This window comes from Arachis ipaensis, chromosome B6 (assembly GCF_059453495.1).
Source record: "Arachis ipaensis isolate K30076 ecotype BB chromosome B6, ASM5945349v1, whole genome shotgun sequence".
Classification (NCBI taxonomy): Eukaryota; Viridiplantae; Streptophyta; class Magnoliopsida; order Fabales; family Fabaceae; genus Arachis; species Arachis ipaensis.
The window spans coordinates 121,049,785-121,193,963 of record NC_142441.1 but is presented as its reverse complement, the minus strand read 5'-3'; the positions used below and the strand labels follow the sequence as shown (position 1 = coordinate 121,193,963).

The 144,179-nt window shown below is 34.0% G+C and overlaps 8 protein-coding genes, 2 non-coding genes and 3 pseudogenes across 10 annotated transcripts; 8 read left to right on the top strand and 5 right to left on the bottom strand.

Moving 5' to 3' along the window:
* Positions 1-19,562: 19,562 nt before the first annotated feature.
* Positions 19,563-20,345, top strand: LOC148562519 (uncharacterized). The gene has a single exon (XM_088489253.1). The coding sequence runs from the start codon at positions 19,563-19,565 to the stop codon at positions 20,157-20,159; it is 597 nt and encodes a 198-aa protein (XP_088345379.1). The 3' UTR covers positions 20,160-20,345.
* A 34,623-nt stretch (positions 20,346-54,968) lies between these two features.
* On the bottom strand, positions 54,969-55,472 carry LOC107647195 (uncharacterized). The gene has a single exon (XM_016351309.1). It carries the CDS (start codon positions 55,470-55,472, stop codon positions 54,969-54,971), a length of 504 nt encoding a protein of 167 aa, XP_016206795.1.
* Positions 55,473-60,125: 4,653 nt separating this feature from the next.
* On the top strand, positions 60,126-62,641 carry LOC107604783 (DnaJ/Hsp40 cysteine-rich domain superfamily protein). Its single transcript, XM_016306474.3, has 3 exons — positions 60,126-60,495; positions 61,498-61,759; positions 62,224-62,641. Exons 1-3 carry the CDS (start codon positions 60,298-60,300, stop codon positions 62,289-62,291), a joined length of 528 nt encoding a protein of 175 aa, XP_016161960.1. The 5' UTR covers positions 60,126-60,297; the 3' UTR covers positions 62,292-62,641.
* On the bottom strand, positions 62,631-64,305 carry LOC107648347 (protein PNS1-like). The gene is made up of 2 exons (XM_021104737.2): positions 63,163-64,305; positions 62,631-63,063 (listed from the first exon to the last, which is right to left on the bottom strand). The coding sequence occupies exons 1-2, from the start codon at positions 64,303-64,305 to the stop codon at positions 62,917-62,919; spliced, it is 1,290 nt and encodes a 429-aa protein (XP_020960396.1). The 3' UTR covers positions 62,631-62,916.
* A 6,743-nt stretch (positions 64,306-71,048) lies between these two features.
* LOC107647194 (uncharacterized) lies at positions 71,049-73,659 on the bottom strand. The gene is given in 3 exon segments (XM_021104736.2): positions 71,049-71,219; positions 71,319-72,488; positions 73,429-73,659. Coding segments are annotated over 3 exon segments (1,572 nt in total).
* Positions 73,660-73,782: 123 nt separating this feature from the next.
* LOC107604782 (hydroxyisourate hydrolase-like) lies at positions 73,783-75,748 on the top strand (annotated as a pseudogene).
* A 1,310-nt stretch (positions 75,749-77,058) lies between these two features.
* On the top strand, positions 77,059-88,175 carry LOC148562517 (2-hydroxyisoflavanone synthase pseudogene; annotated as a pseudogene).
* LOC110263799 (uncharacterized) lies at positions 80,882-84,264 on the top strand (annotated as a pseudogene).
* LOC148562518 (uncharacterized) lies at positions 85,972-86,840 on the top strand. The gene is made up of 3 exons (XM_088489497.1): positions 85,972-86,037; positions 86,264-86,596; positions 86,805-86,840. Exons 1-3 carry the CDS (start codon positions 85,972-85,974, stop codon positions 86,838-86,840), a joined length of 435 nt encoding a protein of 144 aa, XP_088345623.1.
* A 5,634-nt stretch (positions 88,176-93,809) lies between the features above and the next one.
* On the top strand, positions 93,810-98,632 carry LOC107604780 (hydroxyisourate hydrolase). The gene is made up of 13 exons (XM_016306470.3): positions 93,810-94,473; positions 94,540-94,603; positions 95,373-95,428; positions 95,582-95,657; positions 95,784-95,855; positions 95,939-96,026; positions 96,166-96,427; positions 96,604-96,719; positions 96,796-97,016; positions 97,281-97,309; positions 97,582-97,669; positions 97,772-97,862; positions 98,153-98,632. The coding sequence occupies exons 1-13, from the start codon at positions 94,294-94,296 to the stop codon at positions 98,397-98,399; spliced, it is 1,590 nt and encodes a 529-aa protein (XP_016161956.1). The 5' UTR covers positions 93,810-94,293; the 3' UTR covers positions 98,400-98,632.
* Positions 98,633-104,213: 5,581 nt separating this feature from the next.
* Positions 104,214-104,320, bottom strand: LOC148562516 (small nucleolar RNA R71). The gene has a single exon (XR_015887007.1). It is a non-coding gene; the product is annotated as a small nucleolar RNA R71 (small nucleolar RNA).
* A 23,618-nt stretch (positions 104,321-127,938) lies between these two features.
* LOC107647193 (uncharacterized) lies at positions 127,939-128,529 on the top strand. The gene has a single exon (XM_016351307.1). The coding sequence runs from the start codon at positions 127,939-127,941 to the stop codon at positions 128,527-128,529; it is 591 nt and encodes a 196-aa protein (XP_016206793.1).
* A 4,566-nt stretch (positions 128,530-133,095) lies between these two features.
* LOC148562515 (small nucleolar RNA R71) lies at positions 133,096-133,199 on the bottom strand. The gene has a single exon (XR_015887175.1). It is a non-coding gene; the product is annotated as a small nucleolar RNA R71 (small nucleolar RNA).
* Positions 133,200-144,179: the final 10,980 nt, after the last annotated feature.

The window sequence follows — 144,179 nt, the reverse complement described above, 5'->3', positions numbered from 1 at the left end:
TGGTATAAATCATAATAAATTATATGATATTTAAAAAAAATGAATAAGAAGAAAATAAAAAGAAATAGAAGAGATAAAAGACTACAATAAAATAAATTAAGTGTGAGAGTTTTATTTTTTTTTTTTTACAAATTTTATATCACATCCGTTTCAATAATAATAAATAAAAATACATCAACCTTATATCTAAGAGAAAATGATGAGATAAAATCATAACACAGTTCTAAAACAAAAGCTTAAATTAAACCATAATATCATTGCACAACACAAATTGAAAGTAATTTCACACTATAATATACCACACAAACAGGTAAATGACTTAAGCTTAATTACGAAATTTTTTTTATTTATGTATACATGATAACACCATGATCTATAAATGCTTCATGGATAACATATCATATATTGCTCTAAATGATGAGCACGGGAGTTGAAGAGTGTGTGGTGGTTTGTGTCCATGATAGTTGACTTCTTGCGACGACGCCTCATAGGAAGAAAAAGAATTGTTGTAAAAGCTACCTAATGAAAGAGTAATTGGTAAATGAATGATATTTTTTTCTAGCATATATGGTCTTTTATAGTGATAAAATAAAAATGGAAGGAATAAAATTTTATATTTTTATATTCAGAATAGAATTTAATATTTATCGTAATAAAATTAAATAACTAATCAGTTATAATTCATGTATTTAAATAAATAAAATAAATTAAATAAAAATATTTTTAAGAATTAATCAAATCAGTTAGTTGATACAAATAATTAGTATAATTGATTTTATTTTATTTATTGAACTCAAAAAAATAAATTAGGAAATAATTGATTAAATTAATTAGTTGATATAATTAATTTATTATAATTGATTAGATTTAATAAATTAAAAAAATAAATAGAAAAACATATGAGACAATAATTTTTTAACTAAATTAATCTGTATTTATTATATTTAATCATTCTAAGTAACAAATCATCTATGCTATTATGTACCTTATAAATTAATGAATTAAAATAATTGATATAATAAATTACAATTATTTGATTGATATGAATTATAATAAATCGTGTGATATTTAAATATCTAATTAAATTAATTAGTTGATATAATTAATTTACTGTAATAAATTGTATTCAATGAATTATAAAAAATAAATTAAAAAACATGCTCAAAAGTAGTAACGGATCCAGAAATTTTAAATAGTGGAGATAAACATATATCATATAAAAATAATAAAAAAATATTTATAAATATATCAAAATATATAAAAAAAATAAATAATATAAAAATGTTAAATATTAAATAATTTTTATATAATCATTATCAATATTAATATATTGATAAATAATAATATGATTATTAATTTATCTTTCTGTAAATTAAATATAATAATAATAATAATAATAATAATAATAATAATAATAATAATAATAATAATAATAATAATAATAAATGAAATTAATAAAAATATAAATAAGTTATCTTCTAATCAATAATAAAAGTGAAATATATTTTTTATGAATTATATACAATAAATGATATTTTAAATAAATGATATTTTTTTATGTTATATTTTTTTCAATAAATAATATCACGGATAATTATCATTATCATATATTATTATTATTATTATTATTATTATTATTATTAAAAGTATTTTTAATTGATAATTAATAAGTAATTTAATAATGCATTAGATATTGATTTGATATAATTATAATAAAGATATGTTTCTAAATTAGTATAATTATGTATTATTCATTAAATATTAATTATAATATAATTATAATAAAGATATTTTTTATAAAATAATTTAGAATAGAGAATAGAAAATTTCATTTTGGAAGAAAAACGGAGTCACGAGAGATCGACACCTCGCCTTCATTAGTTGGGGGGAAAACCCAATTTTAGTATAATAAGTAGATAGATAAATAGATATTTTGTTCATAACTAAAACTAAAAATATGATTATTCAGATTTAGATTTTAGAATAAACGTATGAATAACAAATAATCTATTTTATCATGCATATTATAAATTAATGAATTAAACTAACTGATATAATAAATTATAATTAATTAATTGGTATAAATTATAATAAATTATATGATATTTAAAAAAAATGAATAAAAAGAAAATAAAAAGAGATAGAAGATATAAAAGACTACAATAAAATAAATTGAGTGTGAGAGTTTTATTTACTTTTTTTTACAAATTTTATATCACATCCATTTCAATAATAATAAATAAAAATACATCAACTTGATATTTAAGAGAAAATGATGAGATAAAATCATAACACAGTTCTAAAACAAAAGCTTAAATTAAACCATAATATCATTGCACAACACAAATTGAAAGTAATTTCATACTATAATATACCATACAAACAGGTAAATGACTTAAGCTTAATTACAGAATTTTTTTTATTTATGCATTCATAATAACACCATGGTTTATAAATGCTTCATGGATAACATATCATATATTGTCTGAATGATGAGCACGGAATTTGAAAAATGTGTGGTGGTTTGTGTTCACAATAGGTGATTTCTTGCGACGACGCCTCATAGGAAGAAAAAGAATTGTTGTAAAAACTACCTAATGAAAGAGTAATTGGTAAATGAATGATATTTTTTTCTAGCATATATGGTCTTTTATAGTGGTAAAATAAAAACGGAAGGAATAAAATTTTACATTTTTATATTCGGAATAGAATTTGATATTTATCGTAATAAAATTAAATAACTAATCAGTTATAATTCATGTATTTAAATAAATAAAATAAATAAAATAAAAATATTTTTAAGAATTAATCAAATCAGTTAGATGATACAAATAATTAGTATAATTGATTTTATTTGATTTATTGAAAATAAATTAGAAAATAATTGATTGAATTAATTAGTTAATATAATTAATTTATTATAATTGATTGGATTTAATAAATTAAAAAAATAATAGGAAAACATATGAGACAATGATTTTTTTAACTAAATTAATCTGTATTTATTGTATTTAATCATTATAAGTAACGAATTATCTATGCTATTATGTACCTTATAAATTAATGAATTAAAATAATTGTATAATAAATTATAATTATTTGATTGATATGAATTATAATAAATAGTGTGATATTTAAATATCTAATCAAATCAATTAGTTGATATAATTAATTTACTATAGTAAATTGTATTCAATGAATTATAAAAAATAAATTAAGAAACACGCTCAAAAATAGTGACGGGTCCAAAAATTTTAAAAACTGGGGGTAAACATATAACATATAAAAATAATAAAAAATATTTATAAATATATCAAAATATATAAAAAATAAATAATATAAAAATATTAAATATTAAATAATTTGTATGTAATCATTATTAATATTAATATATTGATAAATAATAATATGATTATTAATTTATCTTTCTGTAAATTAAATATAATAATAATAATAAATAAAATTAATCAAAATACAAATAGGTTATCTTCTAATCAATAATAAAAGTGAAATATATTTTTTTATGAATTATATACAATAAATGATATTTTAAATAAATGATTCTTTTTTATGTCATATTTTTTTCAATAAATGATATCACTGGTAATTATCATTATTATTATTATTATTATTATTATTATTATTAAAATAATTAAAAGTATTTTTAATTAATAATTGATAAGTAGTTTAATAATGCATTAAATATTGATTTGATATAATTATAATAAAGATATGTTTCTAAATTAGTATAATTATGTATTATTCATTAAATATTAATTATAATAAAGATATTTTTTATAAAATAATTTAGAATAGAGAATATGAAAGTTTATTTTGGAGAGAAAACGGAGTCACAAGAGATCGACACCTCACCTTCATTTGTTGGGAAAAAACCCAATTTTAGTATATATATATATATATATATATATATATATATATAGGACATCATATGCTAAAATATATCTACAATTTAAAATAATTTCTAATTTTATCAATGACTTGCATTTTTTAATGAACCGATATTATATAAGTGAATTATAGGGTACAGAGCAAAAGTCATACAAATTTAAAGATTTGCTTACTAAACTACACTTTCTAAAGCCACACTTTTCACTTAAAACCGTAGCTCTTCACAAAGAAAAGCGTCACCTAATGAAAAAAAGTAAATTAGAAGATTTAAGAGAAGAAATAATTAAGTTATCAAAATTAATGATTTTAACTAATGTTAACTGTAATGACACCGAATTCTTAAAATCAATACAAAATGATTTTTCTCAAAATCTTTATTTTACTATAAGTTTTATTGAAGGACTTCAAAAACCTGAAAAAACTTATTTTTCACGTGAAATTTCTAAAAAATGTTACCATGAAAATAATTCCCCACATCTTTACCATACTTTTAACCCATAATTAAATTCTATAGTAGATATGCTTGAAGAAATATTAGTATCCATAAAATTTCAAAATATAATCAATATAACAGATTTAAAAGTAAAACCACCACTAAAATTATGAATATTGAGGAAAGATTAGAAGAAGTTACAATGCTTTTTAAACAATTAAAAATGGCTCAAGAAAATAATATTATGGAACAGGGTTTTCAAATAGAAGAAGAATTAGTAAATTCTGAAAATATAGAAAATGAAGAACACATCCTAGATTATTCAAGTGACGAAGAACCAGCAATTCCAATACAAGTAAAAAATGAAGCTGGAACATCTAAGGATAATCAATCTCAATTTAAATGGGAAACAGGTTTTGATAATTATGCTTTTAAAAAAGGTTTTATAAATAAAGATTCAAAATATACAAAAATACCATCAAAATATGTTCCTAAAATCCAGGAAATGGAAGGAGAAAGAATGCTCGATTTAGACTGTAAAAAGAACGAAAAAGAAATTTTCGAAAATTGGTTGAATTCCTTTTTATTAGAAGCCTTTACTAATCCAAAACTTAGTGAATTGTCTGGAAGAGATATTTGGAATTACATAGGGTTTCATACTAAAGGAACTATAAGAGATTATATGACATCAATAGAAAACCAAATAATAGAAGAATTAGCAACAAAAGCTACAACTTATGATAAGATATTATATATAATGATGATTCTATATAAAGAATTTTTTGGAAAAAATATTATAGATCATAGATAAGAAGTTTATAATAAAGAATATCAAGAAGCAAAAAACCATTTAGCTAATATTCAGATATATGATCTATGTAATGTGGAGTCTTATATATGTGAATATAGAATACATTATTACAAATTAAAAGAAGAAGATAAAAATCATTATCTTAGTATGTATATAACAAAACTTCCATATCCTGCTAATGAATTTATAATGGGAAGATTTATAAGAGAAATAAATAGAGGAACAATTGAAAATAACTTTGGTGGAGCAACCTCTGCAATAAGAGAGGAAATAAAAGAACGTTGTATGCAAGAAGCAACTCAAAAAAGATTTGCAAATATAATTAGAATTTGCTGTCAAGATAATGAAGAGATACCTCAAAAATATGGTCTTAATAAAAATTTTCAAAGAAAAAGAAAATATCAATTTAGAAAAAGAAAATACTATCCAAACTGGAGAAAAAAGAGATATTTTATAAAGGAAAATAATAAAAACAAAAGACAAAGAAATAACTATTGCCCGAATAAAAAAGAAAATTGTAAATGTTGGTATTGCCAAGAAGAAGGACACTATGCAAATGAATGTCCGAAAAAGAAGGATAAAAAGGATCTTACTAAACAAATAGAAATTGCTAAGTCTTGTTTCATGGAACCTTTAGAGGAATCTGATGATAACTTAGACTATATTTTTGAATATGTCTCGGAAACAGACTCAGAGACTGAGTAATAATGCTACATTTATTACTATAAAAATAACAGAAAAGTTTATAAATGCTTTCATAGATTCTGGAGCAACACAATGCTTTGCTAGTTCAAATATAAAACTTGATTGGAAAAAATTAAAGAAACCATTAAGAGTTAGAATAGCTGACAAATCAATACATAAAATTAACCAAAAAGTAGAGATGATTAAAATTTTTATTCAAAATTATAGGTTCATTGTTCCATCTATATATATGTTAGATTCTGGAATGGATTTTATCATAGGAAATAATTTTTTAAAGCTATATCATCCATTCATTCAAGAATTAACATATATAGTTTTAAAAGTTCCACACGATTCTTCAATAAATCAAAAATCAAAACGTATAAAAATACCGACTACTACTATAGATAAGGTCTTAAAATTTAAAATATTTTCTATATTAGAGACATGTTATTTAAATTTATACTTTCAGATAAACATCCCAAAAAATAATCTTGAAATAAAGATAGAAGAACTTTTAGATGAAATTTGTGCTGAAAATCCTTTAGATATTAAAAATACAAATAACGAATTAGTAAGTATTAAATTAAAAGATCCTACAAAAGAGATAAATGTTCCAAATAAAATTCCTTATTCCGCAAGAGATAGAGAAGAGTTTTCACTAGAATGTAGAGATCTTTTGGAAAAAGGAATTATAAGATTAAGTAAAAGTTCTCATGCGGCTCCAGCCTTTTATGTCGAAAACAATAATGAAATTAAAAGGGGAAAACGAAGAATGGTTATTAACTATAAGAAGATGAATGAAGCAACTATTGGTGATGCTCATAAACTTCCAAGAAAAGATTCTATTTTAGAAAAAATCAAAGGAGCAACTTGGTTTTCATCTCTTGATGCAAAATCAGGATATTGGCAACTTCGTTTAGACGAAGAAACAAAGAAATTAACTGCTTTTACTTACCCAACAAAAGAATCAACAAGTGTGTTGCTCTATGAATGGAATGTATTGCCATTCGGATTAAAACAAGCCCCAGGTATTTATCAAATATTTATGGAAGAAAATCTAAAAGAGTTAAATGAATTTGTTTTAGTGTACATTGATGATATACTAATCTTTACAAAACAGGATAGAGAAGATCATCTTCAAAAATTATTAATAGTTTTAGAAAGATGTAAAGAAAAAGGATTAGTTCTTAGCAAAAAGAAAGCAAGAATAGCAAAACAAGAAATAGAGTTTCTTGGATTAATTATATCCACTCAAGGAAAGCTAAAACTTCAGCCAAATGTCCTAAAAAAGGTAAATTTATTTCCTAATAAAATAGAAGATAGAAAATAATTACAAAGATTTTTAGGGTGTATAAATTATATTTCTGATCAAGGATTTTTAAAGAATATAACAGAATACACTAAAAGCTTATTTTCAAAAATAAGTACTAAAAAAGAATGAAAATGGGATGAAAAAGATAGTATGCAAATTCAAAGGATTAAAGAATTATGTGAAAAACTTTCAGAACTTTATATTCCAGAAGAAAATGACTACTTAATAGTAGAAACAGATGCTTCAGACATAACCTGGTCAGGATGTCTAAAAGCTAAGAAAGCTATAAAAAGTTTGGAACAAGAAAAAGAATCACTAGATTCTAAAGATTCCCCAAAGGAATTACTTTGCAGGTATATTTCAGGGACTTTTACTCCAACAGAACAGAGATATACCACTCATGAAAAGGAAACTCTAGCAGCAATTAAATCTCTTAAGAAATAAAAAATTGATTTACTACCCAGAGAATTTACATTAAGGACAGATTCAAGTTACCTAACAGGTTTCATACGATATAATTTAAAAGTTGATTATAATCATGGACGATTGGTAAGATGGCAATTATTTTTGTTACAATATCCAATAAAAATTGAATATATTAAGGGTGACAAAAATGTTATTGCAGATATATTAACAAAAGAATGGAGTTCGTCTACAACGCATTAGATCAAGGAATTCAAAAATATGAGCAAGAATTCGAAAAATGCAAGCATTGTCAGCAAATAAGGACACAGATCCAATCTCTCAAGAAGGCCATCGAAACAATGAAATCAACACAACAAGCAAAACCATCAGAGTTCAGCCAGCTAAGCGTGGTGGACAAATCAGGTGAAGAAAAAATTTCAGAAAATAAAATAATTGCTGAAATCATTAAAAAATCCACCCAAGATAAAAAATATTATGTAATTTATAATGGCCCCATGAAAGGAGTATATGATGCCTGGAAAAAAGAAGCACCATTCACACATCAATCAAGGATAATTCATAAAGGAGGGTTTCTAACACTGAAAGAGGCAAAGGAATTCTTCAGGGAATATGAAGCTCTCCATCCAGAGCAAACCTTAAAAAGAGCAGATAAAGCTCCAATTCAAACCCAGAGAACAGGGATAATAAGAAACATTCCTACAAGGGCTGAAATCAAAGAAAAGAAAAGGGTCTGTAGATCAAATCTCAGAGAAACTCTTAACATAGTCCTGAATTGGACTGAAGAAAAAAGGGCAATTTTGCGATATTATCCTATTGCCAAAGAACAGCTAATAAAGCTGGTTATATTCCCAGATGCTTCCCCATCTGACACCTATCAGTTTTTCCAATATGGATTAATTGATACAATTTTAATTTTTAATGATCTAAAAATTATTAGTGAGTTTCCTGCAGGATTCGTTGATGCAGTAAAGAGATTTAAAAATATGATTGACAATGTAAATCCAAGGAATATATCCCTAAAATTTACAAACAGTCAACCTATTTTTAATGAAGAAGAAGAATGCTTGGTTCCAGCACACCAAGTAATATTCATGTCCGTCTTCCCAGGAAATTTTCAACCAATTGATCAGATTCAAGATTTAACGATTTACAGTCATGAAGGAAGGTTAGCCAGCACATTAGCAAGGGCCTTTGAAAGAACTCAAAAAATAACGAAGGAATCTCACACAAGGATTAATTATAAAAGTAGAAATACTCTACTTGTGTCCAGTAAAAGAAATGAAATTGAAGAAAGAGAGATGAGACTCTTGGTAGAATTTGAATCAGCATTCTACAACTTATCTGAACTTTTAGAAAAGCTCCCTGAAGGGATAAAGAGGAATCTCTGCTATTTGATAAAAGACAAAGAAGACCACAAGTGCCAGCTATGTGCCTCAGAGATATCTGAAGAAAGCAATAATGAAACAGAATCAACTCACATGATGAAAGAAGGAGACAATGCATCTGAGGGTCACATGATAAAAGAGGAGGACAGTGCATCTGAAGCATCTCTCAACATTATTGCATAGTGACGTAAGCGCTTAGGTCATAGAGCACCAACAATGTAGCTGGTGCAAAAGAACAAATAATGATGTAAGCAATGACGTCATAAGAAGGGTAAGGATGGGAATTGTCCATCAAACCCAACTATTATAAATAGGTTGCTTAGGCAATTGTAGAAGCATCAGACAATAGAAAGCAGGAGGCTAAGAGTACTCATATGCTAGGAGAGCAAGGAGGAAGCTGCCGAGGCGATTCTATGGTCTGAGGAAGAATTCCCTTAGGAAAAATAGTTCTAAACTCTCCTCTGGAGTTAGTATCTACAATCTCCCCTCTGGAGATAAAAACCCCTTATGTAAAATATACTAAAAACAGAAGAATCTGATTATTATAAATTAACTGCTTTATTAGATAATGAAAAGCAGGCTGTTCTAAAAACAGAATTAAATCTCAAATCAAATGAAAATTTTAATAAACAATCTTTTAAAAGAAGTTTTTAATAGAAAAAATATAATATACTATGGAAAAATTCAACTTGAAGCTCCTATAAAGATAAAATCTGCCAATGGAGAACTTGAAATAGCTTTGATAAATAATGAAAAATTAAGTAAACAGATTGAGAAAATTAAGGATCAACAAAAAAGATCTAAAATTGGATGGATTCATATTAGTACTATACAAGTCTTAATCAAATCTACATATATGAAAGGAATTAATTCACCAATAAGTTTAGCAATCTGTGACAAAAGAATTACTGATGACCCAATAGATCAAATAATTGGAATTGTTCATGGAAATTTGGCAAACGTAAATGTTAAATTTAATGCCCATCTTGGATATGCTATACCTTTATCAACTGAAAATCTTGGAAGATCTATAAGTTTGGCTTATAAATTTCATAGAAAGAATCTAATGGAACAAGATGATGAACCATTTTCAATTACATATGCAATAAATTATGCTTTAACAAATAGCCATCATAGTATAATATTTAAAAACAGAGAAAGAATTTATGTCGATGAATTATTTAAGAAAATTGTAAAAACGGAAATACCAAAATATAAAGCTATTGAAAACTCAGTTCTATTATTAAAAGAACCATCAGGAAAATTGGTTTCATCAAATTTTCAAATAAGAGAATCTAAAATTAATAGCCCTTTAAGTTTATCTAAGTTAAAGATTAAAGAAGAAAATTCTGAAATAAAAGAATTAACAAAAAAGGTCGAAAAATTAAATGAAACCCTAAATACTAAATTATGACAATAAATAAAGAAGAAATATATGTAACTTATCAAGATAAGAAACAAGAGCTCTTTGAAAGAGAAAATCGTTTGAATTATTTGCAGTTTTCTGAAATAAATCAAGGAGCATTTGAAGCTCTAAAAATAATCTATGACAAGTTAAAAAGAGAAGTTGAAGAACTAGAAAAATTAATAGAATCTCTAGAAAATAGTGATGAAGCGATGATAGAATTTGCAGAAATTCTAAAATAAATAATGAAGCATACAAAGATTGAAAGACCAGAAAATAAAATAAAAAGAAAAAGAGCGAAAAAATTAAAAAGTAAAATAAAGGAGTATAAAAGGGAATTAAATAATCTTCAGATCGAAATTGATGACCTTATAATAAAAAGGATAGAAATAAGAATAAATATAAACAAGTTGGAGTTAAACTTAAAAAATTTATAAATGCCTGGAAAACCATATTATGACTTAAAAGAATTAAAGCTGTAGAAAGAAAAAATAGAGAATGAGGTTGAAAAATTAAAAAGATATTTAGAAACAACAGAAAGTGTAGAAAGAAGTTTTTGAAGATTTGAGAAATTATATTAAAGAAAAAGACAAACGGATAAAAGATTTTATATACAATAATCCTTGCAAAAAAGAATATTATAAACTAAAACAAGATTGAAAAGCTATAAAAATGAAATCAGAATTATAAATACTAGTAATAGTAGAAATGACCAACATTTTTTATGAATTTGTAAATTATACACTTATTCGAAGTAAAATATGAAGAGTAAAATTGGTATCAGAGCCAAGTTAACGATTAAGGGTAACACTTTTTCTTTAAGCAACACTTTTAGTGATACGCTTTTAAATCAATAAACAACCAAATAAAAACAAAAATCTGTAAATCTGTACCAAAACACATCTATACACTAGATGGACCCTATTATATATAGTGGTTGTTACGTGATTATTGCGCTTGTGTATAGTTTAATGATTTCGTTTTAACCAACTCATTTTAGTTTGAAGTTGCATATTCAACTCCTATAACACCTTGCACATGATAATATATAAAAAAAACATATGAAGCGTTTTTATCTTTTAAATGAAAACACACAAAGAAATTATTATAAAATTTTACAAAATAATAGTTAAATCCAAAGTTTAACTATTTTTATTATTAAATATAAAAAATAATGAGCAAAATTATATATATCTTTAAAATTGAACAATTACTTATTGATAATACTATATAATTTAAATTTCAAATAAAATATTTACATTATTATACTTGAAAAATCCAGCTTTATCAATGAGTATACATTGTTTTAAGGTTTAATTATTCTATTGTTTTTTATAATTTTATCAAATTTAAAATAAGGTTTCTATATTTTCTTCTTTTAATTGAATTCCTATACTACTTTTAATTTTATAATTAGATCCTTTTTATATAAAAAAATATTAAAATTAATCGAATATTTTTCTAAAAAAATATGTAGTCAAAAAATTAATTAGGTTCTTAATTGTAGGTATCTTCAATTTGTGAAAAAATATTCCGTTAACTCTAATATTTTTACACTCGCAAAGATTTAATTACAAAATTAAAAATAATGTAGGAACCAATTGAAAGAAAAATATAAAGACTTACTTACAAATTTGATAAAACTGTAGAGACCAACAAAAAAAATTAAACCTTTGTTTTAGCTCTATAGGATAAAACTTTAAAAATATTCCATCTTCATAAAAAGTGGACTTTTTTCAATGAAAATTTGGATGAAAATCATTAAATTAGTAATAAATGAGATTATTTTAAATCAGTATGTATTAACTTTTACAAAGATAAAAGTGATATATGAAAAAAGTTTTTTGCCTTTAATATAAGTCATACAAGTTACTTACATAACACGCACGTAAAATCACGTTGTTCTTCTTTGTATTCCACGTTCTTCCTCCTCCTTCTCTTTCTTCTTCTTCTCCTTCTTCTTTGCATTTCTCCACTTTTTTCTTCGCGTGTTTTATCTTCAACGTCATTTTTTATTACTGTTGTTGTTGTTGCATTTTTTTCCTCCTCCACTTTCTATTGATTTTGTGACATTATATATATTTTTTTCTTTGTTTGATTTTTTTCCTCTCAAGAAGAATTATGAGAATATGAATAAGAAGATGAAGAAGAAGAAGCAGCAGAAAATGAAGAGGAGGAAGATGAAGAGTTTTGAATTATGCAGAACTTATCAGCACACATATACCGAAAATTCTTAAACAATACACTCGAATATTTTCGTGTTACACCCAAATTTGCTGCAAATACAGAAAAATATTTCCTCTAATGCTGCATTTTTTCTTCTTTTTTTTCCCTATTTCTTTCTTTCTTTTAATTAAATGAATGTAAATTCATCCTCTTCTAAGTAATTTTGCAGCATTATATGTTTCTTCTTTTTCTTTGTTTGATTTTTTTATTTTTATTCTTGTTAAAAGAATAAAATAAGAAGAAACTTGAGAAGGTAAAATAAAAAAGAAAAGATGAATAAGGAAAAGATTTAATTATTCTGTTGGTCCCTATAGTTTTACAAAATTTTCAATTAGGTCCCTATACTTTTTTTCCTTTTAATTTGGTCCATGCACCAAATTTTTTTTTCAATTAGGTCCCTTTTGGCAGTAATTGGTTTAATTGTATAAGGACCTAATTAAAAAAAATTTGTGCAGGGACCCAAATAAAAGAAAAATAAAGTATAGGGACCCAATTAAAAAAAAATTGGTGCAAGGTCTCAATTAAAAGGAAAAAAAGTATAGGGACCTAATTAAAAATTTCACGAAACTATAGGGACCAACAGAGTAATTAAACCTAAGAAAAAAAGAAGAAGAAGATTGTGATGATGATGAAAAAAAAAAAGAAGAAGCAGCAGAAGATGAGAAGGAAAAAGAGGAAGAGTTTTGAATTATGCAGAACTTATCAGCATACATACACAAAAAATTTTTAAACAATACACTCGAAAATCTTTGTGTTACACCCAAATATGTTCGTGTTACACTCAAATTTGCTGCAAATATAGAAAAATATTTTCTCTAATGCTGTATTTTTTTCTTTTTTTCTTATTTCTTTTTTTCTTTTAGTTGAATGAATGTAAGTTCATCCTCTTCCAAATAATTTTGAAGCATTATATGTTTTTTCTTTTTTGTTTGATTTTTTTTTGTTTTTATTCTTGTTAAAAGAGTAAAACAAGAAGAAACTTGAGAAGATAAAATAAGAAAAAAAAAGATGAATAAGAAAAAAAAAGATGATGATGATGAAAAAGAAGAAGAAGAAGCAGCAGAATATAAGGAGGAGGGAAAAGAAGAGTTTTTAATTATGCAAAATTTATTAGCACACAGTACATACACTGAAAATTTTTAAACAATATACTCAAATATCTCCGTGTTACACCCAAATTTACTGTAAATACAGAAAAATATTTTTTTTAATGCGGAACTTTTACATTACATTCAATTCAAACCATCAACGATGAAACATAATTCACCTACAGAATCATAAACTACTAACAAAAAAATTAACTAGAATCGAACCACACCTCAACCACTTAATTGGATTCGAAACAATAATCAATTTCATTCTGGTTCAATTAATAATCTGAACTTGAATTATTTATTATCTTCAACAACGAGATAATTGATGATGGAGGAGAATGAGGAAAAGGAAGAAGGAGAAGAAATTCCAATAAAAAAGAAGGAGGAAGAGGAAAAGGAGGAGGTGGTGTTAGTGATGACGATAACAAAAGAGAAAAATAACGAAAAAGAAGAACGTGCAATAACAGCACAAAGAAAAACATAGCGCATAAATATAAATTACTTGTATAAATTTATATAAAGAAATAATTTGTACGTGGAGAATAATTGAAGTGATATATAAAAAAAGTTTCTTGCCTTTAATTTATTTAATCAATTTTATTTAAGTTGATTGGACATAATTATTGTTTGTTTACTGGCAACATTTATTATTTTATAATTTAAAGAGTAGAAACCCTCTACATTATTATATAAGTTGAAATGTCTAATATAATCTTTTATTTAATAAAAAACTTGAAAATAAATATATTAAATTGTTTATATATTTACTATTTAATATCATCACAATTTGTTTAGAAATTTGAATAAATTAGAATAAATTATTTATTTATTTCTTTAAATTTAGTCAATTAATGCATGATTTGTTAAGGAAAATGAGTAAACAAATAAAATTAATTTGATTAGATAGCTTAGATGTATAATAATCATGTGATTAGTACAAAATAATTAGTTTCACAAATTATCATAAAAATAATTAATTATCATAAAATAGGTCAAAATCAAAATTTATTGGAGTACTCGCATGTTTAATATGTAATTACTTATACTGAAATAACTGTATTATTGTTTTCATTATCATTACTATAGAATTTTGTTTTGATGTATTGATAATGTAAAGAGCTTTATATAATTATTCAATCAAATTTATACGTTTAGTATTTTTTAAGTGATGAATTTAAAAATTAGATACTTTTAGTGATATGTCAAATACATGTTCATATGTTTGGGTAAAATTTTTTTATACCATTATTGAATGAAAAACCTTTAAATAATTTGAAATTTATCCCAATCAAATTAAATAAATAATTTATTATAACACTTTAAAAACTATTAATCAAAATATATAACATAAAAAATTAATACAAATTAAAACAAAATCAATTCTTTTATTCAGTCAAATCAAATAATTAATATAAATAATTAGTTATAGTTAATGTAGTCAAACAAAATTTTAAATAATTTGACATTTATTTTAATCAAATTAAATAAATATTTAATTATAATACGTTTAAAAATCATTAATCGAAATACATAAGACAAAAAATTAATATAAACTAAACAAAATTAATTTATTTATTCTAGTCAAATCAAATAATTAATGTAATTAATTAGTTATAGTTAATTTGAACAAATAAAATATTAAATAATTTGATATTTATCTCAATCAAATTAAATAATTAATTATTTAATTAATAAATTTAAATGAATCAAATAAAATAAATTAAAAAATAATTTTAAGAACATATCACGTTAGTTATGCTATTAATTGAAGAAATCTAATTTTAGTAATATATAATAGATAGATAATATATTTTTACCAAAATATTTTATATAGTAAATTACTCATAAAGTCATGAACAATTATTTTTTTAATCAATTTTCAATTAAATTTTTAAAGAGTTATCTTTTTTTAATTGGTTTTTTAATGATGTTATTAGTGATTACTAACCAGAAGTTTTCAAATTGTGCGGGTAAAGTATAAATGAATAATTTAAAAGATGAAAATATATAATAAAAAATTTATAAATAATAACATAAATATTTTTAAAACTATACAAAGAAATTTTTTTATGACGAATAAAGAAATTGTTAGAAAAGCGCCTCAGAAAACATTTTCTTTTATAATCTGAGCCTAAGTTTTCATCAAATCAAATCCAACATATATTTTCCTAGTACTCACAAGTCCAAAAGTTTGATAAATTTCTTGAGTTTATATTTTATTTGAAAAAAATTTTTAGAGCACGATTTAACTCTCTTCTTATACATTTCTAACCATTTCAACAAGTTCTTAGACCAAAAAAAAAAAAAAAAGATATAGGATATATGGCTTACTAATTCTTATTACACATATTATACTACTAGTTTTATTTCTTAGTTTTTAATTGTTTTGATGTGTAATCACCAAAAATATCTTTGAATTATCAAATTGCTATTAGAAGTATAATTTAAATTTGTTAAAGTAAAAAATCATTCCAACATTTTTTGTTTATGGTCATATTTTAAAATTGTGATTATAGTTAATAAAAATTGCTTGTGACTAGAGGTTTATATATAGTCACTTTTTTTATTTTTTTTTAAGTTATGGTTTTTTACTATGACCTATCCTAACGGGATTATGGCTCTATAATCATGGTTTTTTTTTTCTACGGTCACCATTCTTTTAGTTACGCTTATCAAATTTTCATCAAATATTTTAGGTCATAGTTTAAAGTGTGACCATAATTTATTCTATAGTCACACTAGTTTAAAATCATGACCATAATTTTTTCTATAGTCAATGATCATAACATATTCTATGGTAACGATTTTACCTATTCTATAGTCATGGTTATTATTAGACAATTCAAAAACGTGACATTTGATTTTTTTTCCATTATTAAAGGTTTCTCAAACTTTTTTTTCATTAATTCAAAAATATAATACACTCATTTTAAAATGCAATAACAATATCTAAAAAAATACAAATATAAGTGACAAATATTTTTTGTATTTAGTAAATTATTTGTAAATTTTATCTGAATTTTTGTAAAAATATTTTGATAACTATTTAGAATATAAATGAAAAAATGATAACAAAGTTCTATCTCTAAATCTTTTTATTTTTAAAGATATTTTTGCTCATTTACAACAAAAAAATTGCAAAAAAAAAAAAATTATTTAGCATAAAATTACTAAATTTTATGAAGAAAAATATTTTTTTTAATTATATCTACAAAAAAGTTACCTCAAAATTTAATTTATAAAATGTTTATTAAGAATTTTAATAGTTGGATATTTTTATTGAATTTTAAAATATTTTAAGAATATTTTTGTTATTTAATAAATTTAAAAGATATTTTTGTTGATAAATTAATAGTTTGAAAAGCGAAAACTATCCAAGGTCAGGCTGAGGCAAGTCAATTTTGGGCCCTTTGAATATCTATTATCTAATACCATCCTTTACTTAAAAAAAAAAAAAAAAGGTCAGACAAGTCAATTTTGTAGTGAAGATAACGTGGTAATGCGTATTCCTGATTTTGCACTCAAATTTAAGAATATTTCGGTCGTGAAATTAAGATATAGAGTCCAAAGTCCAAACTCCCAAGTCTTCTTTTTTCTCGTTGTCGGCACTCCTTATCCGTGAAATAAAGTCTCCCTCAATCCTCAATCCTCAATCCTCAACTTTATGCTTGAACGTAATTTTCCTTCAAGTTTACAACACCGCGTTTGCAACCGTGGTTTTTGTGAGGTATGTTTAAAAATTAAAATTCAGCCATCACCCCAATAATCCAATATCAATTTCACCAATTTTATTTTCTTCATCGTCGGTTTGGGTTTTAATCTACCCAGTAATTTTGTATGTTTGGATGCACCTAATTATTAGTTTACCAAAATAATTTTTTGTTATTTATATTTGTACACATTATTTTTTTCTAATTCATATTTTATCTCTCAAAAGGATTAGTCAATTTTTACAACATGTAGCAAAAATAATAAAATCATTTATAATATTTATTTTATGTTTAAAATTTTATTAAAATAATATAAATCAAATACAAATATTAGAATGATGTTCTAATGATAAGTAAAAAAAAAAAAAAAAAATTCATACTCTGTCCCATAACTCAAAATCAAATTTAAAATGACTAAAACTCATTTTAGAGTCTAAAATCATTTTTTTCATACACTTGATTTCATGTATCTGACTTAGTATGCAAAATCTTATCTACACTTACAAATATGTTCATTATTCAAATATGATATCATAACAATCTTTAGATAAAAGGAGAGAATATCTACTTATCATTATAGGTGGATAAGTTACAAAAAGATAACAACTTATCTTTTCTACAATATAAATATCTGAGTAAAGTACCAACCCGGTCCCTGTCCATTTCCCCGAATGACAAGGCGACCCTTAACCAAAAACACGATCCATTTCGGTTCCTGATCCTGTGTTCCGTCTACCAACGCGGTCCTTCTATGACTTTCACAGCGAAAACTCGACGGAAATTACTGACGTGTATAGGCGAGTGGATGACATGGATGGCTTGGGTGGTTACGTGGAATATGGAAACCCACGTGACTAGGTGAAATGGACAGGGTCCTTTCTGTCCTCATCCACAATACAAAACACCATCGTTTTGAGGGTTCCAGGCGTCGTTTGGTTTTGCGCCTTATATATTATCCCCTAAAAATCCCTTGACTCTGTAACATAATTACATTCTAAACCCTACCAGACAACTCTCTTCTCCATCAAGGCAGGGGTGAGTGGTGAAAAGCTTGGTGACAAGGTTGCTGACGAAGCTTCTGACGGAGATGTAGACGGTTGCTGGACGGCGCTGTTGACGGAAGTTGGACGGTTTGGCACACAGCACAGGTTGGTGTCGCTACTGTCCCTTTCACTGTTTTGCTTGTATGTGGTCCTCATTCTACAATTGTTGTTTGCATTTAGCCATGGTGGGGTATAGAGAGTTTAAAATATTGTTTCTGTTGCCATATCCTATGAGTTTTATGTATTTAAATAAGATGAAAGTGTAGAAATGTGTTAAAAAATTAGTGAAAGTTGGAACAAATTATTAGGATTGGCTATTTAAATTGATGTAAGATTAAAGGAACTGTGTTGCATGTTTAAATTTTTTAATTAGGAGTTAACAAAATTTTTTTGCACTTTTTCAGATGTCTGAATGTCTGGTAACCCCTATGTTTTACCATGGAGGGAATTTCAAGAAGGACAGTGAAGGATTTCTTAGCTACATGCATGGGAAAGTTCATAGGTGGCCACCAATGGATGTTGACCTGATTAATTACTTTGATTTGGTTGCTTTGTTTAAAGAGTTAGGCTACGTGGAGTTTAAGACAATATACTGGTGTGACATGACTGCCTCTGATATGGAATCTGGACGTCATGCCATTCACGGGGATAAAGAAATTAATGAACTGAGGGAGGATTTTAATAAGAATAGGCATACAGATGAATTTTACATCTACTTTGATCATCCTGTGGACTTACCAGAGGTAATTGGTAAGGGGGTTGGGGAGGACGTTGTGATTTCCAGTGATGACATTTCCCTTAAGTCATCATCATTTTCCTCTGATGATGGATACAAAAGCACTGAGGATGAGGCTTATAAGCCGCCTCTTCCTGGTTATGAGTCTGATGACAGTGGGAGTGATGACAGTTTGAATAAGAAGAAGAACAAGTAGAAGACTCGAGTTAAGGAGAGTATGTCACCTAAAGGAAGAAATAAAACTGGTGTGACTAAGAAGAAAGGGACTAAGTCAGCAGAAGATGGGCCAAAGATGTCCCCTAAAACAACTAAGAAAAAGGCTAGTAGGAAATACTCTGGTGTTAGGAGAAAACATATGCTAAAGGAGGGGCTTGGTTAGCAAGGTATGCAGAGGGAGAACAGTGGGCCTGGGTCAGAGCTTGGAGGTCCAAGAAGCTCCAAAGAACATGGGCTTACTGGACAGGATGCAACAAATGCTGCTGATGGAGCTGAAGACCATGTACCAGACCCAACTGCAGCAGAGCTAGATAGTGAATATGAGAAACCTTATGAGTATGAAAGTGAGGTGTTCAACAGTCCAGTTTCATTTGGAGATGAGGGTAAAACAACCTATGACACTTTTGATGAGGACACTGAATATGGTGAGGTCCAATTTAAGGTTGGACAATTGTTCCCTACTATGGAATCATTTAAGAAAGCCCTGAAAGATTATTTTGTGCACGAGGGTAAAGATGTTTTATACATTAAGAATGAGAAGTTGAGGGTGAGGGCAGCTTGTGCAGGTAAAGAATGTCCTTGGCTAATTTTTACTTCCTGGAACAGTTCAAAAGGTTGCTTTCAGATCAAAACTCTTTACAATGAACACAATTGTGGACGGGATTTTGGTAGCAACTTGGCTGATAGAGCATGGGTGACTGATAAGTTAGTTAAGAAGCTCTTCACACAACCTGACCTGAAGCTAGGTGCAGCTAGGATCATATGATAGATGAATACAATGTGAAAATCAATCCCAGAATGGTAGCTCGAGCATTGAAGGTTGCGAGAGAGGTTGTCATTGGGAGTGAAAAGGCACAGTATGGAAAGACACACGATTACCTGATAGAATTGCATAGAAGTAACCTAGGATCAACTGCCTTGATGGAAGTAATTTTCCAACTTGAGTCCCTGCCACTATTCGATAGTTTATACATTAGTTTGGATGCCTGCAAGAAGGGGTTTAAGGTTATACATTAGTGGACTCTGCTAGCACCACACAGGTATGACTTCTTTAAGGTTCGATTTGTCATATAATTAGAATGGTTAAGGATTTAAGTGTCACATGATAGTTTGGTCAGGGTTTTAATTGTCATTGCAAAAATTGATGAAGCATTTAATTGCCATCTCTGTATAATGACACACACACACAGAATTTGAATGCTAGTGTTGAAGGAACTTCTCTAGATCCTGTGGTAAGTAGTTTGTAGGGTTACTTAGTTTAAATGTGTTCATGAGTTTTATTGTTGACTATAGATTAAAATGTATACTATTCATGAATGTAGACAAAGGCAAAAAAAACCAAAAAAAACAAAAAACTAAAAAAGAAGCTACCTAAATTAGCACCAAAAGAAGTTTCAACAGTGGGATAAGGAGATGAAATTCCTCTTTCACAGTCTGCTCCCCAACCAGATGTTGTAAGTGACATAATTCACAATTGCATTATATTTACCAATGTCTTAATCTTATTTTTGTTTCACACATTGCAATACTGTTGGTTTACAGGTAGCATCTGAGACCCCCAACTTGCATAACCCACCTCCACAAAGGATGAAGCAACCAATTGTTAGGCCACCAATTTTCTCCACCTCTATTCAAGGTTCTATGGAGAATCAGAGTCCTCCAATCATTAGACCTCAATTTAGGCTTCCCACTCCTACTAGCACACAAATTCTACCCAACAATGAGATTAATGTTCCTACGGGATCAAAGATGCCTAAACCAAGTCAACAACATGGTCTTAGTGCCGAGACAATGGGCGTATCAACTTCCGGAACTGCATCAAGACTATTCAAGTTCATTCCCACTCCTGGATTTATGCCTCCTAGGAAGAACTAGAAGTGTAGTCCTAGGTTTGTATTCCAACAAGTAGATGATGTCTTTTTGATAAACTAGCTTACATACAGCCACAACAAATAGTTTTTTACTTTCTGTTTTGATAGCCTATGTTAATTAAGGACCTATAATACTCTATTTATCTTTATGTTACTGATGTTGGTATATAGGGTTATATGTTGCCCACTTTTGGAGTCACCTTGTGCACAAGATGTTGACATTTGGTAACTGTATGAACTTGTTAATGTTACATATTACTGTTAGTTATTACTGGATTGCTTTTCATGGAATGAAAGAACTTGAGTATAACACATTCTATTTTTTGACACAATCAATCTTTTCCAAACAACCAACACAACTATTCTATTTAATAAATTCGGATTTACACTGTTAAGTGATACAACTATCTCAGCAACAGGCACTTCCAACACAAAACCAACATCATACACTAACTATCTGCTATCCAGTTTAACGGAGATAATTTGCAAATACAACTTCAAAGACAAACACAACAACCATCAATGGATAACTAAAAGACCTATTACACTTAACGTGCCTAGAATTTTTCATCTGCAACTCTAACCTAGAAACTTTGTCCTCTAGCTTTGTCAATTTCTTCTCCATCGAAACAGCTGCATCCAACAAATGATTTTGCTTTGGATTTTGACCATAAAGACTGTCATCATTTATTTGCTCCTCTTCAAATAGTAAAACATATTCATCCAGCCATAGAAAATATTTACAATGAGATTCTGCAGTCTGCACAGTGAAAAGAAGAAAAACTAGAATTGCAATGAAGAGATGCTTGTTACAGATCTTGGCAGGAATATAAACATAACTAATTATTTCATACCTTGAAATTTGGGCATCCAAAGAATAGCCTATTAGGGTTCGACTGTGTTGACGACATGAATAGAATTGCATGAATCCCACAATTGCATCTCGATGCAACGAATCTTTTTTTCTTCCTCGCTCCAGCACTACCAACGGAGCTCACAGAAATACTCCTACCCTAATTGTTCGACGCATCTCTTCCACTCCCATGATCTCTGCTATTGCTCATGCTGGTATCGGTTCCATACACGATATAGGGGAGATTGACGACCAGACTCGTCTAATAAAGACGCCTGGAATCCTCAAAATGATGGCATTTTTGTGTTGTGAACGAGGACAGAAAGGACCCTGTCCATTTCACCTAGCCACGTGGGATTCCATCTTCCACGTAACCACCCAAGCCATCCATATCATCCACTCGCCTACACACGTCAGCAATTTTCGTTGAGTTTTTGCCGTGAAAGTCACAAAAGGACCGCGGTGGCAGACGGAGCACAGGGTTATGGACCGAAATAGATCGTGTTTTTGGTTAAGGGTCGCTTTGTCATTCGGAAAAATGGATATGGACCGGGTTGGTGCTTTACTCTAAATACCTTATCAAACTTAGGTATTTCTCAATTTTAATATACTAAAAAACCTGCCTAAAATTCTTACTAACTTAAGCATCGGAGTCCCTTGCAGATATTCCCTCAACCTCTCTGAAGAACTCGTGCGGCATCCCTTCGCCGGAGAAGGCATTAGAGCTCACGCATCAAAAGGAGTTTGGACTTCACGTTTAAACCCAAATCATACTGGTTTTAGGTAAGTATCAAAACAAAAATTTTTCATCTAATTTTACAAAAATACTATGCTTATCTACATCTAAGGACTAAAATAAGTAGAATGGAGTAGGATTTAAAGCCCACCCTAACCTTACATGCAGGTGTATAATCTCTTAAAATTTTATCTTATCCTACTTATATGGGTTTAAAACCCTTCCCCCTAATCTCAACATGCAGAAAAGCTCTTCACCTGATTCGACTCGTTCAACCGGCCCAACCAATGAAAGAAAAAGTATATTCATTTTAAAACACTCGTAGTATTAGTCTTTCAACATTTTACTAACATGGTAGAATGAATATTCTGAATGGTTTTATTCATAGGCGGGATCTTAGACAAGAAAATCATATGTCATCCTATCTTTTTGTATTGTGTACGGATAGATTAGCATGCTTTATTGGTCATGAGATTGATCTGGGCTTGTAAAAGCCATTTGCTATTTTTAGAAGGGGACCAAAAATATCCCACTTAATGTTTGCGGATGATTTATTTTTATTCTGTAAAGCTACGAAAAGACAAGTGCAAAATATGATGGTGGTTTTGGAGAATTTTTGCAAAGCATTTGGGATGAAGATTAATGTAAAAAATATCCAAAGCATTTTGCTCCAAGAATGTCTCTGCGACAAGGAAAGAGACCTTCACTGGAGTGTCCTCCATCAGATTTGTCCAGAATTTGGGCAAGTATCTTGGGGTTACCCTTAGCCATTTTAAGGTGACCCATTCAGCTTTTAATAGTGTCCTAGATAAGATTTGGGATAGACTTGCAAACTAAAAAGATGTGAGAATAAAGAAAGGATAAGAGTAATTTTAGGAAGTAAAATAAATGAGTTTTAATAGGAGAGAACTCAAAATATTTAGTAAGGAGTTTTTTTGTCGGAGAATTTTATTCTTATTCGTTGAAGTTATAGCATAAAGATACTATATATACATCTCTAGAATTGTAATTGAAGTCAATAACAATAGCAATATCCTTATTCACATCATCTTATAGAGTTAGTTAGAAGAAATCTTTCATATTGTTTTTTCTCTTTACAAAATATATAGCGAGTGCATTATTGTGAGTAGTGTTCAATTTCGTATTATTTTGTATCTATTAGAAGTCAAAATTTCGTTATAGACTCAACAATTGGTATCAGAGCCAACGTTATATTATTCATTATTTGTGTGGTGAAATTTAATTTTGAATACAATGGCTTCTACTAGTGGTAATGTCAAAGTAGGCAAATATGAAATCGAGAAGTTTAATGGAAAAAATGATTTTTTCTTATTGGAGGATGCAGATGAAAAATCTGCTTATATCACAAAAATTACACAAGGCACTGGCAGGTAAAGAAAAAAAGCCGGAGGAAATGAAAGATGAGGATTGGAAAGAATTAGATCTTGAGGCACGGGCTGCAATAATCTTATGCCTTGAGAGGGATGTTGCTTTTTTGGTAAATGAAGAAGCAACTGCAGCAGGCGTTTGGGCAAAGTTAGAGAGTAACTTCATGACGAAGACTCTAACTAACAGGATCTACTTAAAATCCAAATTGTATACATGCAAGATGGAAGAAGGTACCTCAATCTGAGAATATATCAATAAGTTTGATAGGATTATATCAAACTTAAAGGATATAGATATGAAGGTTGATGATGACGATCAGGCATTCATATTGTTAATTTAATTTCCGAAGTCCTATGAAAATCTGGTGCAGACATTGATGCTGGTGGGTGACACTCTGACCATGGATGAGACGAAAGCATCACTTTTAGTGGATGATCTACATAAGGTTGCTACAAGTGTAATGTCATCTCCAAATGGAAGAGAGTATAATGATTAAGCACAAGGATTGTTCGCGGCTAGAGGAAGGACTAATGAAAGAGGAAAAGGTAATAAGCATGGAAAGTTTAGGCCAAAATCTAGACCTCACGCGGAGAGAACATGCTTTAAATGTGGGGAGCCTGGACATTTAAAAAAAAATTATCCAAATAAGAAGATAACTTTCAAAAAACAGAACAATGACAACCCAAAAGAAAAGCAAGAAGCAAGCTATGTCTCAAATGATGAGGAGGACTGTTACTCTGTGACAGAATAATCTTATGAAATCTTCGATAAGTGGATTCTTGATTTAGGAGCACCATATGTGCCCAAATATGAAGTGGTTTACTACCTATCAGAGCATAAATGGTGGCACAGTTTTAATGGGCAATGATCATGCTTGTAAAACTGTGGGGTTAGGTACTATAAGAATCAAGATGCATGATGGAATAGTAAGAACCTTAAAGGATGTGAGACATATTCGAGACTTGCAGAAAAATCTTATCTCCATAGGTTTGTTGGAGAAAAATGGTTACAAAATAGTTACAAAAAATGGGGTACTAAAAGTTGTTTGTGGTCCTTTGGTAGTGATGAAGGGAGTTTGTCACGATAATCTTTTCTCTTTTGGGGACAACAATCACAGGTGAGTTAGCAGTTGGAATCCGTAGAAGTAGAGATTAAACAAATTGCACAAGAATATGGCACATGCGGCTTGGACATATGTCAGAGAAAGGTCTATCATTGCTTTGTGGATAAGGTTTGCTAAAGAATATGAAGAAACTACAAATAAAATTTTGTTAGCATTGCGTGTATAGAAAGGCACACATGGTGAAGTTTTCTATAAGCAAGCATAAAAGCAGAGGATTGTTAGATTATGCGTATACTGATGTTTGAGGCCTGTCTAAAGTTACCTCCAAAGGTGGTTCCAGGTAGTTTGTTACTTTTGTTGATGATTATTTCAGGTATGTTTGGGTTTACTTCCTCAAGCATAAGAATGAGGTATTTGACACTTTTAAGTGATAGAGAGCAATGGTTGAAACTGAACAGATAGGAAGCTGAAAACTCTATGATCAGATAATGACACAGAGTACATGGATGTGGCTTTCAAGGAGTTATGTGATCGAGAAGGCATTGTGAGACACTGGACAGTTAGAGAAACACCACAACAGAATGGAGTCACTGAACGACTGAATCGTATGCTACTTGAGAAGGCACGGTGTTTGCACTCTAATTCTGGGTTAGGCAGAGAGTGGTGAGTGGAGTCGGTTGCTACAACTTGCTATAGCTTGCTACATAGTGAACCGATCCCCACATTCTTCTCTAGATGGAGACACACCTTATAAGGTGTGGTCAGGGGAACATGCAGATTACGAGAAACTCAGAGTTTTTGGATTCACATCCTATTATCATGTCAAAGATAATAAGCTTGATGATAGAGCTAAAAAGGAAATCTTTTTGGGGTATCCAAGAGGGGTTCAAGGGTATCGTCTTTGGAGTGTAAATGATTCTAAGTTTGTAATTAGTAGGGATGTTACCTTTGATGAACGATCTATGGTAACTTTGTCTAAAGATACGATGCCAGATGATGGTGATATTGTAAAAACTTCAAATACTCAAGTGGTGGAGATAGAGTTTAAATACTAACAAATAAATTCTAATAATGTTCAGGTAGAGCATCCTAATGCTACTCGAGATGATACAGAGGATGAACTTGATCATGAGGAGATTCAGCGAGAAAATGTACATGCATTACAACAGCAGCAGCAGGATTCTTTGGCATCCACTAGGCCAAAGAGGAATTATAAATTCGTTCAGAAGTTTGGGTTAGACAAGCCTCTGAGACATTATGGGCAGGTAAACTTGGTAGATTATGCACTCTCGGTGGAGGATGATAAGCCGGTCACCTTCAAACTTGCTATCAAAGACAAAGATAGAGAAAGTTGGTTGGTCGCCATGGAAGAAGAGATGCAATCTCTCCATAAGAACAAGACATGAGAGGTGGTCCCGTTGCCCGTGGAAAAGACTGCAATTGGTTGTAAATGGGTGTTTAAAAAAAAAGAAGATCTTACTAAGTCAGATGGTACAAGATTCAAAGCTAGGTTAGTAGCAAAGGGATTTGCACAAAAAGAAGGTGTTGATTACAACGAGATATTTTCTCCTGTGGTGAAGCACACTTCCATAAGGGTGCTTTTGAGTCTTGTTGCTCAGGGTGATCTTGAGTTAGAACAGCTAGATGTAAAGACAGCTTTCTTTCATGGTGACTTAGAGGAAAAAATTTACATGTATCAACCTGAGGATTTCAAGGTTGAGGGTAAAGAAAATCAGGTATGTCGCTTAAAGAAATCGCTATATGGATTGAAACAATCTCCTCGACAGTGGTATAAGCGATTTAACTCCTTTACGTTAAAACAAGGTTTTTTCAGAAGTAATTATGATTGTTATGTATACATTCATAAGCTTTTTGGAAGTGATTATATCTATCTTCTGTTGTATGTGGATGACATGCTTATTGCTTCTAAAGCAAGGTAGAGATAGATAGGTTAAAGGTTTAACTTGGTAAAGAATTTGAAACAAAAGATTTGGGTATTGCACGAAAAATATTTGGCATGGAAATTAAAAGAGAGAGATCAAGCCGAAAATTACTCTTAATACCGTTGGCTTGACATTTCAAGCTCTTTGGTAAACAATCTCCCACAACAGCAGAAGATAAGGCTTACATGGAAAATGTATCTTATGCTAGTGCAGTTGGTAGCCTAATGTATGCTATGGTGTGTACACGCCTAGATATTTCACAGGCAATTAGTATTGTTAGCAGGTTCATGGCAAATCCGGGTAAGGCACACTGGGAAGTAGTTAAGTGGATATTAAAGTACTTGAAGGGTACCATTGACATAAGTTTATGCTTTAGGGAAAATTATGTCAAATCAGCAGCTTTGTTGATTTTGATTATGCTGGTGATCTAGACAGAAGACGTTCTACGACCGGTTATGTATATAAAATACAAGGTGCTCCAATTAGTTGGCGATCGATATTACAAGCTACAGTGGCACTATCTACTACAGAGGCTGAGTACATGACAGTAGCAGAAAGGGTGAAAGAAGTATTGTGGCTAAGAGGTCTTCTAGATGATTTGGGGTTTCAGCAAGATTGCGTGAATCTGAGTTGTGATAATCAAAGTGCAATTCATTTGGCTAAAAATTTTCGTGCGTGATGTTATAAAGAAAGGCAACATGTCTCTTGTAAAATTACACACAAATAAAAATCCCGCAGACATGCTGACTAAAGTAGTGTCAGGAAGCAAGTTCCAACACTGTTTGGAATTGCTCAATATTGTTCCATGTTAGGCATGGGGATACGATTATACGAATACCATACTTTGATCGTTCAAAATTTGAGTAGATTTCAAATTGTGACTGAGGTGGAGAATTGTGAGAATAAAGGAAGGATAAGAGTAATTTTAGGAAGTAAAATAAATGAGTTTTAATAGGAGAGAACTCAAAATGTTTAGTAAGGAGTTTTTTGTCGGAGAATTTTATTCTTATTCGTTAAAGTTATAGCATAGAGATACTATATATACGTCTCTAGAATTGTAATTGAAGTCAATAACAATAACAATATCCTTATTCACATCATCTTATAGAGTTAGTTAGAAGAAATCTTTCATATTGTTTTTCCTCTTTACAAAATATATAGCGAGTGTATTATTGTGAGTAGTGTTCAATTTCATGTTACTTTGTATCCATTAGAAGTCAAAATTCTACTATAGACTCAACAAAAGGGAATTTGCTGAACCGAACAGGTAGAGTCTACTTGGTCAATTTCGTTGTAGCTGTTATTCCCACATACCAGATGTAGGTATCTTTTTTTTTCCTCAAAGAGATCACTAGTAAACTGGAGTCTATAATGAGAAATTTTCTTTGAAAAGGACAAGCTGATAGAAGAGGATTGAATCTTGTTAGTTGAAAGGTGCTGCTGGTTACTCCAAAAAAAATATGGAGGTTTGGGGATTAGAGATCCTTATTGTGCGAATATTGCTCTTCTTGGGAAGCAAGTTTGAATTTTTTTTTTCTATTAGGCAAACAAATTATCAGTCTAATTATTGGATGCCAAATACTGATAATCTCAAGATGAATGTTTTGGTTGTCCTGGGAACAAGTCTTACTTTTGGAAGAGTCTTTGCAAGGCTTGGGAAGCGTTGAAGGATGGGTTTGCTTGGTGTATTGGGAATTTAAACAAGAATTTTTTATTTTCTAACTAGAGAAGAGAAGGGCAGTTATCTAATAAGATGAATTATGTTCACATTTCTAATTCGAACCTCTAGATACAGGATATCTAGTTAGTTGGCAGATGACATTTAAAGCCTCTTTATTCCTCTCTATCTCAGAATCTGAAAGGTAATATTATTTCTTACAATCCATATGTGCAAATGGGTCTGAAAGTGGATTGGTATTGGTCTGAGTCTGCATTCAAATTCTACGACTCATGCAATGGTTATTTGTGGTTGTGTAAGCAGCTTTTTGGTTGGAAGAAACGAAAAAATTAGTTTTGGCTTTGACGCTAGCTTGTTCTGAAAAAACATAAGTTTTTAGCTTGTCTGTGTCTTAGGGAGGTTTTTCCTACTGCAAGTTTTTGCTTCAGAAGAGGGATGTTGTCATCAGATAGGAGCCCAAGGTGTCTTTTTAGCTAGGAATCAATTTTACATTGTATTCGAAATTGTTCGAAAGCTCAATTTGTATGGCACGGGTTAGATATTTTTTTTCTTCCTCTAAATTTGAAGAACTGGTTCTTGTATCATAGCAGAGAGCATCCGTTCAGGTTCTCTTCAGAACTTTGGTGGATATGGCACTACAAGAAAATAAGCTTTCTGCCACGCTTTTAAAGCATGCCAAAAAGTACAAAAAAATGTACCGATAGCTTTTTGCCACGCTTTTTGAGCTATCGGCACGCTTTTGAAAGGGTCACATCTGCCAGCGTGCCGGTTGCTCTATTGACACGCTTTTGTAGATCTATCGGCACGTTTTTAATGTTGGCACGCTTTCATCTCTTACCGCGCTTAAAAAGCGTGGCCATAGGTCTTAACCTATAGGTACGCTTGAAAAGCATACCGATAAGTGTACATATCGCCACGCTTTTAAAGCGTGCCGAAAAGTGAACATATAGCCATGCTTTTAAAGCGTGCTCATTGGTTTGGGTTTGGATACGCTTCAAAAGCGTACCTGTAGGGGACATCCGGTCACGCTTTCTTAAAGTACCTAGATGTAAACCTATTGTCACACTTTTAAAGCGTGGTTATATCTTCATCAAATTTAAAAAAAAAATTATGGGTGAACTTTAAAAAAAATGTGATATTATTTTAGAAAATTAATATATATATATATATATATATATATATATATATATATATATATATATATTTAAACAACTAATTATTCTAGATACATACCAATGATGAAATGCTTTTTGTTTATTTATATGATTATAGAGAGTTTTTATAAAAGTTCTAACAATACACAACTCACTAAAACAATATATATATATACATCAAATTTATGAACTAACTAAATCTTTTGGTAAGAGTAAGATTCATTAAAAATATATCATGCAATGCAAATATATATAGTTTATGAATATATTGATTTATACATCTGCATAACCATTGCATCCCAGTTCATGCTCTCAGTACCTCTGGCCCTAGCTTGAAGCTACATTAAATAATAAAACAAGCAGTTTCAATAGTTAAGCACAACTTATTTTTACTGTTCTACTAATGTTAGACAATAAAGTAATACACATAAATTTATATATGAAGATAGGCCTACAACAATTATTTCATTGGCATGCTTGTCTGGTGTCCAACATAGAAAATTAGCATATAATACACTCATACTACTCATTCAGTGGTACAATTTAATGTTACATGCATATTAACTAAAATCTTGCAACAAATGACAGTTAGTAATTTTAAAGTTCTTGTGTTTGTGTTAATTTTTGCTTTTAACTTCTTATAGTTTGGTCTTGTGACTTTTAATTACAGTGGAAAATGATAGGGATCAATAGTTTAATAATTAAGGAAAAGTGAATTCAGTAAAGAAAACAATGAGGCTGAGATGTATGTTTGTAACAAAGAGAATATTCTGCAAATTAAAAGTTAGTAGTGTATAGAGAAACTAAACATATAGAGAATAATTAACAGTTTTCTGCTTCCAATATGCATCTAAATGATTCTGACACAGTGCGAAAAGATTGCCAAAAGATATAGAGAAACTAAATCAACAGTAGATGCAAAGCATAACTTTGGTTAGTGATTAATACAGTAGAGAGTAAACATGGCAGCTAAAATATGAAAAAAAAAACCCAAATGGAGACTTTAGGTTTGTAATGTTCATCTATATCCACTTTTTCAATTTCCTGGCACAGGGTAATGTAACATTGAATATGAAGCTCAATATTGAAACCCATGGTAGATTTTACACAGGTTGCTGACATTAAATCATTATTTCTCAGAAATAAGAAAGATTAGAAGTGAAATAACTAATATTGAAATTGCTTTGATGGAATTTCATTCCAAAATACAACATCAAGTCAGAATATGAACTTATCTATTCAGATGGTGATGAAATAAAATTTTAAAACAAATATATGTAGTGAACAACACATTGGAAGTTAATTATTTGTTTAAATTTAGTGATAAAAACGATAATCATTAACTTCTCAAACATGATAATATGTGTAGAAAACCTTAACTAAATTGGAAAGGATAAGGATCAACAAAAAGGACACAGACATAACAATGAGAAGCAAATTTAGTCACCTGAACATCCTTATTTTCCCTTGATGACTCGCCCCAACACAATAAGCTTCTCATTTAGATCTGGTATTGGTGAAGTGGTAATGAAAAGATCAAATTCTTTGTTTGTGTGCTTTCCCTTGGAAGCTCCAAGCATGAATGCTTCATGTTTCACACCTACATAATTATTTCAACAAAGCAACCACCTTGCCTCCTCTCTTAGCCGCTGCCTACTTTTGCACATCAACGAATCAAATCCACTGAATAATCAATAGCCAATAACACAGTAAGAAAACCTTGGATCTGAAATTAAAAAATGAATAGCATTATATGGAAACCTTGGATCTGAAATTTGAGAAGATAAGAATAGATCTAGGTTGGTGTATTGTGTAATCGGAGGAAGTTTGAGAGAGCAGAGGAGGAGAAGAACCCGAGCTGGTGCTTAGGGTTTGAAAGATATCTTGAAAATTCAGTGCTAATTATTTATAATAAAAAATAAATAAAAAGTAGATGACTAAAAAGATAAGGAAAACAAAAAAGAATTATAAACCACCTGCTGTTGCAAATGTCTGAACTATGTTACTAGGCCAACTACTTAGATTATCTTCACGCACACTCAATCAGAACTAGGATCCTAACTAGGCATAAAATTTAATTCTCAAGGAAAAATATACTCACCTATGATTTAGAGTATGATGCCGATGGAATGTATAATACTCATTTTCATGGACTATAATAGCCATAACGAACTCTAATATTATAAGCATTTATATGTCGATTAATTCACCAATTTAATTATTAAATAGGAATACCCAAATTAGTTCATATAGAATATTCAGTCAAACACTTCCATACCAAACAAGTTTTAATTACGAAAATTAGCCTCAATGTTTTATTTTAACATTTTGTTACACAGATCATTTACGTGTTAAACTTTGCTAAAGATTTTATACAAATCTTTATATAATTTTTTTATAAGTTTATACGTTATTTAATAAAAGTCCTTAAAAATTTTTAAATTCTCAAATTAGTCCATTCAAGTAGGAAGCAATATAACCTGGAGGAATTCAAAGACTAATTTAATAATTAAAATTTAATGAAAATTAAAATATCCGATAAAATATTCCTTTGAAAACTAATTTAGGATATTATTTTTATTAGTGAAGATAGTAAACACCAAATTTTTACCTTATGTTATTTATACTTTTCACGTATAGCATTCAGGGAACTGGCTTTGGTGTTGAGCTGCAAAGCTACAAGTGCAAGAACAACAGTTTTAAGATCTGAGGCTTTGTAGTTTGTATAGTGCTCCAGGGTTAGATTCTGCAAAATTAAAACATGGGTTTAACTAACTAAATAATAATTATCAGAACAAGGCAAAGGGAGGCCAAACAGAACCTAAAATATTAAACAAAGAAGGAAACAAAGACACAGGGAGCAATAACATTGGTGCAAGAACAACTGTTTCAAGATCTTTTGCTTTTTTTTTTTCTTTTTCTTCTTCTGAAACAAGAATTTCATACCCTTGTTCCCTTCGTCTATTTCATTGTTCTACCATTTGGTGGCACTAACACATGCCCCATGAAGAACAAAACACTGTTATGATTGGTTTCAGTGTTGAAGCATACGAAAATTTTAACAACAGAGAGAACCTTCATTGACAAAATTGAATAGGTTTAACCCAAAATAGAACGAGAACATACAAAAAGAAAAGAAAGAAAATCAAAGTTTGGACTGTGCTTCTTTACCTTTTTCTTCTTCAATTCCTCAGAATCTTTGTAAAGATCTCGTGACCTTGGTATGTATGATATGAATATGAGGATTCTAAAAATATTTTCAGACACAGTTTTACCAATTTTGTTCACAACCTTGATTTTTTTTTATTCTTTCATGACTTGTTTTCTGGTTTGTGTAGAAAGACTTATCAGTGTGTTTACGGTGCCGATTAAGGAAGAGACCACTAAAACAGAGACAGAGGGTTGGGTTTGCAAGGGTTTACGAGTAGGAGGCCACACCGATGCCTGGGCATGCCGAGATACCGACTGAGGGAGAGACCATTGAGACAGACAGAGACAGAGGGTTGGGTTTGCGAGGGTTTGCGAGGCAGAGGCTTGGGTTTGCGAGGGTTTGCGACCGTTTGCGAGTAAGGTGCGAGAGACCGTTGATGGTGCGAGGGTTAGGTGCGACAGAAAGAGGGCTGGGTGTGACGGTTAGATGAAGGCCTGATGTGAGGGTTAGATGAACATTGGTGCGACGGCGATCGAGCTGGGTGGTGCGACAGTGATCGATCTGCAGTGATGAACTTGGTGCGACGGCTTGCTGATGGGTACGACGGCGGCTTGCTTCATCGCGATGGTTATCTTAGGTTAAAAGTGAATTTGGGAATAAATTAAAAGTGAAGTGTGTATGTAGTAGTATATGCGCTGTTATCACTTAGTTAACTTAGCAAAAATGTTAAGTGTGAAACGAAGGGGTGGGAAATTAAACTTTGGTACACACAGCATATCGGTACGTTTTTGCAGGGTACCTAATTACACATAGCATATCGGCACGCTTTATAAATGTCACCGTTAGAAGACAAATTAGCCACTTTAAAGCGTGCCGGTTTTTCTCTGTGGCCATGCTTTTAAAGCGTGGCAAGAAAAGCGTGGCAAAAACACAAATTGGTAGCCACCCACGTAAAAGCATGCCGGTTTTTCTCTATGGCCACGTTTTTTAAGCGTGACAAAAAAAACGTGGCCAAATCACAAATTAGTGGCCACCCTCGCAAAAGCGTGGCCATTGACCACTTTTGGGCACGCTTTAATAGCGTGGCAAGAAAAAAGTGTGCCGATAGGCCTTTTTCTTGTAATGTGGCAAGTAAGGAACAATAATGACATCTTTAATCCTCATGAGACTTGGCCTCAGAAAAAAATGGTTTGTCTGGCTTTAGCTATAGAAAAGGAGTTTAGGAGTGTTTTTGAATTACAACATATCCCCTATAAAGTGGTTCTTGGAGTTAAACCCCAAAATGGTCCCTGAGATTGGCGTCGTGTACTAAAATTGTCCCTGAGATTCCAATTACACCAATTACGTCCTTGAGATTGAGAAAAGTGCACCATATTAGTCCCTGATCTATTTTCTATTAACGACGTGATGACATGGCTTGATGATGTGGATTGTAAGTGACACGTGTAACTCCATAATTTGGCCACTTGTAATGATATGATGATGTGATGACTAGTGACACGTGGCATGCTGATGTGGATGGTTGTGCCACGTGTCACAATGTTATTTGGCCACGTGTTCGTTTGTGCCACGTGTCGTCCATTATGTCATCATTGTAGATGCACCAAATTAGTCCCTCACTTTGCATTAAGTGACTTATTTTAGTCCCTGAAATTGAATGTCGTGCACCAAACTAGTCATTTCACCCGTTTTTTCTTATTTTTTCTATAAATTCAAAATTCTCAATATTTTTAATGCATTAATTTCAATTCTATTTATTCACATGTTAATAAAATAAAAGTGCTTTTATAAAATATTTTTTCTCTTGCGAATACTCTAACCGCCGACTTGGAGTTGACGTGAAGCCGTGAAGGCATTTCAAGCACCTTCACTACCATCTCTGACCTCTTTTAGTGCTTTTATAAAATATTTTTTCTCTTGTGGATACCCCTAACCGCCGTTTTAGAGTTGACGTGAAGGCATTTCAAGCTTCCCTCATTATCATCTTTGACCTCTTTTGTCTAGACAGCAGAGGTCGGAGATGGTAGTGAGGATGCTTGAAGTGCCTTCAATCTAGCTCATTTACACATAACGAAAACATGTATTTCATAAGAACCAAAAAAGATGTTTATTTTAATTATTGATTTTTTGTTAAAAACACATGTTTTTTTATGAAAAAAATGTGTCTAATCAATCATATATTTTTTCTTATAATAACATACTTATATATTACAAAATTTACCAATGTTAAATTATTAAAAAAATTATATACTTAAAACTAAAATCTTAAAATTTTTTATGAAAGCACTTGTATTTAAACGATATATGAAAAAATAGAAATGAAATTAGTGCATCCAAGATATTGAAAATTTTAAATTTAAAAAAATGATAAAAAATTGGTGAAGGGACTAATTTGTTGCACGACATTCAATTTCAGGGACTAAAATGAGTCACTTAATGTAAAGTGAGGGACTAATTTGGTGCATCTACAATGATGATATAATGAATGACACGTGGACGAATACCGTTGCGACACGTGGCACAAACGGACATGTGGCTAAATAACATTGTGACATGTGGCACAACCATCCACATCAGCATGCCACGTGTCATTGGTCACCACATCATCATATCATTACATGTGGCCGAATCATGGAGTGACACGTGTCACTTAAAGTCCACATCATCAAGCCATGTCATCACGTCGTTAATGGAAAATGGGTCAGGAACTAATATGGTGCACTTTTGTCAATCTCTGGGACGTAATTAGTGCAATTGGAATTTCAGGGACGATTTTAGTGTTCGACGACGATCTCAGGGACTATTTTGGGGTTTAACTCGTGGTTCTTGGAATTCTCCATTTATATGTACTTTCAAGATTATTTGTAATGCTAGTTATCCTGGTTCTGGTGATAGTGTTGATTTTTATAATGACCCAACTTTCAACGTGTCATGATCTCACTAGAAGTTACATGTTACTAACTTGCTTTTCTTAACCTTAACTATTATTTATTATATGAACCTAATTCGTTGTTAAAATGTAGTTATTTTGTAGGGTAAATTTATTTTTTTTTTTAAATATTTGGTTTGATATGCAGAGACATTCTTAGATAAAATCATAGAAAATAACAGATAAAGCAGTTCAAAAATTATCTCACACACACACACACATACATCGCACGTTGGTTAACATCACTTAGTTATGACACTCCTGGAAGTAGCTAAGTAATAACTACATATACATATATATAACACATCCCAGGCTTTGGCCTGTCTAAAAGGTCCCTAAGCTGGTACCTGGGCGAGCCAACAGTCTATACTTCCCAACTCCCTCTAGGTTATAAAAGCGAGGGAAAACACTCCAGGTCTTCAAGACTTAGGTCAAGCTGGATACTATCAAAAGGTAAAATATCATCCATTACTCCTCCGCACGATCATATATCTTCAAGAGGTCGTCAGTGCTCCATCTGAAAGGGAGAAAGAGATAAGAACTTGGGATTTCTTAGTAAGGTTGGATTTGTTAGTTAAGTTGTTTGATTCTTTGAGGTTTGACAAACAAATAGCAGAATACAGAGAAATATTATGCAGACAATAAATACAAAACAACACCACGCATAAAGAGAATACAAAAAACACACACACACACACACACACACACACACACACACACACACACACACACACACACACACACACACACACACACACACACACACACACATATATATATATAGCAGAGAAGTATGATGCATGTTTTATTATGCAGGCTATGAGCTTACGTGTTAGTTTACATCCCACAACCCAACATTACCTAAGAATCAGTCTTAGATATGGTTTTTCAGATGTTCAGTTGCATATAATCCCTTTGGCCGAAGTCATTCAGTTGACATTAAATTGCATTAAGCTCTACGACATAGCCGTTCAGTTGACTTTAAATTGTACAGAAATTGCTACTTCTGGAGAACAATTTTCAACTTGTGGGCATCCCCACTATATATTCAAATACTATGCAAGCGGAACGAAATCCTCGACCTTGCCAGGCACTCAATCACTCGTTCAACATTCTTAATTATTTCACTTTTTATTAATCGCCTTTCATTCATTTATTTAGTCTTTCTTACTTCAGCTTTTAAGCCTTATTATCGAAGTCATTCAATTTACTTTCGACTATCTCTGGTTTAAGCCCTCTGGCCGAGGCCATTCAGTTGACTGTTCGTTCTCTTCTCTTAACCTTTCCTTTAGCCTTTCGTTAATCTTCTTAACTTTTTCTTTACTTTATTCTTAATCTCTTCCTCAATCTTTACCTTACTCTCTTATCAATTTCCAGTTCTCTTACCTCGCCCTAGGTCTTTTATGAAAAAATTCCTAGATTCTAAACTTTTTGAATTATCTTTCTACGTCTTTTATTATAATTACCGTCATATTCCTAAACTTTTACATTACTTACCTCATCTTTTACTTAAGCTCTATATCTTTAAATCTTAAAATATTACACTAGACTTTAAGATTTGAATATCTATAGCTTAATGCCTAAGCTTTAGTTAATTATCTTTAACTCTCCAGCCTTTAAAATAATAACACTTTCATCTTTGCATTTTCATCAAATTATGTTTTTTCTTGGTTATTTACAAAATTCTAGTATATTGTACATTGGCGCCTAGTGTCTAAACCAGCGCTTAGCACCTTCGAAGCCTATAATTTGTCATAAAATACAAGCGCCTGGTGCTGGGCGCCCAAGATGCGTGTATAGTTGGGGCCCCAGTGCTCATATAGCTTGTGAGATTGCACGCTCAATGCCCATAGTGTTTGAGAGGAAGGGCGCCCAGTGCCAAAAGTTTTCAAGAAGTGGGCGCCTAGCGCCCAATATTTTTAACCTTACAGAATAAGTAAAAATATCATACAAATACTCAGCTTTGAGCATTAACAATCAACCATCAACCAAGCATCAAAACACAATTAATTCATAATTAATTTGTCGAACCTTACCCTCTGTTTCAGCTCACGAAACTGATTTGTTCTAAGTGATTACTGCTCACTCTCCTCCTAGTTTCAGATTAAAACAACTTTTAAATCGCGATATACATAATAACTGATTCTTTATCACAAGTCCAGGAAGGATTCCTTACCTTTCTCACACTGAGATTAATGGATTTTGCTCCTTAAGATTTTACGCCGAGTTCCTAAGCAAGAATATCGAAGATATTAAGTTTTTCTATAGTTTTAGCATGGCCGAACCATCAAGAAGAGATTATAACGTAAATATTTTAACTCACCTTGGCAAATCTAATGTGGTTACGTGGAGGAAAAAGAGGTGAACATTTTAATCGGTTTAGAATCTTCGTTGGAGTTTTAGAACCAAAGGACCAAACCTCAGAAACTTGCCGACTATAAAATTTCAACTTTTCTCTCTCGTTCTCCTTCTCAATGTTACGTACGAAGAAAAGAAATGAAGCAGGAGGTGGCTCTCAACGTTACATGCGAAGAAAGAGAAACAAGCAGGAGGTGGCCAAAATCAAAACGGGCCCGAGGTGATTACTCATCGGCCTTAACTAATAAAATATATTTTAAAAAGATAATTATTTTAAGATAATTATATACTGCTAGAATAAATATATGAGCTACTTGTATAAATGATACTAGTAACATGATTATCTTGGGAATAAAAGATCTATGAAGAATAGCTAAGTTCATTTAAGAATGCCGACATTAATTTGTACCGGTAGATTTTGGGTCCGGTTATTATATTATTTTCATAAAATATTAATATACTACAATATTATTATCTTAAAATATTATTATATTAAATTAATATTATTTATTTTTTTGTATATTTGAAATCGGCTTGTCAAACTAAATCTAGCCGTATTCTTCGGATTTTGAGAATTCCTAATGTATGAAACTCAAGAAATCTGTTACTAAAAATCTAAATTGTTACAGTTTTGCTTGCGTTATTAGAGATTGTAATGGATTTTCGCAAATGGGTTGTTTGATAATAATTGAAAGTAATAGTATTTTTCAAGGAGAATTGTTTGTTGTTTGGAGAAGTTATCTCTTAGCCTGGGATGTGGGTCAACGAGATATTATTTATGAGACGGATTGTGTGGAGGCGTTTAATCTTGTTACTAGTCATCAAGATCGTTTTGCATTTATTGATTCGTTAGTGCTCAAAATAAGAGATATCATGCATTGGAATTAGCGTGTTGACTTTTGTTTGATTATAAGAGATACAAATACAGTAGCGACACAATGGTAAAGATGGCAATGAGGTTACAATTTCATCGCGTATGTGGAGCTTCTATCTCCTTAAAAAGAATTTAAGAGTAGTCTTAAGCGAAACTGCTCCTCTATTTAAGCAATTTCTGACTTTTGTTTCTTTCTTATTTTTTGTTTAGTTTTTAAAGTCACTAAAAAAATAGAATAAATATTATTTTTGTTCACGTACACACCACCGTTCCCTTTCTTCTTCCTATTTGCCCCAACCCCTTTCTCTCTTCTTCTTTCATTCCCTGTTTCCTTTCCTCCCTCTGTTTCTTTTTTTTTTCTTGTTTCTCAAAGTGTACTGTGTAGTGTAGTGTGAGTTTAGGAAATTAGCGTTAGATATAAAAGGGTAATAGTAATGTAAGAATTTTTATAAAACTTGGACATAATCTAGTAAATAGAAGTTTAGTGTATTTGAGTAAAACCAGTCTAAAGATATAAAATTTTATTTGTTAATTCACCGATAAGGTCAAATTGTGAGTGAATATAAGTGAATGTCTCTATTGATTTTGATTGTTGTTAAACTATAGGTACTTTCACTATATATGTTGTATTACTCCATTACCCAGGATTGGTGGTACAATTACAGTGTATGAGTTTCAATTTCACTTTCGTTTCTCAAGTCTTCTTCTCTAATTTTATTTTTTGCATCAGTGAATGAGAACACTCTCATGCTTCCAATTCTTTACTTTGTCTCAATTGTTGTTATGGTATTCAGAGCCTAAGATCCTGCTTCTTTTCAAATTCTGATTCCTCTTTCATTTTCTTTCAAATTTTGCCCCAATTTTTTCCCCTCTTGTCTCTGTTCTTCCCCTTTTTCTTTCTTGATTTCTTCAATTTGGTGTTCCACAATGTCAATTACTCTATCAAAATCTTTAACCAAGAGATCGATCTTCCCAATTTTGAGAAATTGGATCACAACAATCATAATACATCGAGACACGAAGCTTTGCTTACAATTCAGAGTTTAAGTCTTGAAGATTATTTGTACTAAAGAAAGATTCCACAACAATACGAAGAGGATACTACCAAGAAGACTAAAACAGAAATTGAAGCCTTCAAACAATGGAGGTTAGATGATCTTACTCTATCAACTTGGGTTCTTGCATCAATCACAAAGCCCTTCAAGAACAAGATCCTTCAGTGTCATCAGTTTTATGAAATTTGGAATGCACTTAATGACGATTTTGCTGAGACCTCTGCCACAAGAATTCAAAGCTTAAAAGCTCAACTAAAATCAGTAAGAAAAACTAGATCGATACCAGATTATCTCTCAAAAATTCAAAATCTTGTTGACACTCTACAATCTATTAGATACCAAATTCAACAAGATGATCATATCTCAGCAATTCTTGATGGTTTACCTGAGGAGTATACTGTCTTTATTACTTCTGTAATATCAAAATTATCAACTTACAGTGTGCCTGAAGTTGAGTCTTTTCTTAAAGCCTATGATGATATGTTGGAAAGATACAAGAAACCACAAGGTGGCATCCCCATGGCAAATCTGGCACAAGCATCATCACCGTATACCATTCAATCTCAGAGAGGCTCTTTTATTCGAAAAGGAAGAGGGGGAAGATTTGGAAGAGGAGGTCATTTTTCTAATCAAAGTAATCGACCTCAGTGTCAACTTTGTGGTCGCCAAAGCCATGTTGTTCAAACTTACTTCCATAGATTCGATCCTAACTTTCAAGCTTATGGAAATAGCTCACAATCACAACAATCCACGTTCCCTTACTCTAACACACAACCACCACCACCATCATCACAGTTTCATCAACCAAGAGCTTATTTCTCAAATCCTTAGAATTATCAAGAATCTGTATAGTACCCAGATTCAGGAGTAAGTCACCATGTCACATCAGATTCACTCAACTTGTTGAATTCTAACTCTTCAATTTCAGATTCTGATCAATTGTTTGTAGGTAATGGTCAATGTACGAAAATTCTAGCTCAAAGAACTTCAATTATTTGTGATAAAGACAGTAAAATCAAGTTTCTTTTAAACAAATTACTTTATGTTCCTGAAATCACACAGAATTTATTAAATGTATCTCAATTTATTTTAGATAACCATGTCTATTTTGAATTTGGCCTTATGATTGTATTGTGCGTAATCAGGACTCTCAAGAAATTCTTCTCCAAGGCAAAGCTAGAAATGGCATATACTCTTTTAAAAATTTGTTTGTTCTTGTGCCTAATAAGTCCTTAATGCATACTTCTTTGAATAATTCTGTTTCTTGTAAGCATAGCATTACAAATTCTTCTATTAAGAAAGCGTTTGTAGCTCAAAGCAACAAAAATGTAACCCTTGACCTTTGGCATAAACGCCTGGGTCACAGTTCAATAAAAACTGTACTTTCTGTCTTGAAAACATGTGGAGTTTCCGCTCAATTTGATTCTAATTTTGTTCAAATATGTGAATATTGTGCTATGAAAAAATGCATCAGTTGCCTTTTGCAAAATCTGAATCAGTTTATACAGCACCCTTAGACCTTGTTTTTGTTGATATTTGGGAGCCTGCATCTATAATGTCTAGAAATGGATATAGATATTACATCTCATTTGTGCATGCTCATACAAAATACATAACTATTTTCTTACTAACTCATAAATCTCAGTCATTACTACAAGCATTGAAAAATTATAAAGTGTTTATGGAAACTCAAACAGGATTGAAGATTAAGGCTTTGCAAACTGATAGAGGTATGGAATTCATGTCACACTCCTTCACTCAATTTTTAACTGAACATGGTATTATGCATAGAATTTCATGCCCGTATACACATCAACAACAAGGTAGTGTAGAGAGACGACATAGGCATATAACTAAAGTAGGATTATCACTTTTGGCTAATGCTGCATTACCAATGTTATTTTGGGAAGACTCCTTTACATCAGCAGTATATATCATTAATAGATTACTAAGTTCTGCATTAGACAATAAATCACCTTTTGAAATTTTATTTGGAAAATTACCAGATTATAAGGACTTTAAAATATTTGGATGTGCTTGCTTTCCTTATTTAAGATCTTCTAACAAAGTAAAGTTTGCATTCAAATCAGAAAAGTGCTTATTTCTTGGCTATGATAGTAACTACAAGGGTTATAAGTGCATGACTAAAGATGGGAAAATTCACTATTCGAGACATGTGATATTTGATGAAACTGAATTTCCTTATAATTCTCTATTTCACAATAACAATATAGTAGTGAACCAGGATACAGTTAAATATCTGCCAGCTCTTACATTCAACATTTCACCCAAGATTTCTAACCCTCCCCAAACTCTACCTCTTCTAGATATCTCATATTCTCCCTCATCAACTACTTGCCTTGACACTCAAATTACTGAGCATACCTCTTGTAGTACTAGCCTCAATCAGAATCCTTCCATCCCAATTTTAGGTCTTGAAATCTGTCAACCTTTTGAAAATGCTACAAACACTAATTCTACTACATCTTCTAATACTCAGAAAATGCTCACAAGATCAAAAACCAGAAACAATAGGCCTCAAGCATTAGCTATAACTTCAGTAGAATCTTATGATTTGATTAACAATACCCCAAAGAATGTTAAACAAGCTTTTCAGTGTTTACACTGAAAAAATGCAATGGATGCTAAAATTCAGGGTTTAGTAAGATGTAACACCTGGGATTTAGTTGAACCACCAAAGCATAAAACAGTTATTGATTTTAAATGGGTATTTGCTATAAAAAGATATCCGTTAGGCAACATCATCAGGTACAAAGCCAGGTTAGTTGCGAAGAATTTTTTGCAAGTTGAAGGCATATATTACAACCAAGTATACAGTCCAATTATGAAATCTACTACTGTGAGAATTGTAATTACTATAGCTCTATCACGTGGATGGACATTAAGGCAATTTGATTTTGATAATGCTTTTTTGAATGGTATTCTTGAAGAAAGGTATACATGTCTCCATCAGCAGGTTATCAATTTGGGAATGCATCACATGTTTGTAAGTTGAACAAAACAATCTATGAATTGAAACAAGCTCCAAGAGCTTGGTTCAATACATTTATTGCTATGTTATTACAGTTTGGTTTCACCAGAACCAAAAGTGATATCTCATTGTTTATTAAACACACTAGTACATCTACCACCGTTCTCTTAGCCTATGTAGATGACATTATTGTCACTGGAAGTGATACTGGTGAAATAGACAAACTTATCTCTGATCTCAATAAAATCTTTTCGCTTAAAGATCTTAGAAAACTCAGTTATTTTCTTGGGTTAGAATTCTCTTATTTAACAGATGGATCCATTCTAGTTTCTCAACAAAAGTATGCTCGAGATCTGTTACAAAAAGCCAAAATGGACACTGCAAATTCAATGCCTACCCCTATGGTCTCAGCCTTGAAACTTACATCAAACGGTGCTGAGCATTTTCAGGATCTAAAATTGTATAGAGAGATTGTTGGATCACTTCAGTATTTGACTATTTTAAGACCATATCTTGCTTTCTCTGTGAACAAGGTCTCTCAATACATGTATTCTCCAACAATAGAGCACTGGAAGGCTGTCAAACGCATCCTCAGATATATTGCAGGTACAGTATCAGCAGGCATTAAATTTCAAAAATATGCTGACTTTAGATTACTTGCATTCGCAGATGCAGACTGGGCAGGGGATTATGAGGACAGGAAATCAGTTACTGGCTATTGTGTATACTTAGGAAGTAAATTGGTAGCATGGAGAAGCAATAAATAGGCCAAAGTTAGTCGCAGTAGCACTAAGGCAGAGTATAGGAGCATGGCAGCATCTTAGTCAGAACGAGTGTCTATACACAGCAGCTTCTCAAGGAGCTTCAAATTCCACAACCAATGGCACCTACTATTTACTGTGATAATCAAAGTGCTTGCTCATTAGCTGCTAACCCGGTCCTGCATACTAGGTGCAAATACATGGAAATTGACCTTTACTACCTAAGAGAGATGGTGAATAAAAAACAACTTTATGTCTTCCATATACCCTCTATAAATAAGATTGGGAATATTTTCACCAAACCCCTCTCATCACCTCTATTTCACAAATTTCGAGACAAACTTAGAGTGGTTCTTCAACCCACTGCTAAGTTTGAGGGGGTTTAGGGGGGCTGTGAGTGAATATAAGTGAATTAGTCTCTATTGATTTTGATTGTTGTTAAACTGTAGGTACTTTCACCATATATGTTGTATTACTCCATTACCCAGGACGGGTGGTACAATTACAGTGTATGAGTTTCAGTTTCACTTCCGTGTCTCAAGTCTTCTTCTCTAATACTATTTTCTGCGCCAGTGAATGAGAACACTCTCATACTTCCAATTCTTTACTCTGTCTCAATTGTTGTTACAAATAATTACTCTAATTAAGAATTTAAAGATTTTATTAAATTATTTTAATTTATAAAATTAAATATTAAATCTCAAAATATTTAAATTAAAATTTTAATTTCCTTTATTTTTCAGTTGTTTAAATATAAAAAATTCTAATTATGTACAGTGTTCAATTATTTAGAAAACTATACAAACTTATAAATAATTAGGCTTAATATATTTTAAATCGAATTTATTATCTTTATTGAACAATTAAATCTTTGAACTAATTAAATTAACTCCCAAGTGCTACACGATGAAACTTTTTATAATGTGAATCACTTCTAATCCTTACTTATCAACATATTCTACTCTAGTTGGTAACAATGGAAGGAAACAAAGATTTAGTCCGAGAAGGGAGAGCTGCATCGTGCTTTCCCGATTTTTTCGAGAACACAGGAACTATATATGCCTATCAAGTCTTTAGACTTATTAGCATCAAGTTATGTAGATTCTATAACATATTATTTGAAAATAACATCTTAAAGTTGAGAACTGACATAATAATTTTAAAGTAGTTATTTAAAAAACTATGATGATATATTTATATCAGAACCGCTATTGGAGATACTTCAGACGGTTAGACTTTCAGAGGTATATAAAAAACTAAAAATACAATTAGAGAAGAGTCTGAGGTATGAACAAAACATACACAACTAACCATATTTTAACAGAAATAAATTTAAGGTATGAAATATAAAATGTCTATATCCAATTCTCAAAAATACTTAATAGTTCTATTTAGGTACGAATTCATGTTGATGGTTGTGGGGCAAGTGCCCCCTAACGGATTTTAATTTTTTTTTTAAATAATACATAATAATAAAATTTATTTGTCTCCACTGATGTATCATTAATTTTAATCTTATTGTGTTATTAAACTTCATCATCAACTTTAATTATATAAAAGCAAACAGTAATTCAAAATTCAAATGAATTTATTACAATAATCTTTTAAAAAAAGAGTAAAATAATTATAAATTTATTATTTTACAATTATAACTGATAAATAAATTTAAACCTTGAAAAACTGTTTATATACTTAGTGAATATTACTATTGTGCCGTGTACATATATTTGGTTATTTGTTCAAAATAGAGTTAACTATTAATTTGGTACTCAAAAGATTTAGACACCGACAAAAATATTCCTAAAAAAAGTTATCGACAAAACAGTCATTGAATAATTTAAAAATGCGACAAAAACAACTAATAAATATTATATGTATTATAAGTGACAAAAAAATTTTGTATTTAACAAACAACTTATCCATTTAATCTGAATTTTTGTGCCAACATTTGAATAAATATTTAGAAGATGCTAACAAAAATTAGAGCAAGTTTGATCTCTAGATTTATTTTTCTATTTATCAAAAAAAAAATAGTTATTCACAATTAAAAAAGAATTCACTTGACATAAGAGTATAAAATTTTGAGAATAAAAAAATCTTATTTTTTAATAATATTTGTAAAAAAGGCATCAAAATATTATTTCTAAAGTCTTTTTTTAGGATATATATATATAGTCGCATTTTTAAATCTTTCGGAGACTTATTTGTCGTTAAATTTTTGGGTATTATTTTGATAGTTTACTCGTTTAAAATAATATGTTTCAAAATCTTATTCTCTCTTCTACAAACCATCGCTAGGTTAGCATCTTAATTTTAAAATAACAAAAATATTTAATAGTCAATAGAATTTAGCATAATATTTTACTAGATTTGATTGCAAATAGATAAAATTTTTGTATTAAATTAATTTCAAATTAAATAAAATCATTTTATTAAAATAATTTTAATATTAAATTAAAAATAACTAATAAAAGTATTAATCCTATATTGACTATTAACTAAAAAATGGTTAAATAAATAATAATGATAAAATAAAAATTAAAATAATATTATTTATTTATTGTTTTTTTTAAGTTAATTTTAGTTTTTTCTGAGACAACAACATTAGTTAAAAGAACTTTTTTTTAGATATAAATATTATAAAGAATTTGTTCTATAATCATACAGGAGATAAATTTCTAAATGATAGTTAATAATATATATAAAAAGAGAGACATTTGATTGTATTGATAATAAAAAAATTATTTAATTTTTTAAAATATAAAATCTAAAAAAATAAAAAGATTTTAAATTTATATTATTATTTAAATTATTATTTTAGTATTTTAATTTATTAATTAGATAATTTAAAGACTAATATATTTTATAATAACAAAGTATAATTATAAAAATTATTATCATGTTATATATATATATTGTCAAAATTTTTTCTAAAATAAATTAAAAAATTATTATTTTTTAAAAAAAATTAAATAATTTTAAATACCTATTTTTTTCTAAGGTTCACTTAATGTCTACGTGAACTGCATGCTCCACTTCTCAGTTCGCCCAATGGTCACAAATTCTAATATTATGTATCCAACAAGTGTGAAGTGGGATGTTTTTTATATTTAAATTAAATAAATACAATATTTATCAAAATGTATGATATGCAGACGATTACTATTTTAAATACATGTACACATCCGTGGCAAAAAAAATTATTAAAAACACATATCGGGTAGTCATATGATAAAAAAAAAAAAAAATTTAAGATGCACCTGGAATATGACAATCGAAAAGTTGTACATAAATCGGATATTGGGTACTGAGATATAGGCATAACGAGTTTAATGTCAATGTACTTGTAATACGTGTATTAAACTTTTTAAATTAAAAATTAATAATTTTATTCCAATTTTACTTGTTAATTGTATTATTGTATTCGTATGGGCAATTCTTCTTCGATATAAATTGTTGGTTTGTTTTTATTTTTTATTTTATCTAATTTTATTCAAATAATTTAACATTTTAAATTATAAAATATTTAATTTAAAATTTAGATGATTATAATTTAAATTAATGGTTTAATTTAATTCAATAAAAATAAATATTTTCGTTTTATGGTTCTCGTGTGATTAATTATGAGTACTGCCTAATTAATTTTTAAAAACCTTTTTGAATATGAGTACAAATATTTGATGAATATTTAAAAAAAAAATTTTAGGCCAGCAATTTTTAATATTTTTGATCATTATTTAACTAGTACAAATAATAAATTATTTTTAATAAATAAATTTTATTAATTTATATTTACGAATTCTAAAAAATTTAGATATAAATTGTGTTGATTCATGTGTATAAAACTCTTAATTTATATAAATACAAATTATATATTTTTTATATATAAAATATATATAAATATAGATGTAAATTATTATTGGCCAAATACTAAGATAACATGATGTGTAACTTTGAGGTGATGTGTTATTTCCTTTTTAGGTGTTCGAAACAGTTTTTGATAAGTCTAATTAGCTAGCTTGTCTTTTTAAGAGTTTTCATTTAGTTTTCAACTTACTTAAGTTCAAATGATACTTAGTTTTCTTTTTATACTTAAAAAAAAATTCTTAATTAGTTTACTGATGCGCTTGAACAAATATTAGATAACACATTAATAAAATTGTTAAATTATATTTAATTTTGTTAATTATTAAAACGCAATTTAAGATATTTTTTATTTTTCGTGGTATTTTTCAATCTAGTAGGCTAAGAATTAATTTGTTGCGGATCTAAGTTTCATTAAAGATTTGTCACGCTGGTCAATGAGTTGCTGCATGCATAAGGCGAGATTCGAATCCTAACATTTGTTTTAAGAAGACTAATGAGCTAACCACTAGACCAACCTCAATCTAAGATATCTCGAAACTAAGAACAATAACCTTTGTTTATTATTTATAATTAAAATTAGGTTTCTTCAATTAATAGCATAACTGATCTAGCATGTCCTTAAAAATATTTTCTAATTTATTTTATTTCATTCATATAAATGTGTTAATTAATTAATAATTTGATTGATATAAATATAAAATTATTTAATATTTTATTTGACCACATTATGATCAATTACTTTAATTATTTAATTTAATTGGAATAAAGAAATTAATTTTAATTTAATTTGTATTAATTTTTTCATCTTATGAATTTTGATTAATTATTTTTAAAAGTATTATAATTATTTATTTATTTGATTTTATTGAAATAAATATCAAATTATTTAATATTTTATTTTACAACATTAACTATAACTAATCAATTATATTAATTATTTAATTTGACTAAAGTGAGTAATTATATAGTTATTTCAGTATAAATAATTATATATTGAACATGCGACATACTCTCATAGTAAGATTTAGTAAGCTACACTTCTAGACTATGTTGCACGCTGTGACGAAGATGATGGGCCACGGAGTTCGATCCTGCTTTTAAGAGATTAAGGAAAGGTTAGTACTGAGCCATTCCTGAAAGGTTTGGGAGAAAAATTTTTTCTGTGCATCTCTATTTACTATACTAATCCATGCCGTATGGAAGTAGGGGCAATCTCGTAAGGCGTGGAGCACAGTCTCGTCCTCTCTGCAGCATCTTGGACAGTCGCTATTGTCTGTGAGGTTTTTACTCTTCTTCCTACTGTTGGTAAGCAAAACTTCATGGGTAAGGAGCAAACAGAAGATTTTCAAATGTTGAAGTAAGTTATTTTTCCAAAGTAATTTGTGTAACTTGTTATTATTCTCCTTGTTACTGAAAAGCAAGGTTGCGAGAATCGAACCGGCCATTGAACCGGTCAGGTGACAGGTTTAATGGTTCAATGGTCCAACCGGAGTCCAACCGGGGTTGAACGAGTTTCATTAAATATATAATATAATTATTAAAAATTCAATATACAATTTTAAATATACAAATTCAATAATTTCTTAATTATTAAAATTCTATAAAATAAAATTTTTTTAACTAAGTTCTAAATTATAACAAAATAATCGACAGAAAAATTCATCTTTTAACTCAGAGAATGCTTTAGTACAGAATAAGATGTTGGTTTAAATCAATGATCTATGTCTAAAATTTATTCCAAAATAGACAATGTCCATAAAAAGGTAACCCAACACTCAAAGCTGGTTAGAGATCTTATCTCTGCTTTCTGAGTATCGACTGACTACTATCTGGGAGGAACTTCAATAAAAGAAGAAGCTAGGCAGAAAACTAAAAATTGGTCATTGCAATAAAAGTTTAGAATTACAAACTTACACTTAAAAATTTCAATCCATCAGCAACGAAAAAAATTTAGAGTTACAGCAAATTTCAACAACAACCTTTCAATCTATTCAACAATAAAACTCAGAAAATTTAGAATCACAAACTTACACTTACACTTAAAAATTTCAATCCATCATGATCCTGTTTAATTCCAGAAAAATAGGAAACTTAATATTGAACAACACTCTCATTCCTGTTTAATAAAAGGGTATACTCTCATCATGATCCTCTGCAATATTTAATTCACAATCAAAAGAGGAAAGACAAGCAAATGGCTAAAAACAAAAACAATGAAGGCGAATCAAATATGTAAACCACATTAAAATAAAGGAAATCTGTCATATGACTTGTAAACAATGGAAATCTGTCAATAATTAAATACCAAATACTTTATTATATCTTAAATTAACAATCATGATTCAATTACGATGGCATTATATAAAGGATGTGCAGCACATGAAATAACTCCTCTAGATAAAGGAAAAAATATGTTTTGATGATTTTGACTCCTATTCATCTTGGAAACATTATCAGTATCTTCTTTGTAATGCATAATATATAAAAAGTAACAACTATGCATCATTTACTAGCTTACTTCTTGATGGATGAGAAACTCACTTCTCCTTTCAATTCATTGATCCTATTTAGACCTTCAAAATGTTACTCCTTCTTAATGGGTTACTTTGTGATTGTTCCATCTGTAACATACAAATTTACAAATAAATAAATTTAGCAACCAAAATAACCTCAGAAAACAGCAAATCATGAATCCAAAATAACCTTAGAAAATCATGAATTCAGCAACCAAAATCATGAAGTCCAGCAAACAAATAAATCATGAATAAATAACCTCAGAAAATCAAAAACAAATAAATAATTTCAGAAAACAGCAAATCATGAATCCCAAATAACCTCAAAAAATCATGAATTTAGCAACCAAAATCATGAAGTCCAGCAAACAAGTAAATCATGAACAAATAACAAATAAATCAAATCATGAATCCAGCAAATAAATAAATCAAAAAATCATGAAACAGAAAATCAGAAGGCGGCGAGGAGGAATAGAATAACAGAGTATTACTTACCGGCTGCGGGACGCGGTGGAGGCTGCGGTGGTCAAATGTTAGGATTTGGTTGAATTAGTCCCACATTGCTTAGGATAGCAAATGGAGTGGGTGGCCTAGGCTATAAATATGAGGCTAAGTTCTCCATTTGTTTTTGCACCAGTCAAAAACACTTTAAGCTTGTATCTGATTTTTCTTTTCTTCTGTACTCTTTGATTAGAGAGTGTTGTGAGGTGTAGTTAGATATTTGCTTTGAGAGAGTGTGGGTGTACTGGGGTGCCGGTGTTAGAGAGAAAGAAGTCTATGTGTTGTAACAATTTTCACATAGTGATATTCTCTGGTTGTCATTTGACAACGGCCTTGGTTTTTTCTCCGGTAATTGGAGTTTCCACGTTAAATTCTTGTGTTATGACTGTGTCTATTTTATTTCTCTGTCAAAGGTGTTTTCTCAAGGGGGAATGGTGTCTTATTCCCAACAAGTGGTATCAGAGCTTCGGTTCAGTGGGATTTATTCTTAGTATGCTCTGTGGTTGCAGCCTAGTCTGACCTTCCATATCAGAAAAGAATTTTATCCTGTGGCTTGAGGTTGATCTTTGGTTGCTGTTGTTGTTACTAGAAGGCAGGCAGTGTGACACTGTGAGAGTTCATTTTGGAATGGTTTTGGCTAAGGAAAGACTTGGTATTTAAGTGTGTCCATTGTGACCCACCTCTCTTTCCTGGGGACCCTTCCTAGTGTACAGTTGAGTTATACTATTCCAGTATACAGTTGCAACAATGTCAGGATATTCAAGTGCTGTGAAGCTTGAAATAGAGAAATTTGATGGAAGAATCAATTTTGGCTTGTGGCAAATACAAGTCAAGGATGTGTTGATACAATCAGGTTTGCACAAGGCGTTGAAGGAGAAGATCTCTGGTTGCTCTCTCTATGAGAGAAGATGATGTTCTCTAGAAGACAAGAAGTATCCTCATGGTATTGCCGCACTGCCATGGATAAGGATAAGTTGTGGCAATCGGGTCCACAATTGCACACGGGCATTGGTTGGCGTTGAGATGCAAGGTGTGTGGCGGAGTTAGGTCGATGGCTGAAAAACTTCCAGGAAAAGCCAATTTGGAAGTTGCACCATGAATTTTCAGCAAGGTTTCGATCTGTACTAAGGCGAAATGCTTGGAGTGGTCTAATTCCAAGTGAGTATACTTTCATGGTGGAGTATGATAGTTCTCTGAACTATGATTGTCGGTATAGACAATGGCAGCAAAGAATTGTCGGTGTTGACAATGGAAGCTGAAGATATGTGACTATTTCAATCAAGGTGGAGATTGTTAGGATTTGGTTGAATTAGTCCCACATTGCTTAGGATAGCAAATGGAGTGGGTGGCCTAGGCTATAAATATGAGGCTAAGTTCTCCATTTGTTTTTGCACCAGTCAAAAACACTTTAAGCTTGTATCTGATTTTTCTTTTCTTCTGTACTCTTTGATTAGAGAGTGTTGTGAGGTGTAGTTAGATATTTGCTTTGAGAGAGTGTGGGTGTACTGGGGTGCCGGTGTTAGAGAGAAAGAAGTCTATGTGTTGTAACAATTTTCACATAGTGATATTCTCTGGTTGTCATTTGACAACGGCCGTGGTTTTTTCTCCGGTAATTGGAGTTTCCACATTAAATTCTTGTGTTATGATTGTGTCTATTTTATTTCTCTGTCAAAGGTGTTTTCTCAAGGGGGAATGGTGTCTTATTCCCAACATCAAACCCGTCGCTGCTGTGGCTGCGGGACGCGGAGTCTGCGGGATGCGGAGGCTGCGAGACGCGGTGGCTGTGGGCTGCTCGATTGGTGGTGGTGGCTACAATGGTTCTCACTTCTTAGAGAAGAGAGAAGAAATAAGTGGCTTGAATTGGTGATTTAGGGTTCAAAGTATTTCATCACTTGCCTTTCTTCTTTTTCTTTTTTTAATTTTTATACATAAAACGGCGACGTTTTAGAGGGTGTATTCCTGAACCAGAAATCCTCTAAAAACTGGACGGTTTTACCGATTCACCGGTTAACCGCCAGTTCGACTGATTTTTCACTAGTTTTTTGCCAGATGGTTTCTAGGCTTACCCGGACCGGTTAGCTGACCAGTTCCCGGTTAACCCGGTTGAACTGGCCGGTCCGGTTCGATTTTCAGAACCATGCTGAAAAGAGCTTCATTGACTGATTTAATTGTAAATCTACCATCTGCTACTAGAAGTCACCCCATAGTATTTGCTCCAATGTCAGGATTGGGGGATTTTAAAATTCTAATGTGCTCTAGAATATCCTCAAGCAAAACCTGACTAATTTTTGTCCAATTTCAAGTATTCTGAGAACTAATGTAATCGCACAACCTTTCTCTAAGCATTTCTTTATCGAGGTTAATGGTAGCTAAGTCTCTTAATTTATAAATTCTTGGGATCCAATGGTTATTTCAAAAAGAAATACTTTTTCCGTCATCTATTCTCCAAATTAGGTTCCCTTGAAATTTTTTTTAGACCTTTGTTATTCCAATCCAAGCGTTTGAGCTGTTGGTCTTCTTATGAACTTTGGGTATGATGCTGTCTTCTCCCACATACTTTGCTCTCATCACCTGAACTCATAGAAAATTCCTTTTGTAGATTAGGTCCCAAGCAAGTTTCATAAGAAACAGTTGATTGGTCTCCTGCGCCCTATGAATCCCTAGTCCACCCTCCTCTTTTAGTTTACATATTTTTTCCCAAATTAAGAGATGGACCTTTCTATCATCTTCGCTACTGCCCCATAGGAAGTCCCTATAGAGTTTATCTATTTTATCACAAACCGTCATAGGGATCTTCATAGTTTACATGCAGTAACTAGGAATGGTTGATAACACCGATTGGATAAGAGTGTATTTCCCTGCAAAAGATAAAGATTTTTTGTTCCAGCTAGATAGCTTGGTTTGCATGCAGTCAAGGATGAACTGAAAATGACGCTGGTTACACTTCTCCGTGATCAAGGGTACTCCTAGGTATTTTTTCAGATTAGCTGTCAGGGTCATTCTAAGCTCTTGCTTAATTGATGCCTAATATTATGATTAACATTCTTAGAGAAGTAGACACAAGACTTGTGGAAGCTGATTCTTTGTCCTAAGCTCTCGCAAAAAGTGTGTAAGGTCTCCTTAATTGTTCGCACTTGTTCACTAGAAGCTTTAGCAAAGAGAACCAAATCGTCTGCAAAACAAAGATGAGATATTTTAGGTCCATTTCTACAAAGAGCTATTGGCTCTCATTTTTTATCAGCAACTAGTTTATTAATAAGGTGGGATAAATGCTTAATACAAAGAACAAAAAGATAAGGTGAGAGAGGGTCTCCCTGTCTAATCCCTCTTGTTGGGGAGAACGTCTCAGAGGGTGATCCATTCCAAAGGAGATTCATGGTGGGAGTAGAAATGCAATGGGCAGTGACATTAGTGATTCCTTCTGGGATACCAACATTTTTTAAAGTATCCACCACAAAATTCCAGTTTAACTTGTCGTAGGCCTTCTCGAGGTCGATCTTTATAGCCATGATTCCTTTTCCTTGATTCCTATTACACATGGTGTGAACCACCTCCTGTACTACTAGAATATTGTCTGCACTTATTCTACCAGAAATAAAATTAGATTGAGTGTTAGAAATAAGCACATGCATATAAATTTTAAGTCTAGAGGCAATAATTTTATTGACCATTTTCTAGCAAATATTATATAGACTGATAGATCTAAAATGAATTACATTTTTTGGTACAAAAATTTTAGAAATGATTGTAATAGGAGTCTGGTTAACTTCATTAATATTTATGGGTTAATGAAAAATAGATGTCACCCAGTTTGTGAGGGATTCAGCAATAATATTCCAAGACTACTGGAAAAATTTTACTGGAATACCATCACTTTCTGAGGCCTTTCAGCTTCTCATATCAAAAATGGCAGCTTTAACTTCCTCTTGAGAGACCCCTTTTGAAATATCAGCATAATCCCAGCTAACAAGTTTAGGAAAACAGCCAGATAGGGGAAAAAGATTGTAGTTTGAATCCATAGAGTATAGGATCTTGAAAAAATCAACCCCCCATCTCTTTAGCTTCTCAACATTATCGATACATTCTCCTGAATCATTCTTAAGGGCTGTTATCTTATTCCTTTTCCTTCTACCATTTGCTCTCTGATGGAAGTATCTAGTATTTTTATCACCAAACTTGATGTTGTTACTCCTTGATAGCTGTTGCCAATAGAATTTCTGTTGCACTACAATGCCCTCATACTCCTGCCAGAGCTTCTTTTGGATCTTATCAAAGAAATGATTCGGATTGAAAAAAAGACTGTAGGTGATTCCCTCCAATCTTGATAGGATTCTTTGTTTTTTTCCTGAAAATATTGCCAAAGACTTCTTTATTCCAAGTTTTAGCTTCATGCATGAAATTGGAAATATTCATAGTAAATCTATTTTTATTGTCCAAACTTCTTTTAACAAGGTTATTATAGTCCTCATGAAGGACCCACGAAGCAAGGAACCAAAACGGTTTGTAGCCCTCATCTAGAGTAGCCATCTGAAAATCAAGGAAAATAGGAAGACGGTCGGATTTAAGTTTAGAAAAATGTTTAATCCCAACGTCTTTAAAACGGTTAGTAAAATCAAGGTTGCTAAGAAAACGGTCTAGTCTTTTCTTAATATTATTCCTTTGCCAAGTAAAAGGAGACCCTGAAAAGCCTAAATCATTTAGTTCACACTTATTAATATAGTTTAAAAAACTACTAGTATCTATGGATAGGTTGGAAGAACCCCCTGAGTCACCAAGAGTAAGAGTTGAGTTGAAGTCTCCCCCTAAGCACTAAAGTCCAGTTAAATTTTTTGCAATGTCTTCAATAATCTCCTAAAGTGCTCTCCTGTTCGCTACCTGGGGGCTTCTGTATAGGGCAGTGAAAAACCAAGGAGCCTCATCTCCCTATTGAACTTCTAGGTGGACCAGTTGTTTATGAACCAGAATTGGTTTAGCCTTCCAAAGAGTCGATTTCCATAAACCCCATATTCCTCCTGAGAAGCTTTCAGCCTCACTTACACACGAAACATCAAAGCCAAGCCTTTTGATGACATTCTCAGCCTTCCTGCCAAATATGTGAGTCTCCAAAAGGATGCACAAACTAGATTTGTATCTAAAATTTAAATATGATATGATAGTATGAAACCCCTTTGCAGAGGCTCCTCTAGAATTCCAAATAATTATGTTCATCATAACAATATAAAAAAATAAAGTAAAACTAGAAACCCAACACTACAACAAATAAGGATTTTCGCAACGGTCAAAAACCGTTACCGTAGACTGAAAAATCGTTCCTAAAACTTTAGGCAACGCGTTGGCAACGGTTTTTGACCTGTGCAAATTAAACAAGAGAGAAGAAATTCCATATTCCAAGACTAACAGGGGGCTATCAAGCTTCCATATTTTGGACAGAGTTAACTTCTGATTTGACTCCATTGGGAGGAACAACATTCTGCATCTGCATCTTTGTAATCATATCAGTAGATGCAATTATGGCGTCGGCTTGTTCAGGTGGTTCATCTTTGTAAGTGCTAACTTGTTCCCCTTTCGTTGCCTCCTCCATAATTTTAGATATGAGTAGAGCTGAGTTAGGGTCCAAGTTTTCATTAGTGGAGATGATATGTCCTTCTATTTGTTTACTGTAAATGTCTTTACCAAGCCTGCTGGACTGTTGCAAGCACTCTTGATGATTGTCAACTTTTTTTGCCATATAGATTTGATTTTGTTGATACGTTTCCTAGAACGAAAGTTGAGTTTGCTGTTTTCCTTTATTACTTCTGTTTGAAACTTGGCTTGCCTGGTTTGTTTTACTTTGATCATTATTCTTGAGTCTGATGGGAATATTTCTGTGCTTTGTTTAGATCCAAATTTGGCATTCCTTTAACTGGATTCCTCCCTAGTGTGTGGCTGCATTTCCTTTTTGGTTGCTGCTTTGACATTTTTTTGGCTAGGTTGATTTTTTTCTTAGCTAGGTTGATTCTTTCCTACCTTAGCTTTCTCAACCTCGTCACTTGCTCTTTCCTAATTCAGGATTTTAAATCTGGATCCATACCCTTTCTTATCTTTGACGTTAATTGTCTCATTAATTTTTTTATTCTTTTTCCTTTGAGCTTTTCTGATTACCTTCCATGGGCCAAAGGGGCTTTCTTTACTTGTTTGAGCACGATCCATTATTGGAATAGACAGCTGGAGGGGTTAGTTTTGGTGTGGGTCAACAACAGTATCTTTGGAATTTTCATTAATGATACCAGGATTTTCTCCCCCAATTTTCTCTTTCCCTTTTTGCATATTCTAAAGATTCTGTTCAAGCTTCTGGTTGCCGCTGGCATTGTTGTTCACCTTGTGGTAGTTCTGACTATCATCACCATTCTGAACTGATTTTTTTTCCTGTGTCCGGCTTTTTCAATTCTGGACAATTGTCCACCTTATGCCTGTATCTTCCACAACTAAAGCAGATTTGATGCAAACCTTCATATACCAAATAAAACTCTTTTCCTAAAGTTGTAAAAGATGGAATCAATTACTTCCTCAAATCAATTTCTACACAGATTCACGCAAATTTTTCTCTCGAGTGAATGGATGTGAGCTCATCAACCTGAAGCATGGTCCCCAAAGTTTTTTCCACCTTCCATAGGAAATATCTATTATAGAGTTTTGCCGGAAGGTTAGGAATACGAATTCAAACCACCACTTTTTGGACTTTCGTCTCTTGAGGCATGAACAAAGGTCTCCATATTTGAATTAACAAATAATGGTCAGCTATCATCCAAGGACCTTCAAATAAGGCATGCGCGTAGTCATCTTGATTAGAAAATCTAACCAGAAAGAATTTCCTTGCAAATTCATCACTCTGGTAGTTTCTTTTATAGCCCACCGCTTGTTTATCCATCGTACCATGGCCTGCAGATTAATTTTTTTCCCTAAAGGTTTGACAATTAGGGCCTGTTTCTATGGCCTACACTAGTTATTATATTCTTCAAAAGTGACCTCAATGTTAGGTTTAGGATTGAAGAGAGCTTGATCACTAAGATTCAAATCCAAGGACTCACTCTCTGACATGTACTCTTCTGCCACCATCTCCACTATGTCCTTTAGGTTTAGCTTTTCCAGGCCATCACCAACCAATCTATCTCTATAGGAGACTTTCAGTAGTTGAGTGGAGGTGGTTTCTAGTACTATTTCAGCATCTGACATTTTCTCATTCGTTTCCATTATAGCCTCAGGGGGCTCCTACTCCATACACACATCTGGTTGTTCTATGCCATGCATCTTGACTTTTTTTTGTGCTTCTTGTTACTAAGTCTTCTTCCTCTGGAGATCTCTTTTTCCTCTTCGACAAAAATGTCCCTGAAAAAAGTTATTGACAAAACAGTCATTGAATAATTTGAAAATGCGACAAAAACAATCAATAAATTATATTTATTATAAGTGACAAAAAGCTTTCGTATTTAACAAACAGCTAATCCATTTAATCTAAATTTTTGTGCCAATTTTTGAATAAATATTTAGAAAATGCTAACAAAAATTATAGCAAAATTTGATCTGTAGATTTTTTTTCCTATTTTTCAAAAGAAATTAGTTATTCACAATTAAAAAAGAATTCACTTGACATAAAAGTATAAAATTTTGAGAATAAAAAGATCTTATTTTCTAATGATATTTGAGAATAAAATTTTATGTTGTGTACCAAAATTTATGTAATGTACATATTTTGTTAGTTGAGTATTAAAGTTTTGGAAATGTGGTTGTTCAAAAATTTGTGCTGTGCATCAAAATTTTTGTGCTATAGTTTTTTGAATATATATAGGAAAAGAAGAAGATGATAACGAAGGAGGATGAAAAAGAAAAATGAGGAGAAAAAAAATTAAATAAGAGAGGAAGAAGAAGACAGCGGTGGCAACAGTAACGATAACAACAACGTTGAGGAAAGAAACTGCAAGATAAGAAGACGACAACGATTATAATGAAGGAAGAGGAGGAGGAGATGAAGAAAGAGAAAGCAAACTCATAATAACTTAGTTAGAGATTTAGTTTAAAAAATGCTTGAATACCTAGTTTTATTGTTAAAAAAATAGAAACAATTTTTTTAATATTTAAAAGTTATTTTAAAAAACCTATTAAAATGTGAAATAATTTTTTCATTTAAAAAAGATATTTTATAAAAGGAAAGAAAATAAGTGTATTTTTGTTTTCTTTGAGACAAATGTGTTTGTTGGATTTTTATTTTCTAAGGACAGGCCTAATTGAAAAATAGTTCATAGGAGAAATAAAGAACCACAAAATTTTGGGTAAAATAATAAATAAATTTGTAAAAATTTACACTTCAGATAGATTAGTTTAAAAAAAAAAAACTAATGAAATCCTCTATAATAACATACATGGACAAATTATGTTGAAATTAAAATATTTTATATTGATCATAGAGACTAATATAGAGGTAATATATCTATGTATATTATCATAAAAAATTTCGTTAGTATTTCTTTTTAGACTAATTTGTCGTAAATCTTGAAGGAATAATTTGTCACTTTTTCCAAAATTTTAACATTGCAACCGTTCCTCAGCCCAACTAAGAGTCACAAATGAAATCATTGAAATGGCTAACGGATGTCCAAAAACAATGCCTAACGGATCTGGCATTTGCACCAAATGTTTTTTTTGGTCTTGCCATTTCCAACAAAATTAAGCATGCGTATGCGTTGAAATCATTACTAGCTCCAAGATCAGTCAATCATCTCCTACGTTTTCTGAAATCACAAATTTCCGGCGGCCAAATTCCCGGAGGCGAAGGCCCTAGAACTATACCTTGAAGCAAAAAGTTCAATTCCAAATTGTGTAGTTGAAAAATTTTTTTTTTCTTGGGTCAGGTGTAGTTGAAAATCTTCAAGCTTCAATTGGAAAATGGAACCCATATTTTTTGGAGGCGCTTCGAACAAAAATGGGTCTTAAGCCCAATATAATTTTGAAATTAATACTGGGCTTTGTCGAGGACCATAAACTGAATCCGAACTTCGGACATATAATTCGGGGAGGATGGTAGATCCACTTCCCCATCCGGGTCTGCTTCGTGAACTACGAGGAACGAAAAGCGGAAGCGAACGAAAACGCACGATTTCTCCGAGGAAGGAAGTGTTATATTGTAACACAGTTGTGTGAAGAAAAAGTTAGGCGTTTCTCTTTCTCTCTGTGTGTGTGCTTATGGCTTCAGGAACACTGCAAACGACGTCGTCGAGATTGGTCTCTTTACCGAACGCTTCGGTGGTGAAGGTTTCGATTCCTACGAAGAGAACGCTGATCAATTTTCGGTCCAATGGTTCCATTTCAAGCTTGACGAATAACATAACAACTCACGCCGTTTCCCGCAATGGCTCCATTTCTAGCTGCGCCTCCAACATGGTTAGTCACCAGTCAATTAGGTTCTTGTTCGATTCTTTGCGTTTATTTTGGATCATATATATTTTCTATTACGAGAATTGTAATGAAAATTATAGTTATTGAAGTGTTGGATTTGCTAGCGAAAATATAGCCACTCGTAGAAAACTGTAATAAAAATTAGGGGAATACCAAACAACAAGTACTCAACCAGAATTGAGAATTTTATTGTGAAAATGATCCCTATGGACTTTACTTAATTACTATAGGATTGGGCTGGAAATTTCTATGAGCTATTGCAACGATTAAATAAGAGTTGCTTGATTGTTGTAATACGTCTGTTTATGTATTTATTTATTAAGGGTGTATTTAGTATTTAGGGTAGAACGAATTTCGCTGAATTCCTTGTCATTGTTATAGTCTTTGGGTAGTGATTAAGAAGGCTGGTAGAGAAGCTTAGGTTAGATGGAGATTGATCTAATGGGACAAGATTTATTCTTCTTGTTATAATGGAAACCTTTTTTTTTCTTTTGGTTTTTGCTTATTTTTCATATTCGATAAGTCATTCGATCAACTATACCTATTGGAAAAGTCTCGTAGGATTGCCATTTACGAATAATAAATTAGAGAAAGAAAAGAGAAAAAAAAAGGGGGGGGGGGGGATGGGGTCACTTCAATGACTTATGATCAGAAAAACGACGGTTCTATTTCTGAAATCCAATCACAGTTTGCCTAAACCATATTTGAGCTATTAGAACCTGAGAACTACATGGTAGTAAATAAATCTTGATTGCAAAATTTCATTTTTCTGTACCTGCTATTTTTTTACACATCAGTAGTAAAGCCTAGGAAGGGAGAATACCTTGTAAAAGCTACATAACTTTTCTGATGAAGTATTACAATGTGGGATTATGTTCCTTTCTCGGATTTTCATTCACATTTGAGAATGTGTTCCAGAGTACCTGCATACAGAAGTTTGGTTTGCACTTAATGTACCTCATAGATAACTATTTCCTATTGTTTCAGTCTGTGTCAAGTTTGAAGGCAGATGAGAACAGACGCAAGAGTAATCTTGAATCTCTCTTTTGCTATGATAAGGCCATCCCAGAAGAAATAATTGAGAAGCCTGTTGGACTATCTTTGACTGAGAAAGATATCGGTAACAATCCCCGATGCACTGATTGCGAAGCTAAAGGTGCTGTGCTTTGCATCACTTGTGCTGGTTCTGGCCTATATGTTGACTCCATATTGGAAAGCCAGGGCATAATTGTCAAAGTTCGTTGCTTAGGTATGTTCTGGTGCAAACATAGATATCTCATATGCTGCCGAATTTCTTTTCCATACACCTCGTGTTCAACCGTTGCTGCATCTTGTAGTTTTCTTATTAAGATAAATAAAAGCATTTTCTTGATGGATCTACTTGATCTTATGGATGGCTAATTTCAGTTTATAGTTGAAACTTCTACACTTTGTTGATTGTTAGATGAACCATTTGGGGTTGACGAGTTGTGACTTGGGCATCTAAGAGGTTTGAACGAATCCATATTTAAAAGGTTTTAAAACTTTTTGATAGATAGAGAGGTTATGACATTAATTAAAATAAGCTTCATATATGAGTTGATGAACTTGATGCGACATTCCACTTATTTCTATGTTGAAACACTTGTGTGCTTATTAATTATTAATATCGAATTGTCTGTTGAGAATCTTTGTTGCAAACCCTTTTTCACTTTGATAACTTTCACCATATAGGTTGTGGAGGAACAGGTAATATGATGTGTACGGAATGCGGGGGACGGGGTCATCTGGGACCAAAATGATGTGAGCTTGATACCTTGTATTTCGTTGTAGCACCGTATACATATTTGCTTGGTATAGCTTGTGAGTCATCATTATTCTTTTTCACAAATCAATTATTTGTTGTGACTGGGAACTAAGGCATCTACTTAAATTCTTTTCATGATTCGCTTCCCGACAACGATCTAAAGGCTCTGGCTATAATATTTATTCTCAGCTATGAGGACTAAAGCTTTCATTTGTTGCACAGATGATTATATCATATGTAGAAAGTTATATAGTTGATTTATTTCTGAGAAGAATATCGTATGAATTAATGATCAATATGTAGAATAAGTTTATGGTGTATTTCATCAAAGTTATTTACTAAAAATTAGTATGACTGGTGTCAATTCTTTATTACTTCAATACTGACATGCATCTGTCTGTTTATTCTATGGAATATATTCACACAAAATCATGAACCACATTAGAAATATCTGTCACAAATCACGATTGATGACTGCATCAGAAATCTTTATGTACAATACCAAAAAAAAAAATTGTTCTTACAAGTGTGTGGTCAGTATCATTTTATCTTGGAGATATTGCAGCTATGTTGGTTTACTCTCCTTCAGTATATATGTTCAGCTGAAAAAAATTGTTAATTCAGAATAGTTGCAGAGCTTGAGATCTTTGAATCTGCTCCAAGCGTGCTGGAATTGTTGAGTCGAATTGATCGTTCTCCGGATTCTCTCCGTAGGCAACATAGTATGCCGCAACACATGCCTGTAGCCACCCCATTGCCAATCGACACTGCATCAAGACATCAGTACCATAGTCAGTATCCATGAAAAGAGTAATAAGAGTCTGAAAGTAGTGAGTGTAAGATGTAACCTAGTTCGTAGTCCTTACCATGAAATAGCCAATCAAGAAAGCATAAATGGATACTTCCAGGGCATAGCTCTGATGCATCACAAGGATCCAAATTCCACACACCATAGAACAAAATGCACCTACAGCTACTCCGCTAAGGAAACATAATGCTCCGGTTAGATCCGAGTCTATGAGTGGCAACATTCTAGCTCTAGTGAATATTTCCCAAATATCACCAGATGCGTCCACAAACTCTTTGTTATAGACTCCAATATGTACAAAACTCCATCGGTTCCCAAACTTCGGAAGAACGTTTACCATCCCCATATAAGAACTAACACAGCAAAACAGGATCTCATCTTCTCCTCCAAGTAGACTCATCGAGCGTCCAAAACCGCGGAAGAGAGTGAAGACTGGGAGAAGGATTGAGCCAATGGCGATACATCCAACAGAACGATTGATACTGTCACGAAGCGCCTCATAAGTATCCATGGGATTTCCAAGTATCTGCAGATATGTGACCCTTGAAATGGTGAGTTGTATTACATTCTTGAGAAACTGCATGGTCCATCCCAGGCTCAGCATAATCACCAAGATGAAAATGAAAGCCAATTTGAATTTGTCTTGAAGGGCTGTAGCTCCACCGATCCCGGATACAAGAAAACAGCAATAAAGGGTTCCAATTACAATTGTCGCGAGTACCAACACTCTGGTTTTAGCAGGTGGAAAAGCTGTTGAAACTGACAAGATATTCGTCGCATATTCGAATCTGGGTCTGGCCCAACAACCATAGAGGGATTGAGCTAATGCAGAACAGAAGGAAACTAATCCCACTATAAGACTAGTTGCTGTGCCCATGTACACAAACATCCCAGCCATTAAACATGTTAGCAGGGGACCTAGCCAAAATGCTGCCTTGAGTGCGTTTCTTGGGTAGCTGAAAGTGATCCATTGCCACATGAAACCGATTATTCCGCCACATGCCGTCGAAGCTAGAACTGGAGGGTACCACTTCATAGGGTGGAAATGCTGGCCGCCAGATTCCGAGGTCAGGCCATAAACAGTGATGAAGATCACTGTGGCTGCTGTTAGGAGCAAATGCAAGTAGAAAAGGATCTGAAAGATGATTCTCAATGACATTTTTGTTGTGTTTCCAAATCTTGTGCCTGCGCAAGAAGCCATAACGAAGTTTGACTTGATTTTCTTAACAAGAAAGCTCTACAAATATAACAAATGCAGTTGATGCGGAGCGATATATAATTATATATTACAGAATCTTGTTGCAAAAGTAACACTTAAGGAATAAGAAATTAAGAAAAAGGAGTTCAAACAAAAACAAAAGGAAAAAGAGAAAAAAATGATCAAAGGAAGAGAAAGAGATAAGAGATGCAAAACCTTTTATGGAGGAAGCTTGTGTTGTTGTTGACCTTCTTCTACTTCGATGATCTCTGTGGTGTATTCGAGGTGATACACGATAACCAATTACAATGAAATGGCGATGCTTCTTAGAGTTTATTCTATCTTGAAGTGCACTCAGAAATCCCAATCTCCCATGATGAGTTTCTCTGATTTTCTTTCACTTTCTTTGTCCTCACGAATGAGAAAAACAAATGGATGAAACCTCTAATTTCTGAGACTCAAGTAAGCTTAAAATAATGGCTCAACTCTCGTGGGTTTAATCAATGCACGTTTTCCCACTTTATATACAAGCTACTTTTCTAGATTCTTTTTTATTCTTTTTATTGTTATTTACTTATTTTCCAACTGTAGTCTAAGCTAGAGTGAAGTTATTAAGTGTAACTACTAACTAGAACTGATGGCAAATAGGGTTTGTTGCGATGACCTGGCACGGGGCGGGAGATGGTGACGTTATGAAGAGGGAGAGGTTATGCTTCTCGTTCCTCTGGTTGTTAGTTTAGTGTCCACTTGTCAATGTTAGCTTCTTTCCCGGGAAAAAAACGGTTGCTGCTTTAGAATCCAACAGAAAAATTAGAAAACGGCATTTTTTGAAAGTGGTGCTTGTTTTTATTCTGTTCAACCGGTCAACTGCTATAACTTATTTCATGAAAATATCTGTCTAATGGCTAATATATATACAAAAATTATTTTATATATTGCTTTCAGTTTGGTTATGTATAGTTGCTTGGGCCAGACATTGGACTCATTGGTGGTGTCGAAGGCTTCTCGGACATGGCAAAATGCTGACTGTTCTTTCTTGGCGATGGTGAGATGCTGATAGCTCTTTCTCGGCCATGGCGAGATGCTGGGGTGGCGACACGTCCAAGGCCTGGCTTCAACGCTGCTCTCCTGCAGCTGTGTCTCTCGTAGACAGCGAGAAAGAAAGAGGGTGTCACGCGTTCTCCATGCATGGAATGTAGTTGTCCACCACCTGGTCACCCTCTATAAAATTCCTTCCTTCTCCTTGTCGTGGTCTCCGAAAATACGAAAGATAGAACAGTAATAAAACACTTAAGACAGAGTAGTGGTAGTGGTTTATAGTAGTAGTAATGGTAGTAAAATGAGATCAAAATTAGAGTCACGATAAGCGAAAATATGATTATATATTTATTTTATTGTTAGTGTTATTTTTTCTTTAAGTTATTAATATTCTTATCATTTTAAGTGTTAATGTTAAGACAATTTAATTAGTAATATTAATATTAAGATAATGTATGAATGTTAATATTAGAATGTAAAACACAAAAAATATATATTAGTTATGTAAAAATAATTTTTTTTAGAATGTGTTCCGAGGGTTACTTGAAATGGTGATTTGGGTCTGAACGTGAGGGCCAAACTCTTTTTGAGGTAGTGTCCGACTTGTGCTGGTGCTGAGATGTCGCCGTCCAGTTCCTCATGAGAAAGTGGGGGATGGTACCTGCAAGAGACTCCAATGCTTAAGTTAGCAAGGGTTTTAAGCAGATTTTTAGTAGATTGGGACTTGAATATACCTAAGGGGTGTCAGTGTTGATGCGTGCACATTTCTAGTATTTTTCTCTTAGAATTCCATTCAATAAACTAAGAGTTATTGCAAGATAAGCATTGATTTCATGATTAATTGAGCAATACTTTAAATTAGTATGCATTTATTGATTACAGGAGAATTTAGAAGAGAATTGATGAAGATTAAAGAAGAAAAAAGCCAGGAATAACAAAGAACAGAAATGGAGAAGCAAACAGAAACTTCTCTGGACTGAACAGAGAGCTTCACGTGCAACGTGGAGAAAGCAGCGTTCCACGCCAATTAAAGACACACTCCTAGGGGAACTAAGGCACTTCACGTGAGACGTGAGAGCGTTGGCGTACAACGCCAAAAAGGGAGCCGTGCGTACGCATGCACCATGTGTACGGACAAGTGGTGAAATTTGCACATTCATGCGTACGCAAGACCCCATTCCAACGTGGTGCGTAAAAGACTAGGCGTGGGACGTGAAGGCTTTCACGTAAGACGTGACCATCGTGCATATGCATGACCCGTGCGTACGCACAACAAGAAGAATTTGAGCAATCATGCGTACGCATGATGCATGCATATGCACGACTACATTTTTGCATGGGATGTGAGATTTTTCACGTGCCACGCCAGAACTAAAACAGATGCTACAATTAGAGAAATTCAAGGCCACGTACAATGTGGGCTTCTTCACGTGGTACATAGAGAAAACAGAGAGCAAAATGGATTAAGGTTGGGAATTAGGTTGCACACTGAGATCTCACATTGCACGCTGAGATCTCACGTGAGACGTGGGATCTTGAGTATCTTCCAAGACTCCAATTCAAGCCACTAAATCTTCAAATTTGTCATCATTCACTTGGTCACTTCAAGGCTCAACTCAAACCCACTAATCACAGCATTAATTGAGGATTTACAAGAGGAGAAGATTGAAAATTTTACTGGATGCAATCATTAATTAGTTAGATTTGATTTTGGTTTAGTTTTGATTCTGTTTAAGTTTTGAATTTGAATTTCATTAGGGTTAGTATTTAAGGAGAAGTGAGATACACTGAAAAGGGTTCTTACTCTCTCTTGGCTGGCAATTTACTTTTCGTAATTTAGGATTCTCTGAAAAATATGAGTGACTAATTCTCCTCGGTTAAGGTTAGGAGCTCTATTGATTCCATAGATTAATATACTAGATTTTTCTACCTTTGATTTATGCATTGATATCTTTTCAAGAATAGGTTTTCGTTCTTCATCTTAAAGAGTTTGAATGTGTTGGAAAACAATTCTTCTATGACTTGAATTCTCTTAATTTATTGATAAAGTTGATTAATTGAATTAAGATTGAAAACCAATTCTCACAACTCTTAAGTTTTGAAACTAGATTTGATAAGTGACATAAAATCCTAGGGAAGATTCTTACGAATTGTGTGGTTTATAAATTAGTAAACATGCTTAACTCTTTTTTTAAACAATTAACTAAGGGATTAGCAATTAATTATGTTAAAGAAAAATTGAATCACCAAGGGATTAGGGGTTGATTACTAATGATTTGCCATGAAAATATCCTTGCATAATTAAGGTGAAAAAGTGAAAAGTATTGATCCGGAAGTTTCAACATCTCTAAAACCTTAACTCTTTTAATTACATTACCTTTCAATACTCACCGTTTACTCTTGTTTCATTGCTATTTATGTTACAAGCTATTCAAAACCCTAATTTGATTGTCTGACTAGATTAATTGATTGACTATTACTTGCTTAATCCGTTGTTGAGTTAAAAAATTAACTAAATTAATTGATGATGACAAACATTATTTTATTTGGCAAAATAAATAATTAAATGTTGATTATTTGCAATTACATTGTGCTGATTATTTAAGATTAAGTGTTGCAGGCTAAAATGAATTGTTGCAACAGCATAATATAAAAGCAAGCAGCCCAAGTGGATGAAAACTAGAAACAAGGCTGGTGGGCTATAATATAAATAGAAGCCCAAAGTTGTTAAGAAAAGAAATTACTTGGGCTGAATATGAAGAAAGCCAACCCAAACCCGAGATGCTTACCCAAGTTGATCCCACCAAACTTCTCATACAAGATTGAAGTCTTCACTCTCTCTTATTACTTCGGTCAGCAACAAAACATTAGAAAGAGAGCTGTGTTCCTCCTACTACTTTTATCAGAGAAGAAAGAAAGAGAAAGCTTAATCATAAAGCAAAGATCTAATCACCCACATCAATCCATATTAATCTTAGTCAGAAATTAAAAGGTGATTTATTTTCATTTGCATGAAACTTACTTTCTTCACTTCATCTCAAATCTTCTGCAATACCATTTTTGGTTAAATGAAGAAAGAAGTATTTAATCTCTGCTGCTGTAAATCAATGGTTCACAAAGTTTCTTGGAGCCAAAGCACATTATTAATGATTCGGATTTGGGTTTACCACTGAACAACTTTCTCTTTGCTACTCAAATGTCTTCGGTCAAGCAAAAAGGAGACAGCTTGGAAATCCCTGATTTGGGATAAATGAAGAAAGCAATCTCTGTTTACCACTGCTGTACATCAATGGTCAAGATTATTTCTTGGGACCAAGAAGTATCTCAAGGGTTTAGATCTGGGTTCACTATTAAAAATAATTTTCTTTGCTTCCATGAGGCTTTCGGTCAAGAAAGAAGGTCAGACTCAAACTTCCAATTTGAGAATTAACTGGGAAAAAGGTGATGTGGTGTGTTGGTGAAGCACAGTGCTCAAGGAGTTGACCTAGGGAGGAGAACCCAGCAACATGCAAGGAGATAAAAGAAGATTTTCTGCTCATTCAGAAGCAAGGAGAGAAAACCAGAGTTTGAGAGTTGTGCTCTGAAAAGGAAGTTCCTCTACTTGGATAATGCTTTCTTTCAAAGAAGCATTCGGCCAATACTAAAGAACTCAAGCTGAGGTTTGCAAATCTGGTTTTGCACATAGCAAAGAGGTTGTTGATGAAGTCAATCTCCTTCATGTTTTACAGATTGTGATGTACTTTTCTATGTTTATCTTTCTGTAATTTCTTGTGAGAAAAGGCATTGTGAGAAAGCTCAAGTAAAAGCCATGAGTGGAAAAAGGCTGAGTGATACACTTGAGAGAAAAGCCTAGAGTTATTTTTTGATTTCTTTAGGTATGTCTATGTCTTGTATCTTGTACCTGTGAGGTATCCCTTTCTTAGTTGGGTTAGCACTAAGAGTGAATAGTTAGGTATTAGCATAGCCAAGGTCAAGTTAGGTTAGAACTTGAGTGTGAAAGGATTGGGTCAATCCTGTGAAATTGGTGTATGTAATACTGTTAACTATAGTGAAAATTCTTTCACAGTTGTGGAGGAAACTGGACGTAAGTTGCATAGCACAAGGCAACCGAACCAGGATACATGCTGGTGTTAGCTTTTCTCTTCTCTGTTGTGTTCTGTTTTTTGATATTTATGAGACAAAAATAAATTGTCTCATAAATTCCGCTGCTGAGTTCAAACAGAATCAGAATTGTAAGTTTGTTTTAAAAGGGGTCATAATAGCAACTTAAAAGGAAGGCATAGATTCAACCCCCCTTCTCTAAGCCTGCTACAACCTTCATCCGTTAATTCTCGTGGGATCGACACTCACTCATCGTGAGTTATTACTTGGTATGACCTGGTGCACTTGTTGGTGTTTTGTGGTTCGTGAAAATCGCATCAAGTGTATTTATAGTAGAGTGGGTAACCACCTTTTGGAGTAATTCCGCCTTTATAGGTGGATAACCATTCCCTTTATCTTGAAAATTTATTAAGATCTACATTTTAGAGGAGGTAGAGATAATAGGAGATATTTAGGGAAGTAGTTACTTATTTAAATAAGTAGAGCTGAACTTCCTTGTCGTACCCGACCTCTTAAGAGGTTAGATAAGTAGAAGGGGTCACCTATTTTGGGTGGGCCTTTATCCTTATTAGGCATGACTTTATTTTGGGCTAGTGTATGATCAATGCTCCTATTTGAGTTCGAGCTTTTATAAGGTTGGGCTTAAGCATTTGTGGCTCCAGTTTTCTTTGGCGGGTATGCTGTCTTCAAGAGGCCGGGTGCTCGATGTGTTTCAAAATTTTTGAAACGTTGCACCCTTAATGACATGGAGTACGTTACGCAGTAGTTTTCTTGGGATCTGTGTGTGACATTTAAAGAGGGGTGCGAAATGTCTTTTTTGCCCATTGTATCTTATAAATGCTTCACTTTTTCCTTCTTTCTTCTTTTTCATTTCTAAAACCTTTGCTTTCTCTCCTTCTTTCACTTTTGTTCCATCACTCAAGATTTCTCCATCTTGAATCTTTTGAGGATTTCGTATGTATTTCGAAGTGGATCATTCGTGTTTTTGCAGTATGGCGTGTCCTCCGTCTTCGTGTTTCTTCAAGATTGGTACTTTTTTCTGCCTTTTTCTCATTTTGTATTTTATTTTAATTGTTCTAGATAGTACCTGTATTTGCTTCGAATGACGGTTTGAAATGTTGTTTGTGACAAAGAATTTTATGTTTTCTTTAAAATTGTCACTACTCGAAACTCTTGAAATTGTCGTTACTTGATATTGTTGCTACGAATTTTGATATAGTTGTTTTGTCCCCAAATGGTGTCGCTTTTGCCTATTTGAAAGTGATGCCATTTTCATATCTTGAGTTTGTTTATGAGAAAACTTTTAAATTTGTATTTTCTTTTCTGTTGATAACAACCCAATTTCCTTTGTTTGGTGTTCGAGTTCTTTTGTGACGATTTCTTTGTTTATTGTATTGATAGGTATAGTTTTTATGTCTCAATCTATAATTCACAATATCTCAACCAAAGTTTCATCCAACGTAAACCAAGTAGATATAACTATCATTACTCACGTCCCTGCATCAGAAATCTTTATGTACAATACCAAAAAAGAAATTGTTCTTACAACTGTGTGGTCAGTATCATTTTATATTGGAGATATTGCAGCTAAGTTGGTTTACTCTCCTTCAGTAGATATGTTCAGCTGAAAAAATTTAGTTCAGAAGAGCTTGAGATCCTTGAATCTGCTCCAAGCGTGCTGGAATTGTTGAGTCGAATTGATCGCTCTCCGGATTCTCTCCATAGGCAACATAGTATGCCGCAACACATGCCTGTAGCCACCCCATTGCCAATCGACACTGCATCAAGACATCGGTACCATAGTCAGTATCCATGAAAAGAGTAATAAGAGTCTGAAAGTAGTGAGTGTAAAATGTAACCTAGTTCGTAGTCCTTACCACGAAATAGCCAATCAAGAAAGCATAAATGGATACTTCCAGGGCATAGCTCTGACGCATCACAAGGATCCAAATTCCACTCACCATAGAACAAAATGCACCTACAGCTACTCCGCTAAGGAAACATAATGCTCCGGTTAGATCCGAGTCTATGAGTGGCAACATTCTAGAGCTATTGAACATTTCCCAAGTATCTCGAGATGCGTGCACAAACTCTTTGTTATAGGCTCCAATATGTACAAAACTCCATCGGTTCACAAACTGCGGAAGAACGTTTACCAGCACCATAACACAGCAAAACAGGATCTCATCTTCTCCTCCAAGTAGACTCATCAAGCGTCCAAAACTGCGGAAGAGAGTGAAGACCGGGATAAGGATTGAGCCAATGGCAATACATCCACCAGAACGATTGATACTGTCACGAAGCGCCGCACAAGTATCCATGTGATTTCCAAGTATCTGCAGATATGTGACCCTTGAAATGGTGAGTTGTATTACATTCTTGAGAAACTGCATGGTCCATCCCAGGCTCAGCATAATCACCAAGATGAAAATGAAAGCCAATTTGAATTTGTCTTGAAGGGCTGTAGCTCCACCGATCCCGGATACAAGAAAACAGCAATAAAGGGTTCCAATTACAATTGTCGCGAGTACCAACACTCTGGTTTTAGCAGGTGGAAAAGCTGTTGAAACTGACAAGATATTCGTCGCGTATTCGAATCTGTGGCTGACCCAACAACCATAGAGGGATTGAGCTAATGCAGAACAGAAAGAAACTAATCCCACTATAAGACTAGTTGCTGTGCCCATGTACACAAACATCCCAGCCATTAAGCATGTTAGCAGGGGACCTAGCCAAAATGCTGCCTTGAGTGCGTTTCTTGGGTAGCTGAAAGTGATCCATTGCCACATGAAACCGATTATTCCGCCACATGCCGTCGAAGCTAGAACTGGAGGGTACCACTTCAAAGGGTGGAAATGTTGGCCGCCAGATTCCGTGGTCAGGCCATAAACAGTGATGAAGATCACTGTGGCTGCTGTTAGGAGCAAATGCAAGTAGAAAAGGATCTGAAAGATGATTCTCAATGACATTTTTGTTGTGTTTCCAAATCTTGTGCCTGCGCAAGAAGCCGTAACGAAGTTTGACTTGATTTTCTTAACAAGAAAGCTCTACAAATATAACAAATGCAGTTGATGCAGAGCGATATATAATTATATATTACAGAATCTTGTTGCAAAAGTAACACTTAAGGAATAAGAAATTAAGAAAACGGAGTTCAAACAAAAACAAAAGGAAAAAGAGAAAAAAATGATCAAAGGAAGAGATAGAGATAAGAGATGCAAAACCTTTTATGGAGGAAGCTTGTGTTGTTGTTGACCTTCTTCTACTTCGATGATCTCTGTGGTGTATTCGAGGTGATACACGATAGCCAGTTACAATGAAATGGCTATGCTTCTTAGAGTTTATTCTATCTTGAAGTGCACTCAGAAATCCCAATCTCCCATGATGAGTTTCTTTGATTTTCTTTCACTTTCTTTGTCCTCACGAATGAGAAAAAACAAATGCATGAAAACTCTAATTTCTGAGACTCAAGTAAGCTTAAAATAATGGCTCAACTCTCGTGGGTTTAATCAATGCACGTTTTCCCACTTTATATACAAGCTACTTCTCTAAATTCTTTTTTATTCTTTTTATTGTTATTTACTTATTTTCCAACTGTAGTCTAAGCTAGAGTGAAGTTATTAAGTGTAACTACTAACTAGAACTGATGGCAAATAGGGTTTGTTGCGATGACGTGGCACGGGGTGGGAGATGGTGACGTTATGAAGAGGGAGAGGTTTTGCTTCTCGTTCCTCTGGTTGTTAGTTTAGTGTCCACTTCTCAATGTTTGCTTCTTTCCCGGGAAAAAAACGGTTGCTGCTTTAGAATCCAACAGAAAAAATTAGAAAACGGCATTTTTTGAAAGTGGTGCTTGTTTTTATTCTGTTCAACCGGTCAACTGTTATAACTTATTTTCATAAAAATATCTGTCTAATGGCTAATAATATATCCAGAAATTATTTTATATATTGCTTTCAGTTTAGTAATGTATAGTTGCGTGGTACAGACGGGGGTTGGAGTTGGACCCATTGGTGGTGAAGAAGGCTTCTTGGACATGGCAAAATGCTGACAGTTCTTTCTTGGCGATGGCGAGTTGCTGGTAGCTCTTTCTCGGCGATGGGGAGATGCTGGAGTGGCAACACGCGTCCAAGGCTTGGCATCAACGTTGCTCTCCTGCAGATTTGTCTCTCGTAGACAACGAGCGAGAAAGAGAAAGGGTGGCACGCGCGCGTCCTCCATGCATAAAATGTAGTTGTTCACCAGCTGGTCACCCTCTATAAAACTCCTTCCTTCTCCTTCTCGTGGTCTCCGAAAATAAGGAAGATAGAACAGTGATAAAACACTGAGGATAGAGTAGTGGTAATGGTTTGTAGTAGTAGTAGTGGAGTGAGATCAAAATTAGAGTCACTAGCTATAAGTGAGAACCGAAAAAAAGAGTGAGTGTCTATTATTTATTTAAAAAAAATTGGTACGAAATTTAACTCTTCTAGAAGAATATATTGTTGCACATGTAAATCATCTTCAATATGTAAGTTATTATTTTATCAATTTATTTATATGAATATATTTATTTTATTGTTAGTGTTGTTTTTTCTTTAAGTTATTAATATTCTTATCATTTTAAGTGTTAATGTTAAGACAATTTAATTAGTAATATTAATATTAATATAATGAATGAATGTTAATATTAGAATGTAAAACACAAAAAAATATATATTAGTTATGTAAAAATATTTTTTTTAGTATGTGTTTCAAGAGTTACCTAAAACGGTGATTTGAGCTTAAACGTGAGGTCCAGACTCCTTCTGAGGCAGTGTCCGATTTGTGTTGGTGCCAAGGTGCTGCCGTCCAGGTTACTCGCAAGGAGGTGGTGAGTTATGAGTTAGAAAGAATTTTTTAATGTGAATCCAGAAGGGATTTCACAAACTATGCCTATGTGTGTTTTAGAGAGTTTGGTGATAGAGTCTTGTGTTGGACTACTATAAATGAGCCAAACGTGTTCGCCATCGGTGGTTATGATTCGGGAACAACCCCACCTCGGCGCTGCTCTCCCCCATTCTGTCATTCAACTGGCAACAAAGGGTAAACTCAACAATAGAGCCCTACTTGGCAGTTCACAATATCTTGTTATCTCATTCTTCAGCTGCAAGATTGTACAGAAGAAAGTACAAGGTGCATATCACTGAATAATTTCTGTAAAGACTACAACAGTATTAATTTGTTATGATGAAAACCTTTGTGTTTGTAAATATGGAAAAGGAAAAATTTTGTTGGCAAAGAATATTCATGATTCTTGAGAAACAAGTAACATTGCAGGAAAACCAACATGGATTTGTTCATTGTTTCCTTGGTAAAAATAAAAACAAGAAATGTTAAAATAAACCAAACAGTTCTTAATGTTTCTGTCTTCTGTCAATGACTTTGATTAAAATGAGGAAAGATATGGCAGTTTTATATGCCTGCTGCTGCTTTATTGCAGGATTATGGAACCGTTGGTGCGCGGAGACTACCCGGTTCCCATGAAGAGAAATGCAGGCTCAAGAATTCCAGCCTTCACAAGTCGCGAGTCGGAACAAATTAAAGGTTCAGCTGACTTCATAGGTGTGATTCACTAATACAATATCAATGTCACAGACAATCCTGAGGCCTTAAATAATAATCTCAGAGATTATAACTTGGACATGGCTTCAGTGCTTTGCTGTAAGTTTGATCATATGTTCTTAGTTCTTATTGCAGTAGTTCCATTCACCATTTCCTTTTTCCACTATCATTTTTAAAATGTCTAACTAATTCAAATTTTGCATCATTTAAATTAATTGGTGGAGCCATAAGTTGAATAACAATCCTGCTTTGTTTTTTTTCTTTGCAGTTGATCTGTTTCAAATGAAGAGGTGAAAAAAATAGCTTCACTGTATATGGCTTTTCTTTGACTCAGATTGCTGTCACCCCATGGAAGTTGGTGGAGGAACTGAACAAACTCAAGCTTCTCTCCCTCTCTCTCTCTGAAATGATAGAGTAAGATCAATTACAAAAATAGTAATTCTACACAACTAGGTGATCCTATAAATTGCTAGAATTTGTTAACATTAATTATGGGTTTACTGATACATCAAATAAAGTGATATATAATCCAATTACTCATCCAAGAGTTAAAAACTATGTCACATGGTTTAGAGTAATTGAACTAGAGTAACTAAAAAATTGACTAACATGAATAATTATGCATATTCTTGATTGAATCTTGTTAGGTCAACGAACCAATAGCAATTCATCATTGCAAGATGTGACAAGGATCAACTACCTTTATGGATACCGGTGCTGTGCTTGATGCATTGAGGCACTGCCATAACTACCTTAATTTATCAATTTTCTACTTATAAATCAAACTCATATTAAAAATAATTACCTTTTCTGTTTATTGCGTAAATAATCATCCAAAAGATTATAAGTGATTAGATGACAGGGTAAAATATTTTACGCTATTAGTGTATCAAAATTAAATTATTATATTATTATTATTTTTCATTTTTGGAATTGTCACATTGACACACTTCTAATGTGATCTCTTATTTTTCTATGTCATGATAAGTTTTCTGAGATGGATCAAATATAAAATGCTATTTTGTATTGTCATTCATGGATGTATTTGAGTTATTGGATGGATATGAATCAAGCTTTGGACTATACTATGTTGATAGAAATGATCCTGAATTGAAGAGATATCCTGAGATCTCTGCAAAATGGTACAGCAAATTCTTGAAGGGTGGAAGCACTTCTATAGTTGGAGATCTTCAACAACTTAATAAGGATCCATCACATGTTTCTGTTGGCCACTCAACACAACAGTTTAGTTTAATGTAGTTCAGTTTTGTTACGGATCTGGCCCACGGATCCTATATCCGGAACGGTTCCTGAACCCGGTTACCCGGGTTCGACCCGCTTCGCCCTTCCAGAAGGCTCGGAATCAACCCACTAGAGCTCCTAACCAACTTTCGAATTCAAACGTTTCCCTTATCTTAGTCAAATAAGATAAGATAAGATAATCAAACGTCTCCCTTATCTTAGCCAAATAAGATAAGATAAGATATTCATCATCACCTATAAATAGAGGACCCAGGTCACTCCAGGTATTCATTCATTTCTCACACCTTATACCTCTCAGATCCATTCTGACTTGAGCGTCGGAGTGTCTTTGCAGGTACCTCCCCCATTGCTCCAGTCAAGTGATCCGGCATCTGCCTCAACCTGCAAGTTCTCGATCCATCTCTCAAACCGTACCAGAGACATCTTGTACATTGGCGCCGTCTGTGGGGACTTTGCAACGTTGTGGCGGCATGGCGGATAAACCCAGAAGAGCAATCATCAAACTCAGATTTCTTGCGTGTAATTGAGAGCAAAAAGGAATAATGTTTCCTTAACTTGCATCACCTTTGCAGGATAACACACATTCGCCCTACTCCAACGGCGAAATCCCAAAGGAATAATGTTTCCTTAACTTGCATCACCTTTGCAGGGATAACATACCTTCGCCCTACTCCAACGGCGAAATCCCAAAGGAATAATGTTTCTTTAACTTGCATCACATTTACAGGATAACACACCTTCGCCCTACTCCAACGGCAAAATCCCAAAGGAACAATGTTTCTTCGACTTACAATCAACTTGTTAGTGATAACACTCTTTATGCACCCTCGCCCTACTCCAACGGTGAAATTCCAAATCCTCTGAGCCCAAAGTCTCACCTCCCTTTAGTGGGACACCTCCACCTCTTAGACCCTCTCATTCACCACTCCCTCATCCGTCTCTCCAAGCGCCATGGCCCCATCTTCTCCCTCTATTTTGGCTCCATGCCCACCGTGGTTGCTTCTTCTTTTGAACTTTCAAGCTCTTCCTCCAAACCCACGAGGTCACCTTCTTCAACACCAGCACTACAACAAATATGGCGTTTAGCAACGCCAAATTTTGCAACGCCTTAAAATCGTTCTCCTAGATAGGTTTAGACAACGGTTTTTTAAAGTGTTACTGTTGAATTCAATTTTTCATCAATTTATAGCAACAAATTAAAACCGTTCTGTTTGACTATTTTAAAGAACTGTTTTATGACCGTTACCATGATTTGGCTTTAAGCAACGGTTTTTTGTCGTTGTTTAAATAATTGCACAAAGAAAACGCATTAAAACCATTGTCGAAATGCTACACTTTAAAACCGTTCCATTAGATGGTCTTAGACAACGATTTTTACAGTGTTGCTGTTGAAGTTCATTTTTTCATTATGCTATAGTAACCAAATAAAACCGTTCTTTTTGCCTATTTTAAAGAACGATTTTACAACCATTACAACAATTATTTATGAAACAACCATTTTCTAAATTATTTAAATAATTAGACAAATTAAACAATACTAATAAAAATAATTTCAGATAATTATATAAATTGAAACTATTTTTTTTATAAATATTGAATTTATAAAATATTCAAAAATTATTTTTATAAATAAATAACAAATATTATTTTAAAAAAATAAAATTAAATGAATTTATTATAAATATTATATATTATTATAAATATATAAAAAATATTATATTTTTAACACATATAGCTAAAATAAATTTATAATAAATATTATATATTTTTATTATAAATAAATAATAAATATTAATATAAAGAAATAAAATTAAAATAATTTTAAAATAAATATTATATATCTATTATTGATTTTTAATTTTTTTCCTAATTAATAAAGGAATGAAACATAACAGCGCAAATAAGGCTAATAAGTTAGTCACCAAAAAAATAAGGCTAATAAGAAAGCCCTCCTTCTCTTCGAAACCAAAGAGCTTCCTCCCTCCACCGTACCGAACCCTAACCCACGCCTCAGAATCAAAGAAGTCATCGCACTGCAGCTCTCCATGAAGCCGTAAATGGCACCATCATCGTAAGTCACCAGGAAGCCCCAAATCGTCACTCACCATCGTCGCACCATCATCGTCACTCCATTCTTCCCGATATCGTCGCTGCCTCCTTCTTCCTGGCATCGCTGAGTCTCTCCGCGGCGTCGCTGCTTCTCCCCGCTCCGAGGCTTCACTGCTTCTCCACGGCGTCCTTGCTTCTCCCTGTTCTGTTTCTACGTCGCTATTTCTGCTTCACTTTCTTCGCTGGTTGTGGATTGTGCTTCGCTACTGCTTCGCTGTTGCTGCTGCTTCGCTGCATTGGCCGTGATTTGTCATCTGTGGTAAGTGGTCTTCATCTCTGATTTCTGTTGCTTAGTTAGGGTTTGATTGGCTGTTGGGTGATTTTGTTGGCTGTGGAAAGTGGTGATGTTTGTGAACATGAGCTGGCCCGAGTTTGGAATGTTGACTGAATTTCTGTTCTGGTTTGAATTTGGACTGTGTACTTGTGAAATGAACCTGGGGCTTAGGTTAGTTTGTTATTTAAGGTAGCAAAACTTTTATTATCTGCTAGTAGTATGTTTGGTGGCATTATGGTTTTGTTTCTCTGCTTTCTTTGAGGTGTTCTATGGTGGATGCCCAATATCTCTTTATTGAGGATTATAGAGTAATTTCTATATCGCTGTTTCTCAATTGTTTATTTTTTATTTTATTTATCTGCTTTGTTTATTTTAGCCTTATTTTATAATGTTATTATTTCAGTGAGTTGTGGACTGCTTTTCATATTGGTTGGTTTCATATGGGATAACAGAGGAATTTCATACTTATTCCAACTATTTGACTTAGAGATCAGCATAAATTCTGCTCTTCTTATTACATGCCTCAATTAATCAGGAGAAATATTTGTTATTTTAAATATTTGATGGAATAGATATTTTTTTTTTCATTTGAATTAGTTTAATGAGAATAAAATTTATCATTTTATTCTTTGAACTACCCTGATAATTGCTTGCTAGTTGCTACTTGCTATCCATAAGTGTACTACCATGTAAACCAGTTGCCACTCCTGTAAAAAAAGTTACAAAACTCCTTTCTCTTTTATTTTGGTCATGGGTTCTGTTCTGAAACTTCATCAGAACTAAATTTTATATAAAAGACCTTCAATTGACAAACTTAAATATACTTTATTAAAAGTCCTTTAGTTTAAAAGTGGGCCAAATTATATTAACAAAATAATTTTTTAGACCTCAATTATAGAAGGCATTTGAGAAGAGTTTCAATTGAAATACTTTTTGGTACAGTGCTATTCTAATTTTGATTTGGCAATTTGTTATCTCAAAATGCTGTTCTCATTTAAAGAAAAGTTATCTATTATTTGGTCTTTGTCAGTTTACACTTAGTTAGAACAGTTTATTTAAAATTTCAAAAAATACATTTATATATCATTCATTGCATCTCTGAGTAATTTATTTATATACTCCGTTCACCTTGAACGGTTTGTTGTTTATTTTGAGAAATCAATTTATTTCAGGCATGAAAGTGATAGTTACGTTAGTATTACAGTTATGGTTATGAATTGCTTATATTTTTATTCTTTGTTGCTGTTGTAGTTTGTCTCTTTAAAATAAAAAAAGGGTTGTCATCTGTGGGTTGTCTCTTTGCTGCTGCTGCTTCACTGCATCGGCCGTTTGTGGGTTGTCATCTGTGGTAAGTGTTCTTCTCTGAGTTTCTGTTGCTTAGTTAGGGCTTTGGCTGTTGGGTATTTTTGTTAGATTTAAGAAGAAGAAAGGAAAGTGGTGATGTTTGTGCATTGTTCAAAAACTGTTTTGAGGCTTTATTTAGCTAATAAGATAGAAAGGAAAATTTGTATTTGGCCGTTTCTGCATTGTTCAAATTCAAAAACTGTTTGTGCATTATTCATTAATTTGAGTTCTAGTTAGCAAAACTCATCATTGTACTAATTGTTTTAGATTTTTTCTTGGGGATAGAGTGTAGTAGAAGAAACATATGATGATGCTGTCTATTTGAAGATGAACACGTTTTGTTAGTGCATTGTGTTTTGGATTTCTGTGTTGCTAAACTTGATAATTCTATTGTTTGATTTTTTAGTTATATTTCACTTTTGAAAATAAGATTTCTAAAAATTGGTTTTAAAAGTGAATTTTTTGTTAAAAAACCTGGTTATGAATTACTTATATTTTTATTCTTTGTTGTTTTTTTAGTTTGTCTCTTTAAAATCAGAAAAAGAGAATCAAATAGCGGATCTCTCTGTAGCTGCGACTATCTTAGACACTGAGCTACACTACAGGTAAATCATTTAATATATTATCTTTTTAAATTTGTTTGAACATTTAATTGTTAAGAATATTTACTGATTAATTGATTGATTAAGCTTCTTTGCATAGTTTGTTAGATACAAATTGTTAGTCTCATGATTGGTTGAGATGTTCTCTTTTGAATATGTGTGGTTGACTTCTAGAAATTCTTTAGATGCAATAAGCTCTTGAATGAAAAAATCACTTATAGTTAGTCTAAAACATATGTCCATGTCTTTTATTTTAGTTGACAAAGTAATGGACAAAGGGTGGACTAGTTTACCAAGACATACTGAGGGTTACCAACATAGTGTTAACTCATTTTTGGATTTTGCCTTTTCTAAAGGTAGACCACAAGGACAAGAAATTCTTTGTCCTTGTTCTATATGTAATAACTTTAGTTGGGGGCGAAGGGATGAAGTTTATGATCATTTAATAAGTAAGGGATTTCAAAAAGGTTACACTATGTGGGTTCATCATGGCGAAAGGATAAGTCGCATGGATAGTGAAACCGATGAGAGTGAAGTCCATGAAGGACTTGTCGACGACATTCATGGGCTGCTAAACGAGACATTTCGGCATGTGCTTGAAGGAGATAAAGATGGTGATGGGCCAAACAAAGATGCAAAAAAGTTTTATAACTTGCTTGAAGAAGGAAAACAAGAGTTATATCCTGGTTGTAAAAAATTTTCGACATTATCATTCGTTATCCGATTGTATTTGTTGAAGACTCTTAATGGTTGGAGCAACACATCCTTTACTGCTCTTCTTGAGTTACTGAAAAAAGCGATTCCTCATTTGAATATTCCTGATTCTTTCAATAAAATCAAGGCCATGGTAAAAGATTTAGGACTTGGTTATAATAAAATTCATGCTTGTCCCAACGATTGTGTTCTGTTCCGGGATACATATGAAGATGAAGAATTTTGTCCTATTTGTGGAGCTTCCAGGTACATAGAAAATGTTGAGGTAGATATAGAAGTTGATAAGTTGAAGAAAAAACCTATTCCTGCAAAGGTCTTGAGGCATTTTCCCTTGATTCCAAGGCTTAAGAAGCTGTTCCTGTGTTCAAAAACAGCTGAATCATTAAGGTGGCATGATGAACATCGTTCAAAGGATGGAAAGTTAAGACACCCAGCTGATGGTCAATCATGGAAAGACTTTGACAGGCTTCATCCCGATTTTGCTGAAGAATCTCGTAACATAAGATTAGGGCTAGCTAGCGATGGATTTAATCCATTTAGAACCATGAGCATCTCCCATAGACCATAGTACATGGCCGGTAGTTTTGGTCGCATACAATCTTCCTCCATGGTGTTGCATGAAACCAGAGTATGTCATGATGTCCTTGCTCATCCCTGGACCATGTTCGCCTGAAAAAAGCATTGATGTGTATCTTCAGCTATTAATTGAAGAGTTGAAGGTTTTATGGAAAGTTGGAGTGGAAACATATGATGCTTCAAAGAATAAAACTTTTCAACTATATGCAACACTTTTATGGACCATAAGTGACTTTCCAGCTTATGCTATGTTATCCGGTTGGAGCACAAAGGGAAAGTTAGCATGTCCTTGCTGTAATTATGACACCTCATCTTGTTATTTAAAACATAGCCGGAAGATGTGCTACATGGATCACCGTAAATTTTTGGGTATGGATCATCCATATAGGATGGATAAAAGATCTTTCAATGGCAATGTTGAATTGAGGTCTTCACCAGCTTTATTAGATGGGGAACAAATTTTTGAAGATTTGAAAGATTTTGACAATGTATTTGGAAAGAAGCAAAAAAATAAAATTGATGGTCCATGGAAGAAAAGGTCCATTTTCTTTGAGTTGCCATATTGGAAGCAAAATACATTGCGTCATTGTCTTGATGTTATGCACATCGAGAAAAATGTATGTGATAACATAATTGGAACTTTATTAGATATTCTAGGAAAGTCCAAAGATCATGCAAATGCTCGTTACGATCTCAAAGATATGGGCATAAGAAAAAACCTTCAACCAAAGGAGATAGATGGTGGCAAGAAAGCAAAAATTGCTAAGGCTTGTTTTAACCTTACTAATCAAGAAAAAACTATTTTTTGTGATATTTTGAAGTCAGTAAAATTGCCATCTGGTAGTGCCTCTAATATTTCTCGGTGTATTCATGTTGCTGAGAAAAAGATATCAGGCTACAAAAGTCATGATGCTCATTTTATGTTGCATTATTTGTTGCAAGTAGCTATAAAATGCACAATGCAGAATCAAGTAGCTGGCCCTTTAATTTATCTAGGTTCATTCTTTCGTTTCTTGTGCCAAAAAGTTGTCGAAAATGATACAATAAATCATTTGGAAGTAGATATTAGAGAGATTTTGTGCCAATTGGAAAGAATATTTCCTCCTAGTTTCTTTGATATAATGGTCCATTTGCCTATTCATCTGGTAAACGAGTTGAGGTTGGGTGGCCCAGTTCAATTTAGGTGGATGTACCCCATCGAGAGATATCTATGTAGGTTAAAGTCCTACATTCGCAATAAGAGCCGCCCCGAAGGTTCAATTGCTGAAGGATATTTAGCCGAGGAATGCTTGACATTTTGCTCAAGGTATTTAAGTCCTGATGTGGATACAAGGCTGAGTAGGAGGACACAAAATTATGATAATTGCAGTGAAGTTGACATATGTCATGATAGCAATTTTGCATGCTTGGGGCGACCAATTGGTGGAAAGAGGAAAGGGAAACCTTTTTCTCTAGATACCAACTCAAAAATACAAGTTCATCGGTACATCTTATTTAATTGTGATAAAGTTAAAGACTACATTAGGTATTTTTCTTATATATTTTTCAATTACCAATTCTCTATTAGCAAATTTAACTTACTCGCTCTTTGCTTACTTTAGAGAGTATGAGGAACATGTCAACAATCAAACTAAAGGTAGAAAATGGAAGAAGGCAAAAACTCTAAGCCATGATTTTAGTGAATGGTTCAAAGAGCGTGCTTCTCATGAAGATGTTCCGAAACAACTTAAAGATTTGTCTAGAGGCCCAAACACAGTTGCAAAACGATTTTCTAGTTATGTAATCAATGGCTACAAATTTCAAACTAGAGAACATGATGCAAGCCACACAACTCAAAACAGTGGTGTGACTTTGGTGTGCGAAACACCAAGCTTTGCTAGTGCTAAGGACAATAACCCAATGACAAAAACCGTAACATATTTTGGTGCAATAAATGACATAATTGAGTTAGACTATTATGCATGTTTCAAATTTGTTCTCTTCAATTGTGATTGGTTTGAAGTTGAGGAAGAGAATTTTGGTCTAACTTCAGTTCATTTTAATAAAAGATGTTCTCGGGATGATCCTTTTGTATTAGCTTCACAAATCCACCAATGTTTTTATATTCAAGACCCTTTTAACAAAGACAAGCATTATGTCATGGACACAGTGCCAAGGGATTTATTCAATATGTATGATGGGTATGATGTTGAAGCCGAAGAGTCTAATCAGAAGGACCCCTTTGATCAAGCGAATAATTTGTTTGTGCCAAAGAATAATTGTGAAGTTCAATGGACTAGAGAAGACATGCCAAATACAATCATTGAGAAACCTTCACTTGTTCTACAACAAGCTGAATATGATGATGATTCTGATCTTTAAAGAGATTTTTCTTCTCAACATAGAATAATTTTTTTACTTTTATTTTTGGTGTAATTGTTTATGAACAGGTGCATTTCTTATAGATTCTTGGTTCTTTTAATATGTGATTTGGTTTTTTACTATTATGTTAATAGATTCTTTAAGATGTATACTAATCTCATTATTTTATTTCCTTTTTCAGAAAATGTTCAAAAAATTCATTGAAAATGAGATAGATTCATTGAAAATGTTCAAAAAATTCATTGATGCTGATGGCCTTATTCTGAGCTATTTTATAAGTGCTGATTTAGTTTTAGTGAGTTTATATGGGTTGATTTTGCTGTTTAGTGCTGCTTTATCCTTGTTAATGGCTGATTTCATGCCTTGTTTTGATTGAGCAATGATGATGATGGCCTTATTCTGAGCTGTTTTATAAGTGCTGAGTTGGTTTTAGTGAGTTTATATGGGTTGATTTTGCTGTTTAGTGCTGCTTTATCCTTGTTAATGGCTGATTTCATGCCTTGTTTTGATTGAGCAATGATGCTGACGGCCTTATTCTGAGCTATTTTATAAGTGCTAATTTGGTTTTAGTGAGTTTATATGGGTTGATTTTGCTGTTTAGTGCTGCTTTATCCTTGTTAATGGCTGATTTCATGCCTTGTTTTGATTGAGCAATGATGCTGATGGCCTTATTCTGAGCTGTTTTATAAGTGCTGATTTGGTTTTAGTGAGTTTATATGGGTTGATTTTGCTGTTTAGTGCTGCTTTATCCTTGTTAATGGCTGATTTCATGCCTTGTTTTGATTGAGCAATGATGCTGATGGCCTTATTCTGAGCTTTTTGTATAGAGACAACAGTGAAGAAAACACGAGGTCCTACACAATGCTTGAAGATTCATGCAAGACAGTTGGAAGATAGAGAAGAAATTACTCTAGATATTGAAGGAGAGGCAATTGATCCTACTGATGAAGCTGTAAATAACTTGAGCAAATTTTTGGGCACAGTGGCAAGAAATTCAGATTTTTGTCCATTAATTTACACAAATTGAAAGGGGATTAAAGATAAAGAAGTCATTTGGGAATATGTTCAAGTGAGAATATTATTATTGTCTCTTTTAGAAACTATTTGGAAATGTACACATGTATTTTATTCTTACTAGCAAATAATATTTGTGTTTTATAGGCTAAGTTCATTATTCCAACTGAAGGAAAGAGGATAGTCCTTGCTTGTATCAATGACAACTGGAGACGGTATAAGACCACAATCAAGCAAAATCATTTTCTGCCATACAAAAGTGTTAATGAAATGCTGAAAAATCGTCCTAAAAGCATACCTGAGAGTCATTTTCGCAAGTTGATTGCTTATTGGAGAACTGAGAAAGTTAAGGTAAGACATATGCAACTTATTGTAGTCTGTTTATGAAATTATGAGTTATATACATTTATGAGTGAAATATGATAATTTTTTGATAATACTTGTCTCTTGCTATGTAGAAAATGTCTGCGCAGAATAAGAAAAATAGGGCACAACAGAAATTTAGCCATCGAAAGGGACCAATAAATTTTGCAAGAATACGTGCAAGATTGGTACAATTTTTTATTCTTTGTGCATTTGTATGTGTATGTGGGGTGCAAGAATACGTGCATTTTTAACTCTATATAAATGCTTGTTGAACTGGACTTATAGGCTGCTTCTAAGAAAAATAATGAACCACCTACTCAAGCATAAATGTTTGTTGAGACTCGCCAAAGCACAAAGGGAAAATCATTGGATGAAGACACTTTGGATGTTATTGTAAGTATTGGGAGTTAATTTGATTAAACTAGGTTATGGATTTCTTGTGTCTTGGTAATTTGTCCATCATTTGTGGTTATTTTTATGCTTGCAATTGAGTTAAACAATGCTGATACTATTCTTAATTGCTATTATTTGATTTGATGTTGTCAAATGATATATGTTTTGAGTCCAAGTGTGTAGTTACTCTTTTTTGTTATTATTATTTTTCTTCACATTAATATAGGCACATCTGCAAGTTGAGAATAAAAAGTCTAAAGAATCAGCAATTAGAGCTTTTCAATCCATATTTGGGAAAGAGAAGGCAGGGAGAGTGCGATGTCACGGAAGAGTTACCACACCAACTTTGTTGAAGAAAAATGAAGAAATTGCCACCCTTAAGCAGCAACATGCAGCTGAGAAAGCATCATTAGAGGGTAAAGTTGATGTGATGCAAAAAGAAGTAGATGAACTAAAATCGCTTGTTAAGATGATGTTGCAACAAAAAAGTTCAGGAGTGGACCTTGAGATGTTAGCTGCTCAACTAGGAGGCAATCCGAACAATGATGCGCATGAGGAGGTATTATTTATTGTTAAAGTTTCTATATTGTTATCATATCTTAAATAATGGTTGATTATGTTGAGGTTGATTCAATTGTTTTGTGTATCGTAATAGAAGAATGTTATGATATATATGTTTCTCCTCTCTCTCTCAAACATTTTTAGTAGACATTATTAGTATTAAAGATGTGTAGTTTTATATTTGATTATTTTTTCTTTTTTTACAGGAAAACTATGTTGAAGGGGAAATCGAACTTGATTAAGGTCAAATTTTTAAGAGCAAGTGTTACAGAGTAAAAGTCATGAACTTATGGATCGGACATGATGATAAATCTATTTGCTACCTAGTTATTTCAACTCTTCTTTGTTATATTTTTTGCAACATTAGATGATATAGTTCGAGGTTGTCATGATAGTATTGTGGTATTTTGAATGTGATTGCGGATCTTACAACAATCTTTGTAAGTCAAATTTGATGAAAAATGTTCAATTATTTTTCTTTAGTGACTTTATTCAAATAGTTTAGATTATTTATTGACTCTAAATAATTAAAAAAAATAAAATTAATTTCATTCACGAGAAAACTACTATTGTAAATAAAGAATTATATATTACAACAAAAAACCGTTGTCAAAAGTTACATAGAACAACGGTTGCCAAAATCGTTGCCAAAAAACAACACCAATGGTAACGCTTTAATACTGTTGTCTTAGATGACTATAAAATGGCAACGATTTTAAAACCATTGCCAAAATAACTAATGGTAACGCTTTTAAACCGTTGTCTTAGATGACTATAAAATGGCAATGATTTTAAAATCGTTGCCAAAAAAAACTAATGGTAACAGTTTTAAACCGTTGCGTTAGACAACTATAAAGTGGCAACAGTACAAAAACCGTTACCAAAAAATGACACCAACAGTAATGCTTTAAAACCGTTACTGTTGTGGATAACAAAACTACAACAGTTTAAAACCGTTGCCAATACAGGTACGGTTATAAACCGTTGTATCATGAAAAAGAACGGTCTAAAACCGTTGCTTCTCGAGTAACGGTTTGAAATCGTTGTTTAAAATTTGTGTTCAAAACCATTGCCTATACCAGTAACTTTGGCAACGGTTTTTTGGTTACCGTTGCCTTAGGTAAAAAACCGTTGCCTTTGACCATTGGCAACGGCCGCATATACCACAGGTCAAAAACCGTTGCCAAAGCGTTGCCTAAAGTTTAGGGAACGGTTTTTCAATATACAGCAACGGTTTTTGACCGTTGCAAAAAGCCTTGTTTGTTGTAGTGCAGGTTCCAAACCTCTGCCATCCGCCGCCTCACCTATGATAACGCTGTCGCCATGATCCCCCTTCGGACCTCACTGAAAATTCATAAGGAAGCTCATCATGAACGACCTCCTTAAACGCTACCACCGTGGCCAAGCTCAGACCTCTCAGGAGCTAACAGATCAAGAAAGTTCTCAAGGTTCTTATACAGATGCGGGGGACAGCCAAATCGTGGCGGCATGACAGAGAACCTCGAGGAGCAATCCTCCACCCAACACCCGAACTCCCGAACTCCAAGATAACACTCCTCCCACCCACGGGAGGATAATAAGCGCGACACATCGCCAACCAACCCCAACCCAGCAACAACCAAGAGAGGACAACCGTCCTCCCACTGAAGCCCAGCCACCCGACGGCCTAGGAGAGAAGGCGGTCCAGATAATCCAAGAGCTGTGCCTTAAGGTGCAAGACCTCAAAGGCCGAGTTACACCCAAAGAAAAGCACAACGCCAAAAACGGAAGTCACGCAACCTCCAGATCAAGATCTCGCCATGAAACCAGGCACGGCAGATCGCCAGAACGGCGACATGCCAAGAGATAAAATCGTAGCATCTCCCATGACCACGGACACGACAGGATGCCTGAACGACGACACGGCAAAAGGTATGATCACAGCATCTCACGCAACCCGGCTCATCAACATGACACGGACGACGACCGATGACATCGAGAGGCCAAACGCACAAAAAGTGACCACGTGATAATGGGAGCCACTCCCTTCACTGAAAGAATCCTGAAAGAAAAACTCCCTAAAGGCTTCGACAAACCTACGGATATGAAGTACGACGGAACCAAGGACCCCCAGGAGCACCTAACGGCCTTCAAGGCCACGATGAACCTGGAAGGGGCCATTGACGCGGTCCGAGGTAGGGCCTTCTCGATAACCCTAGCCGGGCCAGCGATTAAATGGTTCAACACCCTCCCCAACAGATCCATAACTGGCTTCCACAATATATCACGGAAGTTCATGGCCCAATTCACCACCAGAATCACCAAAGCTAAACACCACATCAGCTTATTGGGAGTCACCTAGAGACGAGACGAGTCCACGAGAAAATACCTCGATCTCTTCAACGATGAATGTTTAATGGTCGACGGACTCACAGACTTAGTCGCAAGCCTTTGCCTAACTAACGGGCTCATGAATGAAGACTTCCGAAAACACCTCAATACCAGACCGGTGTGGACCATGCACGAGATCCAGAGCGTCGCAAAGGAGTACATAAACGACGAGGAAGTAAGCCAAGTCGTAGTCGCCAATAAACGCCAGCACGGCAGCACACGACACGGCAGCACGACACCTCGACATAACCCCCCACCAAGAGAAAACCATAAAGAACATCCCAAACCAGCAAACGTAAACCAACCCCCTAGAATCGGAAAATTCTCTAACTACACACCTCTGACGGCCCCGATCACCGAGATATACCACCAAATAGCCGATTGAGGTATTTTCCCGAGGGCCCGACAACTCAAGGAAAGAACGGGCGGCAACAAGACCCTGTACTGCGACTACCACCGAGGATGCAGACATAGGACACAAGATTGTTTTGACCTAAAAGACGCCCTCGAGCAAGCCATACGAGACAGCAAACTCCCCGAGTTTGCCAAAATCATCAGGGAACCGCGAAAAAAGATAGATCACCAGAAAAAGAAGAACATAATCCGAGGACGCAAAGACAAGCCTCTAGGAAAAGCCCTGAAACAGATCCAACCATTATCGTGAACGTCATCACAGGGAAAGACACCCCCAGGAAAATCAAAATAAGCACCGAAGAAGGATCTCAAGATCCTGGCAGTTAGAGACCAAACCCCAACCGCCACCACCAATAGAGCGATAACATCTCCCCCGAGGATTGCCAGCATGGCACCTCGGCAGAAGACGCCCCCTTCGTCATCTCGGCAAAGATTGGAACCGGGCTAGTAAGAAGAATACTGGTGGACACGGGAGCAGATTCCAACATCCTCTTTAGAGGAACTTTCGACAAGCTCGGACTCCGCAACGACAACCTCCAGACACACCGCAACGGAGTAACCGGACTCGGAGACAACTTCCTCAAGCCAGACGGTTCCATTATTCTTCCCCTTACCATAGGGACGGGAAGCCAGAGGAAGACAATCCTATCCAAGTTCGTGGTCCTCAAGAACTCCACCGCTTATAACGTCATTCTCGGAAGAAAAACAATCAACAACCTCTCCGCCATCATCTTTACCAAATACCTTCTAATGAAGTTCACGGCAGAAGATGGCTACGTTGGAACCATCTACGGAGACCAAGAAACCGCGGTAGAATACGACAACACCAGCCTAGCCCTACGCAAGAGATCCCGAGATGTGGCAGGCATCTTCCTTTCCGACCTCGATGCACACCAAAGTCCACGCAGAACCATGGGAGGAAACGACAAAGAAGCAAAGTAGGGCCTTGCAAATAAGGTCAGGAGTATAGCACACCTACGAGAGCTAGTCCTAAAATAGAGAATAAGCCTAAGGTACAATGGCATCACGGTACGACGAGACTTCGGACCAGGAGACCTCGTCTTATGACAAAACAACATCGGTCTACCCACTCCCGGAAAAGGGAAGCTCACGCCCAACTAGGAGGGTCCCTACCAAATCAAGACGGTAATCGGAAAAGGAGCCTACAGGCTCGAAAGACTAGATGGGACCAAGCTCTCAAGATCCTGAAATTCCACCAACTTACGGTGCTACTATATGTAGAAACATCCTTCCAAAGTAACAAGATCGAGGTCGTTTAAGACTATCTCTTTACCTTTTATATTTTGCCTTCTTCACTTTCATTTATTGCTTAAGTTATTCAATCGTATATTTTCTTACTGGGCACTCTTTCCTACCCACATCGGGAGGTTTTAACGAGGCCCAAACCACAAATGAAATTCATTATTTCAAAAGCATTGCCCCGTCCGATGACACGAACTAAACACGGCTACACTCAGGGATCGATCACCCCGAGGCCAACAGAACGAATACCCAAATAATAGAATGGATATCCAAATAAGTAAACGGCTACCTGGGAATCGATCACCCCTAGGCCAACAAAACGGATATCCAAAAAACAAAACAGGTATCCAAATAACAAAAAATGCGGCCCGGGGATCGATCACCCCGAGGCCAACAGAACGGATATCCAAATAACAGAATGGATATCCAAATAAGTAAATGGTAACCTGGGAATCGATCACCCTAGGCCAACAAAACGGATATCCAAAAAATAAAACGGGTATCTAAATAACAAAAAATGCGGCTCGGGGATCTATCACCCCGAGGCCAACAGAACGGATATCCAAATAATAGAACGGATATCCAAATAAGTAAACGGCTACCTGGAAATCTATCACCCCTAGGCCAACAAAACGGATATCCAAATAAACAAAACGGGTATCCAAATAACAAAAAATGACGGCCCGGGAATCGATCACCACGAGGCCAACAGAACGGATATCCAAATAACAGAACGAATATCCAAATAAGTAAACGGCTACCCAGGAATCGATAACCCCTAGGCCAACAAAACGGATATCCAAATAAACAAAACGGGTATCCAAATAACAAAAAATGGCGGCCCGGAGATTGATCACCCCGAGGCCAACAGAACGGATATCCAAATAACAGAACGAATATCCAAATAAGTAAACGGCTACCCAGGGATCGATCACCCCTAGGCCAACAAAACGGATATCCAAATAACAAAACGGGTATCCAAATAACAAAAAATGGCGGCCCGGGATCGATCACCCTGAGGCCAACAAAACGGATATCCAAATAACAGAGCGAATATCCAAATAAGTAAATGGCTACTCGGAAATCGATCACCCCTAGGCCAACAAAACGGATTTCCAAATAACAGAACGGGTATCCAAATAAAAAATGGCAGCCCGGGGATCGATCACCCTGAGGCCAACATAACGGATATCCAAATAACAAAACGGATATCCAAATAACAAAAATAGTGACTCATGGATCGATCACCCGCAAAGCCAACAAAACGGAAATCCAAATAAGTTAAATAAACAAAGTCTTGAAATCAGCCCACTAAGAGGCCTAAAATAAGTTCACAATAACGGCCCAGAAAAAAATGGGGGCCACACAAAACAAGCATGAGGACGGTCTTCCAACTTGCAGAAAGCCAGACTGACCAACATCATCCTACCAATTGGTGCAGAATGGCGTCACGCCTTTTTCAGGCCCCTCACAGTCCCCCAAACTACAGAAGATCGGACTCTCCAACAACTTAGCACTGAGACCAAGAAAGCATACTCTCATACTCCGGGGGCAACTGTTACGGTCATCAAACCCGGCATGTGATGAAACACCCAAATAACGCGCTCCTCGCCTGACCATGAAACGGCCAGGAACTCCCCAAATCGTCGACCTCGATTGGAAAAACCAAACAACGATCTCCTTGCCAAACCACAAACGGCAAGGAAAAGGTTCCTCCAGCGATGAGACCGAGCATCCTCACTCTCTCGCTCCGGGGGCAACTGTTAGGGATCCGGCCCACGGATCCTATATCCGGAACGGTCCCCGAACCCGGTTACCCGGGTTCGACCCGCTTCGCCCTTCCAGAAGGCCCGGAACCGACCCACTAGAGCTCTTAACCAATTTTCGAATTCAAACGTTTCCCTTATCTTAGTCAAGTAAGATAAGATAAGATAATTCAAACGTCTCTCTTATCTTAGCCAAATAAGATAAGATAAGATATTTATCATCACCTATAAATAGAGGACCTAGGTCCCTCCAGGTATTCATTCATTCCTCACACCTTATACCTCTCAGATCCATTCTGACTTGAGCGTCGGAGTGTCTTTGCAGGTACCTCCCCCATTGCTCCAGTTAAGTGATCCGACATCTACCTCAACCCGCAAGTTCTCGATCCATGTCTCAACCCATACCAGAGACATCTTGTACAAATTTCTTTATTTATTTTTGTAGTGTTCATGTTCAAAAGTTTGAATAATCTACTTTAGAGATTGATTATGTATTTATGTGAAGTAGAAAATAAACCAGAGGCTTATTGAAGGAAAAACTAGTATTCAATACAAATATAAATGAAAAGATATTTTATAATCACTAAATCTAATCGAAAATGTTATTTGTATACTAACATTAGTTATCAAAATCAATTATCATATATCTTGTATATTAATCATATTAAGTATATACTAAAATTAACTATTATATATTTTGTGTATAAATATATATATATTGTTTAACTCATTTAATATGTATTTTATATTTTAATATATATTTTATATTAATAGATAATTTTAGTAGTTAATTTTAATGTATAAATAATTTTTTTATTTATAGATAAATATATATTTTTAATATATATTTTATACTAATAACTAATTTTAATATATATTTAATAGGATTGAAATTTAATATTGAATTTAAGAGATTTTGTTTCAACATCATCACATGGCATAGGATATTTTTTTATAAATAAATAATTTAATTATTTTATTTATTAAAATATATAATTTATAATGTATTTATCAATTTACATCACATTAATTTATTTTATTTATAATACAAATGAGATAATTATGAATGTATTTTATTTACAATATATTTTTTTAAATTTTGTATATCTCATTTACAATGTATCACACTAATTTATCTCGTTTATACAGTAAATAAAATAGATGTATTTTTTTTAATTCTGTAGTATAAATGAGATACATTTATATTTATTTATAAATATGCTATAATTTATATATTTTGATAAATAAAATAATTAAATTATTTATTTATGGAAAAAGTCCCACCGCATATGATAACTGATTACTGACGTAACTACGGAGGAGTGTCACACTACTGTAAGTCAATGCGACACGTGAAGATTTCTGTCACAGATAAGTAGGGTCTCCTTAATTTACTAGCTAAGTATGGAACATTTATTGACTCATTTATTTATTTATTGTCTATTTAAATTTTAGAATAACTACATACATTATTTTCGAATAATTTATTTTAAAATTTTCAGACAACTTAGTCTTTCTATAAAAGGAAAAGATTATTGTTTTATATAATATAAATTTAATTGTCTTTTAACAAATTTGCTAAATAATTTTTTTGAAATAATAAAAATTTATTATCGACCGAATATTGAATCTACTGTGGAGAATGTTTAAGGTTTTAAGAAGAAGAATAAAATATTTAAATTACTTATTTATTTATTGAATTTTTTAGTTTCCAACACAAAACTTATTATTATTAGGTGGGGATATCCACACTGTTGTAGACAACCTTTCAAAAAAAAAAAAAAAAAAACAAAATACAAAATTAGCATATGACCATATGTAGTTGCAAAGATAGCAGGATTGATCCAGAAAAACACACACACTAACATAGTCACATAGATAGATGATGAAACCAGAACCATGTTTGGGTTTGATGAGCATTAATATTGCTTTGAAGCTCACCCTTTTACTATTATTATTGCTGAACTTTGTGGGTATGAGTTTAGTTCTTAGTGCTGATGACTATAACAGAAATGACTTCCCAACTGATTTTGTCTTTGGTTCAGGCACTTCTGCTTATCAGGTACTTCATCTTAATTAACTTTTTCATTAATATAATTAATATTAATATATGATTGTATTTATATAGTGGGAAGGAGCTGTTAATGAAGATGGAAGAACTCCTAGCATTTGGGATACTTATGCACATGCTGGTAAGTTTCTTCTTTTGCTCTTGCTTTTCTCTTTGTTCATGTAATTAATTTTGGAGTCATGGTTTATCATATTGGTTGTCAATTTATCATGGGAGTTAATAAATAATATTGGATTTTCCCTGCTAAATATGGACTACAGTACAAAAGGTAACAGATATTATTAATATACATATATTCCAAGTTAATACTCAAATTGGTTCCGAAGTTACACTTGCACTTTGATCTGGTCTACAAGTCTACAAAGTTTCAATTTACTCAATTTGGTCCACAAACTTGACATCCGTGACTTACACTAGTCCAATCGAGTAAATCGAAACTTCGAATACTAGATTGAGTCGCGAGTGTAATTTCAAGGACCAGTGTGAATATTAACTCCAGATATTCCCACATTTGTCCTTGCATATTAACCAAGCCAACCCGACGAGAGCCTAGTGATTGATTCCACGGTTTGAACCATTGATCTTGAGGTTACATGAAGACAACTCAACTGTTACACCAAGGCCTCCTTCCTATTTTTAACGATACTGTGAAAAAAAATAAGTAGTCTAGCATACATATGTTAATGTATCTAACAAAATCTTTATATCATTCTTAAGCCACATTTTATTGGAGGGAAAAAGTTGATGACCAATTATTGGCATTATGAATCAATTTTCCTTAAGTGGGAATCAGTTATGAGAAACTGGTAATACTAATACACAGCCAGGAAAAAAAAAACTAATCAAATTATTTGTTGGGCTCCCACATTAACAATTTCAGTGAAAAACAGGGTTTGTGCATGGAGATAATGCAGATATAGCCTGTGATGGCTACCACAAATACAAGGTCAATAATACATTAATACTCTTCTCTTCCATTATTTGCATACATTGTGGTTTTTTACTTTTATAATTTGTGGAAAATTGATTATATGCACATAATGTGTTTGAGGAAATGCAAAATGGAGTTTCAAATGTTTCTGATAATTTTATGTTGCAGGAAGATGTGAAACTCATGGTGGAAACAGGCCTTGATGCCTATAGGTTATCCATTTCTTGGTCAAGATTGATTCCAAGTATATAATACTCCTAACTCAACCTTGTGTTTTTAAATAGAAACGTTGAAATTTATTTGATGTTCAGTATTATTTTCTATAGTAAAGCCTTTGAAAAATGCCTTTTCCTTCTTTCTTTCTTCCCAGATGGTAGAGGACCCATCAATCCCAAGGGATTGCAATTCTATAACAATTTCATCAATGAACTCATTAGCAATGGTAAGTATGATGAGTTTTCTTAATTTGAAATACCATGTATTGCTACTTCTTCAACTGATATGTTCCTTCTTTCCATTGAGCAGGAATCCAACCACATGTAACACTGCACAATTTTGATCTTCCACAGGCACTCGAAGATGAATACGGAGGATGGGTTAGTCCTAAAATCATGTATGTTCATGAACCCTTGAACATAGTGTTGTTCGAATTAATCAGTGAAACTCTTTTGCTTAGGACAGAATTGCTTATTTTACAACCGTAGAAAGAACTGAGAAATATGAATTTAAAAATCACTTGAATGTGAATGCAGAAGAGACTTCACAAACTATGCAGATGTGTGTTTCAGAGAGTTCGGTGACAGAGTCTTATATTGGAATACTGTGAACGAGCCGAATGTCTTCACCATAGGTGGTTATGACGAAGGAACAACCCCACCTACACGATGTTCGCCCCCATTTTGCAAGAAATATAACAGCAGTAGGGGTGACTCCACAACCGAGCCTTACTTGGCAGTTCATCATATTTTGCTATCACATTCTTCAGCTGTGAGATTGTATAGAAGAAAGTATAAGGTATATAGTGTATTTACTTGTTGCAAAGGAAAAAGCTTTGACTTAGTTACTTATACCAACTCTTAATTGAAGTTCATAGTCTTTCTATATTGAATTTAGAATATTCTTCCACATATAGAAACCTTTCTTGGGGCAAAGAATGTTCATGATTCTATAGAGGCTAAGTTATATTGCAGGACAAGCAACATGGGTTTATTGGCATTGCAGTCTATTCATTCGGTTTCATTCCTGCAAATGATACAGATGAAGACTGGGCAGCCACTCAAAGAGCTCGCGATTTTTTCATTGGTTGGTAAGTTAGAGACCTTATATTATGTGGTTTTTCTCTTCAAAACTGTAGACTCGTTGATTTTTAATTTATTCTGCAGGATTTTGGGACCCTTGGTGCACGGAGACTATCCCATTTCCATGAAGACTAATGCAGGTTCCAGAATTCCAACCTTCTCAGACCGCGAATCTGCACAGTTGAAGGGTTCATGTGACTTTATAGGCGTGATATTTTACGACAACCTTAATATCACAGACAATTCTATCGCACTGAAGAGGAATCTGCGAGACTATGACACAGACATGGCAGCACAGCTGATCTGTATGTATTTCATTATGTTTAAGGATAATCAATTTCGAATAAGATTGGACCTGGTCACATGAGCATGCTGTACCAATTGCATTCCACACATATTTACAACTATCATTCTGAATATAGAATTTTCTCGTCTCTTATCATGGATCCTAACAGTTTCCATTAAATTTAACTTCCATATCATTTAGCACCTTACCCTCCAATAATTTACACCTTAGTAATTGGGGGTAGCAAGTTTAAATAACTAACCACCTTTCCTGATTTTGGCAGTTGGACCGGCCTTGTTTTCGAATGAAGAGGTAAATGTTAAAATTAACAAAAATGCTATTCGTACACCAAAATCAGTCACCAATGTATTTGTATATAAATACATGTGTGGTTTAATTTATTTTTAATGTGCATTTGTATTCTAACATGTATTTTATACTGGTAGTTGACTTTAGTGATTGATTTTGGTGTATACGTAGCATAGTCCTAAAATTAAAACATACTGTAGTTATTCTTCTAAACTTGTTGGTTCACTTATTTAGATTACTTAGTTGCATAACTACACGGCATTACCTTTATTCAGTACCCTGTCACACCATGGACTTTACGTGAAGAGCTGAATATCATGAAGATCCTTTATGGCAATCCTCCCATATTCATATATGAAAATGGTCTCTCTCTCTTTCATATATTAGTTCAGCAACGGGGTGAATGCAAATTATTATAATACGTTGTGCCACTGGTAAAGTGTGATAAATGGCTTGTTTTGTTAGGTCAACGGACACCAAGGAATTCATCACTTCAAGATGTGAAAAGGGTGGAATACTTGCATGGATATATTGGTGCTGTGCTTGATTCCATAAGGTAACGCAGTTGCTGGTTTTTTATGGTTAAAAAAATAGAATTGAGAACTTATTTTTCTTATGAGTTACTACTCTATTTAGCTTATTTAAAAAGTTAAAAATAGACTTTTCAAAATTTTGATTACATAATATGTGAAAACTGATTTTTGGCTAACGAGTTACCTTAAAGTGAGCCGATTCAGCTCGAACCAGATTAGTTGGATTCTGAATTAGATCCTCATAAAAGGAAACTACCTATGCTTTTCTATGTGTTAATAATTTTCTCATGTAATCCCAAATTTTTCTTCTCAGAGATGGATCAAACATAAAGGGATACTTTGCATGGTCTTTCATGGATGTATTTGAGTTATTGGATGGGTATAATGCAAGCTTTGGCCTGTACTATGTTGATAGGGATGATCCAAAGTTGAAGAGATACCCAAAACTCTCTGCAGAATGGTATGGGAATTTCTTGAAGGGTGGAAACACCTCTGGTGTTGGAGCCATTGAACTAGAGAAAGATTCATCCCTTGTTTCCATTGGCCGTTTGTCTCAATAGCCACTTGAACTTGTTTATATATATAGGAGTTTCATCTGCTCATGCAGTTATGCTTAAATTTCACAAATAGATATGGATTTCCCAAAACAAATAATCATTGTGTGTGGACTCTGTTCCTTTTCCCTTCTTAGTTCCTACCTAAATTTTCTCTTTTTTTCTTATGCATAAATAATATTTGTATTATTTTATATACACACCTTTCTTTTATAATATAAAAGACAGATTTTTTTTTATATTTTCTCACCTTTTATCAATCAGTTTTAATATTAAAAGTTGAAGGTGTACAAGAGACTCAGAGAGATGCACAAAAGTAATGCATATAACATTTTTTTATAAGTTTAAAGTTTAGGATATAATTATATAATTAAATTTTTTAAATGTTTAATTAAGTAGAGAGTATAAGAGTTTACAACTCATATGCATGTAATCATATATATTTAACATGTTCCCTAAACATTTTACAATATAAATGTATTAAAATTAATTTTTTTTTGTTTTTAAGAAATGATAAATTTTCTTTATTCTTAGTATGATTAGAAAAGTTTCTATTTAAATTATTTCATTTAACATTTTTGTATATTGTTTTATCATCCAATAACAACATTTTATAATTTTTAGTTGCATCAATTTCAGGTAGACATATTCATTAATTATAAGTTTATAACCATCCATATCTCAGACAAAATTCAGCCAACGACAATTTTTTCGTTTTAATTATTTTCTCCCCTTTACAATTCTCAGCTTACCAAAAAAGCTAGAGCCACCGCTTTTTATTGAAAACCTTGAACATAGTCCCCAGGAAGCACCTAGTGTTATGCAATTACGCCCCTTCCTTGTAACCAAAGAAAAAATAATATCAACTTCAAGAATCACAAAATCCACAAACACTATCTAGTACCAAAAGGGAAAGGAAAAAAAAAAGTTTTTAAATTGGACATAAAACAAGATAAGATATTAGTTACTTTTGAAATAGAAACAAAATTACATTTAAAACTTGGCACATATAAAATCTCAATCAAATAAAAATCAATTGAGAAGAAACTGTTCCACATAAGATTGTAACATCCTATAACCTATTTGGTATAATAATTTTAATTGGATTAATGTGTTTAATAGAATAAAAATATTTAAGACTAAAGCAAATATGAACACTTGCTTCAATATCTAAAATTCAATCGTGGAAATTCAATTTAAGGTCGGAAAGAGAAATAAGGTAAAATATATCAACTGAAGGAGCACGAATGGTTGCTAATTTTTATCATGAAGAGGTTCTTTATATTAATGAAATAGTACAATAAATGCTTCCTTCTGACTATTTGAGAATATTCCATCCAAACTAATCTTGTCTTCATTTTTGATAATAGATGTAGACATTCTGCATTATTCGTAGCTATTATTGAGTTTACTGTATTAGCTGAATGTGATACTTCATTAGAGTGATTTGGTTGCATGTATCCACCAAAAGACAAAAACAAAGCTTGGGAGCTCCTCTCCCATTACCTCTGCCACCTTTACCACCACGCTCTCTTTCTCTTTCTCTAATATTGTTGGTCCTAAATTGGCCTTTTTCACATTTAATATTGACGAATTTGGTATTGTCTTGACCACTCTGATATGTCTCAAAGGTATTGACAATTACAGATTTAGTGTAAATAGTATTCACTAGTATTTTATAATCTGATTCAGTGAGATGTATTATTTGTCTCTTTTGTTGAAAAAGAGAGAAGGCAGTATTCACGTCTAGAAGGTATTTAAGTAACATAATCTGAGAGTGCACACTTACAATTCATATTATCTCATTATGTATAATCCATAGCTATAATTACTCAAGTAAGCACAAATTAGTATGGGTCTGAAGTGATGGATAACTCACCTTGTTTTATGCTGAACAGATTCTTCTCAAGTTCGGCGATCCGAAATAGATCATCCTCATATAATCGATGTTTGATGTCTTTCCACAGTTATGTTTAGCCATGACAGCACAAACGTGTTGCAGCTGTCCCAAGCATCATACAAATTATTTATTGGAGTTGGTTTGAGCAATATGCTATTCGATGAATCTAATTTTGTTCTTTGATTTCAGACAGATCCGCACATATCTAGACCAAATGTGATAGTTCAATGTAGTCAGTGGAGTGATTGTGACGGCGATTTCAGGTGTCTTACTTAGATGGAGACAATAATAACTTGAAGAAGATTGGTGTTGGATCTGAGAGTGGCTTGAAAAGCTTGAAACTAAGTGATGAGCGGATAATTTATACGCTTTTGGCATTGTTTTTAGGTAGTTTTTAGTATATTTTAGTTACTTTTTATTATATTTTCATTAGTTTTTATTCAAAAATCATATTTCTAGACTTTACTATGAGTTTGTGTATTGTTCTGTGATTTCAGGTATTTTCTGGCTGAAATTGAGGGACCTGAGCAAAAATCTAATTTAGAGGCTGAAAAAGGACTACAGATGCTGTTGGATTCTGACCTCCCTGCACTCGAAGTGGATTTTCTGGAGCTACAGAAGACCAATTGGCGCGCTCTCAATTGCGTTGGAAAGTAGACATCCTGGGCTTTCCAACAATATATAATAGTTCATACTTTACCCAAGTTTTGACGACGCAAACTGGCGTTTAAACGCTAACTTTCTGCCCTATTCTGGCATTAAACGCCAGAAACAGGTTACAAACCAGAGTTAAACGCCACAAACAAGCTGCAACCTGGCGTTCAACTCCCAGAGAAGTCTCTACACGTGTAAAGCACAATGCTCAGCCTAAGCACACACCAAGTGGGCCCCGAAAGTGGATTTCTGCATCATTTACCTATCTCTGTAAACCCTAGTAATTAAGTTTAGTATAAATAGGACTTTTTACTATTGTATTCGAGGTCTTGGTCATTCTGGTTTCCCCTCTGGGGCCAAAGCCAATGAACACTATTTTCACTTATGTATTTTCAACGGTGGAGTTTCTACACTCCATAGATTAAGGTGTGGAGCTCTGTTGTTCCTCATGAATTAATGCAAAGTACTATTGTTTTTCTATTCAATTCAAGCTTATTCTTATTCCAAGATATTTACTCGTACTTCAACCTGATGAATGTGATGATCCGTGACACTCATCATCATTCTCACCTATGAACACGTGCCTGACAACCACTTCCGTTCTATTTGCAATAGCTTGAGTGTGTATCTCTTAGCCTCCATTCCGAAAGATCGGAGTCTTCGTGGTATAAGCTAGAATCAATAGGCAGCATTCTTGAGATCCGAAAAGTCTAAAACTTGTCTATGGTATTCTGAGTAGGATTTGGGATGGGATGACTATGACGAGCTTTAAACTCGCGAGTGTTGGGCGTAGTGACAGACGCAAAAGGATCAATGGATCCTATTCCAACATGAGTGAGAACCAACAGATGATTAGCCGTACGGTGACAGCGCATTTGGACAATTTTCACTGAGAGGACGGATGGTAGCCATTGACAACGGTGATCCCCAACATACAGCTTGCCATAGAAATGAGTATGAATGATTGAATGAAGACAGTAGGAAAGCAGAGATTCAGAAGCAACAAGCATCTCCATACACTTATCTGAAATCCCACCAATGAATTACATAAGTATTTCTATCTTATTTTATATTTTGTTTATATTTTAATTATCAAAACCTCATAACCATTTGAATCTGACTGACTGAGATTTACAAGATGACCATAGCTTGCTTCAAGCCGACAATCTCCGTGGGATCGACCCTTACTCACGTAAGGTTTATGACTTGGACGATCCAGTACACTTGTTGGTTAGTTGTACGGAGTTGTGAAAATGAGTTGAGATTACAATCGTGCGTACCATGTTTTTGGCACCGTTGAGATCACAATTTCGTGCACCAAGTTTTTGGCGCCGTCGCCGGGGATCGTTCGAGTTTGGACAATTGACAGTTCATCTTGTTGCTCAGATTAGGTAATTTTATTTTATGTTTAAGCATTTTAATTTTAATTTTAATTTTCAAAAAAATTTTCAAAAAAAATTTTTAATAAATTATTCTATGTTCTTTAAAATTTTTAAGAATGAATTCTAGAGTTTCATGATGATATGTTGAATCCTGGCTGGCTGTTAAGCCATGTCTAATCTTTTGGACCGAGGTTTCACTTATCCTTAGAAGAGCTTCTTTGTCTTTCTCATCAATTTAGCTGTTATTTGTAATGATCTGCTAAAGCTTGGCTGGCCATTGGCCATGTCTAGTGTTTTAGACCGAAGCTTTCACTGAAAGCTTGGCTGGCTAGTAAGCCATGTCTAATTCCTGGACCAGAGTTTTAGACTAACATTGCATGATTCCTGGAATTCTTATTAAAAATTTTGAAATCCTTATTTTTCTTTTTCAAATAATTTTTGAAAAATACAAAAAAATTAATAAAACCATAAAAACCAAAAATAATTTTGTGTTTCTTGTTTGAGTCTAGTGTCAAATTGTAAGTTTGGTGTCAATTGCATCTTTTTAACTTTTCTTTAAATTTTCGAAAATCCATGCATTGAGTTGTGTTCTTCATAATCTTCAAGTTGTTCTTGATGATCTTCTTTGTTTGATCTTTGCATTTTTATGTTTTGTGTCTTTTCTTATTTTTCATATGCATTTTCAATTTGTTAGTGTCTAAAGTTTGAAAATTTCTAAGTTTGGTGTCTTGTATTTTTTTTCTTTTCTTAAAAATTTTCAAAAATAAGTTCTTGGTGTTCATCTTGACATTCAAAGTGTTCTTGGTGTTCATCTTGACATTTAAAGTATTCTTGCATACATCATGTGTTTTGATCTTGAATTTTCATGTTCTGCATCATTTTTAAGTTTTTCTCTCTCCTCATTAAAAATTAAAAATTAAAAAAAATATCTTTTCCTTATTTTGCTCATAATTTTCAAAAATTTGGTTTGATTTAGTCATAAAGTTTTAAAATTTAATTATTTCTTATTAGTTAAGTCAAATTTTCAATTTAAAAATTCTATCTTTTTCAAATCTTTTTCAAAAATAAAATCTTTTTCATTTTTTCTTTCATATTTTTGAAATTTTTAAAATTTATTTTCAAAATCTTTTTCTTATTTATATTTCATATTTTCAAAATTAAAGCTAACAATTAATGTGATTGATTCAAAAATTTTAAGTTTGTTACTTGCCTAGTAAGAAAGGTTTAATCTTTAAATTTTAGAATCATATCTTTTTGTTTCTTGCTAGTCAAGTAATTAACTTTAATTTTAAAAATCAAATCTTTTTCAAAATAAATTTCAATCATATCTTTTTTAAAACTCAATTTCAAAATCTTTTCTAACTTCTCATCTTTTCAAATTTGATTTTCAAATCTTGTTCAATTAACTACTTGACTTTTTATTTAATTTTAAAAGTTTACTATTTCCTATCTTCTTGAAAACCACCTAACTACTTTTTTTTATCTCTCTAATTTTCGAAAACTCCTCACCATCTTTTCAAAATTCTTAGTGACTTTATTGCACCCTCTTCTAACTTCTATGGAAGAAGCATCTCAATTCCTACCATTGGAGCAAATAACTTTGAGCTTAAGCCTCAATCAGTTTCTCTAATGCAACAGAATTGCAAGTTTCATGGACTTCCATTGGAAGATCCTCATCAGTTCTTCGCTGAATTCTTGTAAATCTGTGACACTGTCAAGACCAATGGAGTTGATCCCGAGGTCTACAGGCTTATGCTTTTCCCTTTTGCTGTAAGAGACAGAGCTAGAACATGGTTGGATTCACAACCTAAGAAAAGCCTGAACTCTTGGGAAAAGCTAGTCAGTGCTTTCCTGGCCAAATTCTTTCCACCTCAAAAGATGAGCAATATTAGAGTGGAAATCCAAACTTTTAGACAGAAGGAAGGTGAGTCCCTCTATGAAGCTTGGGAAAGATATAAGCAATTGATCAAAATGTGTCCTACTGACATGCTTCCAGAATGGAGCATCATATATATATTCTATGATGGTCTGTCTGAGTTGTCAAAAATGTCATTGGACCATTCTGCAGGAGGATCTCTTCATCTGAAAACCCCTGAAGAAGCTCAGGAACTCATTGAAATAGTTGCAAATAACCAGTTCATGTACACCTCTGAGAGGAGTCCTGTGAACAATGGGATGCCTCAGAAGAAAAGAGTTCTTAAAATTGATACTCTGAATTCCATATTAGCTCAGAACAAAATATTGACTCAGCAAGTCAATATGATTTCTGGTGTGGCAAAATTGTGATCGTTCATTCCTTGGTAACGGCGCTGAAAACTTAATATGCACGTTCATACTCTTAGTTCTTTGTCACAACTTCGCACAACTAACCAGCAAGTGCACTAGGTCGTCCAAGTAATAAACCTTACGTGAGTAAGGGTCGATCCCACGGAGATTGTTGGCTTGAAGCAAGCTATGGTCACCTTGTAAATCTCAGTCAGGCGGATTCAAATGGTTATAGAGTTTTAATAATTAAAAGATAAATAAAACGTAAAATAAAGATAGAGATACTTATGTAATTCATTGGTGAGAATTTCAAATAAGCGTATGGAGATGCTTTTGTTCCTTCTGAACCTCTGCTTTCCTATTGTCTTCATCCAATCCTTCATACTCCTTTCCATGGCAAGCTTTATGTAGGGCATCACCGTTGTCAATGGCTACATCCCGTCCTCTCAGTGAAAATGGTCCAAAATGCGTTGTCACTGCACGGCTAATCATCTGTCGGTTCTCGATCATACTGGAATAGGATTCAGTAATCCTTTTGCGTCTGTCACTACGTCCAGCACTCGCGAGTTTGAAGCTCGTCACAGCCATCCCTTCCCAGATCCTACTCGGAATATCACAGACAAGGTTTAGACTTTCCGGACCTCAAGAATGGCCGCCAATAATTCTAGCCTATACCACGAAGATTCTTATCATGAATCAGAAGGCTAAGAGATATGCATTCAAGCTTGTTTTCATGTAGAACGGAAGTGGTTGTCAGGCACGCGTTCATAAGTGAGAATGGTGATGAGCGTCACATAATCATCACATTCATCATATTCTTGTGTGCGAATGAATATCTTAGAGAAGAAATAGGCTTGAATTGAATAGAAAAATAATAGTACTTTGCATTAATTCATGAGGAACAGCAGAGCTCCACACCTTAATTTATGGTATGTAGAAACTCTACCGTTGAAAATACATAAGTGATGAAGGTCCAGACATGGCCGAATGGCCAGCCCCCATAAAGGTCTAAGATAGCATAAAACTAATCAAAGATCGGATTCTTAACATGATAGTAAAAAGTTCTATTTATACTAAACTAGTTACTAGGGTTACAAAAATGAGTAAATGATGCAGAAATTCACTTCCGGTCCCACTTGGTGTGTGCTTGGACGGAGCATCGAAGCTTTCACATGCAGAGGTCTTCCTTGGAGTTAAATGCCAGTTTGTAACCTATTTCTGGCGTTTAACTCTGCTTTGCAACCTGTTTCTGGCGTTTAACTCCAGAATAGGGCAGAAAGTTGGCGTTGAACGCCAGTTTGTGTCATCTAAACTCGAGAAAAGAATAAACTATTATATATTGCTGGAAAGCCCTGGATGTCTACTTTCCAACGCAACTAAGAGCGCACCATTTGGACTTCTGTAGCTCCAGAAAATCCACTTTGAGTGCAGGGAGGTCAGAATCCAACAACATCTGCAGTCCTTCTTCAACCTCTGAATCTGATTTTTGCTCAAGTCCCTCAATTTCAGCCAGAAATTACCTGAAATCACAGAAAAACACACAAACTCATAGTAAAGTCCAAAAATGTGAATTTTATTTAAAAACTAATAAAAATATACTAAAAACTGACTAAATCATACTAAAAACTATGTAAAAATACTGCCAAAAAGCGTATAAATTTTTCGCTCATCAATTTCTCAGAGTCTGAATGGATTGCAAGCTGCATCCAACAGTACTAAAGAAGCATCTTCTGAAGAAGAAGCTTATGATCCTGAGAACCATGCAATGACAGAGGTGAATTACATGGGAGAACCCTATGGAAACACCTATAATCCTTCATGGAGAAATCATCCAAATTTCTCATGGAAGGACCAACAGAAGCCTCAACAAGGCTTCAACAATAATGGTGAAAGAAATAGGTTTAGCAATAGCAAGCCTTTTCCATCATCTTCTCAGCAACAGACAGAGAATTCTGAACAGAGCCATTCTGGCCTGGCAACCATAGTCTCTGATCTATCCAAGATCACACTAAATTTCATGAATGAAACAAGATCCTTCATTAGAAATTTGGAGGCACAGGTGGGTCAGCTGAGTAAGAAGATTACTAAAACTCCTCCCAGTACTCTCCCAAGCAATACAGAAGAAAATCCCAAGAGAGAGGGCAAGGCCATAACCATGACCAACATGGCCGAACCTGGAGAGAGTGAGGAGGACGTGAGTCCCAGTGAGAAAAGCCTCATGGGATGTCCTCTGGACAGAAAGGAGTTTCCCTTTGAGGAACCAAAAGAATCTGAGGCTTACAGAGACCATAGAGATTCCATTGAACTTTCTTCTGCCATTCATGAGCTCTGATGAATATTCTTCCTCTGAAGAGGATGAAGACATCACTGAAGAGCAAGTTGCTAAATATCTAGGAGCAATCATAAAGCTGAATGCCAAGTTATTTGGTACTGAGACTTGGGAGGATGAACACCCCTTGTTCACTAATGAACTGAATGCATTAATGAGGCAGACATTACCTCAGAAGAAACCGGATCCCAAAAAATTTTTCATACCTTATACCATAGGCAACATGACCTTTGAGAATGCTCTATGTGACCTGGGGTCAGGGATAAACCTCATGTCACTCTCTGTAATGGAGAAACTAGGAATCTTTGAGGTACAAGCTGCAAGAATCTCACTAGAGATGGCAGACAAATCAATAAAACAGGCTTATGGACTAGTAGAGGACGTGTTAGTAAAGGTTGAAGGCCTTTACATCCCTGCTGATTTCATAATCCTAGACAATGGGAAGGATGAAGATGAATCTATCATCCTTGGCAGACCCTTCCTAGCCACAGCAAAAGCTGTTATTAATGTTGACAGAGGAGAGTTGGTCCTTTAGTTGAATGAGGACTACCTTGTATTCAAGACTCAAGGTTCTCCTTTTGTAACCATGGAGAGGAAGCATGAAAAGCTTCTCTCAATACAGAGTCAAACAAAATCCCCCACATTCAAACTCTAAGTTTGGTGTTGGGAGGCCACAACCAAACTCTAAGTTTGGTGTTGAGAGGCCCCAACCCTGCTCTGATTATCTGTGAGGCTCCATGAGAGCTCACTGTCAAGCTATTGACATTAAAGAAGCGCTTATTGGGAGACAATCTAATGTTATTTAATTATATCTATTTATTTTCCATTGTTATTTTATGTTTTCTGTAGGTTGATGATCATGTGAAGTCACAAAAATAACTGAAAAATTAAAAACAGAATAATAAACAGCATTAAAAACAACACACCCTGGAGGATAAGCTTACTGGCGTTTAAACGCCAGTAAGAAGCATCAGACTGGCGTTTAACGCCAGAAAGAAGCATCAAGCTGGCGTTAAATGCCAGAAACAGGCTACAGTCTGGCGTTAAACGCCAGAAACAGGCTACAACTTGGCGTTTAACGCCAGAAATAAGCAGCAGTCTGGCGTTAAACGCCAGGATTGTACTCTAAGGGCATTTACACGCCTAAATGGAGTAGGGATGCTAAGTCCTTGACCCCTCAGGATCTGTAGACCCCACAGGATCCCCACCAATCTCAACTCACTCTCTCTCTCTCTCTTCTTCACACCTTTTCATAACACTCTTCCCCAAATACCCTTCACCAATCACCTCCATATCTCTTTCCCAGATACCCTTCACCAATCACCTCATTCACTTTCCCCTAAAACCCCATCTACCTTAAATTCAAAACCCTTTTTCCCTCCCAAACCCAACCCTAATCACAAAACCTAACCCTCCCCCACCCCTATATAAACCCCTCACCACTCCTTCATTTTCACACATTACAACTACTACTTCTACCCCTTGGCCAAACCACATATCTCCCTCCATCTCCTCTATTTTCTTCTTCTTCTACTACTTTCATTCTTCTTTTGCTCGAGGATGAGCAAACATTTTAAGTTTGGTGTGGTAAAAGCATTGCTTTTTATTTTTCCATAACTATTAATGGCACCTAAGGCCAGAGAATCCTCAAGAAAGAGGAAAGGGAAGGCAATTGCTTTTACCTCTGAGTCATGAGAGATGGAGAGATTCATCTCAAAGGTCCATCAAGACCACTTTTATGAAGTTGTGGCCAAGAAAAAGGTGATCCCTGAGGTCCTTTTCAAGCTCAAAAGGAGTGAGTATCCGGAGATCCGACATGAGATTAGAAGAAGAGGATGGGAAGTTCTCTCCAATCTCATTCAATAAGTCGAAATCTTAATGGTTCAAGAGTTCTATGCAAACGCATGGATCACTAGGAACCATGATCAAAGTATGAATCCAAACCCAAAGAATTGGCTTATAATGGTTCGGGAAAAATACTTAGATTTCAGTCCGGAAATTGTAAGGTTGGCGTTCAACTTGCCAATGATGCAAGAAAACACACGCCCCTACACTAGAAGGGTCAACTTTGATCAAAGGTTGGACCAAGTCCTCATGGACATATGTGTGGAAGGAGCTCAATGGAAAATTGACTCAAGAGGCAAGCCGGTTCAATTGAGAAGGCATGACCTTAAGCTTGTGGCTAGAGGATGGTTGGAGTTCATCCAACGCTCTATCATTCCTACTAGCAACCGATCCGAAGTAACTGTGGATCGGGCCATCATGATCCATAGTATCATGATTGGAGAGGAAGTGGAAGTTCATAAGATTATACCTCAAGAACTCTACAAGGTGGCTGACAAGTCCTCCACTTTGGCAAGGTTAGCCTTTTCTCACCTCATTTGTCACCTCTGCAATTCGGATGGGATTGTCATAGAGGGAGACATCCTCATTGAAGAGGACAAGCCCATCACCAAAAAGAGGATGGAGCAAACAAGAGAGCCCACTCATGGACCTCAACAAGAGCATGAGGAAATTCCTCATCATGAAATCCCTGAGATGCCTCAAGGGATGCACTTTCCTCCACAAAACTATTGGGAGCAAATTAACACCTCCCTAGGAGAATTGAGTTCCAACATGGGACAACTAAGGGTGGAGCACCAAGAGCATTCCATCCTCCTCCATGAAATTAGAGAAGATCAAAGAGCTATGAGGGAGGAGCAACAAAGGCAAGGAAGAGACATAGATGAGCTCAAGAGCACCATTGGTTCTTCAAGAGGAAGAAGACGCCACCCTCACTAAGGTGGATCCGTTCCTTAATCTCCTTGTCTATTTATTTATTTTTCTATTTTTCGTTTACTATACTTTATGTTTATTTATGTTTGTGTCTTTATTACATAATCATTAGTGTTTAAGTGTCCATGTCTTAAAGCTATGAATGTCCTATGAATCCATCACCTTTCTTAAATGAAAAATGTTTTTAATCACAAAAGAACAAGAAGTACATGATTTTGAATTCATCCTTGAAATTAGTTTAATTATTTTGATGTGGTGACAATACTTTTTATTTTCTGAATGAATGCTTGAACAATGCATATTTTTGAATTTGTTGTTTATGAATGTTAAAATTGTTGGCTCTTGAAAGAATAATAAAAAAGGAGAAATGTTATTGATAATCTGAAAAATCATAAAATTGATTCTTGAAGCAAGAAAAAGCAGTGAAGAACAAAGCTTGCGAAAAAAAATGGTGAAAATAAAAGAAAAAAAAAAGAAGAAAGAAAAAGAAAAAGCAAGCAGAAAAAGCCAAGAGCTCCTTAAACCGAAAGGCAAGAGCAAAAAGCCAGTAACCCTTTAAACTAAAAGGCAAGGGTAAAAAGAATCCAAGGCTTTGAGCATTAATGGATAGGAGGGCCCAAAGGGATAAAATCCTGGCCTAAGTGGCTGAACTAAGCTGTCCCTAACCATGTGCTTGTGGCGTGAAGGTGTCAAGTGAAAAGCTTGAGACTGAGCGGTTAAAGTCGTGATCCAAAGCAAAAAGAGTGTGCTTAAGAATCCTGGACACCTCTAATTGGGGACTCTAGCAAAGCTGAGTCACAATCTGAAAAGGTTCACCCAGTTATGTGTCTGTGGCATTTATGTATCCGGTGGTAATACTGAAAAACAAAGTGCTTAGGGCCACGGCCAAGACTCATAAAGTAGCTGTGTTCAAGAATCAATATACTGAACTAGGAGAATCAATAACACTATCTACATTCTGAGTTCCTATAGATGCCAATCATTCTGAACTTCAAAGGATAAAGTGAGATGCCAAAACTGTTCAGAGGCAAAAAGTTACTAGTCCCGCTTATCTAATTGGAGCTAAGTTTCATTGATACTTTGGAATTTATAGTATATTCTCTTCTTTTTATCCTATTTGATTTTCAGTTGCTTGGGGACAAGCAATAATTTAAGTTTGGTGTTGTGATGAGCGGATAATTTATACGCTTTTTGGCATTGTTTTTAGGTAGTTTTTAGTATATTTTAGTTACTTTTTATTATATTTTTATTAGTTTTTATTCAAAAATCACATTTATGGACTTTACTATGAGTTTGTGTGTTTTTCTGTGATTTCAGGTATTTTCTGGCTGAAATTGAGGGACCTGAGCAAAAATCTGATTCAGAGGCTGAAAAAAGACTGCAGATGTTGTTGGATTCTGACCTCCCTGCACTCAAAGTGGATTTTCGGGAGCTACAGAAGACCAATTGGCGCGCTCTTAATTGCGTTAAAAAGTAGACATCCAGGGTTTTTCAGCAATATATAATAGTCCATACTTTGCCCGAGTTTTGACGACGCAAACTGGCGTTTAAACGCCAACTTCCTACCCTATTCTGGTGTTAAACGCCAGAAACAAGTTACAAACCAGAGTTAAACGTCACAAACAGGCTGCAACCTGGCGTTCAACTCCAAGAGAAGTCTCTACACGTGTAAAACTCAATGCTCAGCCCAAGCACACACCAAGTGGGCCCCGAAAATGGATTTCTGCATCATTTACCTATCTCTGTAAACCCTAGTAAGTAGTTTCGTATAAATAGGACTTTTTACTATTGTATTCGAGGTCTTGGTCATTCTGGTTCCCCCTCTGGGGCCGAAGCCAATGAACACTATTTTCACTTATGTATTTTCAACGGTGGAGTTTCTACACCCCATAGATTAAGGTGTGGAGCTCTGCTGTTCCTCATGAACTAATGCAAAGTACTATTATTTTTCTATTCAATTCAAGCTTATTCTTATTCCAAGATATTCACTCGCACTTCAACCTGATGAATGTGATGATCCGTGACACTTATCATCATTCTCACCTATGAATGCGTGCCTGACAACCACTTCCGTTCTATTTGTAATAACTTGAGTGTGTTTCTCTTAGCCTCCATTCCGAAATATCGGAGTCTTCGTGGTATAAGCTAGAATTAATAGGCAGCATTCTTGAGATCCAGAAAGTCTAAACTTTGTCTGTGGTATTCTGAGTAGGATCTGGGATGGGATGACTGTGACGAGTTTCAAACTCGCGAGTGTTGGGCGTAGTGACAGACGCAAAAGGATCAATGGATCCTATTCCAACATGAGTGAGAACTAACAGATGATTAGCCGTGCGGTGACAGCACATTTGGACCATTTTCACTGAGAGGACAGATGGTAGCCATTGACAATATTCTTTTAGAATTAATATTTTAAATGACTAAAATATCTTTTAATATTAAATTTATTTAACTTAAATTAAAAATTTATTTAATTAAAAGACAAGAATATTCTTTTAGTATTAATGTTATTTAAATGTATTAAAACAAAAATACCAAAATACTATTTATTTTGGGTAAACATATTAAAAAGGACAAAAAAAACTCTATACCATTAGTTACTTAGAAATATTTATGAATTTAACTTTAATTTTAAGAATTTAAATTTATATATATACTATATAACGTAAAATAAATACCTCATATAAGAGAATGAATTTAGTTATTCTTCTTCTTTCAAATTTTAAAAATAAATTATCTTAAGTATTTTGTATCTTAATTTTAATTATTTATATTTTGGTCATCCTATTACACTAAAAATTCATTTTTATTATAATATACATACTAAAGCATACTTATTTTTTTATTTTTTTGCATGTTCTGTATCTTCTTGTTTAAACATTAATTCATAAAAATAAATATAAATATATAATTAAAAATTTATTATTTAAATATTATAAAGAGAATATTATTTACAAAAATAAAACTATTCTTAAAATTATTATTGAAATTTAAATAAAAAATAAATGTGATTTAAGTAATTTATATGCATAATTTAATTAAATAAACTTAATTCTCTAATATTTTTTAAAGAGGACAAGATATAAGATTGAGACAAAAATATTTTTTTAAAACGAAATATAAGAATTACCACTAACTTCATTGCAAAAAATAAATAAAAACTCTAAAATGTACAAAATATTTTTTTTAGAGTTTAAACCTGATCTGACTTAATTACCTTATATATTAAAAAATAAAAATATACAATTTATATAATTTTTACTTAACCTTAATCAAACTCCAACCATTATTTATCTATTTATTTATTCTTATTTTTTTCGTTGCAAAAGTTTTTTTCTTTTGTTTTTTAGAAATCTAATTCTAATTCGGTATTCAAATCAATGTAATCTGAAAGATCAGTCCAGGTTTAGTCACAAAAATATATTTACCCAATTCATCTTAAATTAATCAAATTTAATCGGTTCAGCTCTCAATTTCTTCCAAACCCAACTCAAACCAATCTGATTACACCCTAACTTCATAGATTAAACATTAGAAGCAACAATTATAGTTACGAATCTGACGATAATGTAACAATAATGTAACACTATTCTGCTTCTTGATTTGCGACTACTTACTTAAAATTATTTTTAAATTTAGTTTTAACTATAAAAATCTAAAATTATATTCCACTAATAACCTAAAATAAATATCTCCAATAGAATCTTAAAAAAATCTTATGCAGTATCTTAATTAATACATTTAAATTTGTTTTCAATATCTTTTTTTCATTTAAAGTACGTTTTGACAAATTAATTTGAAATAATACTTTACAAAAAACTGTTAATTTTATTCCTAATATATATTTATATATATCCTAATTAAATGTTATATTATAATGTAGTTAATTTCTAAAATCATGATGTTATAGATGAACAAAAGAAGGTAGTATATAATACAAGTTTTATAAAATAAATTATAATTTTAAATAAATAATTAAAATAAATAAAATTATTGATTAATTATAGTTTATAAACTAATTTAATAATTTTAATAATTTATATACCAATAGAACATGTTAAATTCTCAATAATAAGTTACCCAAAAAAATCCTCAATAGTAATTATAATGGCCATTTATTGGAAATATATTTGGGTGAATTAATTGTAATAATTAAAAAAGAGACCAAATATGTTAAAATTAATAATAAAGAATTATATTAATAAATTTTATTTAAAAAGAAAGATAATTTTGTTTTTTTATTAAATGACAATGTTATCTTTTAATATAATATTTCTCTCTCATCTATCATATTTTTTTTTAAAGATAGATATTATTTTATTATTATAAAATAATAATGTTTCTATAAGGAAGTACAAAAGAAGTTGAGAATTCTCTATTATAACCAAATGTGATTGGAAGACAAATAGTTTAAGAAAGAGTAAAGTAAGAATAAAGAAAAATTATTAGCATTTATCAGGGCTATTGAGTTTACGCACTAGACTGCTGGCTTCTTACACTATTTCCGGCGCTGAGTTTATTAGCTTCTCAAAGACACACGTATTCCTGGCTTTTCAAGTGCTCCAACACAGCGTCGCGATGAAGTGGATCTTTTGTCTACCTTCCATTTGAACCGTTGCCTAAGATAAGGCTCGTTGCCACCAATTGATGAAGGTCTCCTCTTCTCTCTGCCATAAGTCAGGGGTTATTAAGCTTAGACTCCAAATTATTGAAGATAGAGGGCATTGGAACTAGGCATGAGAAATTGTTGATTCATCTTTCAGCATGCATCTTGGGCAAGTGGCGGGGGTGAATGCAAACCGGCTATGGATTTGTTGCAAAACCGGAAGCTTTTCATAAAGACTCTTCCATAAAAAAATCTTAATTTTATGAGGTAATTTCAATTCCCAAATGCTATTCCATACTCTGTTGTACTGTATGTTCTGAGGCATCAATGAAGTAGGAGAATGAAAGAACCCATAAGCAACTTTGTATCCTGACCCAACTTTGTATATACCAAATTTTGTCCAGCACCAATTAACTTCATCCTCCTCCTCTGTTGGTTTGATGGAAAAAATTTTATTACATATATCAACTGGAAAAATTGACTCAATCAGGTTTCTGTTCTAACTTCTATCAGGATTTAGTAGCGCACAAACATAATACACTTACAGATTCGGTGAAATTGTGACTGCAGCTTGAGGGACATTAAAGGGCAATGGTGGTGGGAGCCAGGGATCATGGAAGATGCGGACATTAGCACCAGAGCCTATTTTCTATAACAAGCCTTTCTCAATCACCTTGCGGCCTTCAAGAACACTTTTCTAGCCCCACAACGGTATGCTTCCTATCTCTGCATGTAAGAAATCTGTATATCTGAAATATTTACCTTTGAACATTCTTGACAGTATAAAATTAGGGTATTTCATTAGACGCCAACATTGCTTGCCCAATAAGGCTAAATTTTGTGCCCTTAGATCTTTGATCCCCAACCCTCCATCTTTCTTCGGTCTCGTCATTGTGTCCCATTTAATCCAAACCATCCTTCGTTTTGTGCCTTTTTTACCCCACCAAAATTGCGAGAGCATGCTATGAATCTCAGTTAACAGCGTGTCCGGGAGCTTGAAACAAGAGAGTGTGTAAATAGGAATCGCTTCCCCCACCGCTCTCAATAGCGCGTGCGTGCCACCTGAGGATAATAAACTTCTTTTCCAACCCATAATCCTCTTCTGAACTTTATCCTTGATAGCTCCAAAGGTTGTTTTCTTTGATTTCTGAACTATGGAGGGCAGCCCCAAGTATTTGTCTTGGGCTCTGATATGTTCAATATTTAGTGTCTGCACAATTGCTAGTCTTGTGTTCTGAGGTGTGTTGTGACTGAAAAAAATGGCCAACTTGTTCAAATTGACTTTTTATCCACGGAAGCCCTCGTAGATCTCTAACAATTCCAAAATGCTTTGGCTTGTATTAGGTGAGCCCTTGCAAAAAAGGATTGAATCATTAGCAAACAAAAGGTGATTAACTGTTTGGCATCTCCGATTAACTTGAACTCCTTGAATTAATCTATTTTGCTCTGCCTTGTGTAGTAAGAAGGAAAGCCCTTCCGCACAAAAAAGAAATAGATATGGAGATAGGGGGTCACCCTGTTGGATGCCCCTATTTGGTCTAAAGTAGCCAAAAGGTTGCCCTTCCACAACAATAGAGTAAGAAACAGTCGTTACCAACTCCTTAGTCCAGTTAATCCATTTAGCATCAAAGCCCAGTTTTTCCATGATGTACCATAAGAAGTGCCATTCAACCCTATCATAAGCCTTGCTCATATCTAGTTTAATAGCCATCTCATGATCTGCTCCACTTTTCTTATTTTTCAAATAGTGCATACATTCGTGGGCAATTAGAATATTATTTGAAATGAGTGTACCTTTGAGAAAAGCACTCTGATTTGGGGTTATGATTTTATTCACAATACCTTGTAGTCAGTGCACCATAACTTTAGAAATAATTTTATACATAACTGAGGACAAACTAATTGGTCGTACCTGAGTCATGTCACTGGCATCTGTCACCTTTAGAATCAAACAAATTTGAGTATAGTTGAAGCTTTTTAGAATTCTGCCACTGTGAAAGAAACTTCGCACTTCCTTAAAAACGTCACCTCCAACTATATCCCAGAAAAAATGAAAAAACTTAGCTGTAAATCCGTCATCACCAGGAACACTCTGAGCATGAACACTAAATGTAGCACTTTTGACCTCGTCCATAGTTACCGGCCTTTGGAGCCTACGGTTCATAGAAGCTGTAACCTTTGAGTAATCTATCATATTTTACTTTTTTAAAATTAAGTTCTTAAATTCACAATTTTACTACCTATTAACCTTTTTATTATATCTGTAATCCATGAATTTAGACCCAATTCATTTTATCCTATTATCATGGATTAGATGAACTTTTTAGCTTATTTATAATCTCTTCCTTAGTTTTGTGTGTTTTATTTATTTGGAATAGTCTTTCACTTAAATCAAATACATAAAAGATGAATAAATATAAAAAATTAACTTTTTATTAGCTAACGTTAATTATTTTTTTTATAATAAATTTATTATTTTAACTCTTATTTTTTTAAAAGATTTAGGATTTTAAAAAATAAAATTTAAAATTTAAAAATATAAATTAAAAAAATTTATTCCTGATTAAATTTGATGAAAGATTAATAAAATTCCATAAGTTTTTTCATCTAGAAAACTCATTTGTCATTAACAACTACGTACATAGACTAGCTCCGCAATTAATGACATTTTATATTGATGGAATTAATTCATTCAAAATCAATTGTAGCTCTTTTATTTTAGTTTACGATATTTTTTTAATTTAATAGGTTAAGAATGAATCTATTACGAATTAAAATTTTATTTAAAGATTTATCGTTGGTCAATAAATAATTATTACATACACAGAACAGAATTTAAACTCCTGATATTTGTTTAAACAAACAAATAAGTTAAGGACTAGATTAATCCAAATTAATTTAAAATCAATTATAACTATATATGTGACTACGGACTCTTTTGATATCCTAAAGATAGGTTTTGCAAAATTAGGTGGGGCCATTGACCATAAAAGTCGAAAAAAAGCTCAGTTACAATGAAAAAGAATAATAACATTAAGAGATAGTATGAATCATCTTATTATAAATTTTTTTGTCCTTGTTCTCAAATAAATTTTATTAGGTCTTTTATAATAATTTTAGTTTTTTTTTTACCAAAGATATGAAGATTCGAACCCGCAACCTCTTAGATGAGTATGGGGAGTTTATGCCATTTGAACTATTACTCATTTGAGTTTATAATAATTTTAGTTTAATTGGTCCTTTTCAATAATAAATATGTGATAATGATCTTTTATGCTAATTTTTCCAATATATTTTAAAAGTTATAATTAATGTGTTTGTACTTTGTAATTTTATAAAAAAAATATATTAATTACTTAATGATCTTATTAATATACATATATAGTTAAGCCAAATTAATATATGGTGTTTTTTTTTCTAAAGTTTAATAGAATTTTAAAACTCCAAACACTTAAACCTTAATAAAATTATTCTAACCAATTATATATATTAGAGTACATAAAGAGTACTTAAAAAAGTATCTAATTAATAAAATAAAATAAAATACTAATTAAATTTATATAGTTATATATGCTAACTTATAATATTATTATATAGCCTCAATTCAATTATATAATAATGAATTTATCTTCCATACCTTCTTTCTTCTTTAATAGAAGGATCTTCCAATATAATGTAGAGATTTTACCGCGCTTTGGCATGCACTCTCGTATAAAAATAGTATGAAGTCGGAGAATAAATTAAATAATTCTCAGGTATTGACAACGAAAAGTAAAAGTATGAAACTCATATACAATATACAATGGGAAAGTAATAGGTTATATGCAAAATGTTTGGCGGGTATGTATCAATTATAGAAGGTTGAATGCCGCTGCAAGGAAGGATCACCATTCTTTACTATTTATTGACTAGATATTGGATCTACTAACGGGTAAATCTCATTATTGTTTTTTTGATGATTTCATTGGTTACTTCCGGATTCACATTTGCTCCTGAAGATTAGGAAAAGACCATATTCACTTGTCTCTTTGGCACATTTGTTTATAAAAGGATGTTATTTGGGCTATGCAATGTACCTGTTACTTTTCAGCGGTGCATGACCAGTGTTTTTTTCGATCTGATGGAGAGTTATCTTTTTCGATCTGATGGAGAGTTGTTTGAAAGTTTTTATTGATGACTTCAGTGTATATGGAACTTCATTTGATAGTTGCTTAGAGAACTTAGCCAAAGACTTAGCTAGATTTGTTGACACTATTTGTGCAATCAATTATGAATCTTTATTTTATTATCTAGTGCATATAAGTTATTTTTATTTTTTTTATAGGAGTACATTCATTACATCGTAATTTTAATAATTAATATAAATTTTAAAAAATTGAATAAATTTATATTTATTTCAATTACATTTAAAAATAAATCATATGTATTCCTATAATTAAGAAATAAATTTAATTTCTTTTAAAATAAATAATTTTTGAATCATCTAATTTATAAAATATTATATTTTTTATTTATCCTAAAAATTAAAAAATTAAATCTAATATTTGTATCTTTTATTAACAAAATTAAAATAAAATATAAAAATAAATTCTAAACAAAAATAAAATACAAAATTTTAAATCTCAAAATATAAAATAATTATATGATAAAAATTACTTAAATATCATTTTTGTGAAGTACTCCGTAAACAAATATAAATAAATGAATATAGATATAAAATAAGTTTTTTTTTTTTCACTAAATCTTTCCAAACATCAATGGTTGATTTGTCTAGATTTATTATTTTTTTTTTCAGAATTTTCATAACTTTAAATTTTTTAATTCTTAGTCCTCGTTAGTCGAATTGAGCATGTAAGAGTCTCATGTCTCATTAATAATTTGTGAATGTAGTTCTTGCCTTCATATTCGTATCAAAATCTCACCATACTCATGTTTTATGCACTTAATTTGAAAATTAAACTAATACTAATATTTTTTTATTAATAGAATTAAAATAAAATATAAAAATAAATTCTAAATAAAAATAAAAATATAAAATTTTAAATTTTAAAATATAAAATAATTATAAAATAAAAAATTAATTAAACATAATTTTTATAACGTACTCCGTGAACATAAATAGATGAATATAGATACAAAATACGTGCATTTTTTTCTAAATCTTTTTGAAACCTCAATTGTTGATTTGCCTAGATCCACTATCTTACCATTTCTCATGTGTTTTTTTTAGAGTTTTCATAACTTCAAATTTTCGAATTCTTTAATAGTAATTAAATGTTTGATTCTCGTTGTAATCCTATCAGTCTCCTATTTACAAAATATAATTTTTATAATCTCCTTTAACTGACACGTAATTTTTTATTGGATTTGTTTCGCTTAATTTTTGATAATTTTGGGTGTCGAATTAAACTTGTATCAAAATTTTAATTTGGAAAATAGATATAACTCTTCATAAAAAAAATGAGCTCAATCTAAGAATGATTTAATATTTTGTGTTGAAATTGAATTGTGTATAAAATGTATAATAAATTATAACATAACAAGATGAAAATATAATGGTTAAATAAGAACTGTAAATAATAATGAAAATAAAATTCAAGTTAAAAGAAATTAAAATATGAAAAAGAAGAACAAAAAATAATAAATGTTGGAAAGGAAGAAAGGAAACAATAAAATGAAAATGAAAATGGACCCCAGATATTTACATGCATTTGCACTTTGTGATTTTATGTTGAGTCAGTGTAACTGAAAATTTTTTTAGAGTTTTAGTATAATAATGAAGTGTTCATATTCTAGTCCCTCACATCTTCCAAGATTTTTTTATTTATAGAGTATAAAGATGGCAAAATATTTTTCTCTTAACATGATCTAACTTCTTTTTTTTCAAATTTTCACAATCCACGACTTAACATTGATTGTGAAGGACCTTGCTCTTAAAGATAAATGTCCCACACCTTTTTCTTTTATCTTGGTCTTCAAACCCCACGTTATGTATAATGTTTTCAGATAAAATCATGTGTGATTATAAAATTTTGACCTAGATCATTCTCAACTTGACTCTTCTTATAGTCCATATTCTACTCCATTCTCGTTGAGTTTTTAGTCAGTAAAAATTTTGTATTAATAAATTGTCCTTTAAAATTTATTTTTTTCGAAAATAAAATAATAAATTTTATAACCCGTGCCTCATATGTAATTTTTTTTATTTTTAAATTTGAAAAGACACTTATATTGTGGTCACGTGTGTTCTGTCATGAGGAGATTAGATTAGCAAAAAATTGTAATTAATATCACTGATGTTATTGAGTTAAGAACGGGCTTGATTTTGTTGGCCTTTTTTTCCTTTACGTTTCTTAGGTTAGATAAAGGACCTTAGACAAAAAGACCTCCATTGTCATGATAGTGGACATTAACACAAAAAGACAGTTATACACCCAAAAGAAGTACACAAAAGAAAAGTTATAGAACATGACAAAAAAAAAAAAGTTGAATATTGAAAATAATATGCACTTCCACCATTAGATTTGGATTGTTAGTCACCTCGTATCTTGTATCGTATACACCTAATTCAAGAAAAACAAAAAAGAGAAAAAGATAAATAAGTGGATAAAAAAATAAAATTTATTAATTTAAAAAAAATATTTAATTTTAATAAGAGACTGTTATATAATATATTTTAGTTATTAATTAGTAATATAATATAATTATATTTTAATTTTAATATTTTATTTTAATTTTAATTTAATTTCAAAATATAATTAAAGAATGTGATGTTATATATTTTAATTGGATGAAAGAACGAGAGAAACAGAAAAAAGAAGATAGAGAAGGAGAAAAATTTTTAATTCTAAAAAGAAAGATTTCATTTCAATTGTAATGAGAGAATGACATGTGATACATTTTAATTGTAAAATTAGTAAGATATAATAAAATTAGTCTATGTATCTATGCGATATACAAAATATATTTATTTTTTATTTATATCTAAGGTTTATTGAACGAAAAAATATTATTCCATATGTTTAAGCGCATATATAAACCCTAAATCACACTCCCTCACATTCTAAAAGATTCATTACACCATTATGTACTGCTCAAAACGGTAAAAACGTTCCACAAATCCAGATCCAGCATGAGCGCCATAAAAAAAAAAAAAAAAAAAACCATTACCTCCCCAATTGATGTATACTGTGGATGCCAATATTGGCTTAAAAGGAGTAATGATCAACTTTGATGAATTTAAATTGTTTTCAATAATTATCAAAAACAAAAAAATATGCTTTCAATGCTGCAACTTTTTTTTGTCACGTTCTATAACTTTTCTTTTGTCTATTATTTTTATGTATAACTTTCTTTTTGTTTTAATGTCCAGTATCATGGCAATGGAGGCTTTTTTGTCTAAGGCCCTTTATCTATACCTAAGAAACGTAAAAGAAAAAAAGGGCCAACAAAGTCAAGCGCGTTCTTAACTCAATAACATCAGTGATATTAATTACAATTTTCTGCTAACCTAATCTCCTCATGACAGAACACACGTGACCACAATAGAAGACAGCATCTGCACTTCTTGCCAGCTACCAGAACTTATTTATCTCTAGAGACAGTTGTCATATTTAAAATCTACCATCGCACTTCTACATATATACAAGGCGCCAGTCATTCTACATCGGAGAATTGGCCATAAAGAAATAGAATTAGTGAGAGTTTTAAACAATAAAAATGAGAGAAAGTATAAGAGAACAACACATATATTAAATGAGAAAGTATAAGGAGCAATAAATTTAGTATACAATGTATACTATAGGAGCAAAAAAAAAAAAAAAAAATTCAAATGATAATTAAGTTAATTAATTTTTAATAATTTCCAATTTCGATTTAAAAAAATAAGGATTTGCAACAGCGGTAGTTACGTATACAGCAAACTCCCTTTCTACGCATGTGATGTGACTTCTTCAAGAACGCTCTTCTCGCCTAGTCTCTTCCGTTCTCACCGGTTCGTCGCTGCCAGCAATATTAGCCGCCGCTGTTTAGAGCACTGGCCGACGCCGCCTTGTGCACCGCGAACGTCCGAACAGCACCGTCACGCACTTTGCGTCATTCGCGCAGCCTCCAACGCACCGGCCGTGCAGCCGGCGGGTTTCACCATTCCAGCATCTTCATCCGCGACAGACGAGGGGACAGACGAGGCAGTCGTTTCATCCGTGCATCACTCCGTGCTATACATATTCACAATCAACGAAGATACAAAATCATTGGCAGAGATGGCAAAAAATTTGTTGGTCCATGGCTTTGATTGCTATATATCCACAATTAATCAAGATACAGAATCTTTAGCTCTTTTTTCTCTGTTCTTTAACACTTCTGATTTAATTCTGCTCTCTTTCACAATCTAGTCACCGTCGACTCTCTCCATCCCATAAATGTGCTGGATGTTCAATTCACTAGCTATGTAGATGGTTATTTTAATTCTTAATCGCATGATTATTTTGTTCGTTTCAGTTTAAATATATACAATTAACAAATATTGGATGGTCATTTCACTACGTAGCCGGATGATTATTTTAATAACTACGTGGATGGTTGTTTGATGACGATCTCACGACGGTGACGGTGACGGGAAGGGGGCTACAGGAGTGGCTGCTGGTTGGGGAGGAAGAGTGATTTGAGGGTGAAAACTGTTTATAATTTAGGGTTTGGATGGTTATTTCTGAAATAACTAAATGGAGGTTTTTGGATTTAGGGTCATTTGTAGAATGGTTTTTTTTTATCCCTATTAGGCTAAATAACCAGCCCATTGTACACATTGTGTCGAACCGGTTAATTAATGACTAATTAACCCATAAATTAAAGTTTATTCTAGAAAACGAGAAATGAGATTTTCATGGTTTAATATGATAGAGAAAATTAAGACGAGAATTTCAACACTTAAAGAATTTGGCCCAAGATTGGGCCAAACGGGCCAGTATTGGGCCCTTGGCCCAACCCAAACCCATTAGAACAAAAGAGCACAGCTCTTCCTCCCCTTCCTCAAAGCCAAACACGCTGAAACATGCAAGGAAAGGGGGAAGAACACTCTTCCAAAGTTCTAACCCTTACTTGTCGCTATATCTTTTGATCCGGAGCTCCGATTGCCGCACCATTTACGGTCATGCGACCACGTCGCCGAGCTCTACAAAGCCCATAACTTTGTTTCTGAGGTAAACCACGTTCTCATCTCAGATCTTCCAGCCTTGATTTTCAAAATTTATGGGTAAAAATATTGAGATTTGTGAGTTTTTAATATTATAGGATCCAACTAGCTTGATGGAGAGGCTTAATCTTGTCTCCTTAATTCTTGGGTGTGGTAAGATTCTCAACCCTAGTGGAATTTATTAGTTTATGATGTTTAGGTATTAAGTGGCTATGTTTGAATGTGATATTGTGGTCTAGGTAGTGTATATATGTATGTTGGAGTTTGATTGAAGTCTTGTAAAGCTTGGAAAGGAGATTTTTGTGCTGAAAAATCTGGTTGAAGGGTGTTGTAGCTTTGAGAGCCTGTGAAATAGTAATATTTGAAGTGTTCCGGGTTGAGCGGAGAATCGGCCAAGGTATGGTTTCGATTTTCTGTATCTAAAATGTAATGTGGTGTGAAAACTTAGGCTAGAAACCCTAAGATAGGATTTGAATTATTGATGTTGTTGATTGGTTGAGATGAATTGTGTTGTTATGTATGTGATTAGTAGATTTTGGATGTTTTGATGGTATGATGTATGAGAGATATGCATGTTTTTATATATGCTTAATAATTGGTTGAGATTGAATTGTAGGTGAAACCATATTACTGGTGCAGATGATATTGATTGTATGTATTGATGGTTGATGGAATTGGTATTGTTGGAACTTGGGATGGGAAAAGATATATGATATGATATTTTGTTTGAAATTGAGTTATTTGATTGAGATTGGTCAAAATAGTGGATTGGTGGATTGTGAATTTAATAAGAATGTTAAAAATAGGAGTTGAGGATGCTTGAGATTGATTTTGGTAGGTATTGGTTAGGTTTAAAAGAATTTGGAAGTGTATGTTTTGAAAATTGGAAGCTTGTGAACTGTTGTAAAAATGATTTTTTTTATGAACTTCATCGGATCATATCTTGAGCTACCGTTTTTGAAATTTAATTCATTTTATATCAAATGAAAGATAATTTAACAAGCTTTAAAATGGTTTGAATTTTGTGGGAATCTAAATTCTGTAGAAAGAGATATGATCGTTGAAAGTTGGTGCCTGAAATCTGAATTTTGTGAATGCTGCAGAATTTGTGATTTCTGGTTTGTGTCCGCACACACAGCCTTGTGCGCACGCACACCATATGGATTTTTGAAATTGTGCGCAGGCACAGCCTTGTGCGCATGCACACACGGGGACATGGCTACTGCTGGGAGCGTTAGCACGCTCTGTGCGCACACACAACCAACGAAGTCTTGCAAGCTAAGCTCGCGCACAGCCTTGTGTGCACGCACACCTTGGTAGGTGTATTCTGTTGAGGGCATTCGCAAGTCCTGTGCGTGCACTCAACAATGAAAAGTTTGCTTTCTGTGCGTACGCACAACCTTGTGCGCACGCACACTTTCTGAAAATACTTCTAGGCGTGCGCACGCATACCCTTGTGCGTATGCACACTGCCCTGTTTTCTTATAAAAATCTTGTTTTTAAATGTTTCACCTTCCCGGTAAGCTTGTAATCTTCTGTGACCCTGTTTCCAGCAAGTATAATAAGCCCCCATTTTCATCCTTTAAGTCCTAAATCAATATAGAATGCCTAGTAATTAAGAAGAAGCTAGGGAAGGGGGGTAACTTGTGGATGAAGAAAAAGGAAATATTGAGGTATTATGACCAATGATGATTGTATGAGTTGTTGAGGAGGATGGTGGGAGTGCTGTGTATGATATGAGTCGAATAGCTGTATGTGATGATGGCTATGGCTGATTATGAATTACGATTTTAAGCCGGATGGCTGAGATAAATATTGAATTATGGTTGAGAATGAATACATAGATATGCTGATTAATTGATATTGTGATTGTTGCACTCCACCTATCTGAGATACGAGTTTCCTTGGGTGAAAGTAGTGGCTAGCCACCAGGTGCTCCAGGTTGAGACTCGATACTCTACTAACCCTATGTCGTAAGTGTGGCCGGACACTATGAAAGTTCCGGATGAGTTCGACCCCGTGGATAAACACCAGTGAGGGTGTTGTATGTGAATTATGATTATGTTTGTGAATAACTCGAGTTGGAAATGTGTGACAGAGGGACAGTCCAATGGTTAGCTACCAGGACTTATCCGGTTGGCTTTATGACCGATAGATGAGATTCATCAGCCACTAGGACAGGCATACATCATATGCATTATATGTGATTTGTTTGGAATGCCTAATTGACTGCATAATTACTTGCTAATTGTCTAACTGCCATATTTGCTTCCTACTTGTGAATTTTCTTGTTTGATATAATTTTGTTTGCAATATTAAATTATTGGTGGCAGTTGGAAGGTTTGAAGGATCTGGAAAGGGGAGTTTTAGTTAGACTGAAGATCCTTAGTTAGTTGCCTATTTTCATTTCTCATGGTTTTGTTATGTTTATACGCTTTAATTATGAATTTGGGAGTTTAGGATTGCCTTCGGCTTTCCTAGGACATTATATGTTAGATAATTGGGCACTGTTACCATGATGAGAACCTCCAGTTCTCACCTATGCAGATTTTGTAGTTTTCAGATGCAAGACGTGAGGCTCCTCGCTGAGGCATGCTGGAGACTTCTGTTTTAGCGAAGATCCTTAGCTCTCGGGACTTTATTTTGGTTTTATGTACTTGCCTAGATATGTATTATCTCCATTATATATATACTGTATTGACTCCTTTTAGAGGTTATTTTGGAGACTTGAATTTTGTAACTCTGTATTTTGGGTTTTCTTTTGGGTCGTTTCTCTATATATGTATGTATACTTCTGTGCTCGGACCGGTTATCTTTGTAAACCGAGTCTTGAGCTTTGATATCTGTATTTTTGGCACTCTCTTGTATATATATTCGTGTTAGCTTACCTTATCTGCTTCGTTTATGTTATCGATCGGAGTGTTGCGCTTTTCAATTTAACGATTTTGTTTTACCCCTTTTTCTCTAAAGGTTCTTAGTTATAAACATTTTTCACACTACTATATATACTAAATTTTATTTTTTTGAGGTCGTAATACCTCGCCATCTCTGTTTTATGACTTATGCATAAGACTCTGTGTGGTAGGTGTTACATTATGGTATCAGAGCAGTTCGTTTCTGTAGAGCCTGAGTGACGGATTGACTATGCTTCTATGCATTCTCTGTGTATGTGTTTATGTGATATTAGGATATCTAATTGATATAACTGACATAAACGTTCATGAACATGAATTTGAGACTTTGAGCACTAGACTTCCGATATTGAGACTGATCAACTTGATATCGATTGTTTGGTGTGTATAGGAATCAGATGGCGCCTTGTAGACGCGGTCGAGGCCGTGGGAGAGGTCGTACTGGTACTCAAGGACCAAAAACCAACCTGAATGATCCGGTAAACTTTATGGCGGCATTGGAAAACATGGTTGCTGCTATGCAGGCCACTACAAAGGCTCTTGGACAGCAGATAAATAATAATGGCAATGGCGGAAATGGAGCTCATGGCCTGATGACGCTGGCAACCTTGTTAAAGGTTAATCCACCAAAGTTCAAAGGAACCACCAATCCAACTGAAGTCGATACCTGGTTTCAGGCCATGGAGCGAGCACTGCAAGCATAGTTGGTGCCTGAAGAGCAGTGTGTTGAGTTTGCTACGTATTAGCTTACTGGAGAAGCACCGCATTGGTGGCAAGGAACCAAACGTCTCTTGCAGCAAGGTGATGACCCTATTTCATGGGATGCTTTTCAAGTGGAGTTTTATAAGAAGTACTTTTCAAATTCCGCTCGGACGACAAAGGAACTTGAGTTAGTGCAGCTGAAGTAGGGTGCTATGTCTGTATCCAAGTATACAGACAAATTTGAGAAACTATGCCGCTTTTCTCGTATCTGTCAGGGAGCCCTTGAAGGCTTTGAGGAGTTGAAATGCATCAAGTATGAAGGAGGGCTCCGAAGCGACATCTTTAGTTCAGTAGGGCCTATGGAGATCAGGACTTTCTCTGAGTTGGTGAATAAGAGTAGAGTGGCTAAAGACTGTGTGAAAAGGGCAGCTGTAGAGAAAGGAAGCCATAGGGAACCATTCCCACAGAACCGAGGGAGGAGCTTTGCTCCTAGAGGTCCACCTTTCAAGCGGGGAGGCTTTGTACCACAGTGGACTCAGGGTCAGAATAACTTCAAAAGGCCTAACAACAATAATGTTCCAGGAAGAAGATTTGGGAAGCAGCCTTTGAATGAGCAAGCTTGTGCTAGGTGTAGGAGTTACCATCCTGGCGTTCCGTGTAAAGCCGGTTGGGGCTTATGTTACTCATGTGGTAAGCCGGGGCATAAGGCCTCAAACTGTCTGGAGAAGCAGAGACAAGGTACTGGGAGAGCACAGCAGCCTGGTCGGGTGTTCACTACCTAAACTGTGGGTGTCAAAGGCTCTGATACACTTATCCGAGGTAAATGTGATATGGCTGGTCAAATCTTAAATTCTTTATTTTATTCGGGAGCAACATATTCATTCATTGCATTTGAAAATGCTAGTGAGTCAGAATTGAAGATTGTGGTTTTGGGCTACGATCTGAACGTGTATAATGCCACTCATGAAGCCATGGTGACTAGGTTAGGATGTCCGCAAGTTTCATTTAGGGTCAAGCAGCGTGATTTTGTCCATAATTTAATTCGCTTGCCGATGACCGACCTTGATCTTATCTTGGGATTGGATTGGTTGTCAAAAAATCATGTTTTGCTGAACTGTTTTGAGAAATTATTGCATTTCATGCCAGAAGGATCAGAAAGGCCGGTTGTGGTAAATAGCTGTTATTTAAATTACGTGGAAGTAAATTATTCGGGACAGGAGTGTCAGGGCGTTATGCTGTTAGCTGCGAGTGTGTCGGGTGAGGAACAAAGTTTAGAGAAAATTCCAGTTGTTTGCGAATTTCTTGAGGTGTTTCCGGATGACATTGAGGAATTCCCCCTAGCCAAGAGATTGAATTTGCAATTGAGTTGGTACCGGGAACGGGGCCAATTTCGATTGCCCCTTATAGAATGTTGCCTTTAGAAATGGCTGAACTCAAGGCTCAGTTGGAAGACTTAATGAGCAAACGCTTTATCCGCCCTAGTGTTTCTTCGTGGGGAGCGCCGGTGTTACTAGTGAAGAAGAAAGACGGGAGCATGCGGCTCTGTGTGGATTACAGGCAACTGAATAAGGTCACAATAAAGAATAAGTACCCGCTGCCGAGGATTGACGATCTCATCGATCAGTTACAAGGAGTTGGGATTTTCTCCAAGATTGATTTGCGATCCGGTTATCACCAGATAAGGGCGAGAGATGAGGACATCCCTAAGACTGCTTTCAGGACTCGTTATGGTCATTACGAGTACACTGTAATGTCTTTTGGGTTGACAAACACTCCTGCAACAATTATAGATTATATGAACAGAATCTTTCGCCCGTTTTTAGATAAGTTTGTTGTCGTCTTTATTGATGATATACTAATTTATTCTAAGACGGAAGAAGAACATGTGGAACACCTGAGGATCATGTTGCAGATACTAAAGGAAAGGAAACTCTATGCGAAACTATCTAAGTGTGAGTTTTGGAAGAGTGAGGTGAAGTTTCTTGGCCATGTAGTGAGTAAGCAGAGGGGATAGTAGTAGATCCTTCCAAGGTGGAAGCAGTGATGGAGTGGGGGCGATGATTAGCGGATAATTTATACGCTTTTTGGCATTGTTTTTACATAGTTTTTAGTATGTTTTAATTACTTTTTAGTATATTTTTATTAGTTTTTAAGCAAAATTCACATTTCTAGACTTTACTATGAGTTTGTGTGTTTTTTTGTGATTTCAGGTATTTTCTGGCTGAAATTGAGGGACTTAAGCAAAAATCTGATTCAGAGGCTGAAGAAGAACTACAGATGCTGTTGGATTCTGACCTCCCTGCAGTCAAAGTGGATTTTCTGGAGCTACAAAAACCCAATTGGTACGCTCTCAATTGCGTTGGAAAGTAGACATCCAGGGATTTCCAGCAATATATAATAGTCCATACTTTGCCAGAGTTTTGACGATGCAAACTGGCATTCAAACGCCAACTTCCTGCCCTATTCTGAAGTTAAACGCTAGAAACAGGTTACAAATCAGAGTTAAACGCCACAAACCTGCTACAACCTGGCGTTTAACTCTAAGAGAAGCCTCTACACGTATAAAGCTCAATGCTCATCCCAAGCACACACCAAGTGGGTCCCGGAAGTGGATTTCTGCATCATTTACTTATCTCTGTAAACCCTAGTAACTAGTTTAGTATAAATAGGACTTTTTACTATTGTATTAGAGGTCTTGGTTATTCTGGTTCCCCCTCTGGGGCTGAAGCCAATGAACACCATTATCACTTATGTATTTTCAACGGTGGAGTTTCTACACCCCATAGATTAAGGTGTGGAGCTCTGCTGTTCTTCATGAATTAATGCAAAGTACTATTATTTTTCTATTCAATTCAAGCTTATTCTTATTCCAAGATATTCACTTGCACTTCAACCTGATGAATGTGATGATCCGTGACACTCATCATTCTCACCTATGAATGCGTGCCTGACAACCACTTCCGTTCTATCTGCAATAGCTTGAGTGTGTATCTCTTAGCCTCCATTCTGAAAGATCGGAGTCTTCGTGGTATAAGCTAGAATCAATTGGCAGCATTCTTGAGATCCGGAAAGTCTAAACCTTGTCTGTGGTATTTCGAGTAGGATCTGGGATGGGATGACTGTGACGAGCTTCAAACTCGCGAGTGTTTGGCGTAGTGACAGACGCAAAAGGATCAATGGATCCTATTCCAACATGAGTGAGAACCGACAGATGATTAGTCGTGCGGTGACAGCGCATTTAGACCATTTTCACTGAGAGGACGGACGGTAACCATTGACAACGGTGATCCCCCAACATACAGCTTGCCATGGAAAGGAGTATGAATGATTGAATGAAAGCAATAGGAAGGCAGAGATCCAGAAGGAACAAAGCATCTCCATACGCTTATCTGAAATCCCACCAATGAATTACATAAGTATCTCTATCTTATTTTATATTTTATTTATGATTTTAATTATCAAAACCTCATAACCATTTGAATCTACCTGACTAATATTTACAAGATGACCATAGCTTGCTTCAAGCCGACAATCTCCGTGGGATCGACCCTTACTCATGTAAGGTTTATTACTGGGACGACCCAGTGCACTTGCTGGTTAGTTGTGTGGAGTTGTGAAAAAGAGTTGAGATTACATTCGTGCGTACCAAGTTTTTGGCGCCGTTTTAGAGATCACAATTTTGTGCACCAAGTTTTTGGCGCCGTTGCTGGGGATTGTTCGTGTTTGGACAATTGACGGTTCATCTTGTTGCTCAGATTAGGTAATTTTATTTTAATTTTACGTTTTTTGTTTTTATTCTTTTTATTTTCAAAAAAAATTTGAAAAAAATAATATATAATTTATATTTGTTCTTCAGAATTTTTAAGAATGAATTCTAGAGTTTCAGATGATGCTTTTATCATCACAGGAGCTAATTGATTCCCATCAATTTGGCTGTTGTATGTAATGTCCTGCTGAAGCTTGGCTAGCCATGTCTAATCTTTTTAGACTGAAGCTTTAGACTAACATTGCATGATTCCTGGAATTCTTATTAAAAATTTTGAAATCCTTATTTTTCTTTTTCCAAATAATTTTCGAAAAATACAAAAAAATTTAATAAAATCATAAAAACCAAAAAATTTGTGTTTCTTGTTTGAGTCTAGTGTCAAATTTTAAGTTTGGTGTCAACTGCATTTTTCTTATTTTTGAAAATTCATGCATGGTGTTCTTCATGAACTTCAAGTTGTTCTTGATGATTTTCCTTATTTGATCTTTACATTTTCTTGTTTTGTGTCTTTTCTTGTTTTTCATATGCATTCTTGAATTATTAGTGTCTATAGATTAAAAATTTCTAAGTTTGGTGTCTTGCATGTCTTTCTTTTCTTAAAAATTTTTAAAAATAAGTTCTTGGTGTTCATCTTGACATTTAAAGTATTCTTGGTGTTCATCTTGACATTCAAAGTGTTCTTGCATGCATTAGTTGTTTTGATTCATAATTTCTATGTTTTGTTTCAATTTGGTGTTTTTCTCTCTCTTTACTAAAAAATTCAAAAATAAAAAATATATCTTTCCTTATTTCACTCATAAATTTCGAAAATTTGAATTGATTTAGTCATAAATGTTTTAAATTTAATTGCTTCTTATGAGTCAAGTCAAATTTTCAATTTAAAAATTCTATCTTTTTCAAATCTTTTTCAAAAATCAAATCTTTTTCATTTTTTCTTTCATATTTTCGAAAATTTCAAAATGATTTTCAAAATCTTTTTATTATTTCTATCTCATATTTTCGAAATTAATGCTATCATTTAATATTCTGATTCAAAAATCTCAAGTTGTTACTTGCCTATTAAGAAAGGTTCAATCTTTAAAATTTTAAATAATATCTTTTAGTTTCTTGTTAGTCAAGTAATCAACTTTAATTTTCAAAATCAAATCTTTTTTAAATTTCTTTTTTAAATCTTTTTCAAATTAAATTTAATCATATCTTTTTCAAAATTGAATTTCAAAATCTTTTCTAACTTCTTATCTTTTCAAATTTGATTTTCAAATCTTTTTTTTATTAACTACTTGACTTTTTGGTTTGATTTTAAAAGTCTTCTATTTCAATCATATATTTTCTCAAAAATTTGAAAACTAAATAAAGTAATTACTATTCCTTATCTTTTTCAAATTTTATTTTGTTTCTCTTTTTAATTTTCGAATTCTAAACTACATTTTAAAATAAAAATAAAAATATTTTCCTTTTATTTTAATTTAAATTCGAATTCAATCTCCCTCTCTCATCTCTCTATATATTTATTTATCTACTAACACTCCTCTTTCACTCAAAATTCGAACCCCCTCTTCTTCTTTGTGTTCGAATTTTTCTCTTCTCCTTCTTCTATTCTTCTCTTCTTCTACTCACATAAATGAATCTTTATACTGTGACATAGAGGATTCCTCTTTTTTTCTGTTCTCTTCTTTTTCATATGAGCAGGAACAGGGATAAAGACACTCTTATTGAAGCTGATTCTGAACCTGAAAGGACTCTTAAGAGGAAACTAAGAGAAGCTAAAGCACAACCCTCTGGAGAGAACCTGATAGAAATTTTTGAAAAAGAAGGAGACATGGCCGAACTCAATAACAATGGTGGAGATGCAAGGAAGGTGCTTGGTGATTTCACTACACCAACTTCTAATTTCTATGGAAGAAGCATCTCAATTCCTGCCATTGGAGCAAACAACTTTGAGCTTAAGCCTCAATTAGTTTCTCTAATGCAACAGAATTGCAAGTTTCATGGACTTCCATTGGAAGATCCTCATCAGTTTTTAGCTGAATTCTTGCAAATTTGTGACACTGTCAAGACCAATGGAGTTAATCCCGAGGTCTACATGCTTATGCTTTTCCCTTTTGCTGTAAGAGACAGAGCTAGAACATGGTTGGATTCACAACCTAAGGAAAGTCTGAACTCTTGGGAAAAGCTGGTCAGTGCTTTCCTGGCCAAATTCTTTCCACCTCAAAAGATGAGCAAGCTTAGAGTAGAAATCCAAACCTTTAGACAGAAGGAAGGTGAGTCCCTCTATGAAGCTTGGGAAAGATATAAGCAATTGATCAAAAGGTGTCCTACTGACATGTTTCCAGAATGGAGCATCATATGTATATTCTATGATGGTCTATCTGAGTTGTCAAAAATTTCATTGGACCATTTTGCAGGAGGATCTCTTCATCTGAAAACCCCTGCAGAAGCTAAGGAACTCATTGAAATGGTTGTAAATAACCAGTTCATATACACCTATGAGAGGAATCCTGTGAACAATGGGATGCCTCAGAAGAAGGGAGTTCTTGAAATTGATACTCTGAATGCCATATTGGCTCAGAACAAAATATTGACTCAACAAGTTAACATGATTTCTCAGAGTCTGAATGGATTGCAAGCTGCATCCAACAGTACTAAAGAAGCATCTTCTGAAGAAGAAGCTTATGATCCTGAGAACCCTGCAATGGCAGAGGTGAATTACATGGGAGAATTCTATGGAAACACCTATAATCCTTCATGGAGAAATCATCCAAATTTCTCATGGAAGGAACAACAGAAGCCTCAACAAGGCTTCAATAATAATGGTGGAAGAAATAGGTTTAGCAATAGCAAGCCTTTTCCATCATCTTCTTAGCAACAGACAGAGAATTCTGAACAAAGCCATTCTGGCCTGGCAACCATAGTCTCTGATCTATCCAAGACCACACTAAATTTCATGAATGAAACAAGGTCCTCCATTAGAAATTTGGAGGCACAGGTGGGTCAGCTGAGTAAGAAGATTACTGAAACTCCTCCCAGTACTCTCCCAAGCAATACAGAAGAAAATCCCGAGAGAGTACAAGGCCATAACCATGACCAACATGGCCGAACCTGGAGAGAGTGAGGAGGACGTGAGTCCCAATGAGAAAAGCCTCATGGGACGTCCTCTGGACAGAAAGGATTTTCCCTTTGAGGAACCAAAGGAATCTGAGGCTCATACAGAGACCATAGAGATTCCATTGAACTTTCTTCTGCCATTCATGAGCTCTGATGAATATTCTTCCTCTGAAGAGGATGAAGACGTCACTGAAGAGCAAGTTGCTAAGTATCTTGGAGCAATCATGAAGCTGAATGCCAAATTATTTGGTAATGAAACTTGGGAGGATGAACCTCCCTTGCTTGCCAATGAACTGAATGCATTAATGAGGCAGACATTACCTCAGAAGAAACCGGATCCTGGAAAATTTTTCATACCTTGTACCATAGACACCATGACCTTTGAGAAGGCTCTGTGTGACCCAGGGTCAGGGATAAACCTCATGCCACTCTCTGTAATGGAGAAACTGGAAATCTTTGAGGTACAAGCTGCAAGAATCTCACTAGAGATGGAAGACAAATCAATGAAACAGGCTTATGGACTAGTAGAGGACGTGCTAGTAAAGGCTCAAGGCCTTTACATCCCTGCCGATTTCATAATCCTAGACACTGGGAAGAATGAGGATGAATCCATCATCCTTGGCAGATCCTTCCTAGCCACAGCAAAAGCTGTGATTGATGTTGACAGAGGAGAGTTGGTCTTTTAGTTAAATGAGGACTACCTTATATTCAAGACTCAAGGTTCTCCTTCTGTAACCATGGAGAGGAAGCATGAAAAGCTTCTCTCAATACAGAGTCAAATAAAACCCCCACATTCAAACTCTAAGTTTGGTATTGGGAGGCCACAACCAAACTCTAAGTTTGGTGTTGAGAGGCCACAACCAAACTCTAAGTTTGGTGTTGAGAGGCCCCAACCCTGCTCTGATTATCTGTGAGGCTCCATGAGAGCTCACTGTCAAGCTATTGACATTAAAGAAGTGCTTATTGGGAGGCAACCCAATGTTATTTAATTATATCTATTTATTTTCCATTGTTATTTAATGTTTTTTTTAGATTGATGATCATGTGAAGTCACAAAAACAACTGAAAAATCAAGAACAGAATGAAAAATAGCATTAAAAATAGCTCACCCTGGAGGAAGAGCTTACTGGCGTTTAAACGCCAATAAGAGTAGCAGAATGGGCGTTAAACGCCCAGTCTGGCACTATTCTGGGCGTTTAACGCCAGAAACAGGCACCAGACTGGCGTTTAACGCCAGAAACAAACATCAACTTGGCGTTAAACGCCAAGAAAGGGAGAAAAGATGGCGTTAAACGCCAGAAACAAGCAGCAATCTGGCGTTTAATGCCAGAATTGCACTCTAAGGGCGTTTTGCACGCCTAAATGGAGCAGGGATGATAAGTCCTTGACCCCTCAGGATCTGTGGACCCCACAGGATCCCCACCTACCCCACCTCTTCTTCTCTCCTCTTCACACCTTTCCATAACACTCTTCTCCATACTCTCTTCACCACTCACATCCATCCATCATAAACCCCACCTACCTCACCATTCAAATTCAAACTATTTCCCTCCCAAACCCAACCCCTCATACACACTATCACCCTCCCTTGGCCGAACCTACCACACATCTCCATCTCCTCCATCTCTTCTTTTTCTCCTCCTTTCTTTCTTCTTTTGCTCGAGGACGAGCAAACATTTTAAGTTTGGTGTGGAAAAAGCCCCGCTTTTTAATTTTCCATAACCATATGGCACCTAAGGCTGGAAAAACCTCTAGAAAGAGAAAAAGGAAGGCAATTGCTTCCACCTCCGAGTCATGGGAGATGGAGAGATTCATCTCAAAGGTCCATCAAGACCACTTCAATGAAGTTGTGGCCAAGAAGACATCCTCATTGAAGAGGACAAGCCCATCACTAAAAAGAGGATGGAGCAAACAAGAGAGCCCACTCATGGACCTCAACAAGAGCATGAGGAAATTTCTCATCATGAAATCCCTGAGATGCCTCAAAGGATGCACTTTCCTCCACAAAACTATTGGGAGAAAATTAACACCTCCCTAGGAGAATTAAGTTCTAACATGGGACAACTAAGGGTGGAGCACCAAGAGCATTCCATCCTCCTCCATAAAATTAGAGAAGATCAAAGAGCTATGAGGGAGGAGCAACAAGGGCAAGGAAGAGACATTGAGGAGCTCAAGCATTCCATTGGATCTTCAAGAGGAAGAACTAGCCGCCATCACTAAGGTGGACCCGTTCCTTAATCTCCTTGCTCTTGTTTTTTCTGTTTTCGAAAATTTGCTTTATGTTTTATTTATGTTTGTGTCTTTATTACATGATCACTAGTGTCTAAGTGTCTATGTCTTAAAGCTATGAATGTCCTATGAATCCATCACCTTTCTTAAATGAAAAATGTTTTTAATCACAAAAGAATAAGAAGTACATGATTTTGAATTCATCCTTGAAATTAGTTTAATTATTTTGATGTGGTGACAATACTTTTTGTTTTCTGAATGAATACTTGAACAGTGCATATTTTTGAATTTGTTGTTTATGAATGTTAAAATTGTTGGCTCTTGAAAGAATGATGAAAAAGGAGAAATATTATTTGATAATCTGAAAAATCATAAAATTGATTCTTGAAGCAAGAAAAAGCAGTGAATAACAAGGCTTGCGAAAAAAGAAAGAGAAAAAAATGGCGAAAATAAAAAAAAGAGAAAGAAAAAGAAAAAGCAAGCAGAAAAAGCCAATAGCTCTTTAAACCAAAAGCAAGAGCAAAAAGCCAATAGCCCTTTAAACCAAAAGACAATGGTAAAAAGGATCCAAGGCTTTGAGCATTAATGGATAGGAGGGCCCAAAGGAATAAAATCCTGACTTAAGCGACTAAACCAAGCTGTCCTTAACCATGTGCTTGTGGCGTGAAGGTGTCAAGTGAAAAGCTTGAAACTGAGCGGTTAAAGTTATGATCCAAAGAAAAAAGAGTGTGCTTAAGAACCCTGGACACCTCTAATTGGGGACTCTAGCAAAGCTGAGTCAAATCTGAAATGGTTCACTCAGTTATGTGTCTGTGGCATTTATGTATCCGGTGGTAATACTGGAAAACAAAGTGCTTAGGGTCACGGCCAAGACTCATAAAGTAGCTGTGTTCAAGAATCAATACAATGAACTAGGAGAATCAATAACACTATCTGAATTCTGAGTTCCTATAGATGCCAATCATTCTGAACATCAAGGGATAAAGTGAGATGCCAAAACTGTTCAGAGGCAAAAAGCTACTAGTCCCGCTCATCTAATTGGAGCTAAGCTTCATTGATATTTTAGAATTTATAGTATATTTTCTTCTTTTTATCCTATTTGATTTTCAGTTTCTTGGGGACAAGCAACAAGTTAAGTTTGGTGTTGTGATGAGCGCATAATTTATACACTTTTTGGCATTGTTTTTACATAGTTTTTAGTATGTTTTAATTACTTTTCAGTATATTTTTATTAGTTTTTAAGAAAAATTCACATTTCTGGACTTTACTATAAGTTTGTGTGTTTTTCTGTGATTTCATGTATTTTCTGGCTGAAATTGAGGGACCTGAGCAAAAATCTGATTCAGAGGCTGAAGAAGGACTGCAGATGCTGTTGGATTCTGACCTCCCTGCACTCGAAGTAGATTTTCTGGAGCTACAGAAACCCAATTGGCACGCTCTTAATTACGTTGGAAAGTAGATATCCAGGGATTTCCAACAATATATAATAGTCGATACTTTGCCTGAGTTTTGACGATGCAAATTGGCGTTCAAACGCCAACTTCTTGCCATATTCTGAAGTTAAACGCCAGAAACAGGTTACAAATCAGAGTTAAACGCCACAAACCGGCTGCAGCCTGGCGTTTAACTCCAAGAGAAGCCTTTACACGTGTAAAGCTCAATGCTCAGCCCAAGCACACACCAAGTGGGTCCCGGAAGTGGATTTCTGCATCATTTACTTATCTCTGTAAACCCTAGTAACTAGTTTAGTATACATAGGACTTTTACTATTGTATTAGAGGTCTTGGTTCTTCCGGTTCCCCCTCTGGGGCCGAAGCCAATGAACACCATTATCACTTATGTATTTTCAACGGTGGAGTTTCTACACCCCATAGATTAAGGTGTGGAGCTCTACTGGTGCACGAAATTGTGATCTCAGGCAACGGCGTCAAAAACTCTGTACGCACGTCTTAATAAATTATTTTTCATTCACAACTTCGATACAACTAACCAGCAAGTGCACTGGGTCGTCCAAGTAATAAACCTTACGTGAGTAAGGGTCGATCCCACGGAGATTGTTGGTATGAAGCAAGCTATGGTCACCTTGTAGATCTCAGTCAGGCGGATATAAAATAGTTATGGAGTTTTCGAAAGTAAATAATAAAATAAGGATAGAAATACTTATGTAAATCATTGGTGAGAATTTCAGATAAGCGCATAGAGATGCTTCCGTTCCTCTGAACCTCTGCTTTCCTGCTGTCTTCATCCAATCAATCCTACTCCTTTCCATGGCTGGCTTTATGTAAGGACATCACCTCTGTCACTGGCTACTTTTGATCCTCTTTGGAAAATGGTCCGATGCGCTGTCACTGCATGGCTAATCGTCTGGAGGCATCACCGTGATCAATGGCTGCGTCCTATCCTCTCTGTGAAAATGGTCCAAATGCTCTGTCACAGCACGGCTAATCATCTGGAGGTTCTCGATCATACTGGAATAGGATTTACTATCCTTTTGCGTCTGTCACTACGCCCAGCACTCGCGAGTTTAAAGTTCGTCACAGTCATTCAATCCCAGAGTCCTACTCGGAATACCACAGACAAGGTTTAGACTTTCCGGACTCTCATGAATGCTGCCATCAATCTAGCTTATACCACGAAGATTCTGATTAAGAGATAATCATTCAATCTAAGGTAGAACGGAAGTGGTTGTCAGGCACGCGTTCATAAGGAATGATGATGATTGTCACGTTCATCACATTCAGGTTGAAGTGCGAATGAATATCTTAGAAGCGGAAAAAGTTGAATTGAATAGAAAAACAGTAGTACTTTGCATTAATCTTTGAGGAACAGTAGAGCTCCACACCTTAATCTATGGAGTGCAGAAACTCTACCGTATGAAAATACATAAGTGAATAGAGGGTAAGCATGGCCGAGTGGCCAGCCTCCCATGGTGGTCTAGAGATCTAAAAGTGATCAAAAGATACAATCCAGGATGATCTGAAGATCTCAAATACAATAGTAAAATGTCCTATTTATAATAAACTAGCTACTGAGGTTTACAAAAGTAAGTAATTGATGCATAAATCCACTTCCGGGGCCCACTTGGTGTGTGATTGGGCTGAGCTTGAATGTTACACGTGCAGAGGTCATTCTTGGAGTTGAACGCCAGGTTTGGATCCTTTTCTGGCGTTCAACTCTGGCTTGTGACGTGTTTCTGGCGTTTAACTCCAGACTGCAGCGTAGAACCGGCATTCAACGCCATTTTGCGTCATCTAAACTTGACCAAAGTATGGACTATTATATATTGCTGGAAAGCCCGGGATGTCTACTTTCCAACGCAATTGGAAGTGCGCCATTTTGAGTTCTGTAGCTCTAGAAAATCCACTTTGAGTACAGGGAGGTCAGAATCCAACAGCATCAGCAGTCCTTCTTCAATCCTCTGAATCTGATTTTTGCTCAAGTCCCTCAATTTCAGCCAGAAAATACCTGAAATCATAGAAAAACACATAAACTCATAGTAAAGTCCAGAAATGTGAATTTAACATAAAAACTAATGAAAACATCCCTAAAAGTAACTAGATTCTACTAAAAACATACTAAACACAATGCCAAAAAGCGTATAATATATCCGCTCATCACAACACCAAACTTAAATTGTTGCTTGTCCCCAAGCAACTGAAAATCAAATAGGATAAAAAGAAGAGAATATACTATAAATTCCAAACTATCAATGAAACATAGCTCCAATCAGATGAGCGGGACTTGTAGCTTTTTGCCTCTTGAATAGTGTTGGCATCTCACTTTATCCATTGAGGTTCAGAATGATTGGCATCTATAGGAACTCAGAGTTCAGATAGTGTTATTGATTCTCCTAGTTCAGTATGATGATTCTTGAACACAGCTATTTTATGAGTCTTGGTCGTGGCCCTAAGCACTTTGTTTTCCAGTATTACCACCAGATATATAAATGCCACAGACACATAACTGGGTGAACCTTTTCAGATTGTGACTCAGCTTTGCTAAAGTCCCCAATTAGAGGTGTCCAGGGTTCTTAAGCACACTCTTTTTTTTTTTTTTGCTTTGGACCTTGACTTTAACCGCTCAGTCTCAAGTTTTCACTTGACACCTACACGCCACAAGCACATGGTTAGGGATAGCTTGGTTTAGCCGCTTAGGCCAGGATTGTATTCCTTTTGGCCCTCCTATCCACTGATGCTCAAAGCCTTGGGATCCTTTTTATTACCCTTGCCTTTTGGTTTTAAGGGCTATTGGCTTTTTTCTCTTGCCTTTTGGTTTTAAGAGCTTTTGGCTTTTTCTGCTTGCTTTTTCTTTTTCTATTTTTTTTCGCCTATTTTTTTTCTTTTTTTTTCTGCAAGCTTTGTTCTTTGCTGCTTTTTCTTGCTTCAAGAATCATTTTTATGATTTTTCAGATTATCAAATAACATGTCTCCTTCTCATTATTCTTTCAAGAGCCAACATATTTAACATTCTTAAACAACTTCAAAAGACATATGCACTGTTCAATCATTCATTCAGAAAACAAAAAGTATTGTCACCACATCAAAATAATTAAACTAAATTCAAGGATAAATTCAAAACTCATGTACTTCTTGTTCTTTTGAATTAAAACATTTTTCATTTAAGAGAGTTGATGGATTCATAGGACATTTATAACTTTAAGACAAAGTTACTAACTACTAATGATCATGTAAGAAGACACAAACATAGATAAGCACTTAACATAGAGAAAACGAAAAATAGAGAATTTAAGAACAAGGAATGAGTCCACCTTAGTGATGGTGGCGTTTCCTTCTTGAGGAACCAATGATGTCCTTGAGCTCTTCTATGTCTCTTCCTTGTCTTTGTTGCTCCTCCCTCATTGCTTTTTGATCTTCTCTAATTTCATGAAGGATGATGGAGTGCTCTTGATGTTCCACCCTTAGTTGTCCCATGTTGGAACTTAATTCTCCTAGGGAGGTGTTGATTTTCTCCCAATAGTTTTGTGGAGGAAAATGCATTTGAGGCATTTCCGGGATCTCATGGTGATGAGCTTCATGCGTCTCTTGAGATCCATGAATGGGCTCTCTTGCTTGCTCCATCCTTTTCTTAGTGATGGGCTTCTCTTCCTCAATGGAAATGTCTCCTTCTATGAAAGCTCCATATGAGTAACATAGATGGCAAATAAGATGAGGAAAAGCTAACCTTGCCCCAGGACAGGGCTTTTTGGCTATTTTGTAGAGTTCAAGGGAGATGACTTCATGAACTTCTACTTCCTCTCCAATCATGATGCTATGGATCATGATGGCCCGATCCACAGTAACTTCAGATCGGTTGCTAGTGGGGATGATGGAGCGTTGGATGAACTCCAACCATCCTCTAGCCACAGGCTTGAGGTCCAGTCTTCTTAATTGAACCGGCTTGCCTTTGGAGTCAATCTTCCATTGAGCTCCTTCCACGCATATGTCCATGAGGACTTGGTCCAACCTTTGATTAAAGTTGACCCTTCTAGTGTAGGGGCGCTCATCTCTTTGCATCATAGGCAAGTTAAACGCCAACCTCACATTCTCCGAACTAAAATCTAAGTATTTCCCCCGAACCATTGTAACATAATTCTTTGGATTCGGGTTCTTACTTTGATCATGGTTCTTAGTGATCCATACATTGGCATAGAACTCTTGAACCATTATGATGCCGACTTGTTGGATGGGGTTTGTTAGAACTTCCCAACCTCTTCTTTGGATTTCATGTCGGATCTCCGGATACTCATTTCTCTTGAGCTTGAAAGGGACCTCGGGGATCACCTTCTTCTTGGCCACAACATCATAGAAGTGGTCTTGATGGGCTTTGGAGATGAACCTTTCCATCTCCCATGACTCGGAGGTGGAGGCTTTTGTCTTCCCTTTCCTTTTTCTAGAGGATTCTCTGGTCTTGGGTGCCATCAATGGTAATAGAAAAACAAAAAGCTTATGCTTTTACCACACCAAACTTAGAATATTACTCGCCCTCGAGCAAGAGAAGAAAGAATAATAGAAGAAGAAGAAGAAAATATGGAGAAGAGGGGGAGAGGTGTATTCGGCCAAGAAGAGAAGAGAGGGCTATGTTGTGTGAAAATGAGGAAGAATGGAGGGCTATATATAGGGAAGGGAGGGGGTAAGTTTTGGCCATAAGGGTGGGTTTTGGGTGGGAAATTGATTTTGAATTTTTGAAGGTAGGTGGGGTTTATGAGGTAGGTTTATGGGGAAGAGTGGATGGATATGAGTGGTGAAGTGGTGATAGGGAAGAGAGATTGAGGTGATTGGTGAAGAGTTTTGGGGAAGAGTGTTTATGGGATTGTGTGAAAGAGGGGTGAGAAGAAGTGAGTGGAGGTAGGTGGGGATCCTGTGGAGTCCACAGATCCTGAGGTGATCCTGTGGGATCCAAAGATCCTAAGGTGTTCAAGGATTTACAACCTTGCACCAAATTAGGCATGCAAAATGCCCTTGCACACAACTCTGGGCGTTCAGCGCCAGATTGGTGCTTGTTCTGGGCGTTGAACGCCCATTTGTTGCCCATTTTTGGCGTTGAACGCCAGAACCATGCTTGTTCTGGGCGTTCAGCGCCAGCTCTTCTCCAGGGTGCAATTCTGGCGTTCAAACGCCCAGATGCTGCCCATTTTGGGCGTTCAGCGCCAGAACCATGCTCTGTTCTGGCGTTGAACGCCAGCCAGATGCTTCTTACTGGCGTTTAAACGCTAGTGAGATACTCCTCCAGGGTGTGATTTTTCTTCTGCTGTTTTTGATTCCGTTTTTAATTTTTATATTTATTTTGTGACTCCACATGATCATGAACCTAATAAAACATGAAAAACAATGAAAATAAAAATTAGATAAATAAAAATTGGGTTGCCTCCCAACAAGCGCTTCTTTAATGTCAATAGCTTGACAGTGGGCTCTCATGGAGCCTCACAGATGTTCAGAGCATTGTTGAGACTCCCCAACACCAAACTTAGAGTTTGGATATGGGAGTTCAACACCAAACTTAGAGTTTGTTTGTGGCTTCCCAACACCAAACTTAGAGTTTGATTGTGTGGGCTTTGTTTGACTCTGCTTTGAGAGAAGCTTTTTATGCTTCCTCCCCATGGATGCAGAGAGAGATCCTTGAGTTGTAAACACAAGGTTGTCCTCATTTATTTGAAGGATCAATTCTCCTCTGTCCACATCAATCACAGCTCTTGCTGTGGCTAGGAAAGGTCTTCCTAGGATGATGGATTCATCCTCATCCTTCCCAGTATCTAGGACTATGAAATCAGCAGGGATGTAAAGGCCTTCAACCTTTACTAACACGTCCTCTACTTGTCCATAAGCCTGTTTTCTTGAATTGTCTGCCATCTCTAATGAGATTTTAGCAGCTTGCACCCCAAAGATTCCCAGTTTCTCTATTACAGAGAGGGGCATGAGGTTTATCCCTGAACCAAGGTCACACAGAGCCTTTTCAAAGATCATGGTGCCTATGGTACAAGGTAGTAAGAACTTTCCAGGATCCTGTTTCTTCTGAGGCATTGTCAGTTGATCCAGATCACTTAGTTCATTGGTGAACAAGGGAGGTTCATCTTCCCAAGTCTCAACACCAAATAATTTGGCATTCAGCTTCATGATTGCACCAAGATACTTGGAAACTTTCTCTTCAGTGACATCCTCATTCTCTTCAGAAGAAGAATACTCATCAGAGCTCATGAAGGGTATAAGGAGGTTTAATGGAATCTCTATGGTCTCTAGATGAGCCTCAAATTCCTTTGGTTCCTCAGAGGTAACCTCCTTATTGATCACTGGATGTCCCAGGAGATCTTCCTCACTGGGATTCACGTCCTCTCCTTCCCTTACAGGTTCGGTCATTTTGGTTATGTCAATGGCCTTGCACTCTCCTTTTGGATTTTCTTCTGTATTACTTGGGAGAGTATTGGGAGGGATTTCAGTGATCCTTTTACTCAGCTGGCCCACTTGTGCTTCCAAATTT

What these genes read in the sequence shown, in the direction of transcription:
- LOC148562519 (XM_088489253.1), top strand. Translation starts at nt 19,563, where the DNA reads ATGCAGAGGGAGAACAGTGGGCCTGGGTCAGAGCTTGGAGGTCCAAGA.
- LOC148562518 (XM_088489497.1), top strand. Translation starts at nt 85,972, where the DNA reads ATGTTTGTTGAGACTCGCCAAAGCACAAAGGGAAAATCATTGGATGAA. An exon ending in AAGACACTTTGGATGTTATT is followed by an intron (nt 86,038 to 86,263) that starts GTAAGTATTGGG and finishes ACATTAATATAG; the next exon opens with GCACATCTGCAAGTTGAGAA. An exon ending in ACAATGATGCGCATGAGGAG is followed by an intron (nt 86,597 to 86,804) that starts GTATTATTTATT and finishes CTTTTTTTACAG; the next exon opens with GAAAACTATGTTGAAGGGGA.
- LOC107604783 (XM_016306474.3), top strand. Translation starts at nt 60,298, where the DNA reads ATGGCTTCAGGAACACTGCAAACGACGTCGTCGAGATTGGTCTCTTTA. An exon ending in CTAGCTGCGCCTCCAACATG is followed by an intron (nt 60,496 to 61,497) that starts GTTAGTCACCAG and finishes CTATTGTTTCAG; the next exon opens with TCTGTGTCAAGTTTGAAGGC. An exon ending in TGTCAAAGTTCGTTGCTTAG is followed by an intron (nt 61,760 to 62,223) that starts GTATGTTCTGGT and finishes TTCACCATATAG; the next exon opens with GTTGTGGAGGAACAGGTAAT.
- LOC107647195 (XM_016351309.1), bottom strand. Translation starts at nt 55,472, where the DNA reads ATGAAGCTAAAACTTGGAATAAAGAAGTCTTTGGCAATATTTTCAGGA.
- LOC107647193 (XM_016351307.1), top strand. Translation starts at nt 127,939, where the DNA reads ATGGCTGGTCAAATCTTAAATTCTTTATTTTATTCGGGAGCAACATAT.
- LOC107604780 (XM_016306470.3), top strand. Translation starts at nt 94,294, where the DNA reads ATGATGAAACCAGAACCATGTTTGGGTTTGATGAGCATTAATATTGCT. An exon ending in TTGGTCAAGATTGATTCCAA is followed by an intron (nt 95,658 to 95,783) that starts GTATATAATACT and finishes CTTTCTTCCCAG; the next exon opens with ATGGTAGAGGACCCATCAAT. An exon ending in CATATTCATATATGAAAATG is followed by an intron (nt 97,670 to 97,771) that starts GTCTCTCTCTCT and finishes TTGTTTTGTTAG; the next exon opens with GTCAACGGACACCAAGGAAT.
- LOC107648347 (XM_021104737.2), bottom strand. Translation starts at nt 64,305, where the DNA reads ATGGCTTCTTGCGCAGGCACAAGATTTGGAAACACAACAAAAATGTCA. An exon ending in TCTTGATTGGCTATTTCATG is followed by an intron (nt 63,064 to 63,162) that starts GTAAGGACTACG and finishes GTCTTGATGCAG; the next exon opens with TGTCGATTGGCAATGGGGTG.